We start from the raw sequence: 144179 nt of genomic DNA, 5'->3' as shown, positions 1-144179 counted from the left end.
AAGACAACCTGGGTAGTCTGCTCATAGCAGCCCTCACCCATCCAGCCTCCCCACATTCCCGACCATGGTTTATAGCCTCAAAACACCCAGCTGCCTGACCCAACTGGCCGTATGGGGTAAGCCTATCCTTCCGATACCTCCTGTCAGGTGACCTGTTTGCCCTGCTCCGGCTCCTCGCCCTATCCTCAGATGATGTAGAACGCCCCCTGCTGCAGTGCCTCTTAGAAAGGGTTCTATCTCTGCTGCGCCGATCCGCCGTGGACTGCCCTATCTTTGCTGCGCCTGGTCCTATCCCCTGTACTTCTCCGCAGAATCGCCTGGCCTGGGACACCCGGTGACCCGCTGTCCTGCATCCTCGAGCAGCACTCCCTGTGCTCCCTGACAACCTGACTCCTCCCGTCTCGCTCCTCCACCTGCCCGGCTCTATGCAGCCGTATGCCTTCTCTCCTGCCTGACCCTGTGCGGGCTTACGCTGTCCTTGCCCAGTCTGGGCAGCATTCTCGCTATTGGAACTCCTCACCTGCCTGTCCGACCTGCCCGGCCCCTCCCTGGCCGTGGTAGCACTGCAATTTATCCCTGCCTGACTGCCTGAACCAGCCGCTGCCCGCGTTGCCTGATCCCCAACCGTGACTGTGGTCTCTACCGCAGCTCTACCGGATACCCTTCTGCCGCCTGGATCCTGCGCAACCCGTTCCCCTCTATGTCCCTGAGCACCCCCGTCTTGCCCCACATTCCCATCAGATACAAGGCCTGTGGGGGCCCACTCACCGAGCAAAGCATGGGCGTCTCCAGCGATGGTTGCAGGCCCGGCGGCACTTCCGCCATTGCCGGAGCCAGGCGTTTTCCGCACCCGACTTTTCCCGCCATCCGGCAAGGCGCAGCCAGACCTGGGAGACGCAGACATGCTGCCTCCTGTCCCCGACCTGCTCCAGCAACGCCGCCTGACGTGGAACGCCTGTCAGGGGCCTCCATGGACGACATCTCTGACCCAACTCCAACACCGCCAACCGCCACCTTGACCATGCGGCCCGTTCCTGCTGCAGAAGCAGCTCCTGGAGAAGGGCTCCTCTTCCTCCTCTGTGCCGGTCCCGCACAGGCCATCGCTCCAGGCCCACCAGAAGGTCCTGGGGCTGCCATCCGCTCCTGTAACCACGCAATACCACGCTCCCTGACCGCCACTCAAACTCCTGCAAGAAATTCTTCAATTGGATCCATCTGAAAAAGAAAGAAAAGACCTACCCAAACCAGAGAGACATCTGACAGGTAAGTTTAGGTTCAGTTAAAAGGGCCACTTCATAAGATGGCCGGTATAAATACTCCCATTGTGGCTCTGCCCCACCCAGCATGCTAGCTGTCACTACAACTTCCTGTGGCTGTTATGCCTACCTCCTGGCTCTGTCAAGGCCCACACCCTTAGCTGTGCTAATCCATGGGCTATATTTATGGTATTTTACGCTTGCACTGTTATAATTAAATAAACAATTTTTAAAAATAAATAAGCAAACACAAGTAGAACGAAATGTGTTAAAGCAATTTGGTGAAAACAAATTAATTGTAAAAGATATGCCGTCCCAAGAAGGAGAGGTGCAACACAAACCTTCCAATCCATATGCCTAACTATATCTTCCAGGACTGGGGCAATGTCATTTTATATAAATAAGTTAGATCTTGTGATATATAAATGCCCAAGTGTTTTAGGCTTGTTATTGCTCATGACAGAGGTAAATCCGGGAAGTTATTAGGACAAAAAGAAGCACTTGTTGGTAGGGTAGTAGATTTTTGCCAAATAGTAGTGATTGTATGAAATGTTTTATAGTCTGAATTATATGTTGTAAGGAATTGGTTGGTTTATTGACAGAAAGAAGCAAAACATCTATATATGCAAATAGCTTTGGAATTGACTCACCAATCAGTATACCTTCAAAGCCCTGTAGAACCTCCAGGGCACTCAACAGTCCATAGCAAGATTAAAAAGAAAAGGAGATAAGGGACACTCCTGTCAGTCTTCTCAATACAGTCCAAAGTATGGCAAGTGTAAGCTATTTGTAGTGACACATTTTTGTCGACTTGCATGTATATGTTTCACAAGAGCCTATGCCCAAAGTATCATAAATTCAGTATTATAATATTATGTGTCCAAGTAATACAACCAAATGGTTTTTTAGTATCAAAACTCAGGAGAAAAAGGTTTGACAATAAACACAAGTAGTGCTCTGAGTAGCCTGAGCCATGCTACAAAAGAACATATGACACCTCTAACTGCATGTTTGCCTTACACAAACCCAACTGGTGAGGAGTGAAAATATCAGGGAGAAAAGTTGAGATTCTTGTTGTTAAAATCTTTGTAAGAAATTTAAAATTTAGATTTATTATGGAAATTGACTGATATAAGGAGAGGAACATTGGGTCACGATGTGAGAAATATACACAGATGAAGTTTTCATTTCTTGTAGCATTGAGGGTCAGGGGTTTCTCCAGTTATGAGACCTGATTAGAGATTGTAAGTAATTTGGGAAAAGATTATTCGGGTTATTCGGATGACCTCTCCTGTGGTAGAGAAAATGTTTGTGATAGGTTTATGCAATGTTTGGCATCAGAGTAAATAGATTTTATTTTCAGGCATTTTGTGTTTGTAAGTAAGTAGTGTGAGACAATTTTAGGGCTTTTTCAAGAGTGTGTAAGTCATTTATCCATTTTCAAATTGGGCTGCAATTTGTGAAGTAATTTGTCCTCTCAGAACTATGTTGGAAGTTTCCCACAAAAATGTATGGGTTTAATAGAGGCATATTCGTTGATAGAAATTATTATGAGCATCATCAATTTGAGGTAACAGAGTACTAGTTACTAAAATATGTCAGTATATGAATCAAAATAGGGTGCTGCAGGGGGTGGGGCCTGACTGCAGAATGGAGCAGACGTGTGTTGCTGAAGCTCCTGCAGCCCCATGCAAACTAAATCGAATCCCACTAAGCAGAACCTGTGATCCGACTTCTTTTGGCTCCTAAGTGACTCGGGACACCGAGACCTACAGGATGACACCTCTCCCGAGGTTATACGCCAGGGTCCCGATCATTCAGCCATTGAGGCCTTCACATGAGGCGGACATGGGGAAGACGGCCGCTCCCCCGTCGTCCCAATGCACTCAAAGGCACATCTTAAGCCACCGTTCCCGCCCCTATGGACAGCCACAGGACCCAACAAGGGAATCGGCTGATGCAGTGACCTGAACATTGGCCTCACACACATGAACAAGCAACTGCATGGACTAACAACCGGAGAGAACTACACTGCTAAAGATGAGTATGGCCCCACACCCGGGCGGACATTGACTCTCAGTGATCGTGTCACTTGACCTAAAGTTGTACCATCTCAAGCAAAATCTACTATACCGTGACCCATCTCCACACCTCAGCTATGCTCACCTCTTTTAGCTCAGAATTATATCTGCCAGTTAGCTAACCCCTATGTTATTCTCATACCGGCAGTTGTCTTGACTACGCAGGGGGATTATTCCCCCTGCGCTTAGCCCATAGCTTGCTGACTAGTATATATTTCTTGTGAAAAGCTTAAACTAACCAAGCGTAGCCCAATCTTATATCAAAGCTGGACCTAGCCTGTATTACTCAGTTAGACTGTTATCTTAGAATGATCAAAATGTTTTATTAACCTGCTAACATAACGTTCTCTATGATATAACTGACCTAGCATGATTATATATTAAAAATGTGCATGTTACTTAAATGCCCCGCATGTTAAGCGAGAAGAAACGCCTGAGGACTGCTTTTGGGGCAACTCAAGCCTGTTTGTTTCATTTCTATGCACCGCAAAAAAAAAAAAAATAGCGTGCTGCAGAACAAAATGTATAATCACGTTCTCTGCAGTGTAAAAGGTTCTAAGGGTCATGTATATTTAATAACTGAATAGAATCGGTCAAAACCCAAGTCCAGGTCTTGACCCCAAATTTGTTCGGCAGCAAGAACAATCAAGCCTATGGTCAATCATGTAATTAATATCTCAACCTATGAGTAGTCCATTAAATGGAGCTTTAGTTAGCAAGGTCAAAAAATGAGCATAAAAATTAGGTTTAGAAACATTGGGAGTACAAACATTTACAATACATGGCTTTATTCCATAAAACGACGTTGGACGCCTTCATGCTTTGCATGAATATATCCAGTGTTTTCAAATTTCTCATAGGAAATCATTAATACAATGCTTTCCTGTGTGGTAGGTCTAATGTGTTACATAGTTTCATAGCTGAAAAGAGACATGTGTCCATCAAGTTCAGTCTTTCTCTGGGCAGATCTTGGCTTTGGGCACTGCTGAACTTTGGGGTCACCTGAAGCTTTAACTCCACTTATGGACCACTGAGGAGCTAGGTTTGGTGCTGCGGCCTGCAGAGGACAGCGCTAGGGAAAGGCGGCTGCTCTCCTCACACTGGAACCTGTTGTGTGGTTCTTCCGGTCCCCACTGGACCCTCTGTGCTGCACTTACCCTGCACGTGTATCTTGTCCCAGTTACACTAACACCTCAAGGTGCAAAGCTCCCAAGAGGGCAGCTATTTTCCCACCGGATGAGCAACACCCTTGTCCTAAGCTAGAACCTCCCACTGGCTCCATGACATCCACTTCACGCAGTCTGGGCAAAATCTTCCAGAGATTTTGGGCACAAACCTACAACCGAGCACAAGCCGGGCTGACACGTAAGCAGGAGGAACGGATCAGTGGCATGCAGTCACTCACACCCTCACTCTACAGACCGCCCGCCTGGGCAGAGAGCCTCCCAAAGTACAACCTTGAAACACCAACCACAGTTGATGAGGATCCGCAACACCAGATCCCCAGTACACCCCAGAAGGGGTAAGGACTTGGACACTGGAAGAGTCCAAGACCATGCACCACAGGTGCCCAGGGCTGGAGAGGAGACCCACTTCGGTGCTGCCATGTGCCCATTCTTCCGAAATTCCTGGCCTGCACCTCATCTGTACCATCAGTGGGGATTGGGTGACCTGGGCAATGTGACTGCTACCAAGGTTGCTGGTGGAGGCCATGTGGTTAATAATACCTAATAATTAGTAATCATTGCTAGTATAACCAACATTCCTATTCCTCTCTACTCCTATATCAAACTCAAATTGTGCAGAGATGTATTGAGGCTTGTAGTCCAAGTGGATAACACCTGTTGTAGTTATTTAACTTTGACTCCTCATGACCACTTTCTTACCCTCATGTCTGGCAATCTCTGTTACTTTATGTCAGGAATCTTACCTGAGGTGGGAGGTGTAGAGCAGATATGTTTGCTCACCCTTGCAGATATACACAGCCCAAGGTGACCAGGTAAGAAGCCACCTGGACTGTGAATCTGTGCACAGTGGCTGTGCAGGAAAGGTGTTTCAATGCAGTATCAACAAGGTCACAAACAGCAGCATAGTCGAGGGATAGTCGAAGTCAAATGATGCCAGAGATCAGGATAAATAAAGTGTAGCCAAAGTCAAGGGATGCCAGAGGTCAGGATAAACGAAGTGTAGCTGAAGTCAATATGGAATACAAGTTCATGAGACTAGAAAACAGGAACTGAACACATACACCAGGATCAAAGACTTGATAATGTTCTCAGGGAGTGGTAGTTTATATATCCAGCAGATGAATGATCAGTCTCAGGTGAAGCACAGCAATGACCATAGAATAAGTCCAGCCCCCACTGCTGCAGACAGCTCAAAAGAATTGGAACTGCAGTGGCTCAAAGGCAGATAGCAGGTCCAGGACAACAAAGGACCCAGGTTCAAATCCCCTGTTTGGCACTTGTGGGGCGACCACGTCTGTCTGTCTGTATGGCACGGTGAGAACCGTGACACTTTTTAAGCTTAAGATGCCAATTTGTCTGTTTAGCCCGTTACCTAGCAATTCTTATTTAACTTCATATAAAAAAGTGCAGTCATCTCTTGATATTTCATATCACTATCTCTTTGTATATCACCATGTGAAATGTTTATGCATGCTTACCTGTCAGTCAAACTATGCACTACAAAAATAAAGAATAAAGAAAAAAAGTTCAGTCTTTCTCACATCTGTTTTTGCTGTTGATCCAAAAGAAGGCGAAAAAAAAACCCACTTCCAAAGCACTTCCAATTTTGAAAACAACTAGCAAAAAAATCCTTCTTGATCCAAGAAAGGCAGTCAGATTTATCCTTGGATCAAGAAACTATTATCCCACAAATGAAAAATTATATCCCTGAATAGAACGTTTAAGTATGCATCCAGTTGCTGTTTAAAAATCTGTACAGACTCTGATAAAACAACGTCTTCAGGGAAGAATTCCACATCCTAGTGTTCTTACTATAAAAAAAACATTTTCTTTGCCTTAGAATAAATCCCCTTTCTTCCAGTCTACACGTGTGACCTTGTGTATAGTCCGGTTTATGAATAGATTCCAGAGAATGGTTTGAATTGGCCCCAAATATATTAATATAATGCTATCATATCCCCTTTGAGGCACAGTTTTTCTAAACTAAAGAGATTTGAATTTGTTAACCTTTTTTCATAACTACTATTTTCCATTCCTTTTTTTTTAAATGTATAACCCCCCTTAGCACTTTTACTAGTGCCACAACATCCTTCTTTAGAACAGGTGCCCAAAATTGCACAGCATGTTCAATATGTGGTCTTACCAGTGATTTAAAAAGAGGGAAACATATTCTTATACTGAGAATTAGTGCACCTTTTTATACATGACAATACCTTACTGCCCTTAGCCACTGCTGATTGACATTGCACATTGTTGCCTAGTTTGTTGTCTATAACAATTCCAAAATCCTTCTCGTGTGTTGTTATCCCTAATTTACTACCATTTATGGTGTAAGTTGCTTTTGTATTCTTTACCTCAAAGAGCTAGACTTTGCATTATTCTATATTAAATTTCATCTGACATTTAAGCACCCAGTCTCCCAATCTATTTAAATCCCTCTGTAGCAAAGTAATATCTGAAACAAAGAATAAGCACATTCAAATAGTTATAGTGGATCACACACTCTTATTCTATTTCAAAGTGAAATTTCTTAAGGAAAAGTATTGCCACTCCCATGAATTTCGAATTGTAGTTGGTTGCGTGCAGCTATGGATCAAGGTGACCTTTAAAGTATAGGTGGAGTTCTTTGTCCATTATTCCAGGATAAGAGATGCAAAGATAGGTTTTGGGTGAGGATGATGACTTAAACATGGTTTTATCCAATAGCCTTGCTTATTGTAGAAATACTGCAAAAAAAAAAAAAAATTCAAGGTGGGTTAGCCACCTGTCCTAGTCCCAGCAGATGAGCATTCCAAAGGGATTGAGAGAGAAACCTTAAAATAAATAAACAGTGCACGACTGACAAAAGAACCAAAGGCTTGTGAAAGGGCATTGGAGCAGAATCAGTACTGACTCAAGAAGGTTAAAGGAGGCGGAGCCGAGCAAGCAAGCTGGCTGGTCGCACATCGCATGGGCTCCAGCTTTCTGGGCTCCATAACATCGCCAAATCGAGACACAGCGACAAAAGAGGCGAGCAACCAAGTCAATTGGACTCACACCGAGCTTGTGCACACAACGATACCGATATCGAACCCCGGCATGCCCGGGAACCGCTACAGCTGGCTTGGGCCTACTGGAGGAGGTGAGGGGGAAGGACGGCCGCCTTCCCGCCCTACTCAAAGGCCCCCAAGCGTTCGAAAATCGCTTCCCCCCCCCCCTATGGACCGGTGGGGGTCATCCCGGTCCCTGCCTGAAGGGAGACCCCACACGCCGCACCGAACAACGGTTCCCGCCAGCCCGCCAAGCAACGCGGTAGTGAGGGCCCCCAAGATGGCGGCTCTGCTAGAACCAGATAAGCAAGGTCAGCGACGACCAGAACCAACCCCAGGCACCACTGCCACTGCTGATGACCCCATCGATGTGCTGTTTGACCGCTTCTGGGCAAAGTGGCTGAAGCGTTTACAAGCAGGGACAGCCCAACCCACGCCGTCTTCACAGGCGAAAGGCTATGGCGGGGGGAAAATAGAGCCTCCACCTCAGGGCACGAAGAGAAGGCCAAAAGCGATCTCCCACAAAAGAGACCCTCCCGGGCTGGGAGCAACCAGGGGCATACCCCGCAAGCGTCGACCACACCAGCGGAAAGATGCCACCCGAAGACACACGCAAAGATCTGAAACTCTCCGCCAGTTCCCGACAGGGACGACCATGGGCCATTACGGATCCCAGGTCAGTGGCAAGAAGGCGCTAGCTCCAATGCAGCCCCGGGGCAGAGGGGAACATCCACCACCACAACGCCATACGACCCCCACCAAGCATCGACACCCGTACAGGATAAGAGGTACAGGGGTCCGCCACGAACACCAACTCCATGCAAGCACAACGCCAGGGCCACAACAGGAGGGGAGCGACACTGCTGCTTCTCAGGGCCCCAGGGACCGAGCTCACCTACCAAGCCTGTACCCATGCAGTGGAAAAGAGGCAGAAGCTCCTAACAGGGACTGCGGAACACTAACCCGTCCGGCACATGGCTCAGACCTTCCCAGCAGGGGTATTGGCTGATAGATGGCCTGTAAGCCCGCAGCCCCACCACTGGCCGCCCGCAGTTATGGACTCTTGGTGGACAATACAGCAGGCAAATAGTTGTAAGGACATAACTGCTCTGATCCGGCGGTCCTGAGCACTTACTGTTTATGTCTGTTTGCTTATAATATGAATCGGCTGACTTAAGGCACTCACTTTTAATAGTATGTACATAGATGTGACACTACAGAATAGCATGTTTGTTTTTTTTTTTTTTTTTTTTTTTTTTTTCATTTGTTACTTGTCATTTGTTTCTGCATATGCCTCAATACCTGGACACAGGTGCCTTATAATCTTTAGGATAGCTAGTACTAAGTTGCTCAGTATTATAATGTGTAAGTTTTAACTTTAAACAGCATACAGCATGTACTATCATTGCCTACCTGGGTGGGAACGTAAATCTATGTGACGCACTGCAGCTTAGAAATGTACAGCGCAGTTCATGATCACAGGCTGCCACGTTAGGGATGCCCATGCATTGCTGATCATTTTGTTTTAATATGTACTGTATGCTACACTTAGATGGCGACCCTCCTGAAAGCTTCATATTATCATTTGTTACGCTAGGTTGACGTCTCTACCCACTCCTGACCTAATCTACCGATACTCCGCATGTGCTTATGTCCCCTATGCTATTGTAATTCGGAGTACAAATAGCCTGAATCGTGCTATACTTAATGCCTGCATGTATAGGAAACCTTAATGTATCTTGCTATGCATAGCTCATTGTTACCCCAGTCTGGCAAACTAGACATCGAAACTAAATACTACACGCTTATGTTAACATGATCTACAAATATATAAAAAATGAAGCATCCTCTACTCAGGAAATTTAATTTCTCAAGCTACTGATGTACTTACCTCCTAATGTAACCCGTTTTTGCATTTCCCACTCTTTGTTTCTGTACCCCATCTAACATGCTTCAATAAAAAAGAGATTGACGAAAAAAAAAAGAAGGTTAAAGGAGACTGATGTAGAACAGGATCCAGATTCCGGTCAAGAAGGACATGACTGAGAATAGTGGTTGCTTCTACTGCTGATGTTATGATTTTCAAGCATCCTGCTATCTGAAACCAAAGTGTAGAAGGATAAACTTATGTAAATTCTGTGCCTTTTTTGAGCAGAGAGGAACAGATAAGTATGAATTTTCATCTTTGTTGGGTAACTTAACCAGAGAAATATTGTTCACATAATCAAAAATTAGATTTCAAACACGCACAGTTGAAAAAGGGTAGGCAGCTCAAACACCCAAACCAGAGTCTCTCGGTACCAGTCCAATAAAAGGTATGTAGAAGAAGAAAAGGGAGCAGCGCCTTGATATGTTTCTGAGGTAGATGCGTTCTCAGAGGTAGTATGATATGTGGAGATAGATAGATATGGCAGAATATAGTGTAGTATGTCCCGCATCCAGTGGCAAATTAAGAAGTGAAAATGCACTTACAGATTTAAGAGCCAGGATAGCTCTATTTACATGCACACTGGCAGTACAATCCCCACCTGGGGATATTTGGTGTCTTCTATTAGTTAAAGTGCTTCTGTGCAGGGACCTCCAACCAGGTATGGTGCGTGCAGATGAGTTACACCTCACCAGGGGGTCTCACAGGTTGGTAGATGAATTGGTAGTATATATAATAGAACAAAGATAAAATATAGTATTTCAGAGCCTCCCTTTTTTTTTAGTGTAAATGTTTTTATTTACAGAATAATAAGAAAGGGAAGCCAGACCACCACATTGAAGTTTTAGCTCAATATCAGGGTACCACCAGATAAGAGGAATAGGGAGGAAGGATAAAGTATATGTGAGAGAGAAAAGGGGAGTAAGTGCAGAATGTAGGAAGAAGGGGCAAGCCGTAGGCGCGTATTATGAGATACTTTAATTTTAGGGGTGTAAGTGGGGATGTGACCAGGGGTGGGGCTTTTCTGAGAAATAACAATATAATGAGAATTTTTGCAACTAAAATTTAACATAGAACACGAATAATGAACATGAATAATGTATTTTATTTACACAGACTGATTTCTAAACACATTTATTGTAGTTTAAAGACAAATTTACTGTGAATATTATTGCTGCAGAGCTCTGTTATACACTCACACACACAAACAATATGGAGCTCCAAGAAATGAGGGACATCTACATACAAACGAGGATTTGGGCTTAAATTAGGTTGTGCCCCTCCTAAATACTGACACTAAATAGGTATGGAATGGCCTGGTTTAATGTGTCTCTTATATTAACAGGTATAAGTCAGTTCAGTGTTAGTTATTATGAGAATTATAATATTTAGTTAATCAAAAAAATATAACTCACACTCATTCATGCATTTTTCACCCAAAGAACATTATGGCTGTGTGTGGGTCATTGTGTCTGTGTGTGTAGGGGTCGATATCTTTGTGTGTATCTGACTATTCCTGTCACACACTCAGCTACATATACCACCTCCCCTCACCCATCCTGTCACATATGACAATTCAACCATTTACCTTGTCAAATTCACCATCCAATCATATTCTAAACTTGTTGCATCCACCCACCCAATCATACAGCCCAAACTATTAACATATATGTATTTATGAGGAGGGGAGCATTGTAAAAAAATGGCCTTATGGCAGCAAGGAGAGAAAATCTGGCTTTGCATATAGTACACGCATAGTTATCACCGCAATCCAATGCTTTTTATGAGCGTCAGCATACTGACCCCAGACATCAAATAGATTCAATTATTATTTAATCTTATTTATTCTGAAGCTCTGCAGCAGCACGCCAGCAGTGCCATCATGAAGCAACATACGAGCCAAAACCGTCTGCTATGTGCATAGTGTCTTTTTTAACCCCTTAAGGATGGCGGGCATTCTATGCTGTCCTACGGGACTCGGTCCTAAACGCCGACGGGCGGCATAGAACGTCCCCGCCGTCCTATTCACTTACTCAATCGCCGGTGATCCCACGCCGGGGATCGCGGTCTGGGGACTCACCTGGCATCCAAGGGGGTCTCCATGCTTCCATTCCTGCTCTCCTGGGCCTTGTGATCAAGAGGTCCTTGCAAGACCTCACGATCACATGGACAGCATAGCCCTCCATAGCAATACCAGCAGGGGGAGTGCCTGAAATGACAGGTACTCCCCCTGCTGCCTGTAAAAAATACAAAAAACATTTAAAACTGTTTAAAATTAAATTATATATACTTAGATATTTAGTATATATATGATCTTAGTATATATATATATATACATATATATATATATATATATATATACACATATACATACACACACATACACTGTAGAAGTGTATTTTATTATTAATATATATAGTTATATATATATATTAATATCAAAATACACGTACAATGATATTGATTAAAAATATATATAATTATATATATTTTTATATATAATATAATTTTTTTTAAATATATTAAAAAATAAATAATTAAAAAATATTTATATGTGTTTAATTTCGTTCTAACTGTATTTTGATATTAGTATATATATATAAAAGAAACCAAGAGGGCTGCACTCACCTGAACATGCATACATTATAGGGTGCTGCTGGGGCCAAAATACACAAAACACAGAATCCAGCGCACTCGCTTATTCACTAAACAATGATTTCAAATCTTAGAGATTGTAATAGTTTTATTTAAAAACACCTCACCTAGGCAAAAAATGATGGGGTTTAGTTACATTATATAATCATACATTGCATAAGCCTGCCAACTACGTCAAAGTACCCCATATTCGGCAGGTATATATATAACTGCCTGATTGGGGAGTAGTTGAAACATGGTTTTGATCTCGCCCTCTTGTATTATGACTCGGATCGTTAATACCTGCGTGTCGTGGAATGAACGGAAGTTGATGCAAAAACAAGGGGTTGTGAGTAAGTGGGTATTGCGGGGATGGATGCGGGGATACGCTAGCGACCTGTCTGTTTGTTTCCTAGGCTCTAAGGGTGGCAGATATGGTCGGGTGGTGTTTGAACCGTATATACGTGCGGCCTTTTTCGTGCCACAGAATCTTGTGTATGGGGATCTCAAGGAAGGTGCCCTCAATCTTAACCCATTGTGTGTTCGTGTTGGTGTTTGTCCAGTCATAAACCCTGGCGAGGTGAACCGCCTGATGGTATTTTTCCACACTCGGGAGGCCTAGACCTCCTTCCGAGCGAGGTCTAGTGAGGAGTGAATAGGTCAGTCTAATGATGTGAGGAGTTTCCAAACAGACTCAAAGAAAATCTTGGGGAGGGAAATGGGAATTGTTTGCAGTAGGTACAGGATACGTGGAAGGATATTCATCTTAATAATTTTTAGATCATTTGTTATGGCCGCCAGTAGCAGTGGAAAGTTGGTCTCATACAACCGTTCCGGTCGTCACATGAGGTGGATCCCTAAATATTTAATGTCCGAGTCCGTCCATGTAAACTGGAAGCGCTGCGTAAGTGCTGCATTAACAGCAGGGGTAGTGTGAAGTGGCATCAATTTGCATTTAGCTAAGTTGGCTTTAAAATTGGACACCCCTTGATATAGTTCCATCTCCGTGACAATATGTGGGAGCGTGTGTAAAGGATCAGATATAGTGAATAGGATATCATCTGCAAATGCAGCTACCTTGTATTCCTCCCCTTTTAGTGTGAACCCTCGTATGTGTTGGTTGTCTCGTTTACCCTCGAAGGAACGGCTCCAATAACAGTATGAATATAAGTGGGGAAAGGGGGCACCCCTGTCTCGTGCCATTTGCAATGGTTACTGGTTCAAAAAGTTGTCTGCTTATTCTTAGTCTAGCAGTGGGTGTGGAGTATATGGTTCTATTCCATGTCATCCAGTTCGGGCTTAATCCCAGGGTGAAGGGTGCTCAGCATAAACAACCAGTCCACCAGTTCGAAAGCCTTTTCGGCATCGACCGCGAGTAGCGTGGCCATATTTTTGGACTGTCCTGCCCAGTGAAGCAAATTAATTATCTTGGTGGTGTTGGTCTTGGCCTCTCTCCCTGGCACAAAGCCTGATTGGTCCAGGTGTATCAACCTTTAATCTATTTGCCAGAATCTTTGTAAAGATTTTAAGGACGATGTTAATTAGTGATATGAGCTGGTAATTCTCGCAGTTGGTAGGGTCTTTACCCAGTTTCGGTAGTAACACTATAGTGGCCTCCAGGGCAGCCTTAGGCAGGACAGGAGATTTCAGTAGAGAGTTAAAGGCGGCCATACATGGTTCAGTCAGAGTTTCCGACGTGAGTCTGTAGAATTTGCCTGTAAAGCCAAGGGCAGGTGCTTTATAGTCTGTCGAACCTCCCAATGAGTTATGGGGGCATCCAGGGAGTCACGGACATTGCAGGGAATGGTGGACTGAATTCTCCGCTCTAGGAAATCTTGGATTGCCTGGGACGGGGGCGGGCTATCACATAAGTTATATAATTGCGTATGAAAGTCGTGAAAGTCTTATATCAGCCATCACGTGAGTTTGTGTGCCGTTCTGTAATTTAATAGAAGGAATAAAGATAGATTGTCTATTTTGCTGGAGGGATTGCGCAAGCAATCGGCCACACTTACCACCTTGTGTGTAGTAAGTGTGTTTGGTCATTCGCAACTTGCGAGTGGATTGGAAGTGGAGTAATGTTTTTAGTTCCGACCTCTTGGCCGTCAGTAACTCATACAGGTCCAGGGATTTATCTCCCACATGTAATTCTAATGAATTAATATCGTCTACAAGGCCCGCTGCACGAGCCTCCCTCTCACATTTTTGGGCCGATGCCTGTCTAATTATTTCACCCCTGATCACACATTTGTGGGTGACGTTTCTGGGAGGGTGTTCTCCGCAAAGTACAGCTCGGATATCTTTTTAAGATGGTCTATGACTTCCTGGTTGTTAAGCAGGACATCATTAATTTTCCATTGGGGTGACGGGTGGGGTAGGGAAGGGATAGCGATGGCAAGAGACAGGGGTGCATGGTCCGACCACACGATGGCTCAGTAGGAGCGCTCCCGAATCAGATGGAGGTGCCTATGGTGTGTGAACATCATGTCTATGCGAGAGTAGGTTCCCGTGGGTGGTGAGTAGAATGAATAATCCCTGTCAATAGGGTGCATAATCCTCCAGCTATCATACAGCTGTGCTTTTTGCAGCATGTGATGCATGTGCTTGCGTGCTGCGTTGAGATATGTGCCTGAGGTGGAGGAGGAATCCAGGTCGCCATCTAGTGTGATGTTCATGTCTCCCCCCCATTATTGTGATACCCTTCTGGAAAGCTTCTAAGAGATGTAGAATCTTGTTAAAAGCCTCACATTGTTTCTTATTTGGTAGGTAAAGGTTCGCCAGGGTAATTGGTGTGTTCCCTATTTTCCCTTTAAGGAAGACGTATCTCCCTGCCTTGTCTATTCGTGTGTCACTCAGTGTGAAGGGAACATGTCTGCCTATCAGGATTCCTCCCCCTCCTAGATTTTGAACCTGAGTAGTTACTGAAATACCCAGTAGGAAAGTGTTGGTTTCTTAGTGATGGTGCCGAGTCCAAGCGGAAATGCGTCTCCTGTACAAAAACTATCTCAGCTCGAGTCGGTGGAAATCTGTAAGGGCTATTGACCTTTTCTCAGGGGTATTGAGACCTCTAGTGTTAAAAGAGACAATTCGGATTGTGGCCATTGTTTGGGTTACCTCGGTGGGTTTAGTAGTGTTTTTTTTTAGTAGTAGCTGAGTAGGTCTATTTGTGTGCAGTTGGATGTATACCTCGTGTCCCCATTAGTCTTATGTGCCCTAATTCCTTTGGCTTTGTGATGGTAGCCCCCTCTGTGAAGATGTAGAGTTCTGGTCGGCTTTCCTCTTCTTCGTCGGGGTGTTCCACCTTTGTCTCTGCGGGAGCCTGGGTGCATCAGGTGCCGGTTGTGGAGTGAACCAGTCCATGACTCATGTGTCAGGCAGGTCTAAGGCCTCCAGGAATAGTGCCACATCTTGATGGGTGGCAATGGAGCGTGTAGCGCCTTTGTGTGAGACTATCAGCGCAAAGGGGAACCCCGATCTATATTTCACCTGCCGGGTCCTCAGGAGCTCCGTCACCGGTTTCAGCTACCTCCTAGCCTGGAGCGTGAGCCAGAACAAGTCTGGGTATATTTGTATTTCATGCTCGTGGAATAGTAGCGGCGGTGTCGTGTCACGGAGGGTTCGTAAGATTCTGTCCTTTACGGTAAAGTAGTGTAGCCGACATATGGTGTCTCTTGGTGCATCTGTGGCCAAGCCCTTAGGTGTGCCCTGTCGAACTCGATGGGTGTTTCAGTGGGCTCCCCCAGCAGCAGATTGAACAACTGCTGGCGCACAGGTCTTCGTCCTGTGTTTCTGGTAGGCCACGAACCCTCAGGTTGTTACGGCGTCCTTTATTATCGAGGTCGTCCATGGATCTCTGGAGAGTGGTATTTGAGACTGTTTGTCCAGGGAGTTTGTTAAATGCATGATTTGGGAGTTGGTCACATCCCTTTCTTCTTCCAGCTCCGTGACTCTGCGTCCCCCCTGGCGGCTAACTTTGTCTGAAAGGCGGTTTCCAGCTTACCTAGCATTGCCGCCAGGTCTGCCTTTGAGGGTAGTTGTTTTAACATATCCCTTATGTCAGGGTCCTGCTTTGTGCATGAGCCATCCGAAGGCGTCGGGCTTGAGGGAGCCGAGTCAGTAGGCCTCATGGCCGCGGCCATTTTGCCCTCTCCGGCATCTTCCTTGTGGCGCCCCGTGTCTCTAAAGAACTTGGTGAGGGAACCAGATTTGCCCGCTGGTGTCTTCCCCGAGGTTGATTGAGATGGGTTCTGCCTTTTGAGGTTACCCATAATTGATGGTTTTCTCCGATTGCACTGGATTGCCTATTGAGTCTTAGGGAGCTCAGCTAGTGTGCTGCCATTCAGTTCCCCGGCTGGCCACACCCTTCTCCCATTTTCTTTATATTTTAGTCATATTAAATTATGTTTATAGCTATATGTTTGATGTTAAATGAAAGCCCTGTTTCCCCTGAATAAAATTATATATAAGGGTGGGTGCATTTAATATGAAAAAGGTGAATTACGGTTGGACAGACATATAGCACAAATGCCAGGTTTTGTTTACGTTTTGTTTTGATCACAACGTCTACATTTGGCTCAGTGCTTAAGGGGTTAAAGGTTGCCACTCGAAGAATGGGCACTGCAAATTGAAAACAGTGCAAAAAAGTGTCAGAGAAGGGGTTGCACATATGCCTGAAAATAACTTAACTAAAATAATCTATTTTCTGTTGTGTCACTATGGGAATGCCCCTTAACTCCTTAAGGACACATGACATGTGTGACATGTCATGACTCCCTTTTATTCCAGAAGTTTGGTCCTTAAGGGGTTAAAGGAACACTATAGGGTCAGGAACACATATGTGTATTCCTGGCCCCATAGTGTTAAGTTAAACCCACCATCTAGCCCCCCTTGCCCTCCTAAATATAGCGGATCAATAAATGTTTCCCGGCCGGGGAGCCTTCCCAACCGTTGTGTCCAGCTGAAATCGCCGACTTGTACACGTTTATGGTGCGGTATGCCAAACCTTGTTCGTAAAGGGTAGTCAGGAAGCCCAGCACCTGATTTACAGGAGCACGTATGGGATCCACGTGTTGTTCCACGCACCAACTATACCATGTGTTCCAGGCACGTCTTGTCCCTGAGGCCCAAGCTCCTGCCAATAAGTCCAAAGTTGCTTGTGAAACGTTCGGCATGGACCAGGGTCCCCTGAGAGGAGCCATGTTAGGAGTCTGAGATGGCCTTGCACTAGAAGTGGGTGAGAGTTCCCATTGGGGTCTGACAATAGTTCCGTGCCTCCAGGGATCAATCTGGGAAGGTCGATCGACATTTCCATGAGTGAAGGGAACCATGGCTGTGCCGTCCAGAATAGTGTTATTAATACCAACGATGTTCGGGAGCGCTGTAGGTGTAGGAGAGTTCGCGCTATGAGTGAGAAAGGCGTATAGCCTGTTGTTTGGCCAATTTTGTAGGAAGGCATCCACTGCCGTGGCGTCTGGGTCCGGTCTCCAGCTGAAGAATGATGGAAGTTGAGCATTCAGCCGGGTGGCAAAAAGGTCGATGTGCATAGGTCCCCAGAGTTGGTGGAGCCTCTGGATTATTGTGCGATTCAGTCTCCAGGCGCTGTTGTCTCTTAGGTGTCTGGAGTTCCAATCCGCTACGGTGTTTGAGAGACCTGGGAGATATTCCGCCTGTACTGATATGTTGCGACTCAGGCACAAATACCAAAATTCTTTCGCCAGATTTGTGAGTGTTGCGGATCTCGTGACACCCAGGTGGTTGATGTAGCGAACGGCTGAGATATTGTCCATGCACAGAAGTATGGAGCAATTGGTCGTGTGTCCGAGGAGACTCCGGAGGGCAAATGACCCGGCTAGAAGTTCCAAACCGTTGATGTGGAGTTCTTTTTCTTCTGAAGACCATTTTCCACCTTTAGAGGTAGGACCACAACGAGCTCCCCATCCCAGTCTGCTCGCGTCGGATTCTATGACGAGATCCGGGGTTGTTCCGAAGATTGCCCTGCCATTCCATGCTTCCATGTGTTGAAGCCACCATGCCAGTTCCTCTTTTGCCGCGCAGTCTAGAGGTATAGAATCGGAATAGGATTGACCCAAGTGTAGGTGGGTGGTTTTGAGTTGTTGCAGGGATCTGTAATGGAGTGGTCCTGGGAAGATCGCTTGTATCTTCTAACAGGCCAATTATCCTGGCTAGTTGTCGGAGGGTTAAGACTGGTCGTGTCAACGTCCTCCGGATTTCCTTCTTGATAAGTTTTACCTTCTTGGTAGGTAGACTGAGTGTTCCTTGAATTGCGTCTATATCGAAGCCCAGGAACTCGATCGAATGGGAGGGTTGCAGGATCGATTTGTCCCAATTGATTAGGAAACCCAGATTTTGCAAAAGGGTCAACGCCCAGAATAGATGTTGGGTCAGGAGTTGGGTGTCCTGGGCCATGATCAGCATGTCGTCGAGGTATATGATGAGCCGTACACCTCTACTGCGAAGGAGAGCGACCACCGGCTTCAGCAGCTTGGTGAAGCACCACGGGGCTGAAGACAGGCCGAAAGGGAGGCAGCGGAAACGCCACATAGTCTGTTCCCATTGGAATTGAAGTAGGTGGCGACATTCCTCGGCAATCGGTATCGTGAGGTATGCATCTTGGAGGTCCAATTTTACCATCCAGTCTCCCAGTCTTAGCAAGTCCCGTAGGCAGTGTATCCCTTCCATCTTGAAGTGATGTTATGTGACAAAGGCGTTGAGAGGCCGTAGGTTTATTACTGGTCTCGTGCCTGTCAGGGTACCTGAAGTCTCTACCTCCGAGAGAGGTAGAGACTTAGACGTCTATCAGTCCGGACGGGCTGTTTCCTCTGTTCCTCGCGGTCCACCCGGTCACATAAACGCCGGCCGCGAGGGAGTCACTTCCTTTTGTAGCAGGACGTCCGGTAACCGACGTCATGACGCCAGCCCGGAACGACCTGTCACTCAATCCTGTAGAGACTAATCAGATCTCGTCGGAGGCGTGTCTCTCCCTCCGAGCCAGGGTATTTAAACTTGCTTCTCCCATTTGCTCATTGCCCTGTCGTGGTTCTAGCCTGTCTAGTCACACAGTGCTCTGGTATTTTCTGTTATCGCTTTGGTTCTGACCCGGCTTGTTTGACTTACTTTGTTTACCTCTGTTATCCTTGACCCGGCTTGTTCCTCGCTTACCTGTCCTCTCGTTCCCTCGACCTCGGCTTGTCTCTGACCATTCTCTATACTCTCCGTACGTTAGTCCGGCCATTCTAAGGTCCGGTATACGTATCCTGTACCTGTTTGTACTCTGCGTGTTGGATCCCTGTCCCGATCCTGACAGTGCCCCCACCTTTCTTGGGTACTAGGAAGATGTTGCTTAGGAACCCGGGGGCGGTAAGTGAGACTTTGTATATCGCACCTTTCTCCTCTAGTGTGCGAATCTCTTTTGACACCAGATGTTTGTCTCGTGGGGAAAAAAAAATCCGATGTGGCAATGAGAGTTGGATTGGTTGTTGTGTGAATTCGATGTGATAGCCAAGAATGGTCTCTAGGACCCAGGCATCTGAGGTTAGGTTGTGCCAGGCCTCTTGAAAATGAAACAATCTGCCCCCCACCTGTGATAAGGAATGGGTGTGTAAAGAGAAGTGACTCACCATTAGGCCGACGGCCATAGGAGGATCCCCTGGTTCCACGTGGGTGCCATGACCTGCCCCTGGTCGGGAAGAACGGTGATTGTGTCCTTGGTTCGGGCGGGTGGAATCGTGTTGTGGCGGAGCCTCGATAGCCCCGGAACGGAGTCCGGGAGGGGCGGCCGGACAGACGGCCCCGCTGTCTGCCGGCCCCACCAAAAACCTTTTGCGAGAACACTCGCTTCATATTATGTTGTGCCTTATCCAGTGCCGTAAACGTGCTGACGTAATTGCCCAGGGTTTTAACAAAATCGTCACCGAATAAGAGACCTTTTGCCTGTGTGCCAGGCTCGGAGATTGCCAGGTGTACTAGCTTTGGCTCAATCTTCATTAATATGGCTTTACGCCGTTCTGTGGCCAACGCGGTGTTGGCATTTCCGATCAGGCATATGCCCCTCTGAATCCATCCTCGGATGGCCATTAAGTCTATTGGGGTCCCCCCCGTAAGGGCTGCTTCGACCATGTCGAAGATTTTAGTTATAGGCCCAAGTATGTCCAGGGTCTTGTCCTGGCAATGCTTAAGGGAGTAATCCAATCCCTTTTTGGCCCTCCATCCTGACTTACCCAGGAACTGAGCGATCTTGGGATCCACCTCGGGGGTCGCGCAGGCCATGTCTGGGACAGTGGGGCGTGGGCATTCCGCCCTCAGTTTGTTCCTTGTGGCCTTGTCGAGGGGTTTCCTCACCCTGGTCGCTATGTAAATAGCCACATGGTTTGTGGGGTACCAGTCCGCTGAGCGCGGATTGTGCAAGGTGTCAGGGTCAAAGAGGGGTTCCCCTTGGGGGTCTAACACGGCGGATTCCTCCGTCTCTTGCTCAGCGTCTAGCGCTTGTGGCGCGGCTTCGCCGCGTTCGGGGAACGAGTCATCTGAGTAGACTGGGTCTATGTTATCATACCCATCTGATACCTCCTCTGAGTCCGAATCAGAGTCGGACGAATGAGGTAGGGCTTTTGCCCTCTTCCAACTCCGCACCGTTTTTGCCCGGTGGGGGGCTCTTTTCCGTGGGAGCACCACGTCATCAGTCTCAACAGGGCGCAACCTGTCCGTCTTACTGTTTTTGGAGGCAGCACCTGGTAGATGGTGCGATTTGCAAGTAGCCTTGCGGCCGCTAGGGACCACTGGCTTGCTATCAGAGGATATAGGGGGTGTAGAGCCCGGGTATTGGCTGGATGCCCTTATAGCGGAGGAGATAGAGTGGGACAGGGTGTCCGACATCACCCCCATGGCGTTATATATGGCCTGTGTCACTGACTTATTCATCGTAGCATCCAGGAGCGCCTGGAACTCCTCTGAGTTCACGTGCTCCTGGGATGCATCCCCAAATCCCCCAGTGGCAGCAGTGTCTGTAGACTGGGCTGCTGTATCACGCTTGCTGGGTTTAGTAGAGGTGGGGGGGGTGACAGTCAGTTTATCAGCAGGGGACTGCATACTGGTCAGAAATGTGTCACAGTAAGTTTATACAATAAGTCACTAACAGCAGAACTGTCACCAATGGACAGATGCACACTGACACCACTGCAGTGGTTTATGTATTCCAAAATAATTGGCTGAACACTGTATACAAGTATACAGGCAGCTAGGGCAAGGCACAAGCTATTGAGGCACAAATTCACTAAATGGCACAAATAATATGGTAGCTTACCGAGTGTTCCCTCAGGAATGACTCCTGGGGGGCACCGGTAAGCTGCCTGACAACTCCCCTAGCCAATCAGCTCGCGCCCCTCCCTGACAGAGTGGCGCGAGCCGCGGGTGAAAAGAGCGGCAAATTTGCCAACCCCAAGATGGCCGCCGCGATGCGCGAGAGCGCACTGCGCATGCGCGGACGGTCTGAGTGGCGGTCAGAGTAATAGCCGACCGTCTGGCGGCTAAGAGACTCATTCCGACCCGGGGAGGTGAGGGGGGGGCGGGAGGGGGGTGCCTCGGGGTCCCAAGAGCGTCCCCCACTCGGTGGATAGTGGTGGAAAAACGGGTTATAAACAACCCGAAAAGGCAGTGCAGGATGTGGCTTGCCCCAAGGGAGAGGCAAGTACCCTGCACGGAGGACAGATGGAGCAAACACAGAAAAAACACAAGTAATAGATAATCACATTAAAAAGGCCAAATTTAAACATTAAAAGCACAGTAAAAGCACAGTAAATATAACAAGTTTTCAGAGCTGAAAAATATGTGGTACTTAGCTGAGGCAGCAGCAAAGAAAGAGGGAGTAGATTAGGTCACATGAAGGGACATAGTACAAGGACTGATCCTATTGGTTAATAGATATGGAATGTTACATGGTTAACGCTTAGGGGTATTTGTGTTTTTTGTTATTGCTATATTAAAAATATAAATATCCTTTCTTTGCTGCTGAGGAATAAAGAAAGAGATAAAGCCTAATATGAGCCTCCGTGTCCCTTAATAAAATCAGCATCTCCTCACAGAGATGTATTGAATCAGTGCATCTCTATGAGGAAAGTTCAGTGTCTCCATGCAGAGGGTGGAGACACTGAATGCTGTGCAGCACTGCCCCAGGAAGCACCTCTGTCAGCCATCTGAGGAGTGGTCAGTGGAGGTATTCCTAGGCAAGTCATAGGCAACCTTCAGCACTCCAGATATTTTCGACTACACCTCCCTTTTTCCTTCGCCAGCATTATGAGTGTAAGAGCATTATGGGAGTCCACAACATCTGGAGTACCGAAGGATGCCTATCCCTGCCATAGGCTACAATGTAAACACTGCATTTTTCTGAAAAAAGACAGTGTTTACTACAAAAAGCCTGAAGGAAATGTTTACACTCAGCAGAACAAATAAAATAAGCTGTTGTTATTCTGGTGACTATAGTGTCTCTTTAACTCATATTATGTACCTATTCTCTTTTGTTTACCATTCCTTGTTGAATTGTACTGTACTTACAATGGATGTCATACAGTAATTATGTAATTATTGTTTTTAATTTGTTTTAAAAACTTCAATAAAATCTGAATTGCAAAAAAAAAGAAAGAAAGAGAGGATAGACAGTTCCCTATTTCCTACCGCTGAGCAGCGCCAGGCAGGTAAGTACAAAACAAACCTACTTTTATAACACTGACAGCTCTACTGTCACAAGCTTATGATATTAGGGGCATGTTTATGCACTCTCAAGTGCATGCTAGGAAATGTTGAATAACTAAACACATGAGCATTCTGGAATTCCTTCCAAGTGCCATACAGGCACATGCACCTTCACGCCACTTGCACATAAGCGAGAATAAACTTAAATACATGGTATACTCCGGCTCTACCAGGAACTACAGGCATGCAAAATAAAATCCAGAATTTAAAATAATAATAATAAATAGCACAATCCATACTTAACCTTTATGTGAACAAAAATATGACCCCGGGGGATGCGGGGGTGTATAAGGTAGAGAGGCTGGTGGAACACAAAACAGTATATAGAGGATACAACCTGAGAAACAGGATGAAATGGTAGTGGGAATCTAGGAATACAAAAACTACATATGGTGGAGAATGTGGGGCTAATGAAATAGCTCCAGGAGGTAGAAAGCTTACAAGAAGATGGAAGTTATGTCTCCCCTCAGGCTCAGGGGTATCTGTAAATGAAATAAATCTTCCCAACAAGATGGACCATTAAGGATGGAAAACTTTTAACTAGCTGTTTGTGTCAAAATCCCACAAACAACAGTTCCCCTATCAGAGGCTAGTTAATGGAGTAACGTAAACCATTTAGAACGAAATTCAAGCAGCATTATATTTATACACATTAATGTACACTCTTCATGTGCAGATTACATGTACACTAATAACAGTTTTATTGCTCGTCCTCTGACAGCTAACTGGGTCATAGCTGGCATGCGCAGTGATCCTGTGACCCAATATGGGTGCCGCCATATGCATTTTGTAATGCCATTTACTGCTGCCCCCATCCCCCAAAACATGTATGTAAAGCGCACATTGTGAGATTCACTGTACGGCTAACGATGTTTTAGTAATCCCGGCAGTGAGGATGTCAATTAATGTAAATAATGTTGCTCCTCCCTGCCAGTGCAATTAGTGGTGTCATTCATGATGTATGCAGCATGTGGGTGTACAGGGATGGAATTCTAAATATAAGTCTGGAATGCTGCCGCTCGTTACCATTGGTTTCAGAACTCAGAGCTCCGTGCTCCATTTAGCAGCACAGTACTGAGCAAGCAATCACACAGGACCACCTTAACATCCAGCGAGCCAGGCAGAGAGGGCTGGGCTGGATGGGGTGGGATTTCCTGTGTTAGCAGGTCAGCTGTTCTCCCTCTCTCTCTCTGTCTGTCTTTTTCTCCCCCCCTCCCCATTCACTTACTCACTCACTCACTCTCTCCCTCCTATGTGGATCGTGCGGTCTAGTGCCCCTCTCTCCCCCCTGGTGCCTCTCTCTTGGGATCTGATTAGTGATGTGTAACCTACAGAATGCCCAGCAGCACTGGAAAAAGGTTTAAACCAACAAAATACATCCCTGTCTCCACTGCAGCTGCTTTATTAGTAGGATCAACCACTTTGTTTTTTGTTTTCACGTAAGTACCTTTATAAATCTATCTGTATAGCTATATATACACAGAGCTTTGGGGATTGGGTGGGTTCCCTCTGTGAAAGGGGGATGGTGGTGGTAGATGTGGGGCTTGGCATTGCATGGTATCACTAGGTTAGCCCCACAGCTTTAAAGGCCATGGGCCTGCATTTAGGATCTATCTCTGCCTTTCTCTGTAGTTTTTATACAGTGTAGCTGGGATGGGGGCAAACTGATGTGCTTGCTACAATGTATCATGCAACGCCAGGCTCTTTTAATTTCCTTTTATTTTGTGTGATTTCTGTTGGTTTCATGCATGGATCATTAACACCTTAATTAGGCCATACTCCGTTAAGAAAATGACTGCATTTTATTTTTTAATAAGCACCTTTTGTTCCTTCAGGGTGTTTAAAGGCCTGTGTTACAGGGAGGAAGACATGAGAGCCTCTTGTAAAGGCATACATTTATATGCCATTTATTTTTATTGTGCCTGGTTTGTATGCCAGATTTTCTGCTTGGCACAGCTTGTCTCCCACCCCCTCCCCTCTCCCCTTGTTGGTTCAATGTTTTTCTGAATGTGTTTTCCATTATTAGCCTGGATGGATGTGTTGATTTGGACATATAGCTGTTTAAAAAGATGCTGGTACTTTTTTGCTTTGTGTAATCACCAGCAGGCTGTCCTAGATTATCATTACTGTTCTTTCTTTATGTTGGGTGTCTCTGGGTGGCAGAAAGCAAAGTGGTGTTGGTTTAATAGTTCTTTGGGTCACTTACTATAGCTTGGCTTGTACTGTATTGCCTGGGGCCATGTTATTGTTACTCTTGCTTACAATAGTTGTTTGTCCAGTATTGTTTAAAGGGTATTATTGGCATGGATAAGCGCCAGGGCACTTTATCTGTTTGTTATACTGTCTGCTCTTCCTGTGTTTGTCTATAGAAAAGCTCTGTGGACAATAATTGCTTGCAGAGCATAACTTGGTACTTCACCTATTTAATCTGTCTTGTGTTTCTACTGTGTGGATTATAATGAGAAATACACAACTCTGTGACTAGCAGTGTGCACTTGAGATGGGACATATGTAGCCTTGCCATCCATAATCTTCACACAAGGAAACCTCCACACTTGTTCGTTTGAGCAGGGTCCCTATCACCCCATGCTCTGCCACAAATGCTAATGTTTTCTTTTATCGCTGTACAGCTCTGTCTCCTAAATTGATGCAATATAAATAATTGTGGCATCATTGGTATACTAGATGCTAGGATCTCTAAAGGCTTGTCTCATGGCTGCTCCTTTCCTTTGGAAAAGCCTGCCTACCCCTGTCAGACTCTCCTCTAGTCTTCAATCCTTTTAAAAGTCCCTCAAAACCCGTCTTTTCAGGAGTGCTTATTGCCTCCAAGAGTAACTTCTATCTCTCAAACCTTCCTCTTGCTCTCTCCTACAGGGCCCACTCCACTCTCTACTCCAGTTCTGCTACTTTCCCACCATTTCTATTTGCTGTCACCCTCAATACCCTTCTTATTGTGGTTTTTATACCTCACCTCCTCTAGACTAGAAGTTCGTTTGAGCAGGGTCCTCAACTACCTATTGTTGTTGTTACATTTTGTTATTGTCTCATTTGGTAAATCCCCCTCTTATTGTAAAGCGCTGCAGAATAAGCTGGCGTTGTATAAATAATAACCAATAATAATAAGAGATGTGCTTCTAATATGCATTAAGATTAACTCCTGTCATGTAAATATATGGAGTTGAGAAATTTCTAGCAAACTGTTAGATACTTCTTTTTGAAGAGGCACTGTGAATATTGAGTAATTTACAGGGGTAAATGTACAACATAGTTTACCATCACCACACTACTGGCTAGTGAAATCAACATATAGCTGGGATTATTAACACTTTTTTTTTTTTTTCTTTTTTTTTTTGTAGTCTTCACAAATTCCACAGCTCCTTATTCTATATGTACTTGGGGTTCTTCTTCCTGTTTATGCGCTGTGTACACAGCATCTTGGGATATCATAGATTTACATCGTATCCCAAGATGCTATGTACATAAGCTGTAATATAACTTTTATATAGAAGATTAAACCCATACACTAGTGACTTTAATTTATTTAAAAAGAAAAAAAAAAAGTCCCATGTGATGGTTTCTCTTTCACATTGCAATTTAGAGCTTTGTGCCATTGACAGAGCTCTAAAGCTAATTGTGTTGCAGTGATGGTACTTTGACCTGCTCTGCTCCCATAAGCATACCTCCTAACACTGAAAATCTGTCAGGAAGCCTGCAAGGCAGTAGGCTTATATCAGTGATACAGTGTGGGTCAGTGATGACATTGGATCTGGCATGAAAAGGGTTGGTTAGCCTGGTGTGCCTGTGCACCAAGCTTATTGAGAACTGTGCTGATAAGTCCCCAAGACGGCCTATGCACTGGTCACTTCTGAAGCCCAAAAACCATGAATTTGTATTGTTTGGCACAAGCACATTTAATACTGTTCTTATCAGGGTGATTTTCTTCACAGAAATGTGACACTAGAGAACAAAATTATAATTTAGTCTAAAAATTGCTTAATACATATTTAGAATCACTTAACCGATAGTGACCTGACCACCTATGGACGACTGGTTTTACATATATGGTTTTAGCTGAAATTAATTATTTTGTTTACTTTTTGCCTGCTTCACAGGAAGTGCCCAAGACTATAACTGTATTGCAAAATAGTTTGGCCTTCTATTTTGAAAAGCCTGCTGTTTCAATTCTGGTTTTCCAGGGTAAAGAAGTGTGTGTATATTTATAACTGAGTCCTCTATAGCACTTAGCACTTTCTTAGGTGTTTCCACACTTAAATGCTAACTTTTAAAATAATTTTAGTGTTTCATGGCTCCTTGTAGAGAGTCAATTGAGTGATGGTAACATTATCTGGCTCACCATAAAAGAAAATGCAAATAGCATTATGTAGCTATTACATGAAATCTGAAGTCATTAAATGCTGGTTCCATTGTGAGGTCTATGAATTTGTGGACTGTTGACATTATTCTTGAATGGCATGCTTAGAAAGTACAGTATGTGTTTATAGATGGAATATGGAGGAGGCAGGCAGCATTTTGCACAACATTTTTTTGATACTATTCTATTAGTGTATCGATTGTAAATCTTGGATACACAATGCTGCTATTAATTTGGAATGCTGTACTCTCATTTTCTGCTCCAAGTCATACCTGCTTAGTGATGTGTTGCTACATACACTAGAGCAAACTTTTTCACTTGAATGAAACTTGGCTGAGAGGTAGCTTCCTAGTTGATGCTATGGGCTCTGGAGGACGATCTGAGCCAAGAGATGAGCTATAAAACATGCTATAGGGCAGCAAAAGTTTTTCAAATACTCCCTGCACTGTTGTTTTTTTTTTTTTTTTATTATTTTTCTTTCTTTTCTTTAGACATAACTTTGGAATATAGGATATTCTACTGCAAATTCATGTGTGCACACAAGTATTCTAACACTCTCATTAAGTTCTTTAATATTTGCTATGGTTTTAGCGATTTGCAATAACTTATAGGGCATTATTTTGTCTGATGGGATCCATATATTTCAATTAAGTGTACTTGAACTGCTATTTGGTACCTCTAGTTTTGTATTTAAAAAAAAAAAAAAAAATGAAATACTATATGTATATTTAGATTTGCGTATGGGTTTTCTTTTATTTTTGTGACCTGTTTTAAAAGCTAAATTACATTTTGGGACTAATTATTGACTATTCTTTCACAGTGTTCTTAATTACATGAGGGAACATTTAAATTGTAAATGATTTGTTCTTAAGATGTATGTGTGGATATATGCAATGTGTAAATTGGTACACAGACCATTCACCTAATAATAACTGAGTATGGAGACATGTATCCAATGAGGAGCAGGGAAAGGGAAGCTTAAGGACTTTATAATGGAAAACAATAGAGCAATATGGTGTCTGAGGAAGCCCACATGAGGTTTTTTTTTTTGTTTTGTTTTTTCTTATGAAAGAGCTCACAATTTTACAACTAAGCGTTTTAAAACTCGTGGATTAGTAAAAATATTTTACTGTATTACACTATTGGATTCGCTTAAAAAAAAAAAAAATCATCTGCGTACCGCGGAGAACACACTAGGCATACCTGGAGTTCTCCCCTCTCCATCTACGACTGATAGCCCAGTGCTGGGAGTTTGCGGCTCTGGTACAAGTGAGTGAATTCCACTTTTTGCGAAAGGTTTTCTATTTATTTATTTTTACATGTTTAAGATGTTTCTGCACTATATTAGAGGAAATATCTTCAGTCTTTTTTATAGTTGGTGCCTTTAATACAATTTCTGAAATTCGGTTTCAGAAATGTCTTATTTTACACAACTACAACAATCAACTGATGCGCAAGTATTTGTGTCTTGCACTTCCCAATTTTTTTTTATTTTTATTTTTTTCTTCTCTCCAGCCACTTCAACATCACCATCACGCAGTGTAGAAGTGGTTTTCTAAACTGAAACCCAAACATAGTTGCCTTGAGGCATGCACTTATTTCAAATTTGAGACCTGACTCTTAAAGTTGAGGAAGGCAATAGGGCCTGAAGCCCCCTAAACATTTAATATGACTATTGAATACGAAAAATGTCTCAATGAAGTGGTCTGGGTGCCAGGTCCCCCAGGTTTTAACCCTGCAGCTGTAAACCTAGCAGTTTCAAAGAAACTGCTATGTTTACATTGCAGGGTTAATCCAGCCTCTAGAGGTGCTTCTGCGATGCTGAGTGCGAAAATCGGCGTGGTTTTTTTTGTTTTGTTTTTTTAATCCGCATGCGCGGCTCTGGCTGCGTATTCGGCTCCACTCGGGAGCTTACGTCGGAGGGGGAGGAGAGGTCACCAGCGCCAAGGGAGCCTGACGCTGGATATAGGTAAGTGGCTGAAGGGGTTTTAACCTATTCAGCCCAACGGGAAGGGGGCCCTGAGGGTGGTGGGACCCTAAGAATTTATATAGTGTCAGGAAAACGAGTTTATTTTCCTGACACTATAGTGATCCTTTAACTTTCAACATCTAGATTTTGTGTTCATGGAGGTTCCTGTCTTCAAGTGTCCCTCTTTAAGAACAGAAGTGTCAAAGCAGTCATTATGTTCTTACCTTCAGTTTAAAAAAAAATAAATATAAAAAAAAGGTGGTGGGGGGCCAAACAAGCAATGCACTGTTTACACTTATAGTATGAAAAGAGATACAAGCGGAAGGTGGTAGAGCATAATTTAGTGAACTGGTAATGAGAGAGAATTTGGAAACACCCTTCAATCTTGGTGAGCCCAGGGGCAAGGCAAATGGGGTCAAGGCACTTTTCAACATATCGTGAAAGGTATACAAGCTGTAGAATTTGGAGCTATTGTGCCTTTGGTCAGGGTGGGAGCAATGCATCATTTGTATTTTTGTGTGGCATTGAAAGTTTTGTAATCTTGGGTGGAGGGAGGAATTACTGAAATGCCAAACGAAACACACAAATAGGTGGGGTTATTTGTATTTATATTTATTTGTACAGTTTTCAGTACCAAACCAAAATATGTAATGTATATAAAAAATGTTACTATGGATGATATATGGACTTACCCAGCTATGAGCCTGCTTTTTGCATTCTGATGATACATGTTTTATGTGATCAGTTGTGTGCTGTCTGAGTAATGCATGGGGATGATTTTATGTAGTATTGTTTGGGGTTAAATTATGCTGTCATAACGGAATAAAATCTAAAATGTTTCTTGATGTATGATTAGAAATTATGTAGCATCTGGTTTGTTAGTTTGTACTTATGACTGTATCTTGTGTGTATGATGTGTTCTTGCTCCTGGTACTCCCTGTCCAGATTTTTAAGTGAACCTTTAACCTGAATTCCTCCCCAAATCCAATTAGTTCATCACTTATCAGAGACTTATATGATGTGTTCAATGTAAAATGCTTAGATATAAGGTCTCCTTTGCTTTGTGGGTGTTGGGCTTCTGTAATACCCACCGCTTGGGTGCTCTTTCATTTACCCTGCTTGGACAAACTTCCCTAACCAGGGCAAACTTCCTCTATGAAACAGACTCTGTATAGATATGCCAGTTACCCTGTTGTTATACTCCCTAGCTAGCGCTAGAAACTTCTGCTAGGGAATTACCATAGCAACAGCAAGTCTGCCGTGGTTGCTTTGTGTGGAGAGCTGGAGCATCACATGTGGGTAGTCTCTCCTGCTCTCCCCGTCAATCAGGTCTTTGGCACAGGAGTCTTTGACATGACCTCTTTTTAAATAGATTTTTCTCCCAATCTATACATTTGCTAGCAATTGTACTAGCATTATGCATAGATATCTAAAAAAAAAAACACTTAAGTTGTGTATACCAAGACCAATACCCTTTAATGAATTTGTCAATCATGATTTTTGGCACTCCTCTGTTTTTTTCTTTCATAATAATATATTGTCTCTTTTCTAGTGAGCATATTTACCCTTCATAGTACACTCGTTTGATTAGGGCCTTTTCACCTCTTGTTTTATGTTTACATCAATTTATCATGTATTTGCTTTGTATATCCCCATTGTAAAGCACTGCAGGATATGTGGTGCTATATAAATGATAACCAATATCCACTCTGTACCCTTAGGGTCTATTCACTAGACCAGGAATTGTCAAGAGAATTACACATTTTAGGCCAAAGTATCACTTGACAATTTGTAGCTTTAATAAATACAATAACCAAGCATAGCCTTGGTCCATGATAAACCCAAGCTACCTCATTGCATTTGGAACCCCTGCCATTCTTAAACCAGTTCTGTCGTGTTGATCACTCCTCCAGCAGAGCCTTTTTCTTCTTCTCTGTAATTAAAGGGACACTCCAGGCACCCAGACCACTTCTGCCCATTGGAGTGGTCTGGGTGCCAACTCCCACTACTCTTAACCCTGCAAGTGTAATTATTGCAGTTTTTTGTAAACTGCAATAATTACCTTGCAGGGTTAACACCACCTCCTAGTGGCTGTCTACTAGACAGCCACTAGAGGGCACTTCTTGGTTTCTAGCACAGGAAACCTGTGCTAGAGCGTCGCTGGACGTCCTCACGCTGTGTGAGGACCTCCAGCGTCGCTCATTTCCCCATAGGAAAGCATTGAAATGCATTTTCAATCCTTTCCTATGGGGAGCGCGCATGCGCGGCATTGCCGCGCATGTGCATTAGGTCTCACCAGCCGGTGGGCGGGATCAGTCTCTCCCACCGGCCGACGCAATCAGAGGGAGGAGCGGCGCGGAGGAAGAAGCAGCAAAGTGGGACATCGTCGCTGCCTCTGGTAAGTAACTGAAGGGGTTTTCACCCCTTCAGCAACCGGGGATGGGAGGTGGGAGGGAGAGGAGACCTGCAGTGCCAGGAAAACGGATTGTTTTCCTGGCACTGGAGTTTCCCTTTAAAGGGATACTTCAGGCAACAAAAAAGCTTAAGTTTTCAGATTCAGGAAGGGTGGAGTGCATTAAAGGGACACTATAGTCCCCAGACCACTTCATCTCAATGAAGTGGTCTGGGTGCCAGGTCCCTCAGGTTTTAACCCTTCTATGCTATGTTTACATTAGGGGTTAATCCAACCTAGTGGCTGTCAGGAAGACATTCGCATCCAACGTGCACAACGTCCATAGGAAAGCATTGAGAAATGCTTTCCTGTGGACTGTTTGAATGTGCGCACCTCTTCTCTCACTTACCTGAGTCCAGTGCCAATGTCCCTCGGCGCTGGCTTGAGCTCCGCCTCATGCAGACCTAATGCGCATGCGGGGCAATGGCCATGCTCACATTAGTATTTCCCATGTTGGAAAGCATGTATATTTCCTTCCTATGGGGATTTTGGGTGACGTTGCATGTCTTCATGCATAGCATGAGGTCATACAGCGTCATTTAGATGCCTAAAAGTCGGCTAACTATTTCGAAGTCCCTCTAGTCTTGTGGCTGTTTGTTAGATATACACACGCACATACTTCTTTTGTAAACACTGTCTCCTTGTATTCTCCCCTGCTCCTTAAACATGGATGCATGCATGCATGCATGCATTTATTCATAAACCTGATTTTAATTACACAGACTGTGTTCTGTTTTTTGTTTTTCTTTTCCTATAAATTCTGTTATACATACACTCACACTTTCACGTTGCCTTTGTGCTGAATGAATAATAACATGTGTAAGAATAATGATGTAAGAAGAATGGGGTCACAAAAAAGTCCCGTTCATTAGAAGAATGACTCTCTCTCCATTACTTGCCAGCCGTAAGCTGGACTGAAAATTATTTTAATATTAAAATCATTGTGATACTATCACGTGTTAATCATGATGAATGACCGTTTGGTTTATATGACAGTCTTTTAGGAAAGAGGAGCACATACTCAAGTCTTGGCTCTTTAAGAAATTTATATTTAAAAATAAGTGTTGTGCTGAAGTTTACTGGTGCTCTCATTTGTTGAGATTGATCCGATTTGCTGTATTCCTGAAACTGCAGTAGTTTTGCTCAACTTACAATTTCTGTCTTAAATCTATATTTAATTTTCTTTACAGTCCTGGTTTCAGATTTCCATTTGCCTAGGGTGCAACTGTGCTAAATATTTTGCCACTCTAAGCATTTCAAAGCTTTAAAGGGACACTATAGGCACCCAGACCATTTCCTCTCATTGAAGTGGTCTGGGTGCAGTGTGCCTGTCCCCTTAACTTAAGACTGTCTATAGTGGCTATCAGTGTGGGAGCTATAGAGCTGGGAATACAGACTTGTATTCCTAGTACTAAAGTATCTTGTTAATATAATTTAATTTTTTTTAATAAAAAGCATAAGATAATTATTTTTCAAATACAGTACTTGTTGAGTTTTTTTTGTTGTGTTTTTTTAAATGTATTTATTTTTTAGGTAAATATTCACAATTGGGATTACCTGTAAATTAACATGCACATCAAGCAACAAATGTGTGGGAACTAACGCACTCATGTTTGTTACTAAACGGTGGTGATCACTATCACTTGTAAAGACCGTATTGCTTAAAATAAGAGCTAACTCTGAAGGGGAACCCATTCGGGAGAGCTTGGGCACAAACTAATTTTTAATGACTGATTCATTTAAACCCACAAACTATAAGGAATAGAAAATATTGCAGACAGGATGTAATATTATAGGCTTTTAAGGCCAAAAATAAGTCTAAAATTACCAAGGACATCTTTTTTTTTTTAATTTTATTTTTTTATAGAACATTGTGATTACAAAAAAGTTAGGTTTTTATTCTCTCCCCCCCCCCCCCCCCCCCCATTCTGAGAGCGTGCTACTATGTCTGTCCAATGTATCACTTCTTAAACCATTTGCATGCAAATATCTAAGTAAATAAGCAAACCCATGCACCTCTAGGTTAGAGCCTGTAACATTGAACAGGTTACTTGTGCTGTGATTCTAAAAACCACTGAAAGCATAATTTGATCACAATGCCTTATTCATTATAAAGAAAACGTTTTGGCCATGGCAAATCACAGGAGCCAGGCAGCTAATCAGGTATCTGAAAATAAGCATTTTTCAATATCTGTACTTACTTTGAGTCAACAGATGGTAACTCAAAAAAATTTCTTTACCTTCACCTTTCAAAAGAAATCTTGGGTGGTGGAAAAAGTAGTAATGTGGCAAAATACTACTTAAAAAGTAGCTATTTTAAAGGGACACTATAGTCACCACCAGAACAACAACAGCGTAATGTAGTTCTGGTGAGGATGATCATTAACTTCAGGCATTTTCATGCAAACTCTGCCTTTACAGAGAAGCAATATCTGGGCTGCGTGCTTGGGACCCCGACTGTCCCTTTGAAGGCCTGGTATTATCTTTATCTATTATTGTGTATATTTCAGAGGTTATATATTAAAGGGTGACCTGACCTGCACCATTTTAAAAAAAAATAAAAAAATTTAACAATTGAGTGCCAATACCACGATTAGCTTTGTATTAAAAAAATAAAAAAAATGTAATTCTTTGAAATTTTTACAGCAAAATTAACTTGTTAAAAGACAGATTTACAGTGTAACGTAGAACACAATTCAGCAAAATACCTGCTCTTACATACATGTGGGACAGACCAATGGAGAAGGAGCCAGTTGATAGTAGACCCTGAACAAATGCTCCTCCTTCTAGTAAACAGAAAACATAAGACTAGGTATGTAAGGAAGATGATGCAGAGCAATCCGTTTTGAGATTGAATTCCAAGGAACATTAAAGAGACACTCCAGGCACCCAGACCACTTCTGCCCATTCGAGTGGTCTGGCTGCCAACTCCCACTACCCTTAAACCTGCAGCTGTAAATATTGCAGTTTTCATAAACTGCAATAATTACATTGCAGGCTGAACTCCTCCTCTAGTGGATGTCTACTAGACAGCCACTAGAGGGCACTTCCTGGTTTCTAGCACAGGTTTTCTGTGCTAGAGCGTCGCTGGACGTCCTCACGCTCTGAGGACCCCCAGCATCGCTCAATTTCCCCATAGGAAAGCATTTTCAATGCTTTCCTATGGAAAAGGTCTAATGCATGCGCGCGCGTGCCACTGCCTCGCATGCGCATTAGGTCTCCCCCGCCAGCGGCCGCACATGCGTGATCGGTCTCCCCCGCCGGGATACAGCGGAGGAGGAGCGTGGACGGACCCTAAACCACCGCCGAGGGACAATGGCGGGGGTCTCGGGTAAGTCACTGAAGGTGTTTTCACCCCTTCAGCAACATGGGATGGGTGGTGGGAGGGAGAGGGTACCTGCAGTGCCAGGAAAACGGTTTGTTTTCCTGGCACTGGCGTGTCCCTTTAAAGAAATTGTAAATGTTAAGGTCATTCAATTTATGAGGGAACATTTAGCCTAATTTGCAAGTTGATTGCAAAGTTTTGGTCTTTTATTATGGAAACCCAGTTTTGAGTCTGGCTATATCTGTCTTAAGGGATTACTCTGAAAACAGAGAACGTAAATATATCAAATGGTCCAGAGAGAGTTTAAAGGACCACTATAGTGCCAGGAAAACACTCGTTTTCCTGGCACTATAGTGCCCTGAGGGTGCCCCCACCTTCAGGGACCCCCTCCCGCCGGGCTGGATGGAGTGGAAGGGGTTAAACTTACCTCTTTTTCCAGCGCCGGGCGGGGAGCTCTCCTCCTGCTCTCCGCCTCCTCGGCTGAATGCGCATACGCGGCAGGAGCTGCGCGTGCATTCAGCCGGTCTCATAGGAAAGCATTTACAATGCTTTCCTATGGACGCTTGCGTCTTCTCACTGTGATTTTCACAGTGAGAAGCACGCAAGCCCTCTAGCGGCTGTCAATGAGACAGCCACTAGAGGCTGGCTTAACACTAATATAAACATAGCAGTTTCTCTGAAACTGCTATGTTTTATATTAAAAAAAAAAAGGTTAACCCTAGCTGGACCAGGCACCCAGACCACCTCATTAAGCTGAAGTGGTCTGGGTGCCTATAGTGGTCCTTTAACAGAAAGTACAACATAATGAAATAATTGAGGCTATAACACATACAGTTGTGCTCAAAAGTTTGCATACCCTTGTAGAATGTAGAAAACCTGAGTGAGCAGGCAAAACACATTTCATTTTTTTTTTTTATGGGATTAATATTCAACTGTAGGTTATAACAGAATGGCACAATCCTAAAACAAAACATGGCAACAAAGAATAAAATTAAATGACCCCTGTTCAAAAGTCTGCATACCCTTAGTTCTTAATACTGTGTATTGCCCCTTTAAGCATCAATGACAGCGTGCAGTCTTTTGTAATAGGTGTCTATGAGGCCCCTAATTCTTGCAGATTGTATAGCTGCCTATTCGTCTTGGCAAAATGCATCAGTGAGTCACCACCATGCTTCACAGTGGGCATGGTATTCTTTTCACTAGAGACTTTGTTGACATATCTCTTATGGTTGTGACCATAAAGCTCTATTTAGATCTAGTCACTCCACATTACATTGTGCCAGAAGCTGTGAGGCGTGTCAAGGTGTTGTCAGGCATGTTGTTAGCAGGCTCTTTTTTTGTGGCATTGGCGCAGTAAAGGCTTCTTTCTGGCAACTTGACCAGGCAGCTCATTTTTGTTCAAGTATCGTCGTATTGTACTCCTTGAAACAACCACACTGTCTGTCTTTTTCTAAAGCAGCCTGTATTTCTCCTGAGGTTACCTGTGGGTTTTTCTTTGTATCGCGAACAATTCACTTGCCGTTGTGGCTGAAATCTTTCTTGGTCTACCTGACCTTGGCTTGGTATCAAGAGATCCCTGAATTTTCCACTTAAGTGACTGAACAGTGGATATATTGTTTAATTTTTTTTAATTTTTTTTTATCGTTATAACTTTCCGTTATCTTGTTATGCTGTTTTTTTGACAGTTATTTTCTGCTCCCCATGGCACAGTATCTAATCTGCTCAGTTCATCCAGATGAGCTAACAGACTCATTGACTATTTATATACAGACCCTAATTGCAATTTAAAAAGCCACAGGTGTGGGAAATTAACTTTTAATTGTCATTTTAACCTGTGTGTGTCACCTTGTGTGTCTGTAACAAGGCCGTTAACATTCAAGTAAACTTTTTGATCAGGGCCGTTTGGGTGATTTCTGTTATTTAAAAGGGAGCCAAACAACTATGTGATAATAAATGGCTTCATATATGATCCATATCCTTCAAGAAAATACATGTTTTTTGCATGATCCGTCATATTTTCAAAATCAATGTCACAATTTCTGTCAGGGTGTGCAAACTTTTGAGCACAACTGTAAGATAGGTTTTGCATTTATTTATTCATTTTAATATATTCATTTTTTATTTTTATATTGAATAATTTTAGCTTCATGTATTGTATTTGAAGAATCTGTTGTCCTACAGGTGATAGGTCTATTTTAGAACACTTCTTTCTGTTCCTTTTCACACAAGGACCATTTGATAATGTGTAGTACAGTAGAAGTTTTTGTTAGTTTCCCATTGTACCAAAGCAAAATAACTGTCTTGAGTTGCTAGAAATATCCTTGAATTTGTTTACTGTTCAGAGATCCATCTGTTGTTCAGTGGTTACATTCAATGTAACTTTTGTGGTTTCTGTGTGATTTAGAGCCTGAAGAGTTAAGTTGCACATGTAAGCAATTCTGACAGGCATTTTAAAACTGCCCGCTCACACCGCATGGCCGACAATAACTAGCATGACTTTGTATACATTTAGTTGCTCAATGGTACTACAAACTCCCAACTATGTAGGCCTAAAATAATCCAAAATGTATTTGTGCAAAATCCAAAAAAGCCATTGACTGTCTTTGTACATATTGGGAATAAAGCAATGTTGTTTTTGTTTATAACAAAATAACTAAATATATTTAATGTTAAAGATAAGATTTACAACCTCCCCTTGAGAGTTTAAAAATAAAATAAACTCTCTTCTTTAGTTCAGCGCCTTCCTGATCTTGCCATTGCCCAGAAGCTTTACCTGCTGTGATATCATCACTGGTGATCACAAGCCATTCCACACAAAAGGCAGGTTTGGAAGATCCATTTTGCACCAGTGTAGTCAATATTGTATCTGATAATTTTTCATGTTTATTTTACTAATGTCACATAATCAAGGAGGTGTATCTGCCCTCAATTATAAAAGTGTTGAATATGACAAAATCCAGGCTCCAGCAAACTTTGTGTATGTGGTCCTTTTAAACACGGGTTATGATGAAAGGGACATTATTGGCACCCAGATCACTTCAGCACATTAAAGTGGTCTGGGTTTAGTGTCCCTCTTGCACTTAGTGTTGCAATGTTAAACATTGCACTTCCAGAGTACATTGTTCCAGTGTCAGCTCTTCGATTCAATGCTTTCCTATGGTCAGGCTAATGTGCGTGGCACACGCTGTGCATGGGCATTAGCACCGCTCATAGAGTTACAACGGGGAAGGCGGAGCTCTGACCCAGCACCGAGGGACATCAGCACTGGGATCAGGTAAGTAAATAAGGGTTTCTTATAGGGATCGGCCGATATTCGGTATTTTCGGCAATATCGGTATCTGGCAATATATATATACCGATATTGGGCGGCAGCAAGCGCTTACTTACCTTCCCAGCAGCTCCTTCAGCTCCCCAGTGCAAATCTCGCAAGTCCCGCGGCCGGCAGAGCGTTACGACTGGTTACCATGGCAACGCTCCGCGCGGCACGCAGACCGCGAGATTTACACAGGGAGCTGCTGAGGAGGTAAGTAAGCACTGGCTGCCGGCCCCCACTGCACAGTCCATGCCACCTGACCACCAGGGACTGTCCTGTCATAGCACCCCCTCCCTGGCCAGGTAACAAGCAGAGAGGGGGGCCAAAAAATTAAAATCATATAAACATTAAAATAAAAAATGCCCCCACCCCCAATTTTATGCAAATCATATCCCTTCAGGAACACACACACACTCTGCATTATATACACACTACACACTCTGTATATAATGTGTAGTGTGTGTGTGTGTGTGTATATATATAATGCACAACACACTACACACGCTGCATTATATACACACACTATTCAAACACACACTGCATTCATTATATACACTCTATACAAACACACTGCATTCACTATATGCACACCACACACACTGCATTCGCTATACACACACACTACACCACTCACTTACTTTACGCACCCTGCACACACACTGCATTCACTTTACACACCACACACTACATTCACTTTACATACACACTACACAGTCACTGCATTAACTATACACACTACACACACACCCTGCATTCATTATATACACACTACACAAATACACACAGCTCCCCTGTCTAAACACACTGCATCCACTGCATATGGCATGTATATTTTGTGCATTTACCTTTAGAAATAGTTTATTTTTTCAAAATGGTAAATGCACAGAATATCGGCAAGTTGTCGTCTATCTGCCTGAAAGTTCACAGATTATCGGTATCTGCTCTAAAAAATCAATATCGGTCGATCCCTAGTTTCTTACCCTTTTATTCATTGCGGCGGTAGGGGGTAGGCAAAGGAAGCTATAGTGCCAGGAATAGAGATTTTTATTCATGGTACTATAGTATCATTTTAAGTGCAGTATTTCATGCCTTGTTTAAGGCTCTGTCATATGGTGCAATGTTACCACTCCTGTTTTAGGGTTAATTTATTATCCATGATCCAGACGAATGCATGAGTTTCTTCCCTGCAAAACAAAATCCTAGAAATGTATCATCAATCATATTTTGCAATGTAGATTTTCTTGATTTTCACTGAGGCCTTTATTTGACACAGTTAAAGGATTACTTCAAAAAGTTGAAGTGGTAATAGGAGTCTGGATGTTCTTAAAGCACTACACAACCAGTTATTTTCGAATTGTGTGCCGGAGGCTAGTTGCATATTCTGAACTGTATAATGTCAATGCTGTGCATAGTTTGCGTCCATCATCAGCGCACTTATAGCTTTTACCTCCTTCCCTGTGTGTATATGCCGGCTCAGATTGTGCACATGCGCTCTGAGCCTGCAAAACGGTTCTGTCAGACTTCTGTATGAGAAGCCTGTGATTGAACCGCATGAGTGCAGGGCTGAAGTCAGGACGGGTTGTGGCAGACCAGCTAAGTAAAACCCTTTTACGTGTTTTTTTTTTTTAAATTCTTTATTTTTGTAGTGCATAGATAGGCATACAAGTTTTGAAGGACATTTTGTGAGAAAAGAGACAATACAAGTCATAACAGTGATACACAAAACATCAAGAGATACTGCACTATTTTGGTAAAGTAGATCATGCTAAATCTATGCATATATTTTTTTTAACTTTAGGTCAACTATATTTTTAAAGAGAAGCACTGGTGTGATCTGCTTAAAATGAGGGCATTATGCCCCTGAGTAGTTGCTAGTCATTCCAAACTGGGGGGGTAGGGGGCTAAGATGCACATGGTTGGTTATTTCACAGAGTGAGAAATCGTGAACTTAAACTTAGTCATAGACATAAACATTATACATTTCTGTGGTATGTGCGATGGAACCTCTCTCTGGCGTCTGCTGCATGTGGGTCCCTGCAATGCGTGTCTGCCAGGGCTGTGTACTCTGTTCCGGGTAGCTCGCTCATCCAATGCCTGTCAGGGGTACCCCACATCTCTGTAGCGTAGCCGGGCCGTAAAGGTTTCCCTGCCCGTATGTTAATAGTGGTGGCTGGCTTGCTTGCAGTGTCCGGAGCTGGAGTGGTGTGGGGCATTGCGCTACTCTGGATTCCGGAGCCGTCAGGTACATTTGTGTGGTCGTGCTCTTAAGTTGTGTCATGTGGATGTTTGGCTTCTTGTGCAGTGGTTGGGTACGTCGCTTGGCCCGCCGCCATGTTAAGGCCCGGTTTGCTGTTGTGATTTTTAGATTCCTTCTCCCATGTCGAGGCAGCTTTTTGTGTGGATGGCTGCTGGGCATTTGAGAGGCAGATGGGTGCATTCTGCCCTCTAGCTTGCGCCAAAATTTTCCGAAGATTTCGTCTAGTCTGAGCTCGAGGTCAGGCAGCTGTCTTCCTGTCTCAGGGGAGGTCTGTACCGTCATTTGCCGGGGGCTATCTGTCGCTTCTCGTGGGTGAGCAGGCTTGCCCCCAGACCCCACAGCTGGCTGGTAGGTGCCGGGATTTCCCTCACCGCCAAGGGGGGTGGGGGGGGAGTGGGCTGTGCTCTGATGGGCCCTACGAGGACATGGGAGCTCGAGGGTAGAGGGATCGTCCGCCTCCCCCTCTCCCTCGTGTAGTAGGCCTCCATCTTCCCGCGGTCCAGAACCGCCAGACGCCGGTTAAACTCCGGTGGCTTAATAAGTGTGAGGGTTCATACGAGCGTTGTGAGCAGTTCAATCTTCTTTGTTTTCTTTTGTTTTTATGTAATTCGTAGTTTTACACTGGTTTGGGTAGTTTTCCCCAGGAGCTCGAGTAAGAAGCGTCCGGCTGGCTCGGCAGTTAGGCTCCGCCCCCCCTTTTTACAGGTTTTAATGGAGGAGGACCTAATAGTAATGCCCTTTTGGGCACTGTTATTTGAGGGGGAAAAAAATATTTAAAAGGGTTGGAGTAACCCATTTACTATGTGAAGGTTCTGTCTAGTGCTATGAATAACGCGCATATATATTTTATCCCCCCCATATTCAAATAAGTATTATTCTGGTATAAGCACTATTTGTGAGGGCATATTTCCTATAACCGCGTATAATTTTTACAGGGCTAAAACATACCACTGGCCGAAGGAGAGTGAAAATTTTAGCACTGATGAGTAGAAATTCACCGTTAGTGAGTATGCCAAGGACCCTCCAGGCTTGATTAATTTTTAAAGCATGGCCAGTAGTGTTGGGCTCTAAAACTCTCTAAATCCTGTTTTACCAGCATGTCTGAGTCTGAACAGAGTGATTTTAGTACCTACATTCCCTAGCCAAAGCTAGCAGAGTCGGCTTGGGAGTTTCCAGAGCAACCACAGCGCATGTGGCATGGTTGCTATGCAGGGGAGAGCAGAAGGACCTACTGCCCCTTTTCTGCTCTCGCTTGTCCGTGAAATAATCGGCATAGAGTCTATGCCAGACATTTGACTGAGAAGTGGAAGAAACAGCTATTTTTAAATAGGGGTTTTCTCCCAATCTATACATTTGCTAGCAACACTACAAACTCAATACATACATAGATGAAATTGTATGCTCTATAATTTGTGCATAAGTTGTAGGGAGGAAGATGGTTAGAAGTGCACTTTAAATATCAAAATCTGGGAATTAAAATGAGCACTAAGTGATCTATTAAACGCACTTTCATTGTAATGAAAACCATTTACCAATTTGTAGCCGGAGCATCAATAATACACTGCAGTGTTTGTTAGGTACTTGTTTAGATGGAGGGTTAATTTGTTAAATCTTTTAAATTTCCTTTCCCTGGATACAATCTGGTGCTGGCAGGATGTGCATGTGTTGCCTGAGGCAATATAGTCTGTGAGTTTCTCCTTAATCAGATCAAGAAAGGTCAAAAGAATATTTGATATGGTCCTGGCAAGAGGCTGATTTGTAGGAGACTGTGAGGTGGAAGAAAAAATGATCTGCATATTAGATTTTTCACATCTAATTCTGTTGTCATTCAATTGCCTGCAAAGTATGCTACTGCATTAGTTAAACAGTAAATTCATATTTATTTATTTATTCCTATCTGGTATCGTCATTTGTGATGCATGTTAAAATTTTTACCCTCGCCTTTCCTCTGAGATGGATGTAAATGATACTTTTGGATGTATCCTGATTCATTTAGCTGTATGTTAATTTGTGCCTACAGAAATTAGCTTGTTTATTAACAGAAGTACCATGGTGCTTTACTTCTGTTATCACAGAATTTCTAATACTGCTGAAGAAAGGGTTGGTTTAAATGGGTTTAATGGTAATGAAGCTGATGAGTCAAAATGTATATAGAACAAACAAAGCAGTTTTATCTCTGGCAATCCCTTTTCGACAGATTGTTCTCTACATTTACTTTGTAACATGTTCACTTAAGCCGTGATATGCACAGAGAAGCATGAAACACCCAGTTGTTGAGTTTTCCTGCTGTGCCATGTACCTTTGTTCTTAAAGGGACTGTCTAGTGCCAAGAAAGCATTCTGCAGTGCCCCTCTTCCTCCCACCCACTATCCCATGTTGCTGAAGGGGTTAAAAACCCCTTCAGTGACTTACCTGAATCCAGCACCGCTGTCCCTCGGTGCTGGGTCAGACTCCTCCCCCATTGATAGACAGCCACTAGAGGAGGACTTAACCCTGCAAGGTAATTATTGCAGTTTATAAAAACTGCAATAATTATACTTGCAGGGTTATGGGTGATGGGAGTTGGCACCCTGACCACTCCAATGGGCAGAAGTATTCTGGGTGCCTGGAGTGTCCCTTTAAACTTCTGTGCCATTCTGGCAAATACCTGTTGTTAAACCTAGATACATTTCCCCCTCCCACCCCCCCCCCCTCATTATTACATTTATAGATTCTGTCACACCTACATTTTAGTTAGGTTACAAAAACATGCCTCTTATTAGTACACTCCTGCACTTTTTTAACCCATAAAACACGTTTTCCCTACCTTCACCTGCTCTTGATATTCCAATTATCTCCAATTTTCATTTTTCACAGTTTAGCAATGATCTGGTTTTTCCACCTCTTTATTTCCTCAGTCTCCCTCAGTATAAAAATCTCTCCTTACACCCACTTCACTCATTCCCCCCCCCCCCATCCACATTTACATATGCCCTTCTCATATGCCCTTCTCAATCGATCTCAGCCTAGACCCCATGCATACAAAACACATTCACACCTCCTGTCACTTTCTCTCCTCCTACTTCTAGCAGCTGGTGATGTCTCTCCCAATCCAGGGCCCTTCACCTTCTCTACACACACTAAGACAACCAGAAACCCCACAAACCTCCTCACAATACCCTACCCTTTACCCTCACTTACCAAAATTCATTGTGCACTCTGGAATGCCCGCTCCATCTGCAGTAATTTAAAATCAACAACCATACACTACTTTTTCATCTCAAACTCACTCACACTGCTTGCACTTAGAGACCTGGCTGTCCCCCTCTGATAGCGCTACTCCTGCCTCTTTATGTTTGGGTGGGCTACAATTCTCTCTCACTCCCAGACTCAACTGTAAAGGAGGAGGCGTAGGCATCCTTCTATCCCCTCAATGTACCTTTCAACCAATCATAACTCCCCCTGCCCTATCCTTTTCGTCTTTTGAAGTTCACACTGTCCGCATATTTAAACCCACTCCTTTAAGAATTGCTACCATATACCGCCCTCCCCGGATATCCTAGACTATTCATTGAGCACTTTTCTTCCTGGCTTCCCCACTTCCTCTCATCTAGCACTCCTTCCCTTATACTTGGGGATTTCTATATCCCAATCAATAACCCCAATTGCACTGATGCCTCTCGTCTGCTCTCTGTAACCTCCTCCTTTGGCCTTACGCAATGGTCCAATTTAGCAACCCATACAGCCAGAAACACTCTTGATCTTGCCTTCACCAACCTCTGTACTGCCTCTAATCTCTCCAATATTCCTTTTCCTCTATCTGACCACCATCTGCTGACTTTTGACATTGGCAAACCTAAGACCCAATTGACACCACCGTCTGAACATCACTCTCACAGAAACCACCAATGTCTTGACCTAGAGCATTTCTCCACTAATCTTTAAACTCTCCTTTTACCTATCTCAAACCTCGCCTGTCCTAGTTCTGCAACCTCCTTCTACAATTCCACCCTCTCCTCTCAACTAGACATTATGGCACCTTGTACATTTAAACGCCGCAGGCCCCCCCAACAACAACCGTGGCACACCAAGCTCACTCGATACCTCCAAAAATGCTCCAGAACTGCTGAACGCTGTTGGAGAAAGTCTCACTGTGCATCTGACTTTCTCCACTATAAATTTTATGCTGAGCTCATACAACTTGGCTCTTTCCTCTGCAAAAGTTAATTACTTCAATACCCTCATAACCACACTCTCCCGCGAACCCAAACGACTATTTCACATTTAACTCTCTTCTTCGCCCTGCTGTTCCTCCTCCACCTACTAACTTGACCGCCTCAGACTTTGCAACTCACTTCACTGACAAGATCTCTACAATCAGAGAAGAGATCTCTCATCTTTCTTCCCCTTACAATACTTCCCCTAACTTCACTCCCTCTGCTGTTCTATGTTCATTCGCACCCGCTACAGTGGAAGAGGTTTCTGCTCTGCTCCAGTCCTCCCGCCCCACCACCTGCTCCCTAGATCCAATTCCCTCGCATCTCATCCATAGTCTGTCTTCTTCTCTTTCTCCACCGCTCACTAAAATTCTCAATCTCTCTCTCTCACCTCTGGTATATTTCCATCGCCCTTCAAACATGCAACTGTAACCCCAATTCTAAAGAAGCCCAATCTTGACCCTAACTCCCCATCCAACTATCATCCTATCTCGCTACTGCCTTTTGCATCCAAGATCCTTGAAAGAATTGTGTATGCGAGATTCACAGACTTCCTCGAGTCAAACTCTGCTAGACCCGCTTCAGTCTGGTTTCCGCGCTAAGCACTCTGTGGAAACGGCACTGACCAAAGTATCCAATGATCTACTCGCTGCAAAATCTTGTGGTCACTACTCTATCCTAATTCTCCTTGACCTGTCTGCGGCTTTTGACACTGTTGATCATCAACAGCTTCTTCTCATCCTCCGCAATATCAGTCTACAAGATATTGCTCTCTCCTGGTGCTCATCCTACCTTTCCCAGCACTCTTTCAGTGTTTCTTTCTCTGGCTCTGCTTCTTCTCCCCAACTCCTCTCTGTTGGTGTCCCCCAATGTTCAGTCCTTGGTCCCCTACTGTTCTCCATCTATACTGCCTCCCTTGGTAAACTCATTAGCTCCTTTGACTTCCAATATCATTTCTATGCAGATGACACGCAAATCTACCTGTCCTCTCCTCCTGATCTCTCCCCGTCCCTCTTGACTAGTGTCTCTGACTGCCTCTCTGCTGTTTCTAACTGGATGGCTGCCCACTTACTTAAACTAAACTTGACCAAAACTGAAATTCTGGTCTTTCCTCCCTAAAGTGTTGTTACTCCTGTGTCTGTCTCCCTCCAAGTCAACGGTGCTACCATCAGCTCCACCACGCAGGCTCGCTGCCTAGGTGTTTTCTTTGACTCCGACCTCTCCTTCAAACCTCATGTTCAATCTATTGCCAAATCCTGTCATTTCCATCTCAAAAACATTGCGTGCATCCGCCCCTACTTAACGCTAGATGCAACTAAGGTGTTGGTCCATTCCACTGTCCTTTCTCGCCTTGACTACTGTAATCGCTTCTCAGTGGTCTTACGTGCTCCCAACTTGCGTCATTACAGTCCATAATGAATGCGACGGTGAGGCTCATCTTCCTGTCTGCCCGCACCACCCATGCCTCACCCTTCTGTCAGTCCCTACATTGGCTTCCTATAAAATATAGAGCTCAATTTAAAATTCTGGTTCTTGCTTTCAATTCTCTACATAATGCTGCTCCCACCTATCTATCCTCCCTTATACACAAGTATGTCCCGTCTAGGCCCTTACAATCTGCTGAAGACTTACGTCTATCTTTTGTCCGTACTCCCACCTCTGAGGCTCGCCTTCAAGATTTCTCGAGGGCTGCACCATTCCTGTGGAACTCGCTTCCCTACTCCGTTAGATGCTCACCCAGTCTCCACTCCTTTAAAAAAAATTGTTAAAAACACACTTCTTCATAAAAGCATATCAATTAAACTGTTAATAGCTCCCAACTGATTCCTCTTCTGCAACTGTCACTAGTCTAATACTATCCTTACCTTTTGTGTAATTTTACCCCACTCCCTCTAGCATGTAAGTTCATTGAGCAGGGCCCTCAACCCCTCTGTTCCTGTGTGTCCAACTTGTCTGGTTACAACTACATGTCTGTTCGTCCACCCATTTGTAAAGCGCTGACGAAATTGACATCGCTCTATAAATATCATAATAATATATGTATATATAATTTGCTGTGAGGTGTTATTGTATGCCCCCTTTTTATTCCTTGCTGTTTTTTTCGAAATTCTGTTTCTATTTCTGCCAGGTGCCCTCCTGTGCCTTTTTTTTTTTTTTTAAGATGGCCACCTCAGCCAACAACATTACCACAGCCCCGTGCAAGATGTTGGTGGGCTCCATGCTGTTTTGGAGCATTCTCTTGTATTCAATTATCTTCCCTGTTCATGTTATGGGGTCATATGTGTATCTTTACTTTTTTTTTTTTTTTTTTTTTAAATAAATGTGCTCCTGCCGAGTTAAAGCGTCCCTGTATTTTCCTCGTGATGTACCATCTTGGACTGCGTCACATGACTCGACTGATTCCTCCCTCCTGTATCTTGTATGCAAATATGCTTTGCTCTATGTCAGTGCACATTTTCTATGTACCCAAAGTATTTTTCACGTTTCATAGTTGGCTGTTTGTTTGTTTTTTTATTTTTTTTTTAATTCTTTATTTTTGCAGTGCTTTTGATGGTTACAGGCATACATATGGTACCCCAACGGCATTCCATACGCTGAATTCGAAACATAAGTTACAGTGGGTAGTAGATGGACAATGCACTTTTTTTTTTTTTTTTTTTATATGACATAGATGTTACATAGATAACAAGCTGATAAGTGTCGCATTAGTGTATAAAATGCTAGGCTAATATTGCGCTTAACTCCTACGCATCAGTAGTTATAACAACATGCAAGAGCTTTAAAAGCGAAACCCATACGTTTGGTATCAATGTGCTGTATTTTCCTGGCTCGGCTGCGCTTGGCAAATGTTACGGTAAGATTCAAAAGCGTAATCTGCGCTTTTTAAGATAGGTGTGCACGCTAAGTAAATATAGTTCTGGCTAGTAACTGTGTGAACCTTAAAGTAAAATAACTGATTTTAAAAGTGTAAATAAAATCACCTGGCAACACTAGTATCCTAGTTCAACATGCAGACCTCGATTCTGGTTATATATTTCCGATTTAACTATTGGCACAGGAATAACCATAGCGAGGACTAGGAGAGTGTAACACTTCAAAAGTATGAGGTTAGGCATATCTGAAATTTACATGTTATGGTCGTCTAGGGTTGTTGTTGCAGGTAGAATTATATATAGTAGTCTAACTTTCCACTGCTGGGTATAAATCAGCAAATATGTTTAAGACAGTTTTGCCATCACAGTTACAGTAGATTTTAGTAGGTAATTAAACATGGCATTGAGATGCTTATGCTTAATAGTGAGCATGCCAGACTAATCAAACACATTATAAATTGTTGCACGTTATATTCATAGAGGAACACATATTAATAATAGGTTGCCAGACATGCAGGCTAATTAACATGGGGATGGCCAGTAGCCGGCTGTCTAGGGACACAACCAGTGAGTGTGAGGAGACATAATGATATTATGTAAAGATTAGAAATAATTGCTTCAGTATGAGATGGCAAATTGAAATCAAGCAGGAATTAAGAATAGTTGCGTCAAGCAAAACATTTGAGCAATACTTAATATGAGAGTCCCGTGGAGTGTGTCCTTCTCAGTGTGATGGGAGCAGTATAAACATGCGACATGTGATCATTAGCAGAGTCTGGGTATTTAACCGTAATGGAGGTTGGTAACTTTCCAGGCTAAGTATACCCCTATACGGCAGTATGATGGATACTTCAGCCGATGCCCACACTCGGTAAGTCCCGGTTGCTGTCATTGGGTTTCCCTCCTATGTTGCCCCTGGGCATGGTGTCTCTGTGTTGGGCGGCAGCTCCGGTAGAGCTCTGTGTGGTTTTCTGACGCACAGCCCTAGGTTTTGTAGCTTTGTCTGAAGGGCGATCAATCTTGTGGTACTGGAAGCCGTGATTTTGGCCGGGTGAAGTGCTCATATGTGTCGCTCGGTTTGCATTTCCCATGTAGTCGGTCAGTGAGTGGGAGCGTGCGCTGGAGGAACATGGCGCCTTTTCCCGCCTTGAAGATCTCAGGTACCTGCTCCGTCGGACGGCCTCTCTGGATGTCAGGGGCACTCGCCTGTAGTAGCGGCGGCGCGTCGTTGGTCGGATCCAGGAGGCTACCGTTAGTTCTGCCCGGCGGTAGGTTACTCCGCGGCTAAGCAGCACTTCTTGGAAGATAGCGCAGAGCCGATCAAGGAGCCCCAGGTTTGTCATGGGTGGTTGGTGGAGTGTGTTTCGCTCTTTAGCCCTCCGTGTGGTAGCCATTTTGGGTGTGCCTTTGTGGCCTGTTGCCCTCGTTTGCCGTGTAGTCGGCATGTCTGCTTTCCGTTGCGGTCGATGTGTCCAGTGGGGACCGGGATGACCCCCGCCGGTCCAGAGGGGGGGGGGGTATGCCGTGGTGCAGTTGCTTACGGGGCTCTGTGCCGAGGGCAGCGGTCGCCTCTCCCCGGCTTTCTCCCCAGTAGGCCGCATTTTGTTTTCCGCTCTCCTGGCTCCGACAGGACCCGGAGTGGCATCGATTGGTTCAGGGGGGCACCCCCGACGTGGGTGGTGCACCCTCAAGGGTTTTTGGGCCATGTAGCCCCCGCTTTTGTCCCGGGTTTTGCTGGTCAGACAGGAGCTCGTGCCAAACATGTCTGCTCAGCTTGGCGGTCAGGCTCCGCCCCGGCTGTTTGTTTATTTTAAGTATTTTTTTGTTGTACCATCCTGGTAACAACATAAATGTGAATGCAACTGTGACCATGACGTCATTATGCTGTCATCTATTTAATTTTTTTTAGATATATTTAATCTCTTTTACAGAGGGAGACACCCCCAACCCCCTTTCAGTGTTTGAAGCCCTAGGTTTTTGTTTTCTATCTTTTAGAGCTGTTCCTACCTGTGTTTTCCATCTTTTAAGCTGACCTGACTTATGATTGTGTATTTCACTACATTACAGTAATAAGAGTTGCCAGATCTTACTTTAAGTAATTGGCGGAAGTGGGGGTTATCCATATATCAGTTGAGGATGAGTGTGAATAGTGTATGGAGACTTTATTTTTATTCTGTGACCCGCTGTGAGGGTATCACAGGGTGACTACAGATGATTCCACCTTGTATACGTGCTACAACAGGGCACACACAATTTAAAATACAGTAAACGGTTTTAAACTGACTGTGGGAGCAACAAGGTGGAGCTACGGATTGGGATTGCTGATAGCAAGGGAAGACCTGCATTAACAAAGTAAAATTTCAATATATTTTTATACACTTATTAATTACATGCTATAAAATTACACATTACACTGTTACGTTGTCTGAAAAGAGATGTGCTCATCAAGATTAGCCTTTCTGCTGTAATAAAAATTTTCTTGACCGTTATTCTTTAAATTGTGTTTGTGCCCAAAGTGTTCCTTCAATAATCAGAATATTCACTGACAGGTTATTGCCATTTACGTCCATAACGTATTCACTGTCTAAAACAAGATGATCTGATAACTAGTAATGCCTGCATATCCAAATTGTCAATCTACAAACTGTTAAGATGGAAAATCTAAATGATAAATGTATTCCACGGCCCAGGCAGGCCATATAAATGAAACAAACCCCTATTGAATGCAAGCATAAAGGGTCACAACATTTTCTTTTAATGGTGCTGGTGTCTTCGCTGCCATCCCACCTTCTTGACTAAGATCATTACGATTTGATGATCTCAGCCAATGCAATGCTTTCCTGTAGGAAAGCATTGGGAAACTAGAGCACGTGTGCAGCAAATTCAGCCAATCCAATGTGTTTTGTTTTTTTTGTTTTGTATTTTTTTTTTTTTTTAATAATTTTTTAAATCTTTTTATTTTTTGTCAGAAGTACCTCTAGTGACTGACTGCTACTAGAGGAATTTAAACCCTGCAGTAAAAACATTGCCGTTCTGCAGAGTTTTTTTTTCCACTTAAAAACTTGAATGTTGTCACTTGAAGATTACAAGGGGGAGGGGGGGGGGGGATGGTTGGTTTGTTTTATATAAGATATTGGCATATAGCAAAAAGGAAATAACACTTTAGTCTAGATGGCTAAACAAAAGATTCCCTTAGAAACTGCACTACATTTTAAACTTTTTTTTGGAGTGACAACTGATCACACTTCTTTCTCTCTCTAGTAGTGCAGCTCAAACCCCTCTCCCCCGTTCAGTATGTCTTTGTGTATGTGTGTTTCAGTGTGCTTGTCTGTTTGTGTGTGTCTGTATATAGTCAGTTTGTATCTGTATATCTGAATGTGTGTCGGTGTATCTATATGTAGTCAATGTGTCAGTGTTTGTATCTGTGTGTCTATGTGTGTGTCAGTATATCTATATGTAGTCTGTGTGTATCTATTTGCGGTCAGTGTGCATCTGCATGTGTGTCAGGTAGTGTATTTGTGTGTATCTGTATGTAGTCAGGGGGCCCAAGTAAATGTTTGCCCAGGGTCCAATCAAAATTACAGATGGCCCTGTGGATAAACATTAAACAAGAATAAATGTGAATGATTTGTGACTCAAATAATTTCACCCTTGCTGTAACTAAAAGTGAAACTTGAATGATTATTTATTTTTATATATATAACAATTTACATACATAATATATTAGTACTAATTGCACTCAATAATAAGAGTACTGATTCATATATCCCAGATAAAAATATAAATGAAAAATACCAATAAAAAAAAAAAAACCTAGAGACATTATGAACGTGTCTCTAGGTTTTTCATTTTCATTTATCTGGGATATATAGATCACAGTGCTCTTGTTGTGTGCAATTGGTAATCATATATTATGTATGTAAATTGTCTGGCATGTGTATTTTATTCAAATTTCACTGTTAGTTACAGTTAGGGTGATCTAAGATTCACATATCTTTCAAACTTTTTCTTGTTTAATATGTATCTAATCTATCTTGTACACTATAATACATGGATTGTATCTAGTTGTATTTGTATTCACATGAAACACACTATTTAGTAGTCACCTGATTGCTTAAGTGAAGTTTTGTGGTCCACATGTGGCTCATCAAGCTACAGTTTGCACTGTTTAGTCTGGATCTTTGATCACAGGTATTACCTTTGTCTAGGGGGGGGGTACTTCACCTTTACAAATTTCTTGCACTTTTTTTGCTATTTAAAGATGGTGTTTGGAGCTATGGGGTTATCCTTATGAAAGTCCTATGATGGACTGAAACGTCGATTTGCTGTAACCCATGTGTTATGAATAAAAACGAATAATTTTCTTCAAAAAGCCCAGAGTGTGCCTTTCTTCGTGGGGGAAAAAAAAAAATCAAAAATTAAAAAAATTAATATATATATCTTGCTCTCTCTCTCCAAACCTCAGCCAAGAATATATAAATTATTTCACACATCTCATTTATTTAGCTGTCAAACCTAGTATAAACCAACACATGAAAAGATGAGTTTGCTTATATAAAATGAAAAAAAAAACTAAAAAAAACCTGAAGATGGCTCGTTATCCAGGGTAAGATACTGTGGACTGTGCTATAGGGCTATCTAGTAAAAATAAATAAATGATATCCCTTAACCAGTAAAACTATCTGATTATCTTTGTTTGAAGTCTGACTCTCTACAAATAATGTGTTAACCTCTAAGCTTAATTAAAAACTGAAAAGAGAAAATATAAATCTGCATAAAGTTATTCTAACCCTCAGCAAAGTCCTTCTCATGTTTTAAAGAATCTCATTCCAATGCTAATAGCAAACTAAGTAGAATCATTTGGGGTTTTAGCCAGGGAGGGTTAAGTAATGTTGGCATTATCCAGCTAATCTGGTATTGGCCAGATCTGTAACATATATATTGTGCAGTTGCATTTTATTTATATAGAGGTTCAGTGATACATGTTTAAATTTAAATTATGAGAACACCAACATGTTCAGTGGGTCTGCAGGATTTGTATCTTGATGGTTTTATGGTCATTAAACTTAAGTGTTTATTGTATAATATTTACCTAGAGACTATATTTGCTCTTTTTATTTATTTTTTCTCCACTTCTTTATTTTTTCACCCACTAAACTGTATTTTGCAAGTGATTTTGCTTGTTTGTTACACACATTTTCGTGTGTACATTCACACTGATTAATCTTGCATTTGCCTTTTTGTGTCTATTTTGTTCTTGCTGAAACAAGCAGGAGGGGGAAAAAAAATCTTGAATGCCCACCCCACTGTAAGTAGTCAAAACTGCTTTAGTACGCTATAGTGGTGAATGGTTTACTCACAGCAAACTCATTTTTTTTTTTAGTTTATATGGTGTTAAAATGTAATGCTACTTCTAGATTATATTAGAAAATGATACTCTATTAATCAGATTTGAGGTACACCAATCCCTAAAATGTTACTTTAGTTGGATATAAATAAGTGTAAAGGTTACTTCTATTTATTCCCCTCTATAATTGCATAGTGCTGTATTTCGGTGGCTTCTGAAAATGTTTGGTAACGACAATAGAATAAGCTGTGATACATATATTGTTTAGTGGTTAGTTCTGTTTTTTGGTTTTTCCCCAAAAGAATAAAAAAGGAATTTTATCCTTTGGTGGGTGTCATGTGGATGCATATCACAAATTAAATTTTGAATGTTGCAAAAAATGTATTCAATTAAAGAAAAGAGTGCCATTGGCAATGAAGGTGTTTCTCGTCATTACCTTCACTTGGTAGTAAGCATTTTGAGAACTTTTTTTTTTTTTCGTTTTACTTTTAATAGGTAGGGTTTCTAGCAATACCTGTCAAAGATTTAATATGAGCAGATATTGTGTGTCCTAAACCTTATGGTGCCCCTTGCTTATTTTGTCATTCATGTACTGCACAACCTATAAATACAGGTCTATGGTGATTGGTTGTTCTTCATTCTAGCAAACCTTGTACACTGGGGTTCTGCTGTATTTGTAAATGGTTGCTTTTTCATTTGAGCTGTTAAGCTCCTTATTCATGAATTGCAACTGGTTCTGTGGTGTGCTGCAGAAGGGCTGTTGATATGTTACATTGTCCCTTGGGGCCTGGCTTACTTTGCACAAGATGTAGCGTTAGAATATATATCATACCAAAACAGGTATCTTCTGAGGCACACATCAGTATGTATTCCTTAAAGTGTAAAGTAAATGTTTGCTAATGCATATGATTGTATAGACCTACCATTCAGCTTGATATGTGTTGCATAGAACACTCATGGATGAGACCTTCTGTAGTCGCAACAAAATGGATATTTTGAAAATTAAAAGGTGGTTTTTATTCTTTAATTTTTTTTCTTTTGAGAGAATTATTCAGCACGGAAATTGATTTACTGAAGGTAAATAAGCAAGGAAAGAGCCACAACAATGAGTTAAGGAAGGACTTTTGTCTCGTTGACATTTGTAACCGGCTACTCTGCTGTAATACAAGAAGGTAGACGAAGGTGTTAAAATTGTGATGGTTCTAAGTTATGACGTGTCTTTGCCAAGACTGTCTCACTTTTCATGGACTTTGTGCTGTGGTGTATCTTAATCCCTTTATGTTCATGTTCTCTTCTTTAAATCTTTAAATAAATTTTTTTAAAAATAAATAAAATACCATCTGCTTGATCAGCTGGTCTGATCATGCCAACATAACCCTTACTATTACAATCCCACACACCTCAAGATCTTGATCATGGTGGCTCAAGTCTCCTACCCAATCCCCACACTGGGGACAACCTACACGAAGCACTAAATGAATACTTTTCTCTGAATAAAGACTCCGTAACCTCCCCTGGCACATTGTGGGCAGCAGGCAAAACGGTACTTCGCGGAAACATAATTGGCATAGCCTCCGCCCTTAGAACCAGCCGGTCACGAGACCTAGAAGGCACCCTCACACAACGGCGGCGCACCTTAGAAATTGATCATAAAAAGGACCCAAATCCCACAATTACAGAACAAATCTAAGCATGCCAAAAAACTTTGAAAAGACTCCACTAAAGCATGAAAAATCCAACAAAGCAGACACCTTAGTAGCCTCAAACAGAGGGTTGCCTGAAAACAAATTGACCAAATCCGGACCCCGACGGGGAAAATAGTCGATGTACCTAACAAAGTGGCACAAGTTTTTCAAGAGTACTACACATAATTATACAACCCCGGGCACACACACTAACCCTGAGAATTCTCGTTCGCCAATAGAACGCTACCAGCAAGCCATCCCTATGCCATCATTACCAGCAGAATCCTGCAGCTCTGCATGGAGGCGCTGAGTATTACCCCATAGAGATGCATTGATTCTATTAAGCGATGATTTGCCGCACATGTGCTATAGCCTCCCAATGCTTTCCTATGAGAAGCATTGGATTGGCCGAGATCATCAAGATTGATTATCTCAGGCAAGGCAAGACTGGCAAGGGAAAAACTGAGTAAAAACACCTTTTCCATGCGATCGGTGGTGGGGCCAGTTCCCTAAACATTCAATCACTGTACAATACACAATGATACTGACACCCACAAACTATGTTTTTACCTTTGGGTGAGCTGGAGTGGATCCTTTCCTTGTGGCTGCTGAAATCTTTGCTCTGCTACCTTGCGCACTATTTAGTTATGCAGGGACCTGAGTGAAGTCATATCCCGGCTGCAGGCATCACTGCTGGGCGTGCAAGGAAATTTCTAGTTGACTTGGCGCCTGGGATTGTCGAGCCGGATGTGTATGTGTTAGATGTATGTATATGTAAAATAAACCACTTTGCACTCTGTCTCCACCGTGTCTTTACGCCTAGGTGATATACTGCAGCTGATTAAATAGATTAAATTAATAGAGGGCACTCTGAGGTCTTAATATAGTGATATCTGCTTTATTGTAAGAAACGGGTCAAGAGCCAGAAATAAGGTTCACATTTCAGTACTCTTAACAGGGCTTTTATCAAGATAATGTGTAAGAGGCAAAGGTAAATATAATGCTAAAACGTGAGTGAGCCCACATGTGGAAATGTGGAGATGTGATCAATCCCAATAAATCTAAGCGTTGGCAAAGTTTGACCCATCTGCAGAAAATGGCGAGCCTCAGGTTTGTGCGAAATCCCATTATATTGCTGTCTGACAGATCTGTGTCGCTGATTCTCTGTCTCAATTAATTTGTGGGTTTTCCACGTACGATTGGCCACAAGGGCAAGTGATTCTGTAAATGACTTAATACAAGTAATTCTATGTCTGGTCAGTGTGTGAGGCTAAAAGATTTTTTTTGTCAGTGTACATATGGTCACAAATGACACAACTAGGCATTTAAAACAACCAAGTGCCAAGTGGTTTGCAAAGTTGTTGGAATTGGTCCGGATGGAGAAAATTGAATTATCAGGAATAGAATTACTTGTACAGATTATCATTTACAGGAGAGGGGGGGGGGGGTGTATTTTTCTCACTCCGTTTTGTAAACTGGGAGCTAATGATGAGCTGAGAACATCAGCTGCTGCTTTCAGCCGATCAGCAGCTCTAGATTAAGGCTTCCTGATTTTTTTTTTCTCTGACTTGCAACAGAAGTAGCTGGGCAGTGCTGATGAGTACTAGATTGGGTACTAGAAGCCTCAAAGTCTTGAGGGACCCCCTGGGGAACTGGGGACCTCCTGCAATGAAGTTGTTGTGCCTGGAGTGTCTTTGTTCAGAACTACTACTACTCCAATTTGTAATAAGAATTTGTAATATTAAACTAAAAACAAAAATATGCAGATATGTATTAAACCATTACTATGTTTGTATTGAAATTTAACTGAAATTCTTGTGATTAGATGTATTTTTATTCTTGTAATGCTGCTTTTACAATTTATCCATGCATTCCCAATGCACATTATTTATCATTTAGGCATTTATCCCAGGTTCTAGATCAACCCTATGTATTCAAAGGGGATTGATTTTTCACAAAGGTTCTGGAATTCAGTTCCTGTGAGTTTTCACAACAGATGCACAACATGTCTGTAGCACGATAAATCCATTATTGGTCTTTTCCCTCTCAAACTAAGCTGCTGTTCCTGTGAACATAGTTTACCAAATAAAACTGCCTTTACTTGACCCCATTGGTGCAAACTAAGACTTCAACATCTAGTCTCCAATAAAAACCCACATTGTATATTATTGTTATCCGTTGGCCTGGTCCCTAATCGTGATTAACCAGTTCCAATGTTGATCTCAATTAACAAGTCTGAGAAGTCTTCCAGGAAGTCTTGGGGAGTCGCAACCTGCTGGGAGCTGATGGCGGAGGCAGGCTGCTCTGAACTCATGGTTTGATGGGATAGACCTGTCTGTTGGTAAACCACCCCAACAGCCGACAGTGAAAAGGACTTGCTGGCATGAATAATCAATAAAGCTGTGGCCTTGCCCTTACCAAACATAATGTTTGACATGTGTTATTGGGCAACGGGGTGGGGGGGATATTCTCTGGGTGGTCAGCAGTCATGGATTACATTGCAAAGGCATCTTTTGTAACCCCTTAAAGGGAAACTCCAGTGCCAGGAAAACTATCCGTTTCCTGGCACTGGAGGGTCTCTCTCCCTCCCAACCCCCGGTTACTGAAGGGGTGAAAACACCTTCAGTCACTTACCTGAGGCAGCGGCGATGTCCCTCGCCGCTGTCTCCTCCTCCGCGCCGCTCCTCCTCTGTATTGCGTCGGCCGGTGCGCGAGACTGATCCCGCCCACCGGCCGAGGAGACCTAATTCGCATTAGCGCTCCGTATGGGGAAATGAGCGACGCTGGAGGTCCTCACACAGCGTGAGGACGTCCAGCGACGCTCTAGCACAGGTTTCCTGTGCTATGAAGGAGAAAGTGACCTTTAGTGGCTGTCTAGTAGACAGCCACTAGAGGTGGAGTTAACCCTGCAAGGTAATTATTGCAGTTTATAAAAAAACTGCAATAATTACACTTGCAGGGTTAGGAGTAGTGGGAGTTGGCACCCAGACCACTCCAATGGGCAGAAGTGGTCTGGGTGCCTGGAGTGTCCCTTTAAGGACACATGACATGACGTGTGTGACATGTCATGATTCCCTTTTATTCCAGAAGTTTGGTCCTTAAGGGGTTAAAGGTGGTTCAAAATGTATCATTGGGAATGTTGCAATTCTCTAATCAAGTTCCTGATCAGTGTACAAAACCGTGCATAGTAATAGAAATGCATTGTATGTGTAGAAATGATTCTTGCATATCCCCTATTAGTCACATTTTATAAGGAAATAATGCAAAAGAAAAAAATAATTCCACTTCCTTTAACTGTTAAATTACTGGCAAAGCAGGCTGTTTAATCATTTCCTCTGTAAAGGTTTTCATCTTTTTTTTTTTTTTTGCCAGTGGCAACCATCAGTGTTAATTTATCAGTTGTTTTTGTTTTTTTTTTAAATTTGCAAATATTACCAGAATAATACCTGTTTTATATACTTTTAGAGGTAAAAAAAAATAAAAATACAAATTTACATTTGCTGAATTGTTTGGTATTAAGTTAGTGTATTAGTATTGTATTAGTTTTGTCATTACTCATATTCTGAATATTTTTTTTTATTTTTTTTTGTTTTTTCACAAATCTTCCCCATCTACTATATTTCCAGGTGTAAATTCTATTGTTCATGGGTACAGAAATCTACTCTGAAATGTAACTTTAACATGGTGGTTACCTTCAAAGTTAGGGTTACTCTAACCAAAACCAGTGTTTTCTTAATACATTGGTTTCTGGATGGGGGTAACCCTTTCAGGTTTCTTTTGAAATAGGAAAAATTTGGTTTGGATCCATTGCATCCAATTCATGGAATTGTTATTGACCCATGATGGTTCTGTTATCTAATACTTGGGTGGTGGCTTTTAGCTGCCATGATAGCGGTCAGCTCTGTCTTTTGCTTTATCTGCCAGTTTTTGATTTTTGGGTTGGACTATATTTTTTTTTGCCACTCTTCTTATTAACCAGATTCAGATGAGGGCATTCCTTGGCTTTGGTCTTGCCATCTTTGCATTTTCTTTTTAAAATTGATATATATATAAAAAAAAAAAAAAACACTTCTGGCCCATTTCAATGATTATAGTCTTATAAATCATGGCTTGACAAATCCCAGGTGCCAGGTCTCCATGACAACTAGGAATTTTCTTCTGGCTCCTGGAATTGTGAGCTGGTCAGTAAAGGCAGCAAGGGAGTGTATGCAGGCACCGGCAAATGGAGTGTGGAGACGGCTGGATGCCTGTGGGAGAGCAGAGGAGCTGGCCGAAGGCGGAACAAGTGCTCTGCTCCTTTGCACGCCCTGCAGTGATCCCGGGATCCAGAATATGAGGTCACTCCGGCCCCGACATGATCGACATCACTAAACCGCGCAGGAGAGGAAGCAGAGAAGGGAGATTTCAGCAGCCCTACTGGAATCCAGGAAAAGCTAATCCATTCCAGCTTTCCCAAATCCCACAAGTAGGGAAGCTGGGTAGATTTAAGTTGAAATAAAAAAAAAAAAAAAAAAAAATATATATATATATAAATATATATATATATATATATATAATATGGATTTATTTCTGAATGGTGTGAGTGTCTGTTTGTGTGTGCTTGTCTGTTTAGGTGACTGACCTTCCCCTGATTTTGTTAACTTTTTATTTTATTTTTTATTTTTTCACGCCATGCCGGTCTTGCCATGGCTGGCCCCACCTACATGACTGAGAATCAATATTGATCATTTCAGCCAAGCCAATGCTTTCCCATAGGAAAGCATTGAGAGGCTATTGCTTGTGCGCTAATCGGCATCTCCTCAGAGCTGCATTGAATCAATGCATCTCTATGGGAAGCGTTCAGTGCTTACATGCTACAAACTGTGCAGCACTAGATTAGGATTCACCTCTAGTGGCCATCTGGGTGACTCAATAGAGGTGTTATTTGCAGCAATGTAAACACAGCCTTTTCTGTGAATGGGCAGTGTTCACATTAAAAAGCCTGTAGGGTCGGGCTATATACACCAGAACCACTACATAAAGCTGTAGTTGTTCTGCTGACTATAGTGTCCCTTTTTTTTTTAGAATTTTATTTTTGTCACTGAACAGTATTTATTTTTGTTACTTAAAAATACCTCGCTCTAACTTTTTTTTTTTTTTTTTTTTATAGCTGGCTCCTAGATTCCAAGCAAATTTGTCAAGCCCTGTCTAAATCAATGCACAGCAATTTTTTTTTTTTTATTTTATTTTGGTAATGCACATAGATATTACAAGTAGGCAAGAGGTGCCCCGAAGGCAATCCTCAGGCATTTTCCTCGCCAAACATGCGGGACCCGAGATTAACAGGCACAATTTTTTGTTATATTCAGCTTAAATTCGGCTTTACGCAGTAGGTTACTACAGTAATGAGGCTTGGTCAGTGTCTATACTAGTTCTATAGATGTCGCATGTTATGCATGCATACTATGGTAGCTGTATAGACATGTTAGTACATATGAATTGTAAATGGTGTTCACGCTAAATTTCTGTTGGTCACTTTAAAACTATATTAACTATTGTCAGTCGCTTGAATGCTCTCACCAGTCGCTTTAGTACTATCATAATTCGCTCTAATATTATCGTCAGTCGCTTTAATAATGTCGTCGCTGTTATCACCCAGGCTAATCTGGGCTGTCCGTACTGCCCCAGCGGGGAGCCGCCATCATGGTGGCCCTGAGACCGCTCTCGAAGGGTTAGTCCCACTGCTGACTGACACCTGCTCTGCTCGTTCTGTGTAGCGGGAGTGAGTGTCCTCCAGAGCAGGCATCTGAACACTGTCCAGCCCTGCTGTTCTATGGGTTGCACACTGGTGTCTCCAGGGCTGCAGCTGCTTTGTGGTGTGCTTGGTCCTCCGAGGGCCGGGGTCAGCCGTGGTGGGAGGCTTAGTGTTGCCGGATCATGGGTCGTTTGGTGGCAGGCTGGACAAAAGGTGAGTAAGATTTCCAGCTTCGTGCTGGGGTACCCTGCTTGGCGCCCTGCTCGGTCCTTGCGGTCAGCTGTGGTCGGGGCATGGGGTAGTTACGTCCCCCTTGTGCAGCTGCTGTCGTCATTAGTTCGGATGGCTGCTGGGGCAGGTAGTAGTAGGAGACATGAGCCATGGTGTCAGCCGTCGGCACAGGTAGGGTGCTGATCCTCCCTTTCTCTCTTACGCACATGGTGGCCGCCATTTTGGGTGCAGCGGTCGGGCCCCCTGGTTTCGTCCGCTGTAACTCGATCAGGCCTTTAGGGTGAGGACCGGGATCACCGCCCTGGTCCATGGGGGGGGTGGGGAGGGAGGAACAGGGCCGGATCCGCTTGGGTTCATGCTTTAGGCTGGATGCTGTATTGCAGGATAGTGGGGCAGCGGCCGTCCGCCCCACTCCCCGCTGGAGAAGGCCTCAATCGGGGCACTGAAAGTTTCTCCTCCAGGGGACTCAAGCCCGAAGAGCCAGCCTCTCCCTGGTTCCAGCAGTCCTTCTGCTTTAGGCGCTGTTGTGGTCGGTCTGTTTTTTCCATTAAAATACATGGTTTTTGGTCATTTTTAGTAATGTGATGCAAGAGATCCTCTTGCCTGCGACCGTCCGTCTCCGCCCCCAGCAAGTCTTCTTCTTTTTTTCTTTTTTTATTGGCAGAGTTGGAGTATGTGGAAGCTGTGGTTCAGTAATTGGCATTTTAGAACTTCCAGAAGCATTTGCAGAGCTCTTTGATGGTCCGAACAACTTGACAAAATTGAGCATGCAAAAAATACATTTAATTTATTTATACTGAAATGCATAAAAACTATAGTGTTCCTTTTAATCAGTTTTATTTAAGCTTTGTTGGGTGGAAGATATTATTATAAAAAAGGTTGGTGTATTACTGCAGCAGGAAAGGGTCTAGAAAGCAAGTTTTGATGGTCTTGAGATAAGGGTGGTAGGTTATTTTATTTAATTTTTTATTCATTTTTATAGTGCAGTTGAAAACTTTTAAGCATATACAGACATGTAAACAGAGATGTGTGCTTCTATTCTGAGGATAAGCACATGGTAAATGTCGAGTTGCTTGTGTGTGTGTGTGTGTGTGTGTGTGTGTATGTGTGTGTATATATATATATATATATATATATATATATATATATATATATATATTCAATACATATGTGAGTGTGGGTGAGCAGAGATCAAAACATTAGTAAGGTCGCAGAATGGGTTAACTGACCACACATGAAATGGACAGGTAAGTAAAGGGCCACCAACATATATTTAACTGGGTTCTAGGAAGCCGCTAACGTAAATAAAGTAGATTTAAGAATAAAATGTGCTATGAAGGAAGAGAGCATAAAAGTCATAGGGAGAATGGAGGCCCAGATCCCCACAACAATGACGGAGAGTCTCGGTTAAGACATGTAGCCCCTCGATTGCTGCTTTCCTAATCAATGTCTTGAGCAATCAGGCAGAGTCCCAACAGGGGTATAGGATATTCTGGGCTCGCTTGGTTTTCAGGACCTGCCAACTCCATCCAGCATCCATAGCCACCATCTCCTCTCAGTTCTGCCATACAGAGCCCTCCAGATCTCTGGGAATGTCGGACTGCTTGGGCCACATGTGGTCCACTGAGGCTGTGAAAATCCGCTGTCTCCACTCCCATCTGCTCTTATTAGGGATCTCCAGGCTCTTCAACGCCTAATAAAACTCGCTCTGGATTGGCTTCGCTCCCCGCTCCCTTGAGCCCAGGCCTTTACGAGGGCCAAAGCCCCATGTCCACAGATCCCCCTACTCGGTGTGCCAGGACTTTGGTCCCATAGGAGCTCCGGAATCCGGGAGCCCCCTCAGGCATGTGGACGGCAGGCTGGATGCGACTCCTCATGTCCCCTCAGGCTGGAAGAGGAGCGCAGGGGGACAGTGACAGCGTGGGTCTGCATATTGGCTGGGGAGGCAGTGCTGAGAGGTCTGCTAAGCGGTGCCAAAGTGCCTGGCAGATCGCATCAAATCTGGCCTCAAAGCTTTCCCTCCATGTCTGGCCCATTAGGCATAAGTTGCAGGAATGCAGCTCCAGCTCAACAGTCATCTTGAATGCACCCTGCGAGTCGTTAGATTGCGGAGATGCTGGTGTTCAAAGGGGGGGACTGGGATATTCCTCACCGGTCCAGAGGGGGAGGGAGTAGCAGGGCTGTAAGGTGTCTGTTTCAAAGCACGCTCCCAGAGTCATGTCGGCCGCCACTCCTAGCTACCAAGACGCTGGCTTCAGTAGGCCTCACTCGGATGAGGTAAGTACCTGTCTAGGCACCACTATCCAAGCTAAATATGTTGCAGTCTGCAGTTATGGTGATCCACAAGTACCAAGGGACTGTTTTCAAAATGAATAGAGTGGAATTTCACTCATTTTTATTGCTAGTTAGCAGGAGCGGCAGGAGAATATGTCCGGCCATCTTTGGTGTCAGGCCCTGTCCCCTATTTAAAGTTTGTTTGTTTTTTAAAGTGCCAGACTTTAAATTTTAAAAATGTTTGGTGCTTGAAGTGTTCCTTTAATTTAAAACTAACTTGTGGGTTTCATACCCCTTTTTATGTATTACATTTTTTTGAAATGCTAAATATCTATCTAATGCTGGTGATGTCTTCAATACTGCTTTTTCTGTCCAGAGCTTTTCCTGTTTCTTTATAAACTTTAGTTTTTCATACTCCAGTTTAAATTGTGTTTTTAGCTGTGTTTAACTTATTGTCCTCCCTACATTGAATGAGGCCAAGAACGCTTGTAAATAGACGCCTGTTCTTTTAGAAAGGAAATGAGTAGACTAAAAAGGCTAAGCAAATTTGATCTGTTTTCAGAATCTTTTTCTATGGTGTATGTGGTATGTTTTTTTGTTTTTTGTTTTTTTGTTTGGGGTGTTGTTTTTTCCCCCTCTCAATTCAGATAAAGAACCAGTGACTAGTTCTGCGATTATGTTTACCCATGTGCCTCCTTTCAGTCAGACATAATAGAGGCCCCAGTTGAATGGTGTTGGTCAATGAACAACCATTTTAAAGGTTTAACCTTTTACTTTGACTAATCTTAGGCAGTTTGTTTCCCTACTAGTCAAGCCAGAGATTAGGTTTGTAGTGTTCAATTCGCGTCATGCAAAATCAGAGCATCTGTTACCTAGAGTTAAATATAGAAGGAGGGAGAGCCCTCAGTCTGTCACAGGACATCAGAATGGTCTTCTGTCTGACAGTAAGAGTGACCCCAGTGTGTTCAGCATTGTGTTTCTTAACACTCTTATGACCATACAGATTTGGTTTGTATGTTTACAAACCTCACAGCATATAAAGTCTGCATAATGCATTGCGCACTACTCCAGCGTATCAACTTGTTAACGCTAAAGGATCCAGGTATTAATAAATGCACGCTCAGAATGTACTTCGTACCTTTGCTATATTAATGCAATCATTGTTTTTGAATATTACATAGGCCAAAGATTTTCCCTGTCCTCCGGAGTAGCGATTGGGTTAATATATGTTGAGTAGCCTCCATTTCTGTTTAACAAGCTGTGGAATAACCCAGACAGACTGGTATTGGGTTTCAGTGAGATCATACCAGCTGCAGAGGCAATTCAACAGACATTCGGCGGGTCAGTATCTGCCTATGATACATCAGCAAACTTTGTAGGCCTTGACATAGTATTAAACTGTTACTTCCATAATGCAGTCAACGGTATTGTATTGCTTATCTGGCTGGTATTGCAAGGGTTAATGTGATGTATGCATGTCCTCAATTGCTGGCCTAAATCCCTGCGCATAATCGCAGTGATTCCATAGGAAGCGGATATTCTAAAAATCTTGTTTCTCTGCATACTTTCCTTCTTATTTAATAGACAGGGCACGAAAAGACTTTCCATTAGTCATAGAAGCAAAACAAAACCTGCAGTTTCATTGTGAAAAAGGGCAAGAAGCCATAAATCTTTATTTTATTTTTTTATTTTTAACGCATTGCCCTCCTCCCCCCCCCCCCCGCCCACCTCCCCCCCTCAAATGTATGTACAATATGGACACTGGTCTTTTTAAAGTAATTACCTCTACATAGTGGAAAACAATTAGTGCTTAAGTAAATTATATTAAGTAAATGTGGAAGGAATATAATAATGGTGGAAGACAGTGTGCTCCCCCTCAATTATACTGGGGGTGTGGGGTTATCCATTCTGTTTAAAGTTCACCTGTTCACTTCCAATGGGGGAGAGCTCACAATCAATACCTTATCAGTAGGAACAAGTGGACTGCATAAATCAAAGCAGCAAGATCTGTCTGTGAAATGGATAGAAACAGGAATTAAGGGTGGATAAGAAAGTAGAACTAATAGAGAGGGGGGATAGTGTAAACTGAATGTAGGTTAGGAAGAAATGTCTGGGTGACTTGACAAATTTCTTTAGACTTTAGGAGTTAGGCAAATTTTTTACCGAGTCTTTGAATTACCGTATTTTTCGCTCCATAAGACGCACTTTTTTTCCCCTCAAAAGTGAGGGGAAATGTCTGTGCGTCTTATGGAGCGAATATGAAGCTTTACTTACCTGTCTTGCAGCGTTGGCCGGCAGCACAGGGCGCACCGCGGTAGTGGAACTTGAATTTCATGTTCCGGTTTCCGGCGGGACTGAAAGGAAGTGTGCACAAGCTGAGTGCGCACTTCCTTTCAGTCCCGCCGGAAACCGGAACATGAAATTCAAGTTCCACTACCGCGGTGCGCCCTGTGCTGCCGGCCAACGCTGCAAGACAGGTAAGTAATTATGGGACAAGGGGAGGGGGACAGTATGGGAGAGAAGAATATGGGGAGGGGGGGGGATGAAGTCTATGGGGAGGGGGGGGATGAAGTCTATGGGGAGGGGGGGGATGAAGTCTATGGGGAGGGGGGGGATGAAGTCTATGGGGAGGGGGGGGATGAAGTCTATGGGGAGGGGGGGGATGAAGTCTATGGGGAGGGGGGGGATGAAGTCTATGGGGAGGGGGGGGATGAAGTCTATGGGGAGGGGGGGGATGAAGTCTATGGGGAGGGGGGGGATGAAGTCTATGGGGAGGGGGGGGATGAAGTCTATGGGGAGGGGGGGGATGAAGTCTATGGGGAGGGGGGGATGAAGTCTATGGGGAGGGGGGGGATGAAGTCTATGGGGAGGGGGGGATGACGTTTATGGGGAGGGGGGGATGACGTTTATGGGGAGGGGGGGATGACGTTTATGGGGAGGGGGGGATGAAGTCTATGGGGAGGGGGGGATGAAGTCTATGGGGGGAGGGGAAGGGGGGGGATGAAGTCTATGGGGGGGAGGGGGAGGGGATGAAGTCTATGGGGGGGAGGGGGAGGGGATGAAGTCTATGGGGAGGGGGGGGGATGAAGTATATGGGGAGGGGGGGATGAAGTCTATGGGGAGGGGGGGATGAAGTCTATGGGGAGGGGGGGATGAAGTCTATGGGGAGGGGGTGGATGAAGTCTATGGGGAGGGGGTGGATGAAGTCTATGGGGAGGGGGTGGATGAAGTCTATGGGGAGGGGGGGATGAAGTCTATGGGGAGGGGGGGTGGATGAAGACTATGGGGAGGGGGGGATGAAGTCTATGGGGAGGGGGGGGATGAAGTCTATGGGGAGGGGGGGGATGAAGTCTATGGGGAGGGGGGGGATGAAGTCTATGGGGAGGGGGGGGATGAAGTCTATGGGGAGGGGGGGATGACGTTTATGGGGAGGGGGGGGGATGAAGTTTATGGGGAGGGGGGGGGATGAAGTTTATGGGGAGGGGGGGGGATGAAGTCTATGGGGAGGGGGGGATGACGTTTATGGGGAGGGGGGATGAAGTCTATGGGGAGGGGGGGATGAAGTCTATGGGGGGAGGGGAAGGGGGGATGAAGTCTATGGGGGGGAGGGGGAGGGGATGAAGTATATGGGGAGGGGGGGATGAAGTATATGGGGGGGTGAAGTATATGGGGAGGGGGGGATGAAGTATATGGGGGGGTGAAGTATATGGGGAGGGGGGGATGAAGTCTATGGGGAGGGGGGATGAAGTCTATGGGGAGGGGGGGATGAAGTCTATGGGGAGGGGGGGATGAAGTCTATGGGGAGGGGGTGGATGAAGTCTATGGGGAGGGGGGGATGAAGACTATGGGGAGGGGGTGGATGAAGACTATGGGGAGAGGGTGGATGAAGACTATGGGGAGAGGGTGGATGAAGACTATGGGGAGAGGGTGGATGAAGACTATGGGGAGAGGGTGGATGAAGTCTATGGGGAGGGGGTGGGTGAAGTCTATGGGGAGGGGGTGGGTGAAGACTATGGGGAGGGGGTAGGTGAAGACTATGGGGAGGGGGTGGGTGAAGACTATGGGAGAGAGGAGAAGACTATGGGAGGGGGGGACACTATGGGACAGGGGAGAAAAAAAATATTCTGTACAAACTGTCCCATAGTAAGAAACACTATGGGACAGTTTGTTCAGAATATTTTTTTTCTGGGTTTCTTCCTTTAAAAACTAGGTGCGTCTTATGGTGAGGTGCGTCTTATGGAGCGAAAAATACGGTAGATCTATTGCCATGTACACACCTAATTTGTCACTCCCTTACTTACAACACACATATCTAGGCTCACAGGTAGGTGTGTATAATATGTATAAAATCAATTAAAAAAAAAAAAAAAAAATGTATTCCTCATTCTCGGGTCCTCTACCACAGGCCTGAGAGTCTGAGGGTTCTGCGCAGTATCTTAGCTGTTCCTGCACTCTTCTGGATAGCCTGCTCGGACGTCCCACCTGGAATCTGTTGAAGCCACTCCCCCAACTTGGGAGTCACAGCCCCGAGTGCTCCTATGACAAATGGGACTACTACTACCTTCACTTTCCACATCCTTCTAGCATGTTCCATTTTCCTGATGTTCTAGTCACTGGGTATTGCCACATCCACTACGACTGCAGTCTTCCATTCCTTGTCTACCAACACAATTTCGGGTCTGTCTGGAACTTGAAGTCCCACAGGATCTTAGCCCTGTCATTCTCAACTACCCTTTGTGGTATCTCCCATCTGGACTTAAGCATGTCCAATCCACTTTCCATGCAGATATTTCGGTACACAATCCCAGCAACTTGGTTGTGTCTTTTAGTGTATGCTGTTCCTGCTAACATCTTGCATCCAGCTACTAGGTGCTGGACTGTCTCAGAGGCCTCTTTGCACAGTCTTGCCTGGTGTGGTAGACTCCAGCTTCTATTGATCTGGTGCCGAGTGCCTGTTTCTGTGCTGCTAGGATTAGTGCCTCAGTGCTGTCTTTCAGTCCTGCCTTTTCCAACCACTGGTAGGATTTTATCATGTGAGCCACATCCACTATCTTCCAGTGGTACACCCCATGGAGAGGTTTTTCTTGCTGTGCAACTTGCTCTTTTTCTGCATCCTCTATCTGTTGTTGTCTCAGACATTCCCTTAGCAGTTTATCTTTGGGAGCCATCTTCGTGATGTACTTGTGCATGCTCTGAGTTTCATCCAGGACTGTGGCCTTGACACTCAGGCCCCGACTTCCTTCCTTCCTTCCGGCCGGTGTACAGTCTCTGGGTGCTGGATTTGTGGTACCCACAGGTACTTGTAGCTGTTCTCTACATCTTTCTTGAACTTGAACTCTTTTTGTCCTGATCATCTTCCCTCTTCTTGCGATCATCCACCCGCACTTCTCTAGTCCGAATTACATTCCAATGTCCTTGCTGTATATCCTAGTTAGGTGGATCAGTGAGTCAATGTCCTGCTTGATGTCGTCCATGTAGAGAAGGTGGCTTATGGTAGCTCCACTCTTGTACCTGCATCTACCACTCTTCTTGATGATCTGGCTAAGGGGGTTGAGGCTCATGCAAAAAAACATTGGAGATAGTGCATCACCTTGTGTTATTGTACTGGAATTGGTCACTCTGGTCTATTAACGTAAGACCCATACAGTTATTCTGTCCCTGCCCTGGTATAAGTGTGGCAATAAGCTGTACCTGTGTACTGTGATGACAGAAACAGCTTCTGGAATTCCCTTGCTTTTCTGTGTGGCATCCAGACTAACTGCACTAGAGGTAAGTGATATGACATCCCATCCCCTATCCGGTAAATTGCCACACAGAGTGAAGAGATTCCTGAAGCTGTATTGGCTATTGTGGTTCAGACACATTTCACTCCCTTGCACCCCAAAGGGGCATGTTTCTAGAGAACTTTGTACCCCCCCCCGACTGGCAGAAAGTCAAACTCTCAAAACTAGGTCCCATTTATGTTCTGCTGTGGTGTCCTATTTGCTGAGCGGTGGCATTGTGACATGGGAGCCTCTTTTGGAGTTGAGTTGTGTAGTGAAGAGGAAAGGAAATAATAGGGAGATTAGTATTGAAAGTTAAAATCACTTTTTACTACAGATTTTAAATTGAGTTGTTTGTCAAAGGGAGATATTTCCCTTCCAAAACTGTATTTTCTTAATTTGGATATTGTATGTTGCATTACTCATTGAGGAGGAAAATCCGTAGAAGTGCCTAGTACCTTCTAAATACACCCCTCTATGTGAATATACAAATGTGTTTAGCATGGTAATGTGGAGAGGCAGCATGTAGGATCCGCCTGCACATGTATTGTCTGCTTTCGGCGTGTGGGCTGTTGGCTTTTTACAGAAGGCTTCAACTGTGTCATGCTGCAAGCCTTAACCCAACTAGTTCCAGAATTGGTGGTGATTTAAAAAAATAAAAATCTATTTATATAATGTATCTCTCTTGAACCTTAAATGCAACTTGGCACAAAAAACTTACCCCCAACCCACTGTAATTTATCACAGCTCTGTGCCAGATTGACATCCGAATACTGCTGCTCTCTCCAGCTAGGCACTGAAAGGATCAAAACCCAGACAGAGTATTGTTCATATTACAATAGTCACAAATAATTTTATACCGTTGTAGTGCTAAACACATCTGAATACAATTAAAAATGCAAATAATTAATTGTATATCAACAAAGGCAGTGTTTTGTATTTTATTTTTTTTAATTATTTTGAGGGGGAGGGGCCGGGGGCCGTTGCCATAGTAGGACTTTCATGAAGTCATTGCCTCTGCTTCACAGTAGGTTTTTTTGATTACATTTTTTCAACACTCTGTCTGCCAGTGGGATATTAGTTGTTTCGCATTTCTAGAGTTCCCGATTAAAGGGTGCCAGGAACAATCGTGTGCAGCTAAAAAAGTTCTACAAGATAATGCATCAGCATAGAAAACATAAACACATTTATTCATTATACATTTTTTTTTTTCTCCTTCATTTGACTGTGACCTTCATATAGACACAATAACATCCAGTCAAACAGTCAAAGACCCCGTCTAGGTGTGGGTGGTTTCCAGCTCCTAGCCATGAAATTCTTGACAGAATGTTGGTTCTCTTTTCTTTATTTTGCAAGACTGTAACTCTTTCGTCTGTGGAAAGTAGTCTGATGTATTTGAAGTGATGGGCAGCCCAGATTACAACCAGTTAAAAGACCACTCCTTAAGACAGATGGTTTGTGTAGAAGTAGAATGATGACGTTTCATTCCATTGTTTTTATTTTATTTATAAAAAGGAACTCTTTCACCCAGAACAACTAAATCTCTGATGTTTTTGTGGTGGAAAGAGTCACTGGACGCCATAGTCTATTCAGGGTTTAAACGGTTTATGACAAACATTTAACTGTGAAGTTGACCTCCCCCATCCATCACCTACCAAATCTGCTCCATTTGGCCTCAATACACTCCAGAAAAGTTTGCCTCGGCTGTCAATATATTACGGATCACCAAGGCAAACCTTCTGCAAGTTTATGGGAGAACACGGGTGACTGTGACCAGCTTCAGATTTTAAACTGTTCAAAAATTATTTAACCCCTTGAGGTAAAACGGTTCCCAGTCTCTCCAGCCCACTAAACAACTTAAAGGACTATTATATGGGTGCAGTGGTCTGGATGCAGTGGCCCTGTAGTTTTGGTCCTGCACTGTAAAACAATGAGGTTCTAATAGATATGGTAATGTTTCCATTGCAGAGCTAAGCATACCTTTAGTGGCTGTCTTTTTGATGGCCACTAGAGGTGCTTCTGCTGTGAGGACAGTCAGACTTGGGCTGAAAGACCCGAACGTGTCGATCGTAATATATGTAAACAACTACTTGGATTAAACAACAATTTATTTGTAAAATACCTTAGGGTGCATCTCTTACTCTGTGTGTGTGTGTGTGTGTGTGTGTGTGTGTGTATATATATATATATATATATATATATATATATATGTGTGTATGTGTATAATAGCATAAATGCATTTACATTTTCTATTGAAAACTTCGTCTTAGTCATGTCATGTGAAAGAGGTGTCTATACCCACGCAGTTTGCATCAGCTTTAATTAGATCTAATGTAACCTAGGAGACCAATTCTTAACTAGCAATGTGTAAAGGGACTTAGCGTAGTCATTACATTTTTATCAATAACTATTGTAATAGTCACTACATTAGAAATGTATGGAAGACATTCTGTGTGGTCTTGTTTCTGTGCATTTGTCTCTGTATTCATTAGTTGACAATTAGGAATTCCTTGTTGCTATGTTAATAAAGGTGAAACTGTTTTTGTTCTGCTTATAACTTGCTTCTAATGCCTTACAAGTGTAAGGGTCAGTCACTATTTTGGGCCCAAATACCTCTGTCCCTCTTTTCTACCTGAATGTCCCTGTTTTCCAAGAGTTCCATATTGTTGATGTATCCAAGTGTAGAACAGAGCTCCACAGCAATAATGCTCAAAATGATGTCACTATAGTAACAAAAATGTTTGCTAAATGAAGCCGTTTTGGTGTATAGAACATACCCCGGCAGTCTCACTGCTCAATTATTTGCCATTTAGGACCTAAATCACTTTTGTTTATGCAGCCCTAGTCACACCTTGTAGCGGAGAGCTGATATCCCACAGCTATTCTCCACTTAAGATCCCAGTAAGGCTCAGGAACAAGGCAATTGTAAATCCACAAGCAGAGTTTCCAGCAGGTAAAATAACACCGCAATATCCCAACAGCAATCCCAATAACTGGACGACACACCGTTTCAGGAGCAGAACTGACTATCTTTATTCCAGGGTTCCTTATAAAGCATGCTCCCATGCAAGGGAGGGGTTTTCGTCAATTAGGACAGTAACCAATACTGTAACTGTTACCTCCCACACATCTCCTCCCATCAGAGTGACTCATAATCCCCTTAATTTATACTGTACATTACCCCAAACCTGGATGTACCCCTAAAACAGTACCTAGCATTAATATTAGGGTACCGCCAGGTAGCCCTGATCAGGGTGAATAATATATCCAAAATTCACCCAGATCGGACCAGGAGTTCGGTAGTTAGGTGGAGGGTGAAGTTTGACCGACCGCACACGAGGTGGTATCCGAAAAGGGTTCCATGCGTTTGGGCCCTGCGGTCGGTCTCCGTTCGGCAGTAAAAACCTACAATAATCTTAGTCATCCACACTTAAATTCACCGGTATGGTCGTTCCCTCGTTCGGTACTTTACTTCTACCGAATGGGGATTCGTTAGGTCCCTCCGTTCGGTAGTTACGGAGCTCTGGAGGTCTCAGCGGTGTTCGGGTAATCGAGTGGCCGATTTGAGTTCCAGACACTCGACGACCAAACACCGCTGAGATTCGTAAGATGGCCGCCGCCACGTGTACGCATACGAACGGCGACCACCCAGATCCATACTTAACGAGCCTGTTAACCTGCGGTCAGAGAAAGTGTGAACCTTAATAGCTGCCACACTTCTCTCTGGGGTGGTCCGCCAGTTCGGTAGTTTCCCTTCGTATAGGTACGGATGGAAACTACCGAACAACATACGTTAAACACATAGAAATATACAAGCAATGCACAAATTATTATACGAATTACATACCGCACACGGTTATATAGGAATAGTACTGGACAGGCTTAAGGTATTCCGCTGCACACCTCCCTGCATGTAACATGCACATCCTTCCTACCTGTGAAGCGAGATCTAATATTTACACTATACACTTCCTGCATGGTATGTTTAATATAGTATTTTTTTTTTTTTTTTTTTAATCTAATGCACTGTTAATAGCTTGTAGACCTTGCAGGAGCCTCCTGTATGTGATTCAAGTTTAATGTACAGATCAGGATATTTAAAAGTGATTGTTTTTTATTAAGTGAACATGTGATTGAAAATTAAACCATTTTGTTTTTATGCAGGCTGTGTGGCTAGGCCTGCGTAAACAAACGTGATTTAAAGCGGCACTGTGATGCTGAACTTACCTTTTCCCAATCGGTTCTTTTCCTCTCTCAGAATCTGTTCTTCTTTTCCTCATACCTGGTCTAGTTTTCTTTAAAACATATGATAAAGTAGGGACTACTTTGTCTAATGTATTTTTCCTACGCCTGAAATTCTTGGACACAAGGAGGTGCCTTAGTCTGCTCCATATGCTGTCAGAGAATTTTTTCCCACAATACTCTCCCTCCTCTGTGTTCTCATGTGAACTCCATTCACCAATCCTAAACATCCTGTCCTGTCTAATTTAATCTGAACTGAATTTCCACAGTTTGTTCATTCGTGTTAGGACGAAATTTGGGCGTTACTTTCTGTCCGGGATTTCATTCAAAAGAATTCAATTCTGATCCGTGGTTGTATCTTGCAGCCGATTAGTAGATAACGTCCTGAATTGCCACCCTGTGGAATTGCCATATAATATAATGGCAATCCCACATATATTAGAGAGTAAATAGGAGGTTAAAATCTCCCTTTTGCCCTTATTTGCAATGCTGCGAGTAGAGGCATATCTACTAAACAGTGAGCAGCCCATCTCTGCTCACTGTTGTAAAAAACTAATAAAAATATCCCCCCCCAAATTGGTGGCTACTAAACTAAATGAGGGACCCAAGTAATCAAGGGGGGGAACCTATTATTCCCCCCTGCAATCCCCACCGATTGGTGACGGGTGAGTGCCAATGGTAAAAATAACCACTCCAAGTGGCTAGGTGTTCCGAAGCCCCTACTCACCCCTCTCCAATAATTAAATACCCTACCTACCCCTCAGCCTAATAATAGTGTGGGGAGCAATAAACTAAATTCCTGAAAAAAAAAAAAAAAATACTTGCCATTTTTTTTTTTTAACATCATTTTTTTTAAATTCTTTATTTGTACGTTTTTACATGAAGTCAGGTGAAAGGGGTAAGAGGGTACAGAAGAAGAAAATTGGGAGGTGGGTAGGAGAGGGTCAATACAATGCATTGTAATAAGGTTTAGTACCAACGCAGGGTACACTTTCGCATTTGATGTAGCGTTTACTTATGTCGGTATTGTGACCTTGTGAAGCGTTTACATGAGTTGTCTATTGTACACTTGTTCCTTATTGGTGTGCTTCTTCGATCCTCGAGTCCTTGTATGTCCTTTCTGTCTGTGTCCTGCTATATGGCTGTCCAGGGCAGGGCATGGGGTTGGGTATAGGTTGTGGGTCTCTTGAGTTAGGGCATGGGAGGTGGTATCGCGACTTGCGGGCCACCCAGTGCGCAGTCCCCTCGGAGTCGTGGGTTGGTGCCTGTGGTTTGAGAGTGATTGGGTTAGGTATGTTCGTGTTTGAAGGTGTGTGTGTTATTGTCTCGGTCAGACCGCAGCAGGGGGGTGCGGCTTGTTCCTGGTGATGTTACCATGGGATGGTCGTGTCTCCCTCCAACCATGGGTCCCATATTTTATGGAACTGTTTGGGTGAGTCGTGTAGTTGTGCTGTGAGCTTGTCCATTTGCAGTGAGCTACCAGCGGATTGCATTTTGTAGGCCTGCTCTTTGTGTGTGACGCAGATTGATATGGAGGCTGTTGCCTCCCAGATGTCTGACCAATCGGTCCGCTCTTCTGGGGGACCGAGGTCTATTTCCCATGCTGCTATATATGGGAGCGATAGTTGTGTATGGTGGGTGGCTATGGTTGCATATAAGTCAGAGATTTGTCCTTGTCTGCTGGGATGGTTTGCGCAGTCTCTCTCAAAGCGGTTGGGCTGGGCTATGCCGGCTTGTTTTGATTGGGGTCGTTGCGAAACTACGCAGTTGTATGTATCTGAAGTGATTGAAAGTTGTAAGAGAGGATGAAGCTTTGATATCTGGGAATTGTATGATGTTGTTGTTTTGATATAGATGCCCCAGTCCAGATATGTCTCTGTGTTCGAATTGGGCAAAGTGTTTGTTTGGGAGTGAGGGGGGTGGAGGGGTAGGGGCCTGTGTGGTTTGGGTATCCACAACCGAAGATTATGTGTTCTAGGTCTACCCATCTTTTTTTCCCCGGTGGGACATGCCACTGTTGTATTTGCGCCAAGTGAGCTGCTGAATGGTAGTGTGTAAAGTGCGGGAGTCCTAGTCCCCCGTGTTTCTTGGGCACATATAGTGTATTCCGGCGTACTCTAGGTTTGCATCCATTCCAAATGAATGTGTCTATAGCCGACTGTAGTGCCTTGAAATCTTGTTTATGGATCGGTATTGGGAGGGTTTGATAGAGGTATAGAAATCTGTGAAGGAGGTTAATTTTGATAGTGGCGATGTGTCCCAGCCAGGACACCCCTAGGGGGTCTCCATTTTGTCAGGTCTTCATGGGCTTTCCATAGTAGTGGGGTATAGTTTATTTTATATAGAGTAGTGACGTCTGTTGGAAGTTGGATCCCTAGGTATGACATTGTTGTGTGGCAGGTCCTCATCGGGCATGTTTGATTGATCCTGGCTAGGCATGGGGGATCTATTTGTATCGGGAGGAGCTCGGATTTATTCAGGTTGATCTTGTACCCCGAGAGTTCTGAGTAATCTTGGATAATAGTGAGAAGGGAGCCAATTGAGTGTTCCAGGTTTGTCAATGTTAGTAAGATGTCATCTGCATAAGCTGATATTTTATATGTTTCTCCCCTTATCGTTATCCCCTCCACTTCACGGCTGGAACGCACCTCCTGTAGCAAGGGTTCCAGTGATAGGGCAAACAACAAGGGGGATAAGGGGCACCCCTGTCTTGTGCCATTCGTGATAGGGAATCGCAGCGGGGGTATATTGGGTAACAGCAGTGCGCCTTGGGGAAAGTGGTAGATAGCGTACAGAAATGATGTAAATTCGGATGGCATCCCTATGTGTGTTAGCGTGTGGTGGAGAAACTGCCATAGCAAGCGGTCAAAAGCTTTTTCAGCATCTAGTGAGATGACCACTGTTGGTATCTGTGATTAGCTAGCCATATGAGATCTATGGCTCTCCGGGTATTGTCTGCAGCTTGTCTGTGTGGGATGAATCCCACTTTATCTGGGTGGATGAGGGACCCTAGGTATGGGTTTAAGCGGTTGGCCATGATTTTGAGGTCTAAATTGAGAAGGAAGATGGGCCTATAGTGGGCGGGTTCTGAGTGGTCTTTTCCCGGTTTAGGGAGGAGGCAGATGTTTGCACTGGTCATTTCCGGCGGGAGGGTCTCCCCTTTGAGTGCGGCATTGAAGACCGCGCATAAGTGTGTGAGGAGTAGCAGGCCGAACTTTTTATTATAGGGCTGTGTAGCCATCCGGCCCCGGGCTTTTATTGGGTCTGAGGGGTCCCACTGCCTGTGTCATTTCTTCTATTGTGACCTCCTGGCTTATTACGGCTTTAGCCTCTTGGGACATGGTGGGTAGTGTTATGTTTTGAAGAAATGTTTCTATACGTGCGGAAAGTGATTTCCTGACATCTTGGGGTCTGTGGTCATAGTTATAGAGATCTGTGTAATAGTCTTGGAAGATTTTGCCTATGCGAGTTGGGTACTTACTGAGGGTACCGTCGTCTGCGCGGATTGACGTAATCCGTTTAGCTTCAGTTCTTTTTTTGAGTCTGCGAGCAAGCATGGTATCTGCTTTGTTGCCTTTTTCGTAAAATTTTTGTTTTGACTACATCAGGGCTTTGTGTCCGCTAGTGTGAGGGTTTTAAGAAGGTCCCTGGTTGCTGTGAGTTCAGTCAGTGTGGTGGGGTTAGGGTGCTTTTTTGTGTTCAGTTTCTAGGCGACTGAGTTCTGTCATTGTTTTGGTTATTTGTCGTTGCGCGTATTTTTTTTTTGTGTGTGGATGGTTAGACTAATGAAGGTGCCCCTGATGACCGCTTTGTGAGTGGCCCATAGGGTCATAGGTGAGGTTGTTGTGGAAGTGTTTAGTTTAAAATAGTCTTTGATTGCTTTGGCTATTTTGTCCCTAATCAGTTTGTCATGGGGGAGTTGTGGGTTCAGTCGCCATGACCAGTGTGTATGAATGGTTGGCAGGTTTAGAGTGATGGCTATCTCGGCGTGGTCGGACCAAGATATTGGCCCGATGTCTGAATTGGTGATCTGGTGTATTAAGTTTGGTTATATGAGGAAATGCTTTATACGCGAATAGGATCCATGTGGGTGTGTGTAAAATGTATAGTCCTTGGTGGACGGGTGTTGTGCTCTCCAGATGTCTATTACCATATATACTAGAGAGTATAAGCAGAGTTTTTCAGCACATTTTTTGTGCTGAAAAACCCCAACTCGGCTTATACTCGAGTCAGTGTCTGTATTATGGCAATTGACATTGCTCCTGTCAGCTCCCTTCTCCTCCGCGCCGGTCCGTTCAGCACCTCTGTCAGCTCCCAGTGTAAGTCTCGCGAGAGCCGCGGGGTCATAGTGCGGCTCTCGCGAGACTTAGTGTGAGCTGACAGGGGAGCTGACCGGACCGGCGCGGAGGAGAAGGGAGCTGACAGGAGCTGCAGGAGAGGTAAGTAAGAGCTCTGCCAGCCCCCTCCTACACAGTGCCCGTCCACTGGACCACCAGGGAGTGAGAGCCCCCCTCCCTGCCATGTATCAAGCAGGGAGGGGGGACGAAAAAATAAATAAATTTAAAAAAAAAAAATTGTATTATTATTAATATTTTATTATTTTAACAAAATAAAATAAAAATAATAAAAAAAATAATAAGAATAAAAATGCCCACCCCCCACCAAGGCTCTGCAACACACACTGCATCACACACACACACTGCATCACACACACACACTGCATCACACACACACACTGCATCACACACACACACACACACACTGCATCACACACACACACACTGCATCACACACTGCACACATACGCACACTCGCGCACTGCACCCGCACACTCGCGCACTGCACCCGCACACTCGCGCACTGCACCCGCACACTCGCGCACTGCACCCGCACACTCGCGCACTGCACCCGCACACTCGCGCACTGCATTCATTATATACACACACTGTAAATAAATATTCAATTAATATAATTTTTTTAGGATCTAATTTTATTTAGAAATTTACCAGTAGCTGCTGCATTTCCCACCCTAGTCTTATACTCGAGTCAATAAGTTTTCCCAGTTTTTGGGGGTAAAATTAGGGGCCTCGGCTTATATTCGAGTATATACGGTAAGTGTTTTCTTTCCCTGACGGGGGGTGCTAGGCTTGCCTGGTTTTCCCCTGCATATAATGTCCCCTATATAGTTTATTTGTGTGGGGTTATGCATGCCAGTGTCATTTCAGTTTTCGTGGTGTACTCACTGTGCTCGGGTATCTTAAGCACAATCGGTGTTGTCACATACCCGCTATGAGAGAGGCGTCTACTTGTCCCTCAGGTCTAAGAAGGAGTTGATTAGCCGTGGTGCGTGGGCCTAAGTGCCATACTATTAGGTTTTATGGCTGTACGCGTGTGTTCAGGGAGGGCTCCAATTAGGCCTCCTTCCTGCCCAGCACTGGACCCCAGGTGAGAAATTAACCCAGCTATCCCAAACGTAGGGATGCTGGGTGGATTTAAATTTAAAATAATAATAATAATAATTGTGTGTGTGTGTGTGTGTGTGTGTGTGTGTGTCGGTCAGTGAGTGCGTGCGTCCGTCAGTGAGAGTGTGTCCGAGTAAGTGTATGTCTGTATATCAGTGTGTCAAATCAGTGAGTGTGTGTGTGTATGTCATTGTTTGTCAGTGTATATGAGAGTGTGTGTGTGTGTGCCTCTGTCAGTCAAAGTGCTAAATACACAACTAAATACAAATCCTAAATAAACCAGTGACTGTGTCAGTGCTGTGCATGGAGGTGCTGAATGTTTCCCATAGAGAACATGCGTAATATCCTCCCAATGCTTTACTATGGGAAAGCATTGGCTTAGCTGAGATCATTAAGATCTTGGCTATGGAGGCGGGACAAGCAACGGCGAAACCAGCACGGCGTGGGGAAAAAGGAGAGTATAAACACCTTTTCATGTGATCGTAGGGGGGCAGGTACCTAAACAGACACACACACACACACACTGATACAGACAGGCAGACAGATATATAATACTCACACATTTATATTTTTAATTCTAATCCACCCAGCCTCCCTACCTTTGGGAGAGCTGAGTGGACTTTCTCTGGGGTTCAGTGAGACTGCTATTCCTGGGTGCGAGGGAGCAGTGATCTTCCTGCAGCTCCTCTCTGCTCCCTCACACTGTCTGCAATTATGCCGGGGCTGGAATGATGTCATATATTCTGGCTCACGGCATCATTACAAAGCGCGAGGGAGCAGAGAGGAGCTGCAGGAAGACTGCTCCCTCGCGCGCTGCCCCAGCCTGCCTCCTCCAAGATGCACCATCACAGGGCGGCCGGCTACATGCTCCATGAGTTGGCCGCCTCCATACAGCCCACGGCGGCTGGCTATAAAGTTTCCTAAGCCGGCTGCCGTGGGCTCTATGGAGACAGCCGATTTAGGAAACTACAATGCTCCCTGAGCCAGCCAGCTTCATTGTTTGCCCAGCCGCCACTTTAGGTAAAAGGCTGACAAATCCCAGACGCCAGGGCAAAATTTGTAGTTGCTATGGCAACCTGGTACCTGGGATTTGTCAAGCCCTGCTTTCTACACATGAGGAAATCCAGATTCCATGAAAACCCTATAGGGAAACATTGTGACAATGCTTTCCTATGGGGAGGGCCTAATAAGCTTGCAGTACATTAGAAAGGTAAATAAATCTTACATAAATTAACCTTCTTTTCTGTTATCTTTTTGGTTGCTATTGTTCTGTTCTGGATGGAAGTGAAACTCATTTGATAACTGCCTACAGCAAGAATTCTTTAATAAGAATCATGTGCTTAGATCAAAAAGATGGCTCCACATCAGTAACCTAGACAAACTAGGTGTCTTCCTCCATGTTAAAAATCAAATTGCAAAGGATTTCTTTATTCCTCAGCATTAGTCTTAAATGTGTATTGTTTAAAAAAACAAACAAAAAAACCCCCCAAAAATAATTAAATAAATGTGGAACTCATGATTGTCAATATAGTCTGTGTTATGGTACTTTTTGAAAGTAAACCAAAATGTTCAAAGTCTATCTGTTCCTGTCCAAATCAATAAATTAAATTGCGTATATACGCTGAAGTAATTAAGTCTGACACACGAGGTTCAGGTTAAAATAACTTCGAGAAAGTTTATTGGCAAGTGAAGAAAAAGCGGGCGCGCAGGCCCTTTTAAGAGGCATTTTGCGTCATCATTGATTATTAGAATATCAGCAAATAAACATCATCAATTGGATTAATTGTTAAGTGACGGAGTTAGTGTCTTACCTATTGGTTAGTAAAATTAAGAGGTTAGTCCCGTGCCCACCCATCAGAGGTGGGATTATTCTGGACACGGGTGGGGGACAAGGGGGTCCTAAGCGTCATTTTACACGGTCAATGATATCAGGCTTTATGTCCAGGTGCAAGGTCTCTTATGAATAGAACATTTCATTACTACTGTGTTCTATGGCCTTCAAACTGTACTATCTTACAAGCTCTTAAGGAGTAGCCAGCAAGTCTTAAGGAGTAGCCAGCACCTCCTGGTACTTGTCCTTGAAGGAAACACAGTCTTTGTCTACTGTATTAATTGGGTTGAGAAGTTCAGTCACGTAATGTAGTTTTAAAATGAACAAGTTAAGTCATGAGGACAAAATGGAGGATTGAAGAAGTCAGGTTAGGAGGACAAAATGGAGGACGAAGTCACAGTATAAAGTTAAAATGGAGTTAGTACAATAATTCAATACAAGTACAATAAAGATTTTTAATAATTCCACATCATCTGTATTGTAGACTCCCTGCCCATCCTTTAATTAATATTGTCTAGTAACAAGCAGGTCACTGCGTTTGGGCCTTAAAGAACTTTTGGACTGGCTTTTACCTTTTATGAGTAGTAGGTCTGTGCCCAAACAGGGGTATGCAGGAGTAGGTGTGCCTTACAGCAAGTGTAATACCCACTGAAAACATAATTAATGCTCTCCGCAGGAGATGGGGTAATGAAAAAATTAAAATACCAACTTTTAATAGTATTAAGAGACGAAACACTTGTATAACATGAGTCAAAACAGATGGTTAATAAAAAAGCTAAAGACCTAGATCTGTCATGACAGGTTTGCATTAAGTATGATGGACTGATAATGGATGAGATTTGTATATCCCATGCTCTTGGTGAGATTCTGCTTCATGTTCATGTATTTATTGTATATTCTTTGTAATTTTAAAGGGATAGTACATAATACTAAGTAGCCAGAATTCCTTTACACATGTGAAGCTCAAACATATAAGGGCTTTGGTGGAACCGATGCAAACAGAGGGGCCACTTTCCAGTTGGATAGGTCACCACTGCCATCAACGTTGCAGAATTTGCCTTTATATGCAGTAACCTCGCACCACAGGCCTATTTTACAGCCGTCATGCCATCCACATGACTATTAATGATTGTACTCATGAACTGAAGCCTGCTAACATCAATCATATTAATTGTGCACGTGTGCACACATACCACAATCCCGCTCATTCATTATACCTGAATGACTGGGTTTGTAAATCCGGGTCAAGAAATGGGATGCGATAAGCTAGTGAACAGAATGCCTTACTGAAAAACTGCTTCTAAGCAAGGGGCAATAAAGCATAACGTAACTGTGATGTAATTCCAGTAAAATACAAGTTTAGCAGGCTAAGATTGCCACAAGGCATATGTATGTATATGTGTTTGTAGTATCAGTTAGTTAATAACACGTAGCTAAGATACTGTCATCACTGTACTGACCAGGTGCAGGAATGTAAGAACTGGAATTACGCGTCCCTCTCCTTTGTATCAGATGAGCCACGTGGTTAGACCGGATGGATGAGTTTAGACTCTATTCATTAAATAGGTTAAGGGTATGTGTGGGTGTAGTTAATTGTGGGAGGAGCTACAGTGCTATATAAGGAATGTACTCTATGTATTCAGTACTCAGACTTTGCTGTATTTTGGTGACGCTAGTCCCTCTGAGTCCCGATCGGTGATCCAATAAAGAATCTCTTCCTTCCTGAAGAAACCTGTGTCCATCTCTCTGTGCTTGGCTTCCGTCAGTTTCTCCGGTATCATTTGGTGCATTGGCCGGGAAGCTCATCGTTCAACGGTAGCTGAGAGGCAGAGGCGTGAGACGGTCTATCTTTGCCCACGTTCTCTACGGCTGCACCCCTGAACTTCTGCGTGGACCTCCCTTCGTCTCGGCGCCACTGGTCTGTTGTCCAGGAGATCATCGGCCTCTACGTGAGAAGTGCTGGGGTGTCCCCGTCGATGAGTGTGAACTCAGGTTCAGGAACGAGGAGGTAAGATAACTGCTGTTTTAGACGGCAGGACCCACTAGGGGTATACCGATTGTGCGGTAGGCCCAAAGGGGTTTTGAATCTGTATCTGCCCCCTCTGTCGGAGGGAAGGAGCGAAGGCGCACCGCTCGATCGAACGCTCTTTAGTCAGACCGTTTGATTTGGTTAGTCAGGCGGGGTCCTGGTGTAAGATAGCCCTAGCCGGACACCGGTGTCTTGTCTAGACTAGCGTTCTAGGGTGTATATTACGTTCGCTAGGTCGGAGGGACCGGGAGACTAAGCGGCGCCTGTGTAAATTCGGTTCGCTAGTTCTCATCCTATCTGGGCTAAGTGGGAAGGCGTGTAAATTTGGAACCCACTAGACTTTTGATAGTACGACTAAGAGGCGCCTGTGTAAATTCGGATCTCTAGCTCGTTGTATAGTGCGACTAAGAGGCGCCTGTGTAAATTCGGATCTCTAGCTCGCTATGTATATGTGGTGATTGGGCAGTGTGGCTAACCAAAACGGGTGTATATAGTTTTAGGTAGTCCATTCAAGGTACTGGCCAATAGTTTAGTTGGGAATTGTAAATGTGTTAACGATTGTTTAGTAAAGTGTATATCTTGTTAGATAGCGCGAGCTCAGCCGTCTAGCGAGAGTGTTAATAGTGTGTTGCTGTATTATAGTGCACGGTACCATAACCCTGTATATTTACTGACATTATATAATAAGTACTAATCATTGTCGTCCATTGCATGTTTAACACCATAACCACTAATAATTGTATTGTGACCTTAACTTGTGCTTTGACCTATGCTAACCGTACTGTAACCGCTATTTGTAAAAGACGATGTTACTGGGGTGTGTTATAGACGGGTAATTCGTATATAGAGAATTATAGCGTGGGTGACTGTGTAGTTACGCCAAAGGGCATAATATTGATTATATAGTGACTGGTGTAGCAGCTGTGTGTGTACGGGAATTCCCTGAGTGTTTATTGTTATTGTGTACGTTTCACTTGATAACCGTACCACGTGGTGCTGTTGCCAGAGGAAACGGGTGTGACTGTTGAATAGTACGCGTGTATAGTAATCGTTGTCGACAACGTTCCACTGTTAAATATGGGTGCGTCGCAGTCAACGATTCCGGATCCCTTAGGATGTATGGTTAAGAATTTTAAAAAGGGATTCAAAGTTTGTGATTTTGGGGTTAAGATGTCCCCTGTACGTTTGGTCACTTTGTGCACTAGGGAGTGGCCTACTTTGGTTGCGGCATGGCCGCCACGTGGCAGTTTGGATCCAACTCTGGTACAGCGCTTACACGTGGCTGTATCAGGTAGGCCTGAACTTTACGGCCAGTTTCCTTATATTGATTGTTGGAGACAGGCCGTAAATGACTCGCCAAAATGGCTCCGGACATGCCACGAGGAACAGTGTCGCCTCATGGTAGCTAGGACTTGTTCGTCCACTAGGGCTGGTGTTAGGCCCATTTTGGACACGCCCCCTGAGTCCGAGATCCCTTTGCCGCCCCCTTACTTTCCGTTAAGAAGAAGTGACGCAAACGCAGGAAGTCCTGTAACCCTTCCCTCACTACCCCCATCCACTTCCGCTTCCTCCTCCAGTGCAGGATCCACCCCCCCTCGTACTAAATCCCCCCTTCCGGAACCAGATAGACCAACCTCCATTAAAAATGAATATCCTGATTTGGCGCCACTTCAGACTTCCGGTCAAGCTTCATCTAGCTCGGCCCGAAGTGTTCTATTCACTACCTTTTCCCAAAACCAACCTCCCACATCCCCATACCCTATCTCTCCCCGACCGGAACCCATGACTGACGCTTCCCTACGTAGCCCCATCCAAACCCGACAGTTGACTGGTGCCCAACAATTAAAGCACTATCAGATGCCTCTTCGCTTAAATCCCGGGTCAGCTTATATCGATGCCGCAGGTCAAATGGCACACGCTGACCCTGTCTTCGTATATGTCCCTTTCACCACTACCGACCTTTTAAACTGGAAGACCCATAATTCCTCGTATACTGAGAAACCACAAGCCATGACTGATCTGTTCACCTCAATAGTACAGACGCATAATCCGACATGGGCTGATTGCCAGCAGTTACTAATGACTTTATTTAACAATGAGGAAAGGACAAGAATAAATCAAGCAGCCATTAAAGCATTAGAAGATAGAGCCCGTGCTTTGAACCAAGCTAATCCAGCAGCATGGGCCGCAACACATTATCCCAACACTGATCCCGATTGGAACGTAAATGGTGCTGATATGGTTCAACTCAGAGCCTATAGAGACGCTATAATTGCTGGCATGAAAGCCGGAGGAAAGAAAGCCATTAACATGTCGAAGACAGTTGAGGTGATCCAGAAAAGCGATGAAGCGCCCAGTGTCTTTTATGACCGATTATTGGAGGCGTACCGCTTGTACACCCCCTTTAATCCGGAAGACGCAGACAATTCCCGAATGGTGAACTCCGCCTTTGTCAGCCAAGCTTACGGAGATATTAAGCGCAAGCTACAAAAGCTAGAAGGGTTTGCAGGTATGTCAATCACCCAACTAATGGAGGTAGCTAATAAGGTGTATATGAATAGGGAAACAGAAAGCAAGAAAGAGGAGGAGCGCAAGATGCGTAAAAAGGCTGATATGCTAGCGGTAGCGATCGCAGGCGTAGATAAACGGGGCCCAGATAGAGGCAATAATAGATGGAGTAGGGAGCCTTTGAGTAGGGATCAGTGTGCGTATTGCAAGGAAGAAGGGCATTGGAGGAACGAATGTCCGCAAAGAGAGCAGTACGAGAGGGTCCTACCCAGGGCAGGCTACGGAAACTTTAGAGGCAGAGCGAGAGGTAGAGGAGGCCCCGGAGGGAGTAATGGTTATAGAGGGAGTAATGGGAACAGAGGAAGTGTTAGGGAAGACAGATATATTCCAGCAGCGCAAAGGTCCCGCGATAGAGAAGGTAGGGACTTCGTAGGATTGGCTGACACGGTCATGGAGGACTATTGATACCGACCGGGCTCCATCCCCCTTGGTCGAGCGGAGCCTATGGTCGATGTATCAATAGGGGGGAAAAGGAGTGCGTTCATGATCGACACTGGTGCTGAACATTCAGTGGTGACTAATCTAGTTGCTCCTCCATCTGGAAGGACTATTACTGTGATAGGAGCAACTGGAAGAAGTGCTGAAAGACCGGTTCTTAAAAGTCGACTCTGTACATTGGGAGGCCACGTAGTAAAACACCAATTCCTTTATATGCCTGAATGTCCAGTCCAATTGCTGGGACGTGATATGCTATCCAAATTACAAGCGCAGATTACGTTCCTACCAGATGGAACAACATCTTTAAAGTTTAATGGACCTTCAGGTATTATGACTTTATCCGTACCAAAGGAAGAAGAGTGGCGACTTTATACAGTGTTGACTAGCCAAAACCCTAGGAGTGATGAGACATTGTTTAACATACCAGGAGTTTGGGCAGAGAACAACCCACCAGGACTGGCCCGCAATATTCCACCAATAAAAATTGAACTGAAACATGGGGTTTATCCAGTGAGCCTAAGACAATATCACATTCCGCAGAAGGCTAAGAAGAACATCCAATCCTATCTGGATAAGTTCATACGGTATGGTATCCTAAAATTCTGTACTTCCCCCTGGAACACCCCATTGCTGCCTGTTCAAAAGCCCGGCACAGATGAGTATCGACCTGTGCAGGACTTAAGAGCAGTCAATGATGCGGTTGTTAGCATACATCCAGTTGTACCCAATCCATATAACCTGCTTGCTTTAATTCCGGGCGGGGCTACTTACTTCACAGTCTTAGATCTCAAAGATGCCTTCTTTTGCCTCCGAATTGCCGCAGAAAGTCAATGTATTTTCGCTTTCCAGTGGGAGAACGCTGTAACGGGCTCAAAACGCCAAATGACTTGGACAAGACTGCCCCAAGGGTTTAAAAATTCACCTACCCTATTTGGTTCAGCCCTAAGTCAAGATCTATTGGATTTCGAGTCCATCCCAGGAGAGTGTGTATTGTTACAATATGTAGATGACTTGTTGATAGCAGCAGTTACAAAAGAAATCTGTCAGCAAGCAACGCACGATCTACTACACATTCTCTGGAAGGCAGGATACAAGGTGTCTAGAAAGAAGGCTCAGTTGTGTTTGCCAACTGTCAAGTATCTAGGATTCCATATCTCTGAAGGTCAAAGAATTATGGGGCCAGAGAGAAAAGAAGCTGTCTGCCAAATACCAATACCCAAGAATAGAAGACAAGTGCGAGAATTCTTGGGGGCAGCAGGCTTCTGTAGGATATGGATTCCCAGCTATGCGATACTAGCAAAACCTCTGTACGCAGCTATCAAAGGTACAGAGCACGACCCCTTCTTATGGACCCAAGAACAGCAAACGGCATTTGAAGATGTGAAGAAGGCTTTGATGAGTGCCCCAGCATTAGGTCTACCTGATCACACACGACCATTCTACTTATATGTACACGAGCAAAGAAGAATGGCTGTGGGAGTATTGACACAGTACTTGGGATCATGGCAAAGACCTGTTGCCTACATGTCTAAGCAACTGGATGCAGTGGCCAGCGGACTTCCACCTTGTCTAAGAGCCGTAGCTGCAGCCGCCCTGCTAGTAGCTGAAGCCGATAAACTCACTCTGGGTCAAGAACTTTATGTACGAGTCCCACATGCAGTACAGACGTTGTTGGATTACAAAGGAAATCATTGGTTTAGTAATAGCCGTATGACCAAGTATCAAGCAATGTTGTGTGAAAACCCAAGAGTGCATTTAGAGACTGTAAACACCTTAAATCCAGCTACCCTTTTGCCACAACCTACTGAAAGTCAACATGATTGTTTGGAAGTAATGGATGAAGTATTCTCAAGTAGACCAGATCTTCGTGATTTTCCCATCCAGAACCCCGATGTTCAATATTACACCGACGGCAGTAGTTATGTGAAAGAAGGGATCCGCTATGCAGGATATGCAGTAACAACCATAGACAAGGTGATAGAAGCTCGGCCACTGGCGAAAGGAACATCAGCACAAAAGGCAGAATTAATAGCACTAACACGAGCGTTACAATTGGCTGAAGGTTTAAGAGTAAATATCTATACGGACTCTAAGTATGCGTTTTTAACCACTCATGCCCACGGAGCTTTGTATAAAGAAAGAGGACTACTGAATTCAGAGGGCAAAGAAATCAAGTACGCAGCTGAAATCCTACAACTATTGGAAGCAGTGTGGGAGCCGAAAGAAGTCGGTATTATTCATTGTCGAGCACATCTGAGAGGTGATGGTGATGTAACCAAGGGAAATCGGATGGCAGATAGTGCAGCTAAGCGTGCTGCTGAATCAGGAAGACAGGAGTATGTGGGGCATATAGCTGCTCTTATACCAACTCCACTGTCCCAATGGACTCCAGTTTATACAGCTCAAGAAGAGGAGTGGTTAAAGACTGAACCGGGAAAGTATCTGGAGAACAAGTGGTATCAGCTAGAAGATGGAAGAATAGTTATACCAGCATCGCTAGCGGTAGAAATTGTCCAAAATTATCACAACGGGACACATTCTGGGAGAGACAGTACTGAAGAATCTCTTAGAAAACATTTCTACATACCAAGATTGTCCAACTTGACTCAGGCCATTGTACGCAGATGTGTAACGTGTGCTAAGAATAATGCAAGACAAGGACCAGTAAAGCCACCAGGAGTTCAGTTTATGGGGGGACTCCCCATGTCCGATCTACAAATAGACTTTACAGTGATGCCTAAATCGGGTGGACATCGTTACCTGCTGGTAATTGTGTGCACCTATTCAGGCTGGGTAGAAGCATGTCCTACTCGTACAGAGAAAGCAGGAGAAGTTGTGAGATTCCTGCTACGAGAAATAATACCCCGATATGGACTACCCTGTTCTATAGGATCGGACAATGGTCCAGCTTTTGTTCATCAGTGCCTACAACAACTGACTCATATGCTTGGTATAAAGTGGAGGCTTCATACTGCATATAGACCCCAGAGTTCTGGTAAGGTAGAGAGAATGAATAGAACTATAAAGAACCAGTTGGCTAAAATGTGTCAGGAAACCCAACTTAAGTGGAACGTTCTCTTACCCATAGCTTTATTGCGAATCCGCAGTACCCCTACCAGAAGGATGGGCCTCTCTCCTTTTGAAATCATGTATGGGCGACCACCTCCCGTACTTGGTAACTTAAGGGGGGACTTGAGTCAGTTGGGAGAAGGAATTACCCGGCAACAGGTTGTAGAGTTGGGTAAGACTATGGAGGAGGTACAGAAATGGGTACAAGATAGATTACCTGTGAATATTTATCCCCCTGTTCATAGTTATCATCCAGGAGATCAAGTGTGGATTAAAGAGTGGAATAATGTACCGTTAGGGCCCAAGTGGAGAGGTCCTTATGTTGTTCTTTTGTCTACCCCTACAGCAATAAAAGTAGCAGAAGTGACTCCGTGGATACATCACTCCAGGGTTAAACCAGCAGCAGTCGATTCTTGGCAAGTTACAGTAGATCCAGAGAATCCCTGCAAGATCCGGTTAAAACGCACTACTCAGTCGGAGTAACGAGGAATTATTGTGGATTACAAATTTTATTGTTACAGATGTGAGTGAGAAGGCCATAATAAAGCCTGTCCGCTTACCATCACATAGTGTATAAGCCAGGAAAGTCTCGAAGGGACACCTGTGAAGACGAGCAGAACTCCATTCCCTGCAGCCCTCACATCCTGGAAGCTGAGGTTCCATCGCACGGACGAAGACTGAGGATGACGGCGAAAGATGTGCTTTTGATTGTGTTTATTTACATGTGTTTTTATATTCAGGAAGGTAGAGGTACCGACACTCCTAGCTGTGAGGTATGCATTAAGACTACGAGAACAGGTAACCATATTTCCCAAACCCTAATTTGGCATTCACAATACGAGTGTAAAGGAGATGTATCGAGATGTAGATACTTAAATATAGATTATAGTGTGTGCCATTTAGGAGTAGGAGAACCTAAGTGCTTCAGTCCGGAGTATCAACCTCGTACAATCTGGTTGACTCTCAGGAATGGAGATCCTCAGGGGACCCTAATTAATAAAACGGTGTTAGAATCCGTACATTCTTCGGGTGTTCTGCTATTTGATGCGTGTAAAGCGATATCGAGTGGTAGAAAGCCGTGGAATGTATGTGGGGATCTTAGATGGGAGAGGACGTATGGGTCTAACGATAAATATATTTGTCCCAGTAGCAAAAATAAATATGTAAGTCCTAGATGCCCAAATAGAGATTATAACTTTTGCCCATATTGGTCTTGTGTGGGGTGGGCAACTTGGGGACAGACAGTAGACAAAGACATGATAGTGACTAAGTTGCCGACTAGCCCTTATTGTAAGTCTATGGAATGCAACCCAGTCCATATACTCATTAATAACCCCGACAAGTTCTTAGATAAGTATGGAAATTTATTTGGGTTTCAAATATACGGGACGGGTTTAGATCCTGGGACATTATTGTTTATAGGAATAGAGACTGATACGGTATCCTCCCAGACTCATCAAGTATACCATTCCTTTTACGAAGAGATGAGTATAGATAATAAGATCCCCCATAATGCTAAAAACCTGTTCATCGATTTAGCTGAAAGTATTGCCGGTAGTCTTAATGTTACCAACTGCTATGTGTGTGGAGGTACTAACATGGGAGACCAATGGCCTTGGGAAGCAAAGGAGGTAATGTCCGGTTCTGAGGCAGTTGACCAATTAATATCTACACAAGCCGATTATCATATGAGTGTTAGAGGTAAATCTGAGTGGAGATTAAAGACCTCCATCATAGGTTATGTTTGCATAGCAAAGAAAGGAATGATGTATAATACTTCTGTAGGAGAATTAACTTGTCTAGGGCAAAAAGCTTATGATGATGATACAAAGAATACAACTTGGTGGTCGGCTTCAAATGTCTCAGAACCATCTAACCCGTTTGCTAGATATGCCAATTTAAAGGATGTGTGGTTTGATCTATCCATCACATCTACCTGGAGAGCCCCAGCAAATTTGTACTGGATCTGTGGTAAGAAAGCCTATTCGGAGTTGCCACAGGACTGGGAAGGGGCATGTGTGTTGGGTATGCTCAAACCATCCTTCTTCTTGTTACCGATTGAAACAGGTGAGACTTTAGGTGTTAAAGTGTATGATGTGAATCATAGGAAGAAAAGGGGACCCATAGAGATAGGCGCCTGGGAAGATAATGAATGGCCTCCCCAGCGTATTATAGATTATTATGGGCCAGCCACGTGGGCTGAGGATGGTACCTTTGGTTATAGAACCCCTATTTATATGCTCAACCGTATTATAAGATTACAGGCGGTGGTTGAGATTATCACAAATGAGACATCACAAGCGCTCAATCTTCTAGCGAAGCATAACACCAGGATGAGGACAGCAGTCTACCAAAATAGATTAGCCTTGGATTACCTTTTGGCAGTAGAGGGAGGTGTATGTGGGAAGTTTAACCTAAGTAATTGCTGTCTTCAAATAGATGACGAAGGGCAAGCAATAGCTGAGCTTACTAGCCATATGGTTAAACTAGCGCATGTGCCTACTCAGGTATGGAAAGGGTACAATCCAAGTAGTTGGTTTGGTAGCTGGTATGAGTGGTTTGGAGGGCTTAAGGCAGTGGTAGGTGGAGTCCTACTGATTTTACTGTTGTGTCTACTCCTACCGTGTCTTATACCCTTAGTAGTTAGGTCTGTGCAAAGCCTGATAGGAAGTATAGCAGAGAGGAAGGCTGCTGCACAGATAATGGCGATATATAAGTATAAGGCTCTAGATCAGGGAGAACCAATGCAAGAAGATGAATGTTGAAGATTCACATCATAAGATAAGTCTGGTCTGGTTCATGGTAACCTGAGGTATATGCAAACCAAGGTTAAGTGATGCCTCAAGTAATTGTGAAATATCAGAGGCATCAAAGGGGGGAATGTGATGTAATTCCAGTAAAATACAAGTTTAGCAGGCTAAGATTGCCACAAGGCATATGTATGTATATGTGTTTGTAGTATCAGTTAGTTAATAACACGTAGCTAAGATACTGTCATCACTGTACTGACCAGGTGCAGGAATGTAAGAACTGGAATTACGCGTCCCTCTCCTTTGTATCAGATGAGCCACGTGGTTAGACCGGATGGATGAGTTTAGACTCTATTCATTAAATAGGTTAAGGGTATGTGTGGGTGTAGTTAATTGTGGGAGGAGCTACAGTGCTATATAAGGAATGTACTCTATGTATTCAGTACTCAGACTTTGCTGTATTTTGGTGACGCTAGTCCCTCTGAGTCCCGATCGGTGATCCAATAAAGAATCTCTTCCTTCCTGAAGAAACCTGTGTCCATCTCTCTGTGCTTGGCTTCCGTCAGTTTCTCCGGTATCATAACCTCAGTTACAAACTCCTCTTTTATGTGTAAATAGAATGATGAATAGATCTAGATACATGGATAGAAAAAGTTATAATCTTATTAAGAGAACTGAAAGGCTGAAATTAATTTTGTATAATATGGGAATATTGACTACAAACTCCTGGCTTTGCACCCCTCCATGTCCCAGGTGCCTCATTGTAAGCCCTGTTTAAACCTTACGCTGCAGAGAGCCACAAGAGAATGGATGTCTTCAGTAAATGGGTTAATCTTGTAAGAAAAGTCATTAAGTTGGTATAGAGTAGAAACTTGACAAAAATGGAGTGTAATGACATTGTGGCATTTTATGCAATCTCCAGCCATGTGCTGTAACTCAACTTTGTAGGTTTTAATGTTTGTTTGAGGTGAAGTGTGCGTTGGATTTAGTTGTATGTATTTTTTGTGTGTATGTGAATGAATGTGTGTGTGTATATGTAATGTAATTTGCACCAGTAAATAAACAAACCTTTGAATCAAGACCTGTGAGTGCACCTTTCATCTATTTTTTTTATCTATTTTTTGTTTTATATTTGTGTGTGTGTGTGTGTGTATATATGTAGGTGTGTGTCAATTGTTTAAAATGTATATTTACAAAAAGAGTGATTGGCTTTATTGGAGTAATAACGTTTTTTAGTAAAAAAAAAAAAGGAATAACAAAAAATCTTACACTAAATCCACAAAACGCACATCTGCTGATCTAGCTACCCTTTAGTGAAAACTGTTTCTTTTCCACAATCGACTAAGCAAAAGATAAATCAGAGCAATGGGTGTGCAATAGCAGCAGAGAAAACAACACACAAAAAATAAATTAATATAAACACCACTAAGTTAACAAAATAAAAAATGTAATGTGACAAAAATAGACCCACTGCACAATGTATGAAAAATGAATCAAATGTTTAATTGCTTTGCATTTATTTATTAATAGATTGATTTTTATATTAATGGAACACCATAGGATCAGGAACACAAACACTTATTCCTGATCCTATAGTGTTAACATCACCATCTAGCTCTACTTGCCACCCTAAATATAGTAAAATCCTACTTTTATTCAAGTCTGCTGCTGCAGGCTCTGCCCCTGACCTGCTTGCTTGGCTGAGATCAGAAGTGTTGATCAAAGCCAACCACAATGCTTCCACATAGATAAGCATTGGATTGGCTGAGACTGTCGACGAGGCAGATCAAGGGCAGAGCCAACACAAGTCAAACATAGCCGTGGCCAATCAGCATCTCCTCATAAAGATACATTGAATCAATGCATCTCTATGAGAAAAGTTGAGTTTCTCCATGCAAAGGGTGGAGACACTTAATTTCAGTGCTGCTCACTGTGCATCTCTGCCCCAGGAATTACCTCTTGTAGCCATCTGAGGAGTGGCGCAATCCCTAGGCTGTAATGTAAACACTGCCTTTTCTCTGAAAACGCAGCGTTTACTGCAAAAAGCCTCAAGGTAATAATTCTACTCACCAGAACAAATACAAAAAGCTGTAGTTGTTCTGGTGACTCTAGTGTCCCTTTAAATTAAGATGTATACATAAAATCAGAATTGATACTATAAAACATGCACGCATCCAAACAGTTGCATAAAAATACCAACAACATTTTTAAAATTGCACTCTGAAGAGTAGACCTAGCAATGATATATGGACAGAATAAAGTCCAATAATAAGAGGCGTCTGCTGACCAAAAATCTTTCCCCAATGGTTTATTTTGACTGTTAACATTTTTAATGGCTATGTGAAGAATATTTCTTGTGTGTATAATATATATACCGGTATATGGATATCTATAATTTGTTTTGATTTATTTTTTATTCCTTTGATGCTGTCTTTGAATACTCACAACAGTCAAGTTTCTTTCTCCAAGCCAGTTTGCAATCACCAAGTACTATTTTCCTATTTTTTTATGTACAGGTGTCCTTGGCTAACTAGAGAAATCTCCCCAGCCATTCCAGTGTACAATGGGCTCGTGTTCCTGTTTGTCTTGGCAAACTTCAGCATGGCAACCTTTATGGATCCTGGAATCTTCCCAAGAGGTAACAAGCAATCAGGAAAAAAAATCCCAAGGAATTGGCCTTCTTCCATAGATCAAATTTTATTGTTGAAGTTCTGCTAAAGGGGTCACATTTCTTGTGCTATGAAACAGTATGTCCTAGTGTAACTGTTAAATATTTATCTGTTGTGTCTCCTGCAATTTCTGCTGCAATTGATTTCCAGCTGCCGTAAAAAAGTATCCGTAGCTTCACTAACATCACAGAGAGACCTCAAGTTGAACTCTGCGTTGGCTCTGACCAATCAATATTAATAAGACGAGCAGGCTGCGGGTGCAGAGTGATGAAGCTAGTTGGAGAGCAACCCACTATATGAAGCAGAAACTGTAATTTTGCAGTAATTAACATTAAATTTATGTAAATGAATGTTGTAATCTGTACAGATTCTACTGCAGACCAGTTGTCTGCTTGAATAAAAAAACTGCAATTTTAAATTAATCTGTATTCTATTGCTAATTAGCATATAACTGCTTAGTAAGATCAAAGCATTGAGGAGCACACTCTCACATTTCAGATAAATGAGTAGACCTGTTTCTGCCTGCACTCTCTTCCCTATCCCTTGGACTGTTGGATTTGGAGAGGGGCTGCTCAGTGCCTCCTCTCCTTTCCATTTTCCACTTACGACTAGCAGTTGGTGGGGGGAAGGGTTCATATTTAAGTCAGAAGGCAGCTGCCATGTCTTCATTCCATTTTTCCCTAGCCCGTGGAGTAGTGATAATTAAATTATAACTGTTTCAGTGGACCCCTATACTTTTCTTTTAACCCAATTTGTGGTGGGTGAGTGGCCTTAGTGTACAAAAGCCCACTCTACTCCAGATCTACAGGTGGAACCTGGTTAATAGGTCACTATTTGGTGTATTGGGCATTAAGCTTCCTCCTAATACCATGGTATGAGATTACCAGTCTTCTAAACTGCCATACTATGCTGATATTTCACCAATACTGCATCACATCTATCCTCTCCTTCTTACCAATAACCAATAAACCTACTGTATATTGAATGTTTTGAAACATCTGGTACCCATATTCTTGAAGCAAATCGTGTTCCAACCCGTTAATCTACCTGGCAAATCAAAATGGAAACACTACGGAGATGGAAAAACCTATTCAGAGCTAAATATACAGGATGCAAGTTAATATCCCGATAAGGTGTCCTGGATTGACAACTCCACCTCCGACTCATTTAAGCCACTGTTCTAGCCCTGTTTCAACCCAGCAGGGTTAACACGACAATATATTAATATATACGAGATAATATAATTGGTACAGTCAGAAACAAATAAGCCCAGGGTGCAAAAAGGTTGGAGAAACCACTCCCTCTTTGTGGCTACATTTATACAGTTCAAAAATATCTGATTGGCACAGTGCATCATTTTGTCCGTGACATGCACACTAGCCTCCCAGAGCTTTCCTATGGGAAAACATAGGATTGGCTGATATCATTGATATCTATATCAGCCGTAGACAGAGCAGCGTGACCTCTGATGCAAGGTAACTCTTGAGACGTTTTAACTGTCCCGGTGGCTCAATCACCTAAATGGTGACTAGGGAATTATAGCTTTAGGAATGTGGTAGAAGCTACAGGATGTTCAAGAAAAGTTTTAGCACGTGCAGGGTTAAAACTACTGTATAAACATGTGGGGCCAGGGCGCATGTGTGGAATGTCAGGAACGCCCACCATTAGTTAGCTCATGTAAGAGATAAACATTAGCCTTTTAATTGTATATAGTCATGGTGTTATGGGTGTAATTTTGTATTCTCTGTATACGTATGTATACGTAATAAATCAACTACAGTATATATTCTTTGTTCGCTTGTGGTTCGAGGCCCAGTACAATGTGTTGTTACTGATAAAAGGTACTGGGACTTGCAGCTGCAAAATAAACAACTTTTTGATTTTTTACAACGGCCTGGTTTCTGGAGAATCCTTGTGTCATCTGATACCCGAGAAATCCCGCAAGAGGAATACACACTTGTGTATATGTATGTAAAAATGTCCACTTGACATTGTAGATTTTAAATATAGCCCTGGTTAGTAGAAATTTGCCCTTGGTGAATATACCATGATCTCTCAAGACTTACAGTGGTGATCAACTTTTAAGGATTGGTTTGTAGCGTAGGGCTTCAAATTCCAGTAATCTTAAAAGCAGTTGCACTATCATAATGCCCCATCATTAGTAATGTTATGCCAGAGGCAGGGGTGGATTGAAAACCAATCTCTGAAAGGGGTCAGATTGTCAGCTTATGTGATTGAAGTATGGCAGAAAACATTACAGCGTTGTTGTAAAAGCATTACACATAGTAATGTAAAGAAAGTTATATCTAAACTTAAAGGACCACTATAGGCACCCAGACCACTTCAGCTCAATAAAGTGGTCTGGGTGCCAGGTCCCTCTAGTTTTAACCCTGCAGCTGAAAACATAGCAGTTTCAGAGAAACTGCTATTTTCACTGAGGGTTAATCCAGCCACTTGTTGCTGTCGCACTGACAGCCGTAGAGGCGCTTCCTCGATTCTCACTGTGAAAATCACAGTGAGAAGACACTGGACATCCACAGGAAAGCATTGAGTTTTGCTTTTCTATGGGCAGTTTGAATGTGCGTTGCTGTTGCCGTGCATGCGCATTCAAATCTGACGGCAGAGGGCGGAGAGGTCACCAGCGCAGAGGGAGCCCGGCGCTGGAGAAAGGTAAGTGGCTGAAGGGGTTTTAACCCCTTGAGCCCACTGGGAGGGGGCCCTAATGACTCTATAGTGCCAGGAAAACAAGTTTGTTTTCCTGGCACTATAGTGGTCCTAGAACATTAAAAATCTCAACTACTCAAAAGAAAAGGTTGCATAATGAGTGTACATTTGATAAAACCAGAATTTTTACAATACATTTTCAAGAGCTCATTGGAATGAAGACAATTGCTACTTTTTGTATGCTTATCACGTTCTCTTGCATTAGAATACCTGGTCACTAATGGTAAAGCATTTTGTGATTTGAATTGTGTAATGAACTTCATTGCTGCTTTCAGAGGTTCAGAGGTTGCGGCTTTCAGAAGTTCCGCTTTTGTTTATTACAAAAATGCATTCTAAGTAAAGTTAAAATGATACAGCAAAGTACATCACATCACATTCTAGTTCAGAAAAGGCAAAGCCAAGGTAAATGTTACAAATGAAGAGTAGAAATAGAAACATTGTTTAATTTCCTCTTTGTGTGGGTTCTCTATACTGAGTGCCAAGTGGAAAGTACAGAACTTGTAACAATGATTGACAGGGAGTCGAGGCAGTTGCAGGGTAAAAATATAGCAAATCGGAATGGCCCATGACTGAGCTGCTTGAGTAGTTTAACCTCTTAAGGATGGCGGGCGGTCATAAACTATGCAGGGCGGCATAGAACATCCCTGCCGATCCCACACTGGCAGTCTCTATCCTGGGGACTGCCTGAGAGCTCAGGTAGTCCCCCTCAAGCCGATCCGGCCCACTCGGGTCATGTAATTGCGGGGTCCTCGCGATATCTAACTAAATGTTTACTCATTACCAATCCAAACCCTCAAAGCAGCGTGGCCAAAGACTCAAGCACAAACTATAGAAGATATCACAAAAACAATTATTAGTATTGATCAATGCCAGATTACCCATAAGGTGGCACAGCCAAGCCGCCCAAGGCCGGTGCTTAGACAGGAGCCTGGAGCTGTGACTGGCTGAAACAATGCTCACAAAAACAGAGCCCAGGCTCAGAGTGGGCCCCAATCTGGCATCCTGCCTAGGGCTCTGGGCAAACTGAATTTGGATTTAGTACTGATGGGGAAAAAAAAAATCACAGAAAATATAGAGGGGCAAACACGTGCATAACATTGTCCAGCAAAGCATATTTAATGAACAAGCCTAAATAAACAAAGGCCATGTTTCTGGGAGCATATTCTCTCAGCCTCAAGTATTTTATTTTTATTTTTTTTGTGTGTGTTTACTTTATTATAACCTGTTAATGCACATGTTGTATGCATCCTGATTATTATTTTTATTTTTTTGAATGTTGAAAATCTCTTGAACAGTAAAACTTGACGAGCCTAAAAGTGCCATCACATTACATTTTCACTGAAATTTACTCTAGCTTTGCTGCCATGTTAACCAGTTGGCCTTGGCACGGTTTCTCTGAGTTGGGACTTTGCCATGTACAGTAGCAAGTGTACTTTGCTAGGCTGTACCCAAATTTAGAAGGTGAATGCTGGCGGTTTCTTTGTTTTAGAGTTGCTCTAGTGTCAGTAATGATATCAAGGATGAGGAAATAGGGGTGTTTTGGGGTTTTTTTTTGTAGTCTAAACTACTAGTCTGTTATGACAATCTACTTGTTCACCTATAGACTGTAAGCATGTTTGAGCAGGGCCATCTTCAACCTATCGTTCCTGTAAGTTTTCTTGTAATTGTCCTATTTATTGTTAATTCCCCCCTCTCTCATAATATTGTAAAGCGCTACGGAATCTGTTGGCGCTATATAAATGGCAATAATATTAACTCAATGATTACAAATTGAAGCTCCTGCTTAAAGCCTGGACATTGATGAAGCTATTCACTAAACTCAGAATGTTTGCATATTTTAATGGAAAATAAGAGAAATAAAGAAGATCTGGAAAAATTTTCCAGCTCGGCTATAAAAAAAAAATAAAAAAAAAATAAAAAAAATTATATATATAATATATGCTTTTTGACCTCACTTTAGAGTCCAGACACAGGATCTTCCATTCTGGGTGTTACTCGAGAAAAGGCAGCTGGCCTCGGTCGCTAGACGACTGAGAGACCACTCCAAGTACCGCTGGGGAGTGGAGGGTTCTCTCATAATTACGAAGGAGGCATACTCACCCTGACCTCCGCTTATGATCCAGAGGCTTTTCTAAACAAATTAGTATTACCAGGGGTCGCAAGCAAAGACCACATAAAGATCAGAGGAGAGACAACCACCAAGCGATCCAGGAGAAATGACTTTGCAGCCCAGGACCCACCAGTCTGGATTTTCAATGAACAGTTCAGGAATGATACATCTCCATACAGCAGAGACCACAAGTTTCAGGAAAATAATGACCCAGAGCTAGGGTTCCGAGTGCAGTGGCAACAACCCCTAACATAGCTTTTATTCCAAGTGATCCCCTTGTATATTGGCTAGCCTTATCCAGCCTATTTGGCCTATACAACAGATTTAGACAACCTACAATCCGCAATATAGTTTAAACCCAGAGATGGTTACTCTGCCTGATGTGTCATATTGTATAAACACTGTTTTCCCTTCAGATATAGGAATATTGTTATCTCTTTAGATGTAGCTTATGTGTTCCTACCATGTATATTTTTGTTTCTTCCTACATCTTATATATATTGACATGGATGTATATTGGATGAATAAATCCAAATAAAATAAAAATAGAAAAATAAAACCTCAATGTCTGTAGTAAAGTAGAACCAAATTTAATGTATTGATGCCTTAGGGTGCTAAAAATCAATCTGAAAACATGACCCTAAAAACCCAAATCTTAGGTGACAATGATTGTATTTTCAGATTGATTGTATTACCCTAAGGAACGAAAAGATTTTTACTTTGGACATTGTTTGCTCACTTAAAAATAATATATATATATTTTTTTTTTTTTTAACCTGATCAGACCATGAAATAGCAAGTTCAGACTCACCACCTGTTCTTTCTTAGTCGGGTAATGAAAACTTCTAAATGATGTTTCAAATTAGCCAAGTATTTTCATTTATTTTAATTCTTTATTTTAGGCAGAACTATTGCATCATTACACGAATATACTTGTGTCACAGTTGTGAGTCAGTACGACAGTAAGAATATCAAATATTATGACATGCAGTGACATTCTTGTGCACTTTCCTGTATAAGCTGCTGGTTTTTCAAATTTCGAACAGAAAATCAACAAAAGCAGCAAAGTATTTTAAGAGTCCGTTGTGTTCTTTCGAACCACGGTCAATAACATTTCAGGTTATTGTGAATTGCAAACTTTTTTGCTAAACTTGATCTTTACTAGCCAGGGACACTCCATTTAAGCACCAAAGCAAATTTAGCTTAATAAAGTGGTTCTCGTGTTTAGATCATCTCTGCAGTCTCACTGTGCAATTGTCTGATATTTAGAAGTCAAATCACTTTGTTTATGCAGCCCTAGACACACCTCCTCTGACTGTTACTCACAGTTTCCATACACATTTCCTCAAAAAGAGGTCTAATTCTTAAACTTTCCTTACTGCAGTGTTTTTTGTTTTTTTTTAAACTTTATTTTTTACTGCACATAAGTAATTACAAATGTACTTGTGATGCCACAACAGCATAGACAAGTGATTCAATGGCAAATAGTTAGATATAAAGGCATGACATATGGAAACCATGCACATTTTTATAATCGAACGAAACAAGAAATAATAGGATGACTATATGATTGAACACAGTGCTTACACGGTTAAAGGTAAAACAAAATAATATGAACTATGCTTGCATGCTAGCAACACATTTAAAGTACATTATGCTTTACAACAGGCTAGGTCTTCACACTTGAATATTGGATGCAAGGTAAACTGTAAGGCTCCTAATACAATCCAGGCATGTTTGAGTACAAATTAGGGAGTACTAAGTATAAGGTAACCTATGCTATGTAAGTGTAAGCACTGGTATAGGTATCAAAGAGTTAAGATAACATGGTTATCAATCTTAGGAAAAAAAATCAGTGTAGAAGTGCAGGAGCCATCCTCCGCACAGGCGGGAGACACTGTAAAGAGAAAATAAAATAGGTTGGAAGCGGGGGGCGGAGCCTAGCAGGCAAGCTGAGCGGTTGTACCAAGCTTCAGCTCCTGTCCAAATCAGCACGAATCGGGGGTAACCCCCCCAAAAAAACTGCTTAAAGCACATCAAGTGAAGCTGGAGAGATGGGGACACCCGGGGGATTCCTCTGACACCAAAACCGAGCACATACCCCACCGGGACCCTGCTCTCTGAACCTGAGGCCCACCGGAGATCGAGCTGTGGAGAGACGGCCGCTCTCCACGCTGACTGACCTGGATATGGACCCCTCCGGGCTCCCAACTCCTACCCCCCCCCCCCCCTCTGGACCGATGGGGGTCATCTCGGTCCTCAGCAAGCAGCGGGAGAGGCAGTCACAGACCGAACCTGCAGCCTGAGCAACAGCGACAATGTAGAAGCCAAGCACATGGCGCACACAAAATGGCGGCGGCAAACTCACCCCGAGAGCAACATCACAGTGCCGAGCTGGAGGGATCAAGCGACATACAGCAGCGTATAACAGCAACCTTTGCCCGATTCTGGTCCCAGCTCAAGCAAAGAATGCAAACACCTCCGACAGCACCGCGAACCCTCCTGCCCACGAGCAAGCGGAGAGAGGTGCCCTGGAAGCAAACAGGGGCGAACCGGCAGTGTGTAAACGAGACACATCACACGCCAATCATCACCATCCATCCCGAGCACCACTCAGCCTCGCGGAGGATCCACACAGACCGGCACCCCAAGCGAACTCGCCCGGCTCCCCGCTCACGCACGGGCATCAGACCCTTAAACACATGACTCCGAACCTGCAGTCTGGGGGCCTGGAAGAGACTCTGCCCGGTACCACACCTCCATAAGAGCAGACAGCTGACACAACATGGGGTAATACACCTCGGAGAAAACCTCAACAAAACCACAACCCACAGTCTGGCGGTGCACACCCGGGCGGATCCAAGGGAATGGGATGGAGCGCAGAAATGGCGAGACACCACTGCCACAAACCTGGACTTTTTTGCCCACACACCACCCAGGCCAAACACAAGACAAGGAGAACTCACGAAACACTGGGTCGCGGACCTCCCAACCCGGGGCATCGGCTGAAGGATGTCACATGAGCCTCCCCCCAGCCATACCGGTCTCTTTGAACTGCCTGATTATGTCTCTTTGGTTTGCCTCACCTCTTACATGCTACACACATCCAACGACCAGCTAGGTCCACATAGGACCGCACTTAGACACAGCACTGCATACCCATATACGAGCTAGTTACTTCCCCCACCACTCCTGCTGTAGCCATACATCACTACTTATCCAGACACATCATAATATAGCAGGAGATCCGGCACCTCAAGTATCCCATAAGATTGTTAGACAGCAACATGCCTCTACCGGCTGCACCTGCTGATAAGCTCAAAAGCGTTAGTTAAGCATCCTACACCTATTTGTTAGCACAGTCAGGGACTAAGCTTCGCGCTCGCCCTAGCACGCTCACTGACTCTTAATACACTACTGTTTTTCAACTCTTAACATACACATAAAAATGTGCTCAGTTATTCATGCCATGCATATGTCAATCTATGTCTCTCAATCCTCTGGCAACAGCTGTCGTGGCATTGCTAGTATACTGTTATATGTATTATCTATGCACGATAAAATAAAGAATATATAAAGTAAAAAAAAAAAAAATAGGTTGGAAGCCTTGGGATCAGCCGATGCCTGTTGTGCAGGGCCGTGTGAGAGTCCATCGAGGCCAGAACCAGGACAGTGTCTGGTAATACAAGCATCATTTACTCCCGCTGGAATACTCCCGGGCCGTGTCACCCCGACACCACAATCAAATGAGATGAGTGATGAGTGTAGGTCAGGTTTTTTTTTTCTTTTTCATTTTTTATTGGTATAAATGTAAATTAGTTCAGAGTTTCTTTCTTTCTTTTATTTTTTTCTTCATATGACGTCACACACTTCATACAACATTACAAATATCACATAGGGTCTCAATCGTCTTGTACAGAGTAACAATACCAGGATTAACATGGACAAGTCACAAACCACTTATTGATATACATTCATGGCTCGAGATCCTAGCATTTTTGGGTTAACCAGCTATGGAGGGTTGTGTCCTCCCATACATAGATCTGTAACAGGAAGCAGCCTAGCTGAAAGCTATTGTCATATACTGTGGTATAAGTGTGGATAACAAGGTTATAATGTATATGTGCTATCGGAATATACATTTAACATTCGTATCGCCTTGTCTCCTCTCTTGAGACCACCCAGTAGATGCATCCTCAAATTCACCATTTTGCTGCAAAGATTAGATAATGTGCAAGAGTAGTAAAAGGAGAACAAGGAGCTTCAAGTGGATGGGAGTGTCTTGTTGCTCAGAATGTGGTTTGATAACTATTGGTGTGTTGTGATCTATATCGATGACCCTGTATATTACAGAGCCCCAGAAATATGCTGAGGTAGAACGAGGAACGAAAATAGCAAACTTAACCAGTTATAACACAATGTTTGGAGACCGTAGACCCATATCCTGCAATTATTGGGGCTGATTGTACAGTTATTGTGATTTCCAACAGTATCGATGGTGTATGTTGCTTAATTTGTTTTGATTGAACAATTTTTCCATTCTTCGATACGTGAATAGTTCCCCACTAGGATGTGCATATTCTTTTTGTAAGTCAGGGAATGTTTTAATTCCTGATTCTGAACACACAGCCCCCACTCGATTTACCCATTTGTTAATCCAGGATTGTAGGTATAGATCAGTGGTGATAGAGTTTAATGCCGTCAAGGGAGCCAATGTGATTATCTTTACTGGTCCCATTAAAGAGGGCACCTGTCTCCTCCACGTATGTTTTGGAGTTGGTAACATTGTTTTATGTTTAGTTGGGTTTGGTTGAGCAGCAGTCCAATTAAGATGGGCCACGACGTCTGGGGCCGTCCATGCACTTTCCAGATGTAGCCAAAGCGGCTGTGAAGAGTTCGTTATTACTGACAAAGCCTGGGAAATTAAGGAGGCTTTATAGTACATGGCAATATTTGGAATTCCCAGACCACCTTTTTTGGTATGGAGCCAAAAGTGCTGCGGCATTCTTGGGGGCTTTCCCCCCCCCCCCCCCTCCACTCCCCCAGGTATGAGCATTTATGAGCATTTCCTTTATATACTGTACCCCTTATTTTCATGCTATTTTAAGGACTCCTCTCTTTCTTTTTTTCTAATAGACAGTGAGTTGTATATGGTTTATAGGTGTAGATAGGGTTTTTTTGCCCATTCTTTCCTCTCCTTTTCCATCTCTTTACTCCTGTATGAGTGCCCCCACCTTTCCGACTAACTGGTTTTTACGTACTTTTTTTCTGTGTGTGCAGAGCCACTACTGGGATCCCCTTGTCACAAGGGTCTCCTTCATTAATGAGCATTTGGAATAGTTTAAGGAGTTTATTTGAGATGGCAATAGGGATTGTTCAGATATAGGATGTGCAGTAAAGTCATCATTTTAACTGTATGTATGCGGCCCAGCCACGACACCCCTACTCACCCCCCCTCCCCATATATGTAATTGGTCCTTTAGTTTGTGAAGCAGCACTCTATGGATTTCTTGGGAGAGCATGTTATTAGACCTAGTTTGATACCCAGATAAGTGATTGAGGATTTATGCCAATCAAAAGAGTGTGCCTCCTGAAGTTGATTCAGGAGGCCTGTTGAAAGCCTCACTGGTAAAGCCTGGGTTTTTTGTATGTTGTTTTTATAGTAGGATACGCTACTGTACGTGTCCAAGAGACCTAGCAGATGTGGCAGTGTCCGAGTCGGGTTATTTAAGAAAAGAATGTCATCGTCAAAGAGGGCGAGTTTTGCTTCTCCAGCTGGAGTAGTCACCCCTGTTATCTCTCTGCTCTGTTTTATGTGTCTGGCCAGAGGTTCTAGACACAGAATAAAAATGAGGGGGGAGAGTGGACAACCTTGACGTGCCCTTTGTTATGTAGTAATGGGGAAGACAAAAAACAGAATTGAAAACCTTTGCTGATATGCAAGAGTACAGGGCTATTACACTAGATAAAAAAGGAAACCCAAATTTGAGTAGTGTTTTATTCATATATGACCAGTTTAGGCAATCAAATGCTTTTTCTGCGTCCAGTGCCAATACCAAACATTGTTGTCTGGTGGTTTGTGCCCAGTTAATTGGGTTGATGAAATGCCTAGTATTTTCTCCCACCTGTCTGTGTGGGACGAATACTGCTTATTCGGGTGACACCAATTGTGACAAAAGCGGTTTTCTTCTAGAAGCTAACTGTTTTTCATATTTGAGATTCACATTTAATAAAGTAGTTGTTTGAGAACCCATCGGGTCCAGGCACTTTGTGTTTAGGGAGTGAAAGAATAGCATTCCTGACTTCATCTTCAGTAAATAGACTTTTGACTGTTTGTCTCTGATGTTCACTGATCTGTGGTAGGGTAATTTCCCCCAGAAACCTCTCTATGCCCTCCATGGTGGGTTGTTGTACCATGTGATCGCATCATAAATTATATAGATTAGTGTAGAAGCTAGCTAGTTCCTTGAAAATTGAGTTAGGATTATACAGTTTTGTGTAGAGGTGATGTATGGGATTTTGGTTTGTGGTAAGCTATTTTTGTAGTCTTCTAGCTAGCAATTTTCCGGCTTTATCACCGTGGGTATCGTATGTAAGTTCTATCTTAGTTTGAGATTCTAATGTAGATAGTTCCCGGAGAATTCATGCCTGACCCGCACACACTCATCTTTTATTTGAAGACCCTGCATGAATTAGGACACCTCTGCTAACAGTCTTGTGGGCTACAAATTGTGCAGTTATGGTTGAGGTGGCATCTGTATTCTCCCTAAAATAGTTCTCTATGGGTATTCGTGTCTAAAAGAGATTAGTTTATGCGCCATTTACCTCTCCCCCATGCAGGATAGAAGGCTTTGAATGTGATCGTGATTGGTTAGGTCAGGTTGATAGACCTTGGCTTGGTAGTCGACCATAGCCTCCTTCAGCTCTTGTGCAGGAGCACTGTGCAATACAGTGGGATCTTCTGCATCTAACCTTACATCTCGACAGCCTCGTGTGTCAGCTTTCGGTAGTGTGGCAGGGACTCTCTCATGATCAACAGGAGAGGAGTAACGTTGTTTGGACTGGGAAGAGCTCCTCTGTCTCTCTGCTACGCGAAGCCAGAAGGTTGCAAAAATATCATCCAGCTGTTGTAGAGTACAGGGCGGCTGTGCTGCTTGAGAAGGCCCATTTGCGGTAGCTACCATTTTAGCGTTAGGAAGTCTCTGTTGGCAAGGGTGCGACGGAGCAGGAGGACTTTTTCTTGGGACGAGATAACCCCCACCGGTCCATAGTGGGGGGAGAAAGGGGTGAATGGGGGGCCAATATTAGTTATCATCCTTATGTGGTGGGAGAGTGGCAGTCTCCCCTGCACCAACCATGCTTGAAGGCCACTGAGGTCACTCAGGTGAATCCTGCAGTTAAGTCTGCCTTTTCACTTCCAACATGGGTACATCATTATCGCCTCTCATCTGGCAGTCCATATGTCGGGTGAAAGCTGTTTTTGTTGGCTATATTTGCTTTGAAGAGCAGGAGCCGTTTTAACTAGCGAATAGCACACAACTATAATTCAGCGCTTGTAAGTAGATTACAGTCCAATGGCAGCTTGAACACCAGGTAAAGAGTCTCTCTTGTCCGTTAAAAAGCTGGATTAAACACGAGGTAGGTGCAGTGCCTAAATAGTCCTTCCTTGGGAGTATGTAACGACAAGAAGAAAAACAGAAGGAACTGATAGTGTAGTATGTCAAAATATGATAAATATAAATGAGAAAAATGTGCACTCACACTTTTTTGGAGCTTCAATACAGCTCCAACTTTTGCCTAAGGATAAAGTGCAGTGCTGATTCTTCATATATTCGTGGTTGTAGAAGGTATCCTCATAAAAATAGATAAAAAAAAAAAAGTGTAATATAGTGTAATATATTTGGACTATGGAGCAAGGGTAGGTATGAATATAAAGTGTGCACTCACATGTAATTGAGCCGTTAATATGGCTCCAAATTAGCTGATGAAGTGGTATGATCCCCACTCAAGGATATAGGTGTAGTCAATATTTTTCTGTAGATATATATGTGCAAAAGAACAAATATAACCACAATAGTGTATACCATAAATATGGAGTGAAAAACACAATAAAAAGATTTTAAAAAACCTACTCACATGCTAAAGAGAAAAGTATGGTTTGCTCAATCCAATACACTTAGGTGCTATTATGCCCAAAGATCCAGCAGCAGCAGCAGAAGGTCCAATAAAAAAAGTACTTTAATGTTAAAAAAAATAAAAATAAAAGCAAATAAGGTAAACAGATAAAACAATATATTTGGAACACCTAACGCGTTTCATCTAAACATAGGCGTTCTCAAAAGCTATGATTGGGCCCATAGCTCCTTAAAGGATCACTATAGGCTCAGGAACACAAACGCCTATTACTGAGCCTATAGTGAAAACCCACCATTTAGGTGGCTTGCACCCCCTCCCTCCCCCTTAGCCCCTGAGAATGGGTTAAAACTCTCCTTATTTTCAGCTCTCCACTGGTCTGATGGCGCTGGCCCTGCCCCCTTGGTGACATCATCAAAAGCATTGGATTGGCTAAAATCGGTAGGGGCAGGTCAAAGTTATCAACTTTTAATGGAAAAATAGCCAAACTGGAAAAATTCTCGAATTCCGCTATACTTCCAGTTTTGCCTTAAATGTGACATTCACCTTGAATTCTCACTTTCGTGAAGAACCCTGAAAATCTTCATAAATAAGTACTGCCTTATTACCTTTTAATGATGTAAATGCATTTTGTCTTTGTGTTTTCCAATGCTGTGCACATTGCATTTGTTCACACTGTGGGATTTTTATTTATTGCATTTTCTGTGTAAATATGGCCCGGATAACTTTTTAAACTTTTTTTTTTTTTAAATTTATTATTTTTGTGTCCCACCAGCTGATGAAGATGAAGATAAGGATGATGATTTCCGGGCACCACTATACAAAAATGTGGAGATCAAAAGAATACAAGTACGGATGAAGTGGTGTGCTACTTGCCACTTTTACCGCCCACCTCGCTGCTCACATTGTAGTGTCTGCGACAACTGTGTAGAGGTAAATAGAATGCTAATTTCTGTGGTGTGTAGATTGTATTCCTAAATAGTGTCTCCTTTGGAGCAAGAGTAAACCTATGCTTTTCCAGTTGGTATGGACTACATTTCCCATGATGCTTTGCCAGCCAGAAGCACTGATTGCTGTAAACTGCATTTCTTATGACTCTCTGCCAGCTGGTACGGAATTGTAGATAGCAACATATGGAACGACAGATGCTGTCTGTCCCTGTTTTACAGCACAGCTCCTTAAAAGCAATCATGGGTTTGCTATTCAGCTGATTTTTTTTCTCATGTGTTCTGTTTAAAAATGTGTGCATGTATTTATTCTTTAATTTTTTTTGTGTGTGATATGATTCCATATAAATATTTTAATTTATAGTACTGTAGTAAAAAAAAAAGAGAGTAATAATAATGGCCTCACACAAATGATTGATAATGATAGTTTAATGCACCATTGGAACATAGTGGGACTTCTGGCTCATGGCGGCATTGTTTGTTTGTCACTGAGTATGGCGTAAAAAAAACAAAGCACCTTAAAAAAATCTTCGTTTTTTTTTTTTGTATTTATTTATTTTGTCTCTGCTGGTTTGTCTCTGTGTGTGTGGGCCATTTGCAAGATTTCAACTTGAAAAACCTTGCTCAGGCCTAATGCATTAAACAATCCCTTGGCAAACCATTGAAGATCAGGCATTAGAATTATCCTTCTTTACGGGAACATTAAGAGCCTGTGTCTGCTGAAGGGACATGGTTGAGACAAATTATAACACAATAATCCGCTTTGAACACATTCTCTGAGACAGATTAAAACACTCACATTGAGACTTAATAGCATTCAGTGTGACAAAGAGCAGATACATTGGGGATTATTCACTAAACTAGAAACTGTGGAGAATTGACAAGAAAATCGTAAATTTTAGACCACAATAATTGAGTTATAGAATTCTTTCTCTTCTTAGCTTTTCATATTTCAGTTATTTTCCCCTAAAACATGCACTTCACTAACATTCCCAGTTTAGTAAATAGATCCCATTTGTTATGTTCTATGGAGGCTCCAGAATCTGTATTAGTTGAATGTGGGTATTTAAAGACAATGGTCTTATTTTACTTTTTATTTTTAAAATTCTTTATTTTCATGCGGTGCCAAGACACGTGTAATACCACAACACCAAATACACGCCATTCGAATTCACAGTAAACACACGGCATGGTAGAAGTACAATTCGCGCACTTTTTGTAATTATAATGGACTGATATGTTGTAACGAGGAAATTAACAATTAAATCTGTGGGGGTATAAGACACCTGTCAATGTGGATCAGTGCAAATATTATGGAGCCTTAGGGTGGGGTGAGGTGTGATGTATGGGCTATGACTTCTGAGTATGGTAGTCAAGCCCCGGTCTCTACTCTTAAGGATAGTGGTTTAGGGTGCGCCCCAGGATGCCCGTGATATGGGCTGTTTGGCTTGTGGTGCGGTGTGGCATTCTTCTGAGGGGCCCCTTGCTTTAAAGGGAAGGTTGTCACCAGAGCAGGGTAGTGCAGCCTCAATAGACCTCTTTCTCCTCTTATGGACTGTGGCTTGGTAGTTTCAACATAAAGTTTAACTAAATGTGAATTATATAAAAAAAAAGTTTGCATAACATAATAGACAAATTAACATAGAGGCTGTAGGCAGTGATAGTTAGTTCAGGTCTTGGTGCCTCGACCATTGCTGTGTCTGCATTCCAAGGTTGGGGGCCTGGCTGTGTTGTCGAGGTTAGGGAGTCCCAGTGCCGCCATTAGAGCTGGGCCTGTGGCCTTGTATTGCTTGCCATATTTGGTAACCCAAATGGTCCCTGGGGTCGACCACTTGTAGGCAATGCCTGCTGCTTGGAGAGGTTTAGTGAGTGGTTGCATATTTTTGCGCCAAAGTAGTGTGGCCCTGCTTAAGTCCTGAAAAAAGGAGTTAGCATTCCTCGAACTCAAAAGGAGTCTTTCCTTCTAGTGCTGCCAATAGTCCCAGTTTGTCTGACATTGATTGGCAATGCAGTATTCAGGGTATGTGGGAGTGTTTTTTTAAGACCTGCGTCCCATCTCACCTGTACTTTGAAGGCAGGGATGCCAATCTTCCAGGCCGAATGTGTTCCAGGGCCAGAGTCCTCCAGCTCTGTCTCACTGGTGTCCGCCCACATGGTAGGCCTTGCCGTTTCAGCGTCGATTTTTGGAGCCGGGAGTCAGAAAAAACTGCGTCGGCGGTTTCAGCGGGATACATTTGAGGCAGTGGCAGGATATGTGTCGAGAATTGTTGCGTGATGCCCCCGATTTTGGGCTTTTCAGGAGCTCTAGGAAAGTGTGTCTTCTCCAGTGCGGTGTCAGGCTCGGCCCCCCTCTTATTTTACTTTATTAATTGCAGCATAGAAGCTAAAGTTGTGTTGTTTTTTTTTTTTTTATTTAACGTAACTTTTTAAAAATCTTTATTTTCTTGGTGCATAGTCATCACATATTCAGCATGAGGCACAGAAACATAAACGCATGTCGCACATAGCAGTAATAGTGCACCAGTTCTGGCTAACGTGCTGGTCTATGCTCTTGTTCTCTCTCGCCTTGACTTCTGCAATACCCTTCTCAGTGGTCTTACATGTTCCCAGGTTGCACTGCTGCAATCTATAATGAATGCAGCGGCGAGGCTCATTTTCCTGTCCGCTCGCGCCTCCCAGCTCTGTCAGTCCCTGCACTGGCTTCCAGTTAAATATAGGGCTCAATTTAAAATTCTGGTGCTTGCTTACAAGTCCCTACATAATGCTGCTCCAACCTACCTATCCTCCCTAATACACAAGTATGTCCCGTTGAGGCCCCTACGCTCTGCCAAAGACCTACGTCTATCCTCTGTCCGTACTCCCACCTCTGATGCTCGCCTCCAAGATTTCTCCAGGGCTGCACCTCTTCTGTGGAACTCCCTTCCCTTCTCCGTAAGACTTTCACCCAGTCTCCATTCATTCAAAAAATCATTGAAAACTCACTTCTTCAAGAAAGCATATCAGTTAAACTGTAAGCCGTTTTTATCCCCCACTCCCATGACTCCTCTCCTGCAACTGTCAAAAATGACCTAATACGCCCTCAATGAATATTTTTCCAACATCCTACTTCGTACCCCTACTTTTACCATTTCTGTCACTATACCCCACTCCCTCTAGAATGTAAGCTCATTGAGCAGGGCCCTCCACTTCTTTGTTCCTCTACGTTCAATTGTCTGGTTAAAATTACATGTCTGTTAGTCCACCCAATGTACAGCGCTTTTTTTTTTTTTTAATTAAGCATCATATAACCAAGGACAATGGAAAGAAACAGAACATCAACAAGTTTACTGTCAGAGACAGGGTTGTATAGCCAGCAATCGTCCCTAGTTGGTATAACAGACATATGCTCCCTATGCTAAATCAGACCTATTCAGAAATCCAATAACAAAAGGCAGCATAAAAGATCATTAAAAACATGCTGAAATGATGAACTGTTGTTTGTTCAACATATGGATAGAGACAGTGTGACAATTTCGTATAGGGTGTCCCATAGGGCTATAAATGTTTTAAGTCTCATGCTAACTTTCTAAAATCTTACTCCAAGGACCTGAATAATTTTACTTCATATTACAATTTACAGAAAGAGATGCATGATGAAGATTTTTCAGAAAACAAATACAATAGACAGATTGGTAGAAATAAGTACAGTGACATGTTATTCTATATGTTCATATAAGCCTGCACTATGAAAATGTTATTCATTATCTTGTATTGCGGTTTAATGCACATGTTATGCCAAAGGAGCTCTAACACTTTCATTTGTTTTGATCTTATATTTAATTTTTTTCAGGATTTTGATCATCATTGCCCCTGGGTGAATAACTGCATCGGGCGGAGGAATTATCGCTATTTCTTCCTTTTCTTGCTTTCTCTAAGCACACATATGGTTGGAGTCTTCTCATTTGGGCTAATATTTGTCCTGAACCATCTGGAAGTTCTTGGAGAAGTGCACACTAGCATCACGTATCCTTGCTGCAGAGAAGCCAAGCTCATCATCTCTTTAATTTTTATTTGTTTAATTACCACTTCTTTTGTAGTATAAAAGTGATACATGTTTTAGGGATATCTAAACCATTTGTGTATCTTGGTTAATTAATGCATAGGGTTTTTGAAGGAGCAGTATTAACACGTTCTCTTGTATAAGTAAAGCATATTCTATTAAGATATTTGCATTAAAAAAAAAAAAAAAGATGATTGCACTGAGGGCACTAATCCGAGGAATTATGGATTTATTTTTTTAAAGATAAAAGCCTTAACTGTTCGGTCAAGCATATCGGTAATGTGTGTGGCCGGACTGTTCTTCATTCCTGTTATTGGCCTCACTGGTTTCCATATTGTACTTGTAGTACGAGGCCGCACAACCAATGAACAGGTAAAGTAACAAAAGGAAATACACACTTAGTCATGTATGCTATTTATTTATATTAAATAGGGCTCCTTGGACAGTGAAATATGTTGAGTGATTAAATATCCAAACCCCTAAATCTACATATACGAACCTATTCGCCTGTGTATTATGTCCATTTTCTACATCATGAAAAAAAAACAACCTATCTAGACACGTGTCTGTCAAAAACATGATTAAGCTTTCCTTTGTATTTACAACCACCAATTTCTCCCAGAATTTTAGGATGCACTGGCATGTTATCTTGGTGCCTACTCGTGAGGTTGGAGACAGAGTTGTTTGTCAGCTGGTACTCTATAGCATGCACTGGTATGATCTTTGCATTGATTCACTCTTGGATGTATGCATACTGTTGTTGCTTCCAGAAAAGAGTGACAACATTTAGCTTTTTCATTCCTCAGCCACTTTACATCTCCACACTATACATAGGTATTATATTCGGACAGCCTGGTCAGCATCAGATGACACATACCCACTAGAATTATCGCATGGGGAAAGCATTAAGATTGTTGGATTGTTGGCCACCAGTCTAAGCACAATTCATGCTTCCTCATTGCTGCAGTACATTTCTAACTGGCAACTAAACACACATCCAGCTGCTCTTAAAGTGAAACCCAAAGTATCATAACCACAACAGCATGCTGCGTTAACTGTAATGGTAATGGTGCTTGCCGTGTCCTGGCATCTCCTTGTTAAGTAGTCAATCAAACTATTTTAGAACAGTGTGATTTGAGATATATACATATATCTCAAATCACACTGTTCTAAAATAGTTTGACTACTTAACAAGGAGATGTACGTATATATATTTTATATAAAAAAAAAAAAAATTCTGACATTTTACATTTAATTATTTTATAAATATAGCATAGGTACTGCCAGGCACAGCTTCGTGTCTCCATTCCCTTCTATAAAGAGCCAGATGTTCCTTCCCAGGAGATTCCATTAGCTCTCCTGTGCTAAGCCACTCGTTCATTGGCTGAGAGTGTCATCTGATCACTCTCGGCCAATGAGCTAAGCCCTGCACTGACAGACTTAGAGAGAGAACTTCTGGCTTTGCTTGTAAAGTAGTGAAGGCAGGGAACTGCCCCAGGTGAGATGTCCAACTATTCTAAAGTGATCACTCTCTACAATGTGGAGGGTAGGGCTATGTTGTTACCATGCTGTAGTTGTTATGGTGCTTGGATTGTTCCTTTGATCAGCAGGCTAATAGTGCTGTAAATCATAGTAAGTTGAAGGAGGCCACACTCACCAGGCTTCATGGTGCACCAGATCAGGGACAGGCCAGAGTCTACATTGAATATGTAAAATAAAGTGATGACCCACGTAATAGTGCTGTAAAGTCACAAATCCTGTATGCTGGTTGCCAAGGGAGCAATTGCTTTGTTTTGTTTTTGTTTTCTTCAAGATGTGTTCCTGTTGGTCTCATGTGGAAGAATCAGAATAATTGTACTCTGGACATATGTAAAAAATATCAAATGCTTACGGCTACTGATTGTAATACGCTGAGCATGGGGACAGGGAGAATGGGAGCTATGGTGGCTGTAATTTTAGCCTGAACCCTGGTATAATACCAGCATATTTCTGGGCCCTCTGAGATGTTGTAAATTTTCTCTTCAGTAACCTGTAATGTTTTGGTGGTAATAGAGAGACTCACTACACTGATCACCCACAACATTTAAAACCATCTTCCTAATATCATATAGGCCTCCTGGTGCTTCCAAAACTGCTCTGATACTTTGAGGCATGAACTACACAAGACCTCTGAACATGTCCTGTGGTATCTGGCACCAAGAGCCATTAGCAGCAGATCCTTTAAGTCCTGCTCGTTGCGAGGTATGGCCTCCGTGCATCAGGTTTCCTGTTCCAGCACATCCCACAGATACTCAATCGGATTGAGATCTGGGAATTTTTGGAGGCCAAGACAACAACTTGAACTCTTTTTGTTATGTTCCCCAATGCATTCCTGAACAAGTTTTGCAGTGTGTCAGGGTGCATTATCCTGCTGAAAGAGGCCACAGCCATCAGGGAACACCATTACCATGAAGGGGTGTACATGGTTTTCAACAATCTCTAGGAAGGGGGTACATGGCAATGCCAGGACCCAAGATTTCCCAGCAGAACATTGCCCAGGGCATAACACTGCCTTCACAAGCCTGCTTTCTTCCTATCATGCATCCTGCTGCCATCTTTTCACCAGGTAAACGAAGCACATGCCATACACCTGATCTAAAACAAAATGTGATTCAGTAGACCAGGCAACCTTTATCCATTGCTCCATGATCCAGTTCGGACGGCAATTCACTGGTTGTCCTTCCTTGCACCAGTTGTGGTAGATAATAATTACTGCATTCCAGGAACACTCCACAGAACTTGCCGTTTTGGAGATGCTCTGACCCAGTCGTCTAGCCATTACTAATTGATCATTGTCAAAGTCACTCAGATCTTTTCACTTGCCCGTTTCTCCTGCTTCCAACACATTATAGTCAAAAACGTACTGTTCACTTCGTGCCATTGTAACATAATCAATTTTATTTACTTAATCGGTCAGTGGTTTTAATGTTGTCGCTGATCAGTGTCTATACTCCCCAATCAGCCATCCAGAAAACATAACCAATGGGATGGGGAATAAAGTACAGAGATCAATTGCTTTAAGCATTACACACAGAATCATTTTTAAAACTGTATTCCCAAACTGTTTATGCATTTCAGTGTTTGTAACGATTTGTTTTCTTGTTGTGATGTAAATATTTGTTCTCAATTATACGGTCTTGGAATTTGCAGGTGACCGGGAAGTTCAGGGGAGGAGTTAACCCTTTCACCCGTGGATGCTGTGGAAATATACAACATGTCCTCTGCAGCCCCTTGTCACCCAGGTAATTTATTTGGGAGGTTATGAACTTGTTATTGTGAAAAAAAACCCACAGATACTGCTTTCAAAAATACAAAGAAATATAATATAAAATGTTACTACTGAATGGGGAGTTAAAACAACACATATCACATATACTCTTTATCCGTTCACATGCAGCAAGTCATACAGTAGCATTTAATTCTTTCATGTGTATTGTAGTCCATAACCAGTGCTTGTAATGTATTGCTAGTGGATTGTCTGTCTATACTGGGGTAAGAGAGCTTTAAACAAGTGTTAGATAATAATTCATGCCTGTCCCTCGTGTTAGGTATGTGGTGGAACCAAAGAAGAAGCTACCAGTCACTATAAAGCCTCCTTTTATTCGGCCAGATGTGTCTGAGCGTCAGATCACAGTGAAGATCAGTGACAATGGAATCCAAGCCAATCTGCATCGTGCCAAGGTAATATCACTATATCTGTGTTCTGCGATATCATTGTTTTTTAGGTCACGGCCCTTTATCAATGTACATTGACACAAAACATCTGTACATTTGTGTGCATGTTCCTCCATTAAATATGTAGCACTTGTGCATTTGCATTTACATTTTGCACCAGAGTTTTCTTTTTATTGTCTGTTCATTATATTTTGCACTGGTACAGGGAAACCATATATGGCGGCAGTGGGCTATTTTTGAATACCTTTTTAGGTACTGCATTAACCTACTCCTCCTCTAATTCTATGTCCTTTCAGTCCAAAGGAAGCTTGGATGGCATCAATGACAAGTCGCTGGATATGCAGCCGTCACTGCCCCCTAAAGGAGATACCATCAAATACTCTGACATAGCAGGACCCCTGGCAGCCAATGAAGGTAAGCATTGATTAGAACAGGACTTTGATTTCACTTCATTTTATATATATATATATATATATATATATATATATATATATATATATATATATATATATATATATATATATATATATAATTTTATTTTTAAAATCAGGTGTGTCCAAAGTTGTTGAACTTTATTTGTATTAATTCCTTGCCAGCCAATAGCTGACTTAATCAACTAATCTAAACAAACAAACTCTGTAGCTTTTGAGATACGGCTTCCTTAATTTTTTTTGTATTTCAGTGTATTGTCTAGAAATATTAAAATACTATTCTACTCCAGCAAAAAGACCATCAATATACTACTTTTTTTTATAAAGCAATTTAAATATTTAATTTTTTTTTTTTAAATATTGTTTTTAGTCTACCTTCGTGAGCTTTTTTTTTTTTTTCTTTTTTAAATACAGATTAATACCCATACTTGCTGTAAAAGCAGATAGTTTGCATTCAGCCAATAAATATGTTTCTGAGTATGTCTTCATGTCATTGTGGGTCTTTGTTGAAACTCACTCAGAAATGCACTTATTTAGACGTCTAATATCTATGATCACTTAGTTCCAGAGCAACTTGCAGTGACTTCATTAGACAGAGCTTCGCAACCAGAATATTCAGCAGTTGCTCCGAATTCTGAAAAGATCAGCCTATGAGACTCCCCAGTGACTCCGGTTTTATGCTCAATGCATTAAGAAAGTAGCAGCAGATTCTGTAGCAGTAGTTTTCTAAAAGGGATCCTGTTGGTCCTGCGGAGTTCCTTTGTCCAGAGGAGTTGAATTCAAGTTGACTTATTTCCCAATTGTTTAATTTTCATCCCATAGTTATCTCTAAGAGAATACTTTTTATCCTAAACTTTACTAAAGTGTAAACAGTAATGATAACCCTGCATCATTCTAGGTATAATTGTTGTATGCAGAAGAAAGGGGTTTATTTTTTTTTCGTTTTGGCTAAGAGGTTTTCTAATTATAAATAATATAACAGAAAACGTGTATTTCTCATTTATAGTGATGGAATATGTAAACAAAATGAATACAGTCAAGATAAAGCATTAAACCTTATATTTTTGGGGTAAAAAAATAAATACAAATATTTAATGTAATAATAAAAAAATATGAATTGAAAGATGTACAATAAAAGTTATTTTATTTATCAAATTATAGAGAGTGGTTTGTCACCAAAAATGATCAGTCCTCCCACTCCAGCAATGTACAAGTACCGACCAGCTTTCACAGCCACCCCCAAAGTGCACTATCATCCAGCTACAGAACAGGTAAAAGTGCTGACCTGATGTTGAATGTAAAAGGACATTTAGAACACCACAACTACTAATGCAATATGATGAGAGTCTGAGGAGCCATCTTACCTTAACAGGTTAAACTGCTAATGAACAGTTTAAACCAAAAAATTGGAGGACTGCACCCAATCGCTATGCTGAGCTACCTCCATTATTGGTCCATGGCTTCGATCAATCAGATGATGCCCTCATCTGGTGATAGGCTGAGAAAGTCTGCAGTGCCCAGTTTGAGGCTTCCTGAATTAAAATGGCACACGAGATCTCTTTGCACCGTAAAAACTTCTTTGCCATAAAGAAGTCGTTGTGGTGTCCCTAATGTTCCTTTAATTCATGCAAGGTGTGTGTTTGTTTGTTTTTAATAGACAAATCCCTATTGTGCATTGTGGGAAACTCTCATTTGCAGAGATTTCCTTTATTCTATGTTTAGACTAGACTAGTTTGTCTAAAATTGGGAAAAAATAAAAAAACGTTATACAACATGTTCGGTGTGCCCACAGTACCAGAACTGTGCAGTTATTGCATTTTTCTAAATAAACTATAATACAAATTATCATGGTTAAATATTTGAGTGAATAGCCTATTGTGTAAGTGCATTGACAAGAAGCAGAATGGATGAGGAACTTCCATTCTAATGAACCCTGTGTTAATATTCACAATTTGTCTTGATGTTTCAGAGCACAATAATTATACTGTAAAAATTTTGTATTTTTTTTTCCAATAGATTGCTATGCAAGAAGGTTTGAAGGACAGCTTGTTTCTGGAAGATGATTGCCGGAGCCATGATTATCAATCAGAGCCAAACCTGGATGTCCCTGAATATCGCAAGAACTCACTTCACAAATCTTACCAGTCATCTCCACTCCAGCTTGATGCATTTACTGCCAATTCACGGTCCCTAAGCTTGAAGAACTCTGGTCGCCGTGAGTCAGAGAAAGTACCTCTCCAGATGGTAAAGTCGGAAGGTGGAACAAACACACCATACAAAAATGTGTTTTCCCCCAATGCCTTGTCCAACCGTAATGGGAGCCTGTCTTATGACAGCTTACTAAATCCCATGTCTCCAGCAGCTGCTAAATGCACTGCCCACACTGCAGCTGGCTCTGTGGGTTATCACTCACCCTATATGTCTGCCAAAATGTGCCATCTACGAGGAGGAGAGAGGCAACCAGTGCAGGGTTTCAGCCCTGTGCTGAACAGGGCATCTGGACATCAGAGGGATCCTTCACCTGTGCGGTATGATAACCTTTCTAAATCCATTATGGCCTCTATTCAGGAAAGGAAAGAGATGGAGGAGAGGGAGAAGCTGCTGCACTCACATGCGGATTCTGTTTTTGCAGACTCTGGGGTCTATGATACCCCCAGCACATACAGCTTGCAGCAGGTCAGCTCGCTTTCCGAGAACCCTCGTGCTACTGCAGGCCGTTACGGGTCAAAGGACAATCTATTAGCTGGAGCTCCTAGCTTCAGCTCCAGGAACCCTATTCTACAGTCCTCTGTGTCCTCTCTCTCCAGTGCAATCTCCCGAGCCCCTAGGACTTCCACCACCTCCTTACAGGCTGACTTGGCCAATAACAATATCCAGAGCCATCAACCTTTGCAAGGTAGGGTTAGCAATGGGTCATACAAGTCTCCTGGTCACCATGCTCCATCATCACCCTCTGGGATACTTAGATCTCCTTCCTGTGGTGGAACAAAGGCTGTCACATTTATTAATACCATGGAATTTGTTGAAGGACCTTCAATGACAGTCCAAAGGTAAGATAATATATTCACATACCTGGAATATTTTATACTGAAAAATATTTTTATATGCAGAAAAATATGTAGGTATCTCCTTTTTATTTTATTTAAGTGACACTAAAGCTTAAATTTAAATGTGATTCTTTGACTGAAGCAAATGTGTGAAATCTTATAAAAAAAAAAAAAAAAAAAACTACTTGTACCTTTTCAGATGAAACTATCTACAAATAGCTGTGAATTGATTAAATAATAGGTTCCTTCCAAGGGATGAAGTTTTTGTCTCAATGCGCATGCAATGTTCTTTTCAGATTAAAAGCAGGTTAATCTACTCTTTCAATGAGTTGACTCTGAGACTTGGTAATATTGCTTCTTAAGGAACACATTGCACTGAGATACTGCTTTTCTTGATTATATGTTATGATTTAAAAAAAAATAAATAACCTGGTGGCATCATCCATTATGGACTGTAGAGGCAATATAGTTTATGGAGAGATTAATTGGGAAAGAATTATAGTAGTCAATGTGAGAAATTACAAGAACATGAACCAGCTGCTTAGCATCCTGTGTAAGAAAGGGTGCATATGGGCAACGTTTTTCTATTTTTTTAATGGTGAAATTGGCAGGATTTGGTGACTGGAAATGTGGTGTAAAGGTGATTCAAATAGAACACCAAGATAGAGAGCTTACAAGGACGAGCTGATGCACATCCCATCAACTTGCAGGAAGGGCAACAGGGGATGATTATTGTTATAGGTAGGGAAGATGGGATTCTCCGTTTCAGACAGATTGAGTTTTAGAAATCAAGATGCCATCCAATCTGAGACCGAAAATATTCAACTGGAAACTCATTCTAGAACAGCAGGAGAGAGATTAAGGGAGAATATATATATATATATATATATATATATATATATATATATATATATATATATATATATATATATATATATATATATATATATATAGATATAGATATATATATATTGATGTCATAGACCTACAGGTGGCAGTGGAATCAAAAAGAATACATTGTTTTAAAAAAATAATAATTTAGGCTTCAAATTATTTATTCTATTTAAGAGTGGCAGTATAAAGAGCAAACAGAAGGCTACCAAGGACAGAGCCTTTGGGGACTTCAACTGAGAGAGGATGTGGGGAGCAGAAAGTACCAGAAAAGTAGGCACTGAAATTGTTGAGACAGAGTGCGAAAACCATGAAAGGACAGTGTCACGAAGGCCAAGAGTGTGAAAAGTTAGAGGAAGTTAGTTGAGAAAGTATGTCAGACGGTTACAGACTGACATGTTTCAGAAGCTTTAACCCCTTAAGGAGCAAACTTCTGGAATAAAAGGGAATCATGACATGTCACACATGTCATGTGTCCTTAAGGGGTTAAAGAGAAAAGCAGTAGAGATATAGGAAGGTGGTAAGATGGGTCAAGAGAGAGCTTTTTTTTTTTTTTTTTTTAGGACGAGTTTAGACAATAGCACGTTTAAGGAGAGCAGTTGAAGATGCATGTAAAGGATAGAACAAGACAAAGGGAAATAACATAAGAGAGTATGGGATCAATGGGACAGGTGATGAGGTGAGAGGAAAGGAGAAATGCAGGCACCTCCTGCTCAGTAGCTGGTGAAAACCTCTAAATCGTAGGAGAGTCACAGTCCAAGTCAGAATGAGAGAGAAGTGAAGGGGGGAGAATTCTTCTCTTAACTGATGATTTGTAATGAAAAAAGATTCACAAGGTGCGAGATGTCCTCCAGCAGAGTTCAGCTGATGGGAGCATCTTTGTAGGTAGCAGGTTGACTTACTGTGCCATGGTTAGAGGAGTGTCCGTCTGGAGGTGTATGTTTTGAGTTGAGCGGAGATGCTTTGTCTAGTGTACAGTTGAAGGTACAGGAAAGGAGAGATGGACAAGAGTTGAAAATAGAGAACAGCTGGCAGTTGCTAAAGTTTGAGAGAATTAAATGGACACTACAGACGCCAAAACAACTTGAGCTTGAAAAAAGCCAGTTTCGGTGTTTAGATCATGCTCCTGCAGTCTCACTGCTCAATTCTCTGCAATTAAAAAGTTAAATCACTTTGCTTATACAGCCCTAGTCACACCTCCCCTGGCATGAGACTTGCACTGCCGCCCTCATCACATCCTGAAATTTAACCTAGATATCCTAGGTTCCTTTATTGCATAGTCTGTTTAATCTAGAATTTCTTATCTCCTGCTCTGTTAATAGCCTTCTACAGCTGCAGGAGCCTCCTGTTTGTGATTAAAATTACATTTACAGTAAATAATTTCTAAAGCAAGTTAGCATCTGATAAAAATTTGATTCATTTTCAATCATGCAGGCCATTTTTTATCATGCAGGCTGTGTGAGTCTCAGCGAGGGGAGATGTTGCTAGGGCAGCATATACAGAGACAAAAGTGATTTAACTCCAAAATGACAGAGAATTCAACAGTGAGACTGCAGGGATGTATACACTAAAACTACTTCATTAGGCGTAAGTTGTTTTGATGCCTATAGTGTTGCTTTAAGGTTTCCCCTTTGTTGAGGGTTATGCTGAGGTTGTTCGGTGACGGGGCTCTTGAGAACAAAACAGAGGTGTTGATCTGAGAAAAGAAATTGTCAGAAATCCGTTTGGGAGAAGTAACCCATTTGCATAGTGTGTATGTGTTGCGTGTTATCGGGTGCCAGACGAATGATGTACAGCTATCTTTACATGATATAGATATATATCTACCTATAGATGTGTGCCGAAGTAATTTTACCTGCGCCACTATTAACACCATAAATACATTTGAAGTCTCAGGTAGAACTTAATTGTGCACTAGTTTAGACTATTAGTGCTAGGCAGCACTACTTGACTCTAGTCATTTGGATAGCAACATCCTGATATTTTCCTTGTGAAGCATAGTACTCAGTGCACCTTTCTTTCAATGTTTAAGCCTCTGTTTGTTAGAGCATAGTTGTATCCACACGAGAATACCTCAGGATGATGATAAATATTCCAGATATGCACTCTGCCAATATGCAGATAAATTGGGATTCTTTCTCCTCCATCCTTCAACTCCTATGACCTCTCCTGCCTCCTCTGACATTTGGCTTAAATTGTCATATGTGTCACATGACTTGTAAGGGCAGACCATTTTCCTGTAGCGTCTGTCCTCACAAACTCCAGGAACTTAAACATCTAGTCACCTAACCTTTTTTTACCCACACGGTAAAGGAAGTCTATCCAGCAGTGAAATGTGTGTTTGAATTCCATGTATAATGTAGTATCCATTCCATTCTCTGAATCTATTATCTCTTTCAATTTTTGTATTTGTGTATAATTCAGAAACCTCTGGGTTATAGCTATATTATTCAAACTTTGTGGAATATAGAAACATAGAATGTGACGGCAGATAAGAACCATTCGGCCCATCTAGTCTGCCCAGTTTTCTAAATACTTTCATTAGTCCCTGGCCTTATCTTATAGTTGGGATAGCCTTATGCCTATCCCACGCATGCTTAAACTCCATTACTGTGTTAACCTCTACCACTTCAACTGGAAGGCTATTCCATGCATCCACTACCCTCTCAGTAAAGTAATACTTCCTGATATTATTTTTAAACCTTTGTCCCTCTAATTTAAGACTATGTCCTCTTGTTGTGGTAGAATATGAAGTCTTAAGCTATATTTGTCATGAATTTGCTCTTTAATCATTCCTTACTATTATATATTTAATTTTGTATGGGATGTCCTAGATGTGTTCTGTTATTCAAGCCTATTTTATTCCATAGCACTGCTAAAAGTTAAAAGATCACAATCTGTTTACACAGCTAAAAGGGCTGCTTTTTAGTTCTATTGATCTACGGGGCTCTGAAAACCCATTCCCCATCTCAGAATGGAATGGCATGCCCTCTTGTGGCTATATGTAAAAAGGAGAATCCCCTGCAGAGTTATTCACTAAATTGAGAATTGAAAGGGAAATTCAAATTCAAGGTTAAACTGGACGCATGGCCAACTTTTTTTCCATTTTGGCTATATTGGCCTTAAATTTGAAATTCACTGTGAATGTTTACTTTACTAATTAGCCCTTTTTTGTGAATGTTTTCTTTTATTGTCATGCATTATCAATCAAATGCGTGTACATTATTGGCTCAACAGTGAATTGAGAATGCAGTCTTGCAGGACTGAAAATTAAAAGATGCACATTCAATATAGTTAACAGCAGAGACTCGCAGGTCTCTTGGGAATAAGATGAACTTGCACAAAATTACAAAGAAACAATAATGAAACTTAACCTGGTTGTTTTCCAAACATAGCTTCGGCACCCAGTCACCTCACTATGTGCTAAGATTCTTAACATCAGTGTCTGGTATGTGCTGCCAATTAACCAGGTGGTGTATCCCAAACAGTGTGGGAAGGGAAATTTGGGGATGGGGTGGACAGGAGAGCATTCTGACGCAATGCATACATAAATAAGGGCTCTAGGTAAGGAATGACGAACTTGCGAGACTGATACCTGCTTATTGATATTGCACCAAAGGGTAATGCTGAACGTTAGAGCGGTGTTGTTTTGTTAAAAGGGAAAATAAAAATACAGTTTATTATAAACAAATGAAAATCCTTGCTTCTGTTAGAATTGTTATACAACATTGTACGAAGGTGACCTTTCCAAAGTTAAATACACTTTATTTTTCTTGGACTTTATATACCCCTGTGCCATGCTGAAGCATTAACCATGCCTGCAGGATAGCAGTGCTGCTGACCTAAACCATACAATGGGTGTGCACATACTCATTCTGTAATTAGTGGAGAACCAGGAAATGTGAAGGAGGCTAGCAATGTTCTTGTTAGATTCACAGCTTGAAATGGAAAAACAAAATATCTGAGGGGGGTCAAAATTTTTAATGTAAATTTAATTCTAACATATATAATGGGTGCATACCAGTGGAAAAGCCAGGCATTAGCCTCGTGCATTTCTGTCTACAAGTAACCCTTGCTCATAAAGATGCTTGAAATCCTTGAGCATCCAAAGGTCAAATTTGGGGTTTTCATCTAGTTTGCATTCCTATTTGAGTATTGAGTATAGGGGGGAAGCAAAACATGCAGATAAAGAACCAAAACTGCCCCAGATAATTATAAAATTAATGATGGAAGAAAGACTACAAGCGCCTAGAGAACAATGGAGTTCTAGGTTTCTAATTTTTATCTAAAGAGTAGGCAGATGCGGGATATACTTAATTTTGAGTAAACCGATTTCATTTTTTTGGCAGGGGGGGTGAGAAATGTTTTAAAAAAAAAAAAAAAACTTTTGTCTAGATTTTCTGGTGGCCCATTGACAATTAAAACATCGAATTACATTATGCCAATTCCTTTCTCATATTTTGTAAATGTAGTATGCATGTTTTCGTCGTCATTGTCATTATATAATTATGTTGAAAGTCTGGTACAATATTTGGCTATGAAATGTAATTCTACTTTTTCATTTTATCTCAGGGAGGAGCTTCCGTTGAAGGCACCACATGGTAAAATAAATGGACAGCCAAAGGGTTTATCGAGACTTGGATCCACCTCCAGTTCACAAGGCACCACAGTTGTAAGCCCTTCCAGGCACTCAAGTGTCAAGAAGGTATCAGGAGTTGGTGGCACGACTTATGAAATATCTGTGTAGTGTGAGCTGCCAACAACACTGTGAGGACTGCAGTCATAAACCAATAAAGAACAACGTACAAAGCTAATGGCGTGATTCCGTTGGTAGGTCTGATTGGACAGATTAAACTCAGTCAACGGAAGTCTTAATGTTGCAGACTGAAATACAATAGTAGTTTTTGAAGTGTTTTCACATAAGGACATCACTTGGCATTGCCGAAGAAAAGAGGAAAACAAAAAATCAGAAGCCATTGTACGTGTGTCTGTCCAAACCAACTACAACAGCAGCAAAAAGCAAACATTGTTTTAAAAAAAGATATGATGAGAGAGAAACGGGACTGTTTTAACTTTTTATTTTTTATTATTATTATTATTATTACTTTGGTTGGGGTGTTGCAGGTTGTGTGAGGAATTGGCTTGGTTGTAAACCCCTACTCTTGCAGAGCTAAATCTCAGGAGCTGGAGACTGGAACCATATACCCCTTCTTTTCCTTTGTTTCTTCCACCCCCCCCTTTCAATTTTTTATTTTTCTTACCAAAAGTGTGGTGCTAGCTCTGCATTCCTTATGCTCGAGTAGCCTTTCCTTCTCTGCATTGTAATGCTTTTTTTCTTTAGAGTTGCGTGGTGTGTTTTGTGTGTACATGTGTCTGCATATGCGTTGTGTGTGTATGTGTGCGCGTGCGTGTTTAACATTCTTGCAAAATCCTGCAGAAAGATGTTCTCTAAAACCCATTATGAACAACATAAAATCTGTCACAAAAAGACATTGGTTATAAGACTTGTCTAAGTTATTAATCTCAAGAGTTTAGGCTAAGAATAGAAACGAGAACATTGTTGTATATGGTTACAGGTTTCATTTTTTTTTTTTTTTTTTCAACTATCCTGAAGTTCCCAATTTAGTGAATACGTCCTCCGTATTATAACTTTCTGCATCTCTCATATTTAAAGTTACATCCTCTTCTTGCTCCTGAAGAGTTTGAGTCCTGCACTGGTTTTGAATACAGACATATGTCTTGGAGGGGGAACTGTCACTTCCCTGGATTTTAATATTCTGTTTATCTCTAACATTTAGCAAATATGTGTTTTGTGAGTTCTGTAAAATAAAACTTAAATGTAAAAATTCACCCTTTTATTTATTGTTTTAATTAGATTTTTAGTTTGTTTTTGTTTTTTTGTAGAAGAGGAGAAACTTTTCTGTTAACCCCCTCATTTGCATGGTGTGCCATACATTAAACAAAAATAAAGGCTAACACAGGTTATAGGTGATTTTTCAGTGTTCTATTGAATGGTATAATTTCCAGAGAAGTGACAATTCTGCTTTAAGCAACAGATATAGGACTTGCAGCAGTGTGTATGCATATACACATACATTATATATTTGCACAGATTTCTTCTCCTGCCAAAGAAAATTCTTCTATGCTTTGCTAACTCTAGACTGCATTGCAAACTTTTAAAACTCTGAACCTCATTTTGAAACACACAAATTTGGATTATGTAATTGCTTTGTTCAGTGTTTTATATAATTTTCAGCCGTCTTCTTTAGCAACCTGGGTTCTAGCATCAATAAACCTGCTTATCGGAGTATGTAATATAATATGATACATGCACAAACCTGGGTGGGGATATAGATTTTTTTTTTTTAACCAATATATAATAAATGCCAATACAATACAGCCATTTTGGGTTAAACCCCAAATGTTAAAATCAGTACTGTAATGATTATGGCGGTGGATTATGATCCTAGATATTAAAGGATCTCTATAAGGTCAGGAACACAAACATGTATTCCTGACCCTATAGTGTTAAAACCACCATCTAGCCCCTCTGGGCCCCACATGTCTCCATAAATATAGTAAAAATCTTACTGTATCCAAGCCTGAAGCAGTAAATCTGCATGCTGTTAGACTCAGAAAAACAAGCAGTCTGCTGACGTGGTAGCCTGATCCAATCACAGTGCTTCCCCATAGGATTGGCTGAGACTGACAAAGGGGCAGAGCCAGCATGATTCAAACACAGCTCTGGCCAATCAGCATCTCCTCATAGAGCTGAATTGAATCAATGAATCTCTATGAGGAAAGTTCAGTGTCTGCATGCAGAGGGAGGAGATACTGAATCACAGGATGCTGTGCACAGTGCTGCCCTGTGCTCTGCTGACAGCAGATCTGAGTGAATGGAGGCATATTATGCCTCCATCAACTCCGAAGTCCCTCTGGTTCACTCTGAGTGACTGCAACTGGAAGTGTTCCTAGCTTTCAATGAAAACACTGTATTTTCTCATAAAAGACGGTGTTTACATGAGAGAGTAAATAGTTCTCACTGAACAACCTCATTAAGCTGAAGTTGTTTAGGTGACCATAGTGTCCCTTTGATAATGTGTAATCATGTACTTTTTTTTGGGGGGGGGGGGGATTTTCTGGCTTGCACTTTGACATTGGGTCCAAATTCACAGCCCTCTTTAAATTCTGCAGAAGGCCCTTTTGTAACCGGTTTAAATATCCAGTTCATGCTGTTAGTCAGTATCAAGGGTTATATATTTAATAACTAGAAAAAAATAGCTTGTTGCATCCATTGACGCATTTAATACTGTCACTGTGCTAGAGAGGTGTGCAGTGCAAAGCACTATATCTGTTCACTGGGTTCAAGTATCACCTGGCAAGACTTGAATCCTTTATGTAACAGTGCAATTCAGAAATATCTTTAAGGAGTCTTATCCACAGTATGACTGTACATTACAAGTTTTATGTTTTTATATGAGCGCTTAGTATTAAACCATAAATAAAATAAATTTTATCCTTTTTAAAATGCTGCTTTGTGTCTGAAGTGAAAGTCTTAGTATAATGTAATCTTAATGGAGCATCCCTACTTCAATACATGCGGAAAGCTTATTTTCATATTTTTATCCAGAGTGTAAATATGTCCTCTATATTAAAACAGGGGAATTATATGTTTTGATGGAGTGGTTTAAAGTTTAAAAATAAAGTTACTCTGGGTTTTAAAACCCTTAAATAATAACTGTCTAAGACAGTCACATGCCTTAGTCTAGTCAGTGGCTACTTATATCATTCTATGCTCTGTTCTATTGGATTTATATATTGTTTGCTATTTTTAAACCATATAGAAAATCCTATTTGACCCCATCCTAAACTATAAAATAGGAATAGAAGCCTGCATTCAGTGTTATTTTTACCCTGTAATTCCCCTTTTAATTTGTGTTGTCTGTGTGTGCCGCCATTGCTTTCCAGGGTTAATTTTAAGTCCTTTTTTGGTTTTTTTCATCCCTAGATTTCATTATTTCCTAGAACTTTGTCTCCCAAGCAACTGGTACAATTTCCTGATAAACCAGTAAACTATACTGTGTTGGATTTAAAGCAGCTGGACCTCTTCAAGTGGCATTGCCGCTGGGGGTCCAGTAGCCGGGGGGAGGGCTGTCCCTTCATATAAGTCTTATTTCTAGTTGTAAAACCCAAGACCTGTTAAAATAGCACAAACTTTTGGTTAACTATTGGATTGTGAAATGACAGCAGCAACTCTTTAAACCAATGCTCCCAAATTGTTGTTTATTGGTTTTTGTTTATTTTTTGTTGTGTGTATAAAATAAGAGAAATTTATAAAGATGTGGACGTGTGTGTAGAAATAAATTAATTGCATTTATTGTACAATCGGTAAAGTCTATGAAAACAAGGCCAATGAATAGCTGATACATCATGCATGTGTAATATAAATAGATCAAGGAATGAGATCAGAAAAGAGCAAATCTTATTGCAAACAGTATTTATTTTTTTATTTTTTATGTAGTGAATTTTAACTATAACATGAAAGGCGCATTAGTTAACCGGACTAAATGGGAACCCCTAGCAAGACTGGCACACCAGGATGAAATGCGTGGTAATGGTGAGGATCTGGGCATACGTTAAACTATGTCAGCTTTGGCAGTGGTTCCTATTTTATTAGATTAACCAATGCTTGTTGGTTCTTTCATTTAGATCTGTTTCACTTATATATTACAGTTCTGCCATGTCTGTTGGTCACTCTCGCAAATACAACTGCAACATTACATATTGCAATTTCTATGACCTTTTCACACCTATTAATACGTTTAAAGGGACAAATACAAAATAAATATAAATAACAGTTTAGTAGATATACCCTAAATGAGAACTTGCATGCATTTAATTATGCTTTTTTTCTTCTTTTTTCATTGCGTTAAAACAGTTTGCAAAAACTGCAGACCTGTCTGTTGCCTTTGCAAGCACTCCCTTTTTAACCCCGCCAAGACTTTCTGTGGCTGTCCAATCAGACTGCAAAATGCAGTTCAATGAGAAGTCTTTGCAATGCATGTGTTCTGGGCAATTACTGTCTCTAAAATGAAGCCTCAGGGAGCTAAACAAACCAGGAAGTAACAGGACCAGATGTCTACTTAAAAAGCCAAGGGGGTGTAACTAGGTTAATTTATAAAAGTGACAATGTTTCTTGATCTGAACTTTTTGCAAAATGAAAAAGTAGGGGACATTCTTCATACATTAAGCTTTTCAGCAAACTAAAGTGCTTTAGGAGTATGGAGTGTCCCTTTAAACACTTTTAAAGTTTTGAGTGCAGAGATTTCACTTAATTTCATTTAAGCATTTCTATCAAAAATTATATATCCAGCAGGACAGTCAGTTTTCTTAATATCCTGCATTTGGGGACACCAAATAATTGTCCACAGTAAGTGCAACACAAGTGCGTCATTTAAACATGTCATTTAAGCAGAATGTTTCAAAAACACTATGCGTAGGGCCTGCCCCCAGTATGTTTTTTTCTATTTTACAAGTGTACCACTTTCCAAACAAAAATTGGTGAAACAGAAGACAAGATACAGTCATGCATTTCTTATATACCAGGTTTGAATTTTCCATGATTACTAAATGAGGCCAATAGCTCTTGCAGAACACCGCAAGGAGTAGCAATATTTTCACTTTTAAAATACTTAAAGGGAACCTCTAGGCCCCATTACAACTTTATTGGAAAGAAATTATGGTGCAATGATGTATCTGGTGCTGGTTTACCTTTCAAGGTTAAACCTTTTAACGCACGGCTTAACCCCAAAAGTTTTCTATTCAGCGCTGTTTAGCTCTGCCCCTGTCCTTCCGCTTTTCTCAGATTCTTCAAACAGGAAGCTTTGGACATAGGTAGTGTTGATTGGCTGAAAGCATCGGCTGATGCTTTAGGTCAGTGGTTCCCAACCCACTCCTCAGGTACCCCTAACAGGGGTATGGGGATTACCTAGTTGTGTCTATGGTGTTTTTAGAAAAAAAGGAGAAAAAAAAAAAACACATTAGACACAACAAAGTAATCCCTAAATCCTGGACTGGTAGGGAGTACTTGAGGACTGGGTTGGAAACCCCTGCTGTAGGTCAATCATCCCCATTCATAAAATACTGCTTGTATTTTTCTCAAGCCTTCTTTTTTTTAATGAATTGAAAGCAATTGATACACCTTACACCGTGGTTATTTCCCATTAAGGAAAATGTGCTGCACGAATGAATGTCAACACTATATAGTCTTACAGCATTTAAAAAAAATCTTTCCTTACTTCTGTTCGGGGTAAGGTTTATCAAAGCGTCATGAACAGGAAAATGGCACATTTGCTGTGGAGACTAATGTAATCAGGTACAATCATACTGTGATTTCTCCACTTTTCCCATCACAACACTGACATTGCACTCTGTATTACTGTATTCCACTTTGAGCCAGGAAACATGAATGTATAATACATACCGTACCTAATAACTCCATAAAATAGTTTACACCAGTTACACCAGCAGTGTCAAATGAGTCCTATTCTAAAATTTTAAAATCTCTTAAAGGAACACTATAGAGTCAGGAACACAAACCTGTATTCCTGACCCTATAGTGGTAAAAACACCATCTAACCTTCCTTCTTCCCCCATAAATATAGTAAAATCTTACCCAATTATTCTAGTCTGTTGGTGCTGGCTCAGCCCCTAATCTGACTCTTTGGCTGACTTTATCAAAAGTGATGATCTCAGCATTGGATTGACTGAGATTGTCAATTCTGATGATCTCTACCAGGGAGGTGGGCTGAGGGAGGAGCCAAACGCTGCCCTGGCCAATTAGTATCTCCTCATAGAGGAAGCACCTCTAGTAGCCCCAGGAAGCACCTCTAGTAGCCATCTGAGAAGTGGCCACTGGAGGTGTCCCTAAGCTGTAATGTAAACACTGCCTTTTCTCAGAAAATTCTGTATTTACTGCAAAAAAACCTGCATGGACTGACTATACTCCCCAGAACAACTACATTAAGCCTCACGTAAAGTGTCAAACAATCTATAACCTCCATTCCTGAGATTATTCATTCTCTCCCAAGTCATTGAAGTCTAAAAACATTAATTTGCGTCTGTTCTATCCATTAATAAGAAATGCAGTGTGAGGGTATATACAATTGCTTGGAAACTGGTGGCTGGGTTTATGAGCTCGTACAACACTTTGGCCAGCTTTTGATGGACCTAGGCCAGATGTTATGTTTTAGATGTAGCCTTTTCCGTGTTTAGTGCATGATAAGGCATAGTCTTGAAGTTGCATAAAATTTAGTCCTGCTTGAATTAAAGGTAATAAAGAGCTTACTAATGGGAGGCAAGGTGGTTGAATCATAAAACCATATACACACTATGACATAAAATGTGTATCTCTCTCATTATTATATATTCTTACATGCTTATTGTCTCATGAACTCTAGTCTGACTCGTTATGTGATGTAAAACTCAATATATATATATATTGGGTACAGGCAAGTTAATGAAGCTGGTTACGTGATACAGATCTTGCAAAAGTGTTGAAGAACAAGGCACAATCGCTAATTTAACACATACATCTAGTACTTTAGATTCTGTTTTCTTGATTATGTCCTTTACAAATAACTTCCGCCTCTAGAACTGTGGTCAAAGCTGTGTGCAGGTAATTTATTTAAAGTACATTGGTTATAGATTTTACTCCTTAAATACAGACCATGCCTCATGTCCATGTCATACTATGCATAAAGAATGAAATAGAGATCACTGGTAGGGGCCAACCTGAAAAACGGTTTCTGATTGAAAAGTGGCGACACTACCTCTCCAACTGCTGCTAATACTTGCCCTGTCTGACACATTGCGTATTCTGCGTGGCTGTTGTTTCTGCCATGCTCTTTACTTTTTTTCAAATATTTATACAGTCACTTGGCAGCGATCTTATTGCTGGATGGGTCTAGAACAGGGATGCCCATGAGGTAGGCACACCTAGCTGTTTTTGAATTACAGCTCCCATGATGCTTTGCAATCCAATACTAGCAAAGCATATGTTTGTATATGTACATAGCCCCTGAGGAAAATGAAATCCAAATCAGTCTTTGATTTCTGTGAGGAGGGCCTGTCAGGTGTCAATCTACGGTCACCTTGGCATCTACTTTTTAAAAACACTTTTTTTCCCCTCTGGTTTTATGGATTACTGATTTTACTTTTATATCTCTATATTTGTGTGTTCCAAGCAGAGAAATATAAACCTATTAAATTCCATAATATTCCTGGCAATGAATCTCTGTCAAAACAATTTTCCTAGTTTTTTTGTTGTTGTTATTTTTTGCAGTTTATGTACTCATCCAGTAGAGGGCAATATGTATGCTCTGGAGGTATACAATGGAAGCAAGTATCTCACAATAGTGCAGCATCTTCTATGGTAATAGAAGGGCCGTTAGTTTCATTTTACCACCAAAAGTAAAATAAATATATATAATATATATAAAAAAAAAAACCTGTAGGCAGTATTTGTCTTTCAAATTATGTTTAAAAAATGAAAGTTAACTTACTGATGCATTTAATATGTGCCGCACACTTTCTCTGCTGAGTGGCTGTGCTGCCTTGCATATTCTCTCCGCAGTAGAGATGGCACATTTTAATAAATGGGTAATAGCAGACTTGCTTACAAAATGTGAACACTCTAGATGGCCGTTTTGAGAAATCCGTATGCCCTGAATCAAGGGTTTATTCTTCGTGTGTATGTGTAAATATGAATTTGCATGAGCCAATTTAACTGTTGAAGCAAAATATTTATTTTATTTTCTCTGCAAAGAGCAGAAGGCTTATTTGTTTTTCAATACCTGTAATTAACCCAACCATGTAACTTCTTTCTGTATCTTTTTTTAAAATTTATAATGTTATGTGTTTCAGTTATTCCCAACAATAAATTTTTTTTTTAATTTTGTCTTTTATTTTATTGTTTCCTAAAAAAATAAATTAAAAAAATGTATATAAATAAAAATACTGCTGAATTACAATCCAATAAATGATGACAAAACTCTTTCAATTAACAAGAAACAGTATAGAGGTGGCGCTAAAGGGTCAAATAGGTGAATGGTGCAGCCAAACCCAAGTATATCACCACTATATATACTTAAAGAAAATACTGTACAACCAAAAAAGGTAAAAGCGCACACACACACCAAGGGGAGTTGTTACCTGAAATATGACAAATAATAGGCATCTCCTCCTTATACACAATGAGTAGATTCACTTATAGAAATCCCTATGCAAAAAATATAAACACAGAGAAGGACATAGTGCAACCTGTATATTATATACAATAGAAAGGGAAATTCTGAGATGAAATCACTCACACTTTGATGAGCCGTTTAAAAGTAGGCTCAGGCCTTATGCAGCTTTTATGTCACTTAAATGGGACATACGCATTTCTTTAAATCTTCAGGCAGGTTCCCCTTGAATCTCAATAGTCGTCAAGTTTGGAGTCAGGAGTATCAGGATAAATGATTTATTTAAAAAATAATAAGCAATAAAAAGCAATATTGCACAACGCGTTTCAACCAACTGTTAGTGGTCTTCCTCAGGTGCTCTTCTAGGTTACAATGGTGGTACAATTGTGGTATTTTCATTGTAACCTAGAAGAGCACCTGAGGAAGACCACTAACAGTTGGTTGAAATGCGTTGTGCAATATTGCTTTTTATTGCTTATTATTTTTTAAATAAATCATTTATCCTGATACTCCTGAATAAACTGGTATGTCCTGTGTAGGCCCCTACACTTTGCCGAAGATCTATGTCCATCATCTGTCCGTACTCCCACCCAGTGGCGTATTCTGGTTTTGTGCTGCCCTAGGCACAGGGCCGGTGCTAGGATTTTTAGTTACACAGGCGAAGATGCATTTTGGCGCCCCCAACCCTCATTAAAAAAAAAAAAAAAAAAAAAGCATCTTCACCTGTGTGTCTTTCCTCCCAAGCCACAGGCACCATTTTTCAGTCACACAGTCAAAGTCATACAGGTACACTGTCATACAAAGACAGAAATAATCATACAGACACATACAGTCAGAGACATACAAGCAGAGATATACATGCATATAAAGACATACATGCATACAGAGGCATACCGTCATACAGACACATGCATACAGAAACATACATACAAAGACATTCAGGCACATACATACAGACATACAGGCATGCAGACACATACAGAGGCATACAAAGACATACAGGCATACAGAGGCATACCGTCATACAGACACATACAGAGGCATACCGTCATACAGACACATACAGAGGCATACCGTCATACAGACACATACAGAGGCATACCGTCATACAAAGACATACAGGCATACAGAGACACACACATACGTACATACAGAGACATATATACAGACATTCAGAGACAAACATACATCCAGTTACATACAGAAACATATGTACAAGACATACAGACACATACATACATACAGAGACATACCGTCATACAGATACATACATTCAGACAGGCTTACAGAAAAATACACACACACACACACACACACACACACACACAAACACATACTCGAACACACACACACAAACTCACAGACACATACTCGAACACACACACACTCACATGCACACACACACACACACACTCGCATGCACACACAGTAATTAATTATCTAAATTAAATTTAAATTTCCCACCCAGCCTCCCTACCTGGAGAGCTGGCGTGGGTCTTTCATTGGTGGTCCAGTGGGGCTGCTGGGAGGCGTCCGGCTGAACTGGATTGCGAGGTGGCGAGGGAGCTCTGATCTCTCTGACCGGCTCCCTCGCAGGCTGTTTTCTGATGCCGCGGGAGCCGGAATATGACGTCATATTCCGGCTCCCGCGGCATCAGCAAAAGGCTCGCGAGGGAGCCGGTCAGAGCTCCCTCGCCGCCTCCTAATCCACTTCAGCCGCACGCCGCGCCGCTCCGGGGATCCAGGAGGTGACCAGGCAGGAGGGAGCACTTCCCTCCTGCCGGTCACTGGAATTTTGCGCCCCCAGAGCCGGTGCGCCCTAAGGCGGCCGCCTGTGCCGCCTTATGGACGCGCCGGCCCTGCCTAGGCATGACAAAACTCAGGCCCCACCCCTCCCCCCCTCCAAATTTCCCTTCCTGACAGACACACGCCCTCACTGATGCATGCACTGACATACACTCAGATACAGTCATTGTCACAGACACTCACAATCACTGACAGACACGGATTCAGCGACAGAGACTTGCACACTCACTGACAGAAATGCATAAAAACTCAGTGTCAGAGACACGCACACTCACAAATAGACAAACATATACAACACTCACTGAAAGACATCTATACATTTAGTGTCAGACACACATTGACTGACAGACACACTCTCAGTGACAGATACAAACTGACAGACACACACTCACTGACAAACACATACACTCTGTGACACACACTCTCACTGACACACACTTAATAAAATTCAAGTTTAATCTACCCAGCCTCCCTACATTTGGGAGTGCTTGACTGGATTCTTCCTTGTGGTCCAGTGGGGCTTGCTGCAGCTCGTCTGGTGGTGAGGGAGCTCTGATCCTCCTACTCGGCTCCCTTGCCCGCCTCTTCGTGATGGCTGGACCGGAGTGACGTCATTCCGGCTCCAGCATCACTACAGTGCGTGCATGGGAACTGAGCAGGGGAGAGTGCTATTTTGCCACCCACCTCACGCATAAGGTAGATACATGTATTGGTGGGGACCTAAGGTGACCAGCCGGCCAGCTCCTGGGTCCCCCAGGACTAGAGGCTGGCAAGGAATTTGCCACCCACCTGAAAGCGCCGCCCAAGGCAAATGCCTTGTCCGCTTCGCAGTAGATACACCACTGCTCCCACCTCTGATGCTCGCCTTCCTGTCTTCTCTAGACTCTAGGGCTGCACTGTTCCTGTGGAACTCCCTTCCTTTCTTTTAGACTTTCACCCACTTTCATTCCTTAAAAAAAAAATTAAAAAAAAATCATTGAAAACTCACTTCAGGAAAGCAGGTCAATTAAACTTAACAGCTTTCCTTCCCCACACCCTGATTCCTCTCCTGCAACTATTATAAAAACAAAACAAAGCACCAAGCACCCAGTGAATACTTTGCTAGCAATCTGCTTTTCTACCCCCTACCCTTGTGTCACTTTACCCCATTCGCCCTAGGATATAAGCTCATTGAGTTGGACCCTCAACCCTTCTGTTCCTGTGCGTCCAACTTGTCTGGTTACAATTGTGTTTGTTAGTCCACCCATTGTAGGGCCCTAAGGAATTTGATGCTTAATAAATAATATGCAAAGCATATGCACTGTCAACTAGGTCATTTGCATGCCTTAATGACAATTAGTAAGATGCATTTAGGGGGGCGGGGCCAAGCAGCCGAGCTGAATGGTCGCACATTCTCTGAGCTCCTACCACGGCACCCACAAATAAACCACAAAAGACCCTAAAATCGAGCTATCCGCAACTGGGGAACCCCCCACGAGACATAAAACTTAATATGGGTCGCAAATCTAAAAAGATTAAGCCTGATAAGCCTCGGATGGGCTTAGATATCGGAGACATGCTGCGGCAGGCGAGCGGAACGACAAGGCCAAAGATGGCCGACCACCCGGCACTGTATTCTGACCTCTCAGATGATCTGTCCCCTGATGAGGAGAACGAGTATCCCCCTACGAACCCAAGGGCAATACACAGGCACAGTGAGCAAGACGGGACACCAGTGACAGCAGCAGTGCTGAAGGCTCTCCTGGCGGATGTCCAGAAGAGCATCCAAGCAGACGTCGCCTTGCTCCGCACGGACCTGCAAGGCCTTACGGGCAGGCTAGCAGTAGTGGAGGCCTCGTCCGACAGCCAAGCCCAACAGATAACCGCACTACAGGAGGCGGTCAGGGGACTCCAGCGACACAGCGAGCAGTCGGAGCGCCGCTTCTCCGCCTTCGAGGACTGGAAGAGGAAAAATAATATTAAAATTAGGGGCATCTTGGACGAAGTGCCGACAGCGGAACTACCGCACCTCCTAAGGCGCCTATTGGGCACTATCCTCAACCCACGACAAGGCAAACTAGTGGGTATAGAAGGATTCTTCCGGGTGCCAAAATCCCCACGAGCACCAGAAAAAGTGCCAAGAGACCTGGTCCTCCAACTGATGAGCGGGAAAGACAAAGCAGCGGTGATGGCGGCAGTTAGAAACCACACGCCATACAAATTCGAAGACATGTCTCTTACCTTCTTCCCGGGTCACTCCGACCGTTTACGTCACTCCTCCAGCAGAAGCAGATTCTATATCAGTGGCGGCAATTCCGCACCCTACAGTTCCAACATGGAGGAATCAAGTTCCAGATAAGGGACCTCGAGGAGGCAAAGGCCGCACTGCCCACTCTTAACTTGCCCCCTGACGCTCTGACACCGGCTGGGGCAGGAGCGGCGACCCGCACTCCACACCAGTGGAATCTGGAAACGGTGATCCCCTTCTCCCCCAGACGCCTAAACAAGGGAGGACACACAGCAGCCACCACCTGAAGACACAGCTGTCCGATGCCAGGTCCACAAACACTGCCTAGGGCAGCAGCGAACTTTTCTGACTCCTCTGAACTTTACTGACTCCTTTGTTCATCCGTTATATTTCACTTTTTACAAGTTTTGGTTTTAGCATAGATAGAGCATACACCTATGGGAGCTCACTCATATACACATATATAGCGTACCCAAAGCTCGACAGGCTACCTTGAGCCGCACACGTCCCCCCCCCCACAAGCCTCTGGCACCCGGTAAACGCAAAATACCTCCCTGATTAGCGCTGGGGGCACACAACAGTGTACCATGCAACATCTCTGCACCCGAGTTAGAACCAGGGCACAGCACTCCAGTGACAAATACTAGGGTATGGAGACCGACAGCCAGCAAGGAATCATTACACATAGCCTGCTACACATAATTCTCTACCATAGCGATACCAAAAAATTTAAAATGTGCTATAAATATGCAATTTATGCCAATGTTGTTCTTTGAATGTTCCTCAAACGTTTGGTATAGCTATTGTGGCATACCGAATTTATCTGTTAATATGTGCACAACATAAATAAAGAATTAAAAAAAAAAAAAAAAAAGTAAGATGCATTTAGTATTTTTCAGTGACAGAGGTCCATACCAAACACTCGATGGCTCGAGGTTGTACTGCATGGCTGATACGTCCCCTGTCCTTCCTGGGGAAGTGTTACCAACTACTGACTAAACTAGTTCCTGTGAGCAGGGAAGCTAATACTGGAAAAATTTCCTTGGAGTGTTTCTCTCTCTCTCTCCCCTCCCCCCCCCCCCCCCCCGCCTATCGATCACACCGCCAGATTATTTTAACACAGGGCCCTTAGACCCCATATATTTTGATGCACTGCTTATTACAGCACTATTTATTGTAGTTTTAAATCGTACACCATGACCTTTGTGGTCTCATTGCACTAAATATTGCAGTGTTAAAATATTGAGAGCATGTTGTAACCTCCCCTAAGACTCAGTTTAATGCAATCCCAACAGATATTAGTGGTCTGGGCTAAACTTTAGGCCGGTGCCTGTAGGCGCAGAATTTTAAGAATCCCCTCGCTCCCCATCCAAAAATGCTAGGTAATGTGAGTTCAATTAAGTCTGAAAACATAATCTGACAACTTCATATGCATATACTACATATGTTCAAATTTCTACTTGTAATGTGTTTGAATCTGTGAGTGCATGCAGCGGTGTTAATGCATGTAGGGTTAAAGATGTTAGAAAAAGGTGCCATTTGTCACATAGGGTTAATGTCCGAATTCTATTACACAGGGCGTTTAGTTTTAAGAGGATTCAAAGCTAAAGATCACGATTAACCATAAGGCAACCCTAGGCAGCCACCCAGGGGCAAAGGGTTAGGCAGGGATTCCGGAACCATGAGTTTGGAATGTTGGGAAAAGGGGTGATTAAGGCATGTAAGAGTTTGAAAGGTTATTTGCAAAGTACTCACCCTCCTATGTCCTCCATAGTCCAGTCAGCTTCCTATGATTGATAATTGAACTACGGTTATACAGTGTGAATCAGTGTGTTGTCCATGTTCCTCTTGTAAGACACTTCCTGTGTGGGAGGCAGAGTGGGCAAATGAGAAATGATCTCTTCCATTTCCTGTCCAGCATCAAACACAAACGCAGTGCTGTCCCAGCTCTTACAGGGTCAAACTCTCTATAACTGTTCCTGCGGCTCTGCTATCAAGCATAGGAAGTGAACTAGACTACAGAAGACACTGGCAAAGGCTTACCTACCCCACAAGCCCACTTATGCTCCAAAAAGTCATGTTACACGTGCAGTAAATACTTACAGGACCGGTGCCAACTGACAAATGGGAAATCTGGCCCCATCTGTAGTGTTCATGTGTTTTTTTTAATAGTGTTATTGAAGGGGTGGGTGTAATTGTCTTAGTCTTTAATAGATCTTGCACTATATGTAAGGGTTATTTGGAGGGGCCACCATGGGCGTAGGAACCGGGGGGGATGGGGGGGACGCATCCCCCCCAGCAAATCATGCGGGGGGGACAGGTATGGGGAAATCCCCCCCAGCTCCGCCGCCCCCCCCCTGATGCTGCAGCCGCCCGAGCGCTCTGCAGAGAGCCTCAGGCGGCTGCAGCTTTGCCCGGGCTGGTGCGTCCATGAGAGCGCACCGCCCGGGCGCAGCATGAAGAGAGGAGCTGACAGGAGGGAAGCGCTCAGCGCTCCCTCCTGTCACTCCTTCACTGTAGCGTAGCCGAGCGCTGTATAGTCCGCCGGTACAGGGAGCATCTGTCTCCTGTACCCGGCCGGACTAACAGGAAGTGCACACTGAGTGTGCACTTCCTGTTAGTCCGCCGGGTACAGGAAACAAAAGCTACCTGTACCGGCGGACTATATAGCGCTCGGCCACGCTACATCATAGGTAGGGGAGGGAGGGAGAGAAAGAAACAGGAAGGGGGGGAGGGAGGAAGGGGAAATAAAGAAACAGGGAGGGAGGGAGGAAGGGGAAATAAAGAAACAGGGGGGGAAGGGGGGGAAATAAAGAAGCAGGGAGGGGGGGGAGAAAGAAGCAGGGAGGGAGGGGGGGGGGGAAAGAAGCAGGGAGGGAGGGAGGGGGGGAGAAAGAAGCAGGGAGGGAGGGAGGGGGGGAGAAAGAAGCAGGGAGGGAGGGGGGGAGAAAGAAGCAGGGAGGGAGGGGGGGGAGAAAGAAGCAGGGAGGGAGGGGGGGAGAAAGAAGCAGGGAGGGAGGGGGGGAGAAAGAAGCAGGGAGGGAGGGGGGGAGAAAGAAGCAGGGAGGGAGGGGGGGAGAAAGAAGCAGGGAGGGAGGGGGGGGAGAAAGAAGCAGGGAGGGAGGGGGGGAGAAAGAAGCAGGGAGGGAGGGGGGGGGAGAAAGAAGCAGGGAGGGAGGGGGGGGGAGAAAGAAGCAGGGAGGGAGGGGGGGGGAGAAAGAAGCAGGGAGGGAGGGGGGGGGAGAAAGAAGCAGGGAGGGAGGGGGGGAGAAAGAAGCAGGGAGGGAGGGGGGGGGAGAAAGAAGCAGGGAGGGAGGGGGGGGGAGAAAGAAGCAGGGAGGGAGGGGGGGGGAGAAAGAAGCAGGGAGGGAGGGGGGGGAGAAAGAAGCAGGGAGGGAGGGGGGGGAGAAAGAAGCAGGGAGGGAGGGGGGGAGAAAGAAGCAGGGAGGGAGGGGGGGGAGAAAGAAGCAGGGAGGGAGGGGGGGGAGAAAGAAGCAGGGAGGGAGGGGGGGGAGAAAGAAGCAGGGAGGGAGGGGGGGAGAAAGAAGCAGGGAGGGAGGGGGGGGAGAAAGAAGCAGGGAGGGAGGGGGGGAGAAAGAAGCAGGGAGGGAGGGGGGGAGAAAGAAGCAGGGAGGGAGGGGGGGAGAAAGAAGCAGGGAGGGAGGGGGGGAGAAAGAAGCAGGGAGGGAGGGGGGGAGAAAGAAGCAGGGAGGGAGGGGGGGAGAAGGAAGCAGGGAGGGAGGGGGGGAGAAGGAAGCAGGGAGGGAGGGGGGGAGAAGGAAGCAGGGAGGGAGGGGGGGGGGGAGAAGGAAGCAGGGAGGGAGGGGGGGGGGGAGAAGGAAGCAGGGAGGGGGGGGGGAGAAGGAAGCAGGGAGGGGGGGGGGAGAAGGAAGCCGGGAGGGAGGGGGGGGGAGAAGGAAGCAGGGAGGGAGGGGGGGGGGGAGAAGGAAGCAGGGAGGGAGGGGGGGGGGGAGAAGGAAGCAGGGAGGGAGGGGGGGGGAGAAAGAAGCAGGGAGGGAGGGGGGAGAAAGAAGCAGGGAGGGAGGGGGGGAGAAAGAAGCAGGGAGGGAGGGGGGGAGAAAGAAGCAGGGAGGGAGGGGGGGAGAAAGAAGCAGGGAGGGAGGGGGGGGAGAAAGAAGCAGGGAGGGAGGGGGGGGAGAAAGAAGCAGGGAGGGGGGGGAGAAAGAGTGACAAGGGAGGGAGAGAGATTGACATCCACCACACACACACACACACACAATCACACAATCATACCACCCTTACACACACAGAAACACACAATTCATCCTTACACACACTCAATGCACCCCGTGCACACACACACACACACACTCACACAATCATGCAACCTTACACACTCAATGCACCCCGTACATACACTCAATGCACCCCTTACAGACGCACACACTGCATCCCGTACATACACAGAATCACACCTTGCAGCCCTTACACATACAAACACAGATTCACACAATGCATTCCTTACACACATATCAGGACATCCCCTACACACTCCACCCCCTGTGAACAAACTCATTGGTGGAACATGAAGGTGGACCCTGGGATCCAGACCTTGAGCTGTGTAAAGGACCCCCAAAAAATGGAGCTGCTTCCCGTTCTCACAGAACATTGATTTTTGTGACCACAGTTACAAACAGCCTCCAGAGAGCCTGTTCTACACCAGACCAGTGGAGCCAGACTGCAGCTAGAGCCCATCATCATCCTCATCTGGTTGTAAGTAGGCAATCTAGCATATTATTCGTTGCACTAATCTCTAATTTACCTCACATTAAAGAAACACTATAGTCCCCAGAAGCACTGCAGCTTAGTGTAGTGGTTCTGGTGTCTATAGCCTGTCCCTGCAGGCCTTTTAATGTAGGCACTCCAGCACTGGCGTTAGTTAACATGGCAGAAAAATAATTGGAAAGGGTTAGAGGGGCTACTAATAAGGATAGGGGAGAGGGGTAGGTAGAAAAATAATTGGAAGGGTTTAGGGGGGCTACTAATATGGATGGGAGGAGGGGGTAGGTAGAAAAATTATTGGAAGGGGTTAGGGGAGTACTAATATGAATGGAAGAGGTAGAGTGGGTTCTAATATGCATGGAAGGGGTTAGGGGGGTACTAATATGCGTGGAAGGGGTAGGTGGAGTTCTTTTGTGCATGGAAGGGGTAGGGGTGGTTCTAATATTCATGGGAAGGGTAGGGGTGGTTCTAATCAGGAGGATCCCGGCGCTGTATCCGGGTAAGTAAAACCCCTTCCCTGTGGTGACCCTTTAATGTTGTTATTATTTAATCATTTATATAGCGACTGCAAATTCCGTAGCGCTGTACAATGGGATAAACAACTCCTAGTTTACGGAATAAGAATATACCCGGCGAGTAAAAATGCTATCCCCCCCAGATTTTTTTGGGTTCCTACGCCCATGGGGGCCACCTATAGAAGGTAACCTTCATGTCCAGCGTTAGTAAAACAGTTTGCAGCAAGTATTTTCTACTCACACAATACACATCTTTTGTGGCCTCCTGATTCTTGTGAGGTACCCAACTGTATCTAAGATTTAGCATTGAGCGTTCTTGTTATTAGCTCAACGGTTTCCAAGACCAGTGCTCTCTACCATTGCCAGCAACAGATCCAGACCCAGTGTGTTTTTTTTTTACTTGGGTCATAGAGTGATCTATCCTTACTGTAGTGTTAAAAAGAGACACTAGAGGCACCAAAACCCTGCCAGGGTTGTTTTGACTGCCACTATTCTGCCCAGAAAGGGAAGTCATGTCAGATTATATAGAAGCTTCTTAATATGTGGTATCATTGGAGGGACATTCATGCTATAGGTTTCCTATACTGCCATTGGAATCTGAACTATCAGGATCAAACAGTGACACTGCCATTTAAAGTGGTTATTGGAAGTAAAATCCTCACAGCCTTATGCAATCTCACACTTTGAAATATTGACCTTAAAACCAGAAAGGGAGGGGGAAGGGGACCCACAACTGTGTCCATGAGGGAGTGTTATATTATTATTATTATTATTATTGCCATTTATATAGCGCCAACAGATTCCGTAGCGCTTTACAATATTTTGAGAGGGGGGGGATGTAACAATAAATAAGACAATTACAAGAAAACTGACAGGAATAATAGGTTGAAGAGGACCCTGCTCAAATGAGCTTACAGTCTATAGGAGGTGGGGTATTAGAAACATTAGGATAGGAAATATCAAGTAGGAGTGAAGCAGAGCTGGAGGAGAGAGCAAAGCACTATTCCATAGGGACAGGTATGTAAGGGAGAGATTACTCTGGGAGGCCATACGCTTTCCTGAAGAGATGGGATTTAAGGCCCTTCTTAAATGATTGAAGACTAGGGGAGAGTCTGATGGCAGTAGGCAAGTTATTCCATAGGAGAGGAGCCGCCCGTGAGAAGTCCTGCAAGCGTGAGTTGGCCGTACGGGTGCGAGCAGCGGTCAGGAGGTGGTCGCGGGCAGAGCGGAGGGTACGAGGAGGGGCATACCTCTGGATCAGTGAAGAGATATAAGAGGGGCTGGAATTGTTCAGTGCTTTAAATGTATGGGTTAGCACTTTGAATTGACTCCTATAGGATACAGGGAGCCAATGTAAGGACTGGCAGAGGGGCGAGGTGTGAGAGGACCGACTGGATAGGAAAATCAGTCTAGCTGCAGCATTCATTACAGACTGTAGCGGGGCAGTACGGCTTTTGGGGAGACCAATCAGGAGAGGGTTACAGTAATCCATGCGGGAAATTACTAGAGCATGGACAAGCTCCTTGGTAGCATCTTGCGTAAGAAAGGGGCGGATGCGGGCTATGTTTTTGAGTTGGAACCTACAGGACTTGGCAACAAACTGGATGTGAGACTCAAAGGTGAGACCAGAGTCAAGTATGACGCCAAGACAGCGCGCTTGTAGGGATGGACTTATGTGGATATCACTGACTTGAAGGGAGAGTGAGAGAGGAGGATCAGTATTAGGAGGAGGAAAGACAAGGAGTTCAGTTTTAGAGAGGTTAAGTTTGAGAAAGCGTGACGACATCCAGTCAGAGATGGAAGAGAGGCAAGCAGTGACACGTTGCAGGACGGCCGGGGAGAGGTCCGGTGAGGAGAGGTATATCTGAGTGTCATCAGCGTA

General features: G+C 42.9%; 1 protein-coding gene across 1 annotated transcript; it reads left to right on the top strand.

Moving 5' to 3' along the window:
- Nucleotides 1-24002: 24002 nt before the first annotated feature.
- ZDHHC8 (zinc finger DHHC-type palmitoyltransferase 8) lies at nucleotides 24003-125707 on the top strand. Its single transcript, XM_063454417.1, has 11 exons — nucleotides 24003-24317; nucleotides 93574-93695; nucleotides 107469-107626; nucleotides 111470-111642; nucleotides 111949-112051; nucleotides 114869-114960; nucleotides 115267-115399; nucleotides 115690-115807; nucleotides 116986-117095; nucleotides 117841-118874; nucleotides 124335-125707. Exons 1-11 carry the CDS (start codon nucleotides 24214-24216, stop codon nucleotides 124507-124509), a joined length of 2322 nt encoding a protein of 773 aa, XP_063310487.1. The 5' UTR covers nucleotides 24003-24213; the 3' UTR covers nucleotides 124510-125707.
- The last annotated feature ends 18472 nt before the right edge of the window (nucleotides 125708-144179 follow it).

This window comes from Pelobates fuscus, chromosome 5 (assembly GCF_036172605.1).
Source record: "Pelobates fuscus isolate aPelFus1 chromosome 5, aPelFus1.pri, whole genome shotgun sequence".
Taxonomy (NCBI): domain Eukaryota; kingdom Metazoa; phylum Chordata; class Amphibia; order Anura; family Pelobatidae; genus Pelobates; species Pelobates fuscus.
The sequence above is the reverse complement of the archived record's forward strand: the minus strand, read 5'-3'. Positions and strand labels throughout refer to the sequence as shown.

What these genes read in the sequence shown, in the direction of transcription:
- ZDHHC8 (XM_063454417.1), top strand. Translation starts at nt 24,214, where the DNA reads ATGCCCAGCAGCACTGGAAAAAGGTTTAAACCAACAAAATACATCCCT. An exon ending in GAAGTGCACACTAGCATCAC is followed by an intron (nt 111,643 to 111,948) that starts GTATCCTTGCTG and finishes TGTTCGGTCAAG; the next exon opens with CATATCGGTAATGTGTGTGG. An exon ending in TGCAGCCCCTTGTCACCCAG is followed by an intron (nt 114,961 to 115,266) that starts GTAATTTATTTG and finishes CCCTCGTGTTAG; the next exon opens with GTATGTGGTGGAACCAAAGA.